Below are 144179 nucleotides of genomic sequence, written 5' to 3' on the forward strand. Positions count from 1 at the left end.
GGTGACCTTCCTCTACTCCCATGTTATCAGGACTCTGGTGTCTCCAGTCTTTTGCTGGTATCTTTTGCTGTGATCCAGCTCCTTCCTCCTCACTTCAGTATTTGATAATTCAGCATCTTTCTGTCTTCTTCAGTAGCTGTTGAGCAGTAGTTTCCTCCACAATTAAAACCTTCCTTCTTGAAGGCAAGCTTGGTAAAACATAGAATGTTAAAGGGTAGGTGAGATTACAGAATGTTCTAAGGAAGCAGTTCTCAACCTGTGGGGCGTGACTGTCAGAAAAGACGTTTCCAATGGTCTTTGGAACTGAGACACTGCTCAGTATCAAAATTAACAGCTATGAAGTAGCAACGGAAAAGGAAGGTTAAGAACCACGTTCTAAGGGGAGACAAACTTTTCATCCTGCAGGAAAACCCACTAGAATATGGAAGTAAAGAACTCAATATCTTCAGAAAAGCCTTAAAAATGACCAGATTCACTACTCCCTTACCTCCCCAGGCTTACATCAGCAGTGGGGACTGCTAAGAGACTCTCTCAGACAAGCTGAGCTGCCTGGAAGAAGCAGAGAGCAGCTAAGGTGTCTATAGAAATGACCCAGAGCAATAGTGCTACCTGGAAAAGATGCTCTCCCACATACTGAGGGGGCCTGCAGATTGTGCAAAGCATTCTGGGTTTCCAGCTTTCATGGGCTATCACTAATGCTGGGGTGGGCTTTGGAGATGTAGCTGTCTTTGAGTTATTTCTGCTCCTGTAATCCCTCAGCCATATTCCTTTAAGAAACCTCAATAAAAATCACTGCTTCACTAAGTTGGTCTTTGGTGGTATCTCTATTTTGATGTGTCATTGACTCACTATCTGGGATGAGTAGACATTTGTTCACTCTAGGAATTGTGACACATAATATAAATGGTTCCTGAACATGAACAAATGAAACCAATGATGAGTTGGGGAAATGACTGCACAGTCCTGGTCATGGGTAGCAACTCACGAAACTGAGGCTGAACAGCCTCAGGGTGGGTCATCCACAAAGTGGAATCTGCCTTGCCCTGCATTGCTTGGTCCTGAAAACCTGCCTGGTGTAAGGATTCAGGCATTATGCTGGCCTGCCCCTGTCACTTGGCAGAATGCACTCAGGCAGTACCCTGGTCAGCCCAGGGGTTCCATGGCTACATAGTCTGCATGCAGGTGCAAAAGACCCCTTTTAAAAGAAAGATCCCCAACCACATACGTTCTCTTTCATGGTGTTTCCCTGGGTCAGAAAAGACTTCTCCTGTTTCCCTCTTCTCTTCTGTCCTCTCTCTGTCTCCGTGTCTCTTTACCTCTTTTCTTTCCCCTCCCCTTGCTTTCTAATAAAACTTTTCACTTCAGCTCTGTCTGCCTGGCATGTTTGTGTCCCAGCCCCAGCCCCCAACCCTCTATCCCTCGCCTCGGACACCCTCGCCATGGAACCCACCAAGGTCCCCTGCATGCTTTATCGTAACACCTGGGACAACCACAGAATGAAGAAAGGACAGACATGTGTACAGAAAAGCTTCGGTGAGATGATCTGTGCTCCCTCTGATGGGGCCTTACCAACTGTGAAACGACCCACAACCTCATTCCCTGCACTATGAACTACAACAGGGAGGAGGAGTTAGCCCGTCTCAGTAGGAGGTCTCAAGAGGGGCGCAAGCTCAAGCTGTAAATATCTGGGAAAAGGAAACTGCAGTTGCTAATTTTTGCACACCTATAGACTGGAAGTCTTAGCCTATTTCCTGAACCTGACCAAAAGAAGGCTTTGCTACTTCCCAAAGATCTGAGACATTGGTCAATAGTACACATTCACCCAGGACACCGTCCACTCCAGTCTTTCTCAGTTTCCAACAGAGATCTTGAAATGTCTACCTTTTCCTGTCTGGTATGAGATAGTGTGCCTGCTTTCTGTTACCCAGTGCATGGCTCCTACAAGTGGGTGCTGAGACACTCTACCAAAGCTGAGCTCTTCATACAGAGGAAAAATCTGGGTGGGAATCCATGGGGTAACCCCAGGGAGGCTGTCTTCTTTGTGGCACAGGGTGGCATGTCTGCTTGATGAGTAGGGTCCAGTGTGTGAGTACAGAGATGCCTATGTCTAAGGACAAGATGGATGCTAAAGGTGACCACTCAGGTGTGCATCGAACGTGAGGCTGGAGGCCAAAACAGTCAGAAGCTCATTGGGGATTTGCTCAGTAAGAGGATGAAACAAAGTCAATGCCATGCTGTTCCTTAGAGTTGTAAGGGATACAAGAAAACGTAGCAGTCAATCTGTGCTAAAGTGCCCTTCCTGGCTCCAAAATCTCAGAACCCATGGAAAGAGTTTGATAGTAGAGACACAGAGAAAAATAAGGTAAAGATAATAATAAAAGCAAAACATAAAAGTATTTGATGCCCAGCCCATAGTGTCAGAGAAGAGTTTATTTATATAAGAGTCGATAAAAGAAGCCCAGTGTGATGGTGCATGTCTTTAAACCCAGCATTTGGAAGGCAGACGCAAGCAGATCTTTGTGAGTTTGAGACTAGCCTGATCTACAGAACAGTGAAGGCTACACAGAGAGAGACCCTGTGATGTGGGACATCCTTTTTTATGCTGTGAATATATGTTTCTCTTATTGGTTGATGAATAAAAGTGTTTCATCCAATTGTCAGGCAGTATTTAGCCAGGTGAGAAATCCAAACAGGGATAGAGTAGGCAGAATCAGGGAGACACCATGTAGCTGCTGAGGAAGCAAGAGACAGGGTGTCACCAGTAAGCCAAGACCACATGGAGATACATAGATTAATAGAAATGGGTTAATAATTAAGAGAGAGCTAGCCAGTAAGAAGCCTGATCCATAGGTTGAACAGTTTATAATTAATATCAAGCCTCTGTGTGTTTATTTGGGACTGAATGGTTGTATGACTGGGCAAAACAGAAACTTCCATCAACAACCCTGCCTCAGGAAAATAAGAAAAAAAAAGAGCTAAAGAAGTGTTGAATTTTTTGGGAACTTGGGACCAGGAAGGAGTGTTAGTGGCTTTGGTGAGTCCCATGTTAGAACACAATCTTCATAAAGTGAGTCAGGTTTCTGCAAATCAGAATTATCTAAGTCAACATGCAAACAAGCTCTGTGAGGTGCCAAAACAAGTAAAAGAAAAAAAGCCAAACATGCCATTTAGAGACAAATGTGGGCTGATTTACATAAAACTAGAGTCCCTGGGAAATAAGGATATAAAAGACTAAATTTGGTGCTGGTGAGTCTTTGGGAGAAACTTCAGAACTAACAGTTTGCCACAACTGGTAACAAGAAAAAACCTGGGAAGATGACAGGTGATTCCTACTGCAACTTCCATAGAGCAATAGTTCTCAACCTTCCTAATGCTACCATCCTTTAATACAGTTCCTCATGTTGTGGTGACCCCCAACCGTAAAATTGCTGCTCTTGCAGAGGACCTGGAGTTCAGTTCCCAGCACCCACAAAGATGGCTCACAATTATCCATAACTCCAGTTCCAGGAAATTCAATGCCTTCTCCTCAACTCCATGGCTATCCATGCACCCACATAATGCCCATGCACACATGAAAACAAAACAATCAAACACATAAAATAAATATTTAAGGCTTAAAAAATATTTTGGATTCAGTGGATTCTAGAAGCAGGCATGCTGTTCCTGCCCACCCCCAGAGGTATCCAAGCATCAGTTAGTAAACATCTGTGTCTGACAATACAGGCTAAAGAGATTAAGCCTAATGAGGGGAAGGCAGCAGTTTCCTCTCAGATATATATATATATATATATATATATATATATATATATGAGAAATATATATATTTCTCTTCTGGGCACATGGACTGCTCACCCAGATATGGATACAGGTGTAGGCATAGACAGATGGATGATCATTCCTCCATTGACCAGCACCAGCTACATTAAGTTCATCAGGGTAAACAGAAGTCCCATATAAATACTCCAGGATAAAACAGATAATTGATACCAATAAACAAAATGTTTATGCTGCATTAGATCTTGCTTACAGTTTAGTACCTTGTTGTTGTTTTGTTTTGTTTTTCGAGACAGGGTTTCTCTGTAACAGCCTAGCTGTTCTGGAACTAGTTCTGTAGACAGTTTAGTATCTTCTTAGTCATGAATGTCTATGATCACCTGACACTTGCTCAGAACAGATGAAAATAAACTTTCACAGTTATCTCCATATTCACACTACAGGTCCTTACAGGATAGTGGTTCAGGGCTTTGCATTACTGTCCTGTCCACTCCGTAAAAAGATTTCTATATTTTATACGGTTCAGGACACCCCTGCCCAGGGAATGGTGCAGTCAGGGGTTTCCTACATCAGTTAGCATAATCAAGATAGTCTCCACAGGCATACCCAACATCACAGCACAGTTTCTGTTGTGATAAAACACCATGACCAAAAGTAACTTAGGAAGGAAAGGGTTTAATTCATTTTACAGCTTATAGTTCATCATCCAGCGAAGTCAGGGCAGAAACTCAAGGCAGGAACCTGCAGGGAGGCACTGGCACAGAGGCCATGGAAGAGTTCTGTTTATTGGCTTATTCCCAACAGCTTTGCTCAGCCTGATGTCTGTGTACCCATGGGCCCAGAAGCGATATTGCCCACAAGGGCTGGGCACTCTCACTCCAATTACTAATTAAGACAATGCACCACAGGTTTGCCCACCGGCCAATCTTATGGGAGCATTTTCCCGATTGAGATTTTCTCTTCTCAAATGACTCTAGCCTATGTAAACTTGACATAAAAGGTAGCCAGCACACCCAAAGATCCATCTCAATCCTGTCTGGTGATTTTAGATTCTGTCAAGTTGACAATTAACACTTGCTATCACAATGGACGCTGCATCTCTGAGCTCTCTCAGCTTTATTTTCTGAAATTCAAATCTCTTGTATATAATTCAAGTCTGGCCCCATTCCCAACAAACACTCATGGGCCCAACACATCTAGAAAGAAAATTGAATAAACAATATATTGGAAATAAATACATTTTGTGACCTTATTTCTTCATAAGAACACTATATATACACGTATATGGTCCCATAATCAATGTGCAAATACTTATGCCAGAATTTAAGTATTTTGCAACCAGCTTAACTTCTTATAAAGTGTGCTATCTTCAATAATTTCTTTGCATTTATTTTATAATTGTACATAAACTAAAGGAGATTAGTTAAACCAGTGAATAATGCTATTGTACTATTAATTAGGTATGTCAACGTACAGGAAAACTGCCCCATATCTAAGTCAAAATCAAATGCAATTTTAACAGGTAATTTGGTTTCAATAAAAGAATATTGTCCACTTTCTTAAATTGAGTTACATATATATTGATTTCTTCTAGCACAATATGTTTCTAGCTTTATTTTTTACATTTAAATGCTTTTTCACAAGTAAGAAGTCACCATAGAGATTCTAGAACTAGAGGTGTTGGCTGAGCATGTGCAAGGCCCTGGGTTTTATCCTCAGCACCACCCCAAACAAAAAACAAATAAAAATTTTGTAAATTGTTGGGTGGTGTGGCACATGCCTTTAATCCCAGCACTCCGGAGGCAGAGGCAGATAGATCTCTCTGAGTTGGAAGCCAGCCTAGTCTAAAAAGATAGTTTCAGGGCAGCTGGGCTACATAGAAAAACCCTGTGTCGGAAAAAAAAATGTGCAAGTGTAGATCAAGAAATTCAATTTCTTTAACAATTTGCAGTATGTCTTTGAGTTTGATATATCTAACATGTTTGAGGATTTGATGCTTTGATACATGTGCATGTTGTTAAGAGGTTGGTTGGTACGATCAAGCTAATTAACTGTATCTGTCAAATAACATGGCCACCATGACTGTTGGAAACATCTGATTCATTCTTGCATTAGTTACTTTTTTGTTGCTGTGATAAAACTCCATGACCAAGGTAATTTATAGGAGGAAGAGTTTATTTAGGCTTATGGTTCTAAGATGGGAGTCGATAACGGTGGCAGCAAGCAGCAGGCATGGCTAGAGGAACTGGAAGCTGAGAGCTCACACAGCTTCAATAGCAAACACAAAGCAGAGAAAGCAAACTGGAAATAGAGTAAGGCTTTAAATTCTCAAATGCTGCCCCCCCCCACCGTGACACACTTCCTCCACCAGGGCCATGCCTCCTAAACCTACCCAAACTGCCACTAACTGTGGATTAAGTATTCAATCACCCAATACTATGGAAAACATCTCATTCAAACCACTACAACTGCCTAGGTAAGTCTTCTTTTTGGTGGTGGGGGTGTTGAGATACGGTTTCTCTGTGTAGCCCTGGCTGTCCTGGAACTCACTCTGTAGAGTAGGCAGGCCTCGAAATCACAGAGATCCACTTGCCTCTCCCTCCCAAGTTCTGGAATTAAAGATGTACACCATCACTGCCTGGCACTTTCTATCTTCTATAACTAAAACTGTACCCATAGCATCTCCCAGTGTCACCTGCCTCGGTCCCTGAGAACCACCATTCTACTCCCTGCTTTGGTGACATCCATATCACAAAGCACTTGTGTTGCCTTTGCTAACTTCACTGAATATAATCTCAAGGGTCACCCACATTGTAATGTGTAATAGCAGTCCATTCAATGTTCATTTTTAAGGATTAATGGGCCTCTCTCTCCTCTCTCTCTCTCTCTCTCTCTCTCTCTCTCACTCACTCTCTCTCTCTCCCTCCCTCCCTCCCTCCCTCCCTCCCTCCTTCCTTATTTCCTTTTGCTGGTGTGTTTTTGAGGAGAGAGAGAGACAGAGAGAGGCAGAGAGATTTTCTTTGTCATCCAGCCATTGAGACATAGGTTTCTTCCAAATCCCAGTCAATGTGCTACAGTGAACCTAGGCATGAAGATTCCTCTTGAAAATGCTGGCATTGTTTCCTCTGGATATGGGTCATGAGGAAGTTCAATTTGTAACTTTTTGGGAACCTCCATGCATTTTTAGATAACGGTTGCACCCTTATAACCTTGCTGACAGTGTACAGAGGCTATTCCAACAGACATGAGATAGTGAGGTAGTATCACACTGCTTTCGACTGTGTTGCTCTAATTTCTCTAAGCAATGGTGAATATCCTTTCTTGGATGATTAGCCAGTATATCTTCTTTGGAAAATACTCAGGTCTTTGCCTATTTTTTAATCAGGTTATTTGTTATTTTGCAATAGAGTTGTTCGAGTTCCTTATACAGTTTAGGTATAATAATATTCCACTTTTGCTGATAGAACAAAATACCTGAGGTGTATATTTTAACTAAAAGGAGACCCTGGGTAGGAGTGGTGCAAGGCTTTAATCCCAGCACTTGAGGGGCAGAGGCAGGTAGATCTGAGGCCAGCCAGCTCTATGGAGTGAGTTCTAGGGCAGCCAAGGCTACACAAAGAAAACCTATGTTGGAAAAAAAAACAAAACAAAAAACAAACAAAAGCAAAACAACAACAAAAAAAGGAGTTTCATTTAGTTCACTGTTTTTGGAGGTGTTTGGTTTTATTTGTTTTAGACAGTATCTGCTTTACAAAAGCTGGCCCCAAACTCTCAGTCATCTTCCTGCCTAACATCCCAAATGCACCACCATGAAAAGCTAACTCAAGGCTTTAGAAGCTGATAAACTATCAAGCAGCCACATCTGTTTAGCCATGTGGTTGATGACACCACAATAATGGAAACAGGAACTAGTGAGATCCTATGACAAGATAGGAAGCTGGAGGAAACAAGGTGCCAAACTTGCCCATGTTATAGCAACCCACTCTTAAGGAACTGAATCTAAGTCCTTCGAAACTGCATTAGTCACTCCTGAGGGTGGTGTCATCAAGGATTTAATTGTCTTCAACTGATCTCCACCTCTCAAAGGTCCTACCACCTCTTAGCATTACCACACTGGGGATCAATCTTGCAGCACATGAATCTTTGGGGACACAAACCATATCCAGACCATAGCAAGCACCAGGTGTGTGGCTTGCAGTATTGTTTCCTGTCCTATGGGCTGTTCTATTCTGTTCAGAGTCTTGTACTTCGATGTTATTCTAGTTCTGTATTTGTTGCTTTTGTTTCCTGTGTTTGGAGATCACATCTAAAGTATCATCAATGCCCAGACTAATGTCAGGGATCTTTCCCCCTGTATTTCCTACTAGTAGTTATGCATAGCAGGGTCTTGCCTCTATTTTTAATCACCTTTGAATTCAGTCTCTTCTAGTATCCTCTGTAGAACTATCTCAGTAGTCATACATTTCTTTAATCTGATTTTAATCATGGAAAGATTTTATTTCTCTTTAATTGTAATGTATATGTTTGCTGGGTATAATTGTCTGGGCTGAGGTTGTGGTCTTTCAGAACTTGGAATACACTTTTTCAAGTCCTGCTGGCTTTAAATATTTCTGTTGATTAATAAGGTGTTATTCTGGTTAGAAATAACTTGCCCTTTCTCTCTAGCAGCTTTCAATACCCCTTCTTTATTCTGTTTGCTGTAGAATAATTGTTCTGTACACTGTGTGAAAATATGTTGCTATGATTGGTTTAATAAACAAGATGACTGACTAATAGCTGAACAGGATAAAGTTAGGCAGGAAAGCTAAATTGAGAATGATGGGATGAGGAAGGGCAGAGTCAGAGGAGATGCCAGTTGGCCTCCGAAGGAAATAGGATGTATAGAAAATGAGGTAATAAGCCATGAACCACATGGCAAAGCATAGACAAGAAATATAGATTAATTGAAATTAAGAGTTAAGTACTAATAAGCCTGAGCTATCCGACTGAGCATTTATAACTAATATTGAGTCTCTGGATCTGTTATTTGGGAAGCAGGCTGATGGTTATTTGGGAGCAGGTAATGGGGACAGGAAAACTCCATCTACATATGTTTTTAATGTTTTAACTAAAATACATCATACAGAATTTCTTTTCTGGTCCTCTCTATTAGGTGTTCTTTGGGTTTCCTGTACTTGGATAGGCATCTCTTTCTTTAGGTTTGGGAAAGTTTCTTCTATGATTTTACTGAAGATATTTTCTATGTCTTCACTATGGCATTCTTATCCTTCTTCTATGCCCTTGTTTAGAAGGCTAGGTCTCTTCAGGGCGTCCCCAAATTATCCCGTGTTCCTTTCTTTTTGCTTGTTTTCTCATTGACATGTACTGAGAGACCCAATTTCTCTACTTTGCCTTCCATATCTGACCCTCTGTCTTTGACATGATCACAAAGTTACTATTTCCACTGTTTGTTTGGTTTTTCAGTTAAGTTTCCTTCAGCAATTTGAACTCTATTTTCAAGTCTTGGGATTGACTTATTTATTTCTTTGTCATTTTTGAGTTGTTTTTGTTATTGTTTTTCTGTATTTATAATCATTATTCTATTTCTTTTCATAGAAATTATTCCATGTCATTTTCATTTGGGCCATTACTATGTGATTTGCATTTTTTAGAGGAGACATGTTATTTTGGTTTTCCTGTTGTTTTTATATTCATACTGGTATTTGTTTATCTGGAGTTGCCTGGTTCAGTTTTTCTTTTTTCTTTTCTTTGCTTATGTTACTTTTCTTCTTTCAGCAAAAGTCTTTAAAATGTTCAGGAAGGAGTTGGCTAATGGCAGAGCTGAGATTTCCACTTTGTCTAGTATTATTTGGGACTAAGTCTCTATTCCATGTTTTCTGCTTGTCACTTAAAGTCTGGTGCCTTCAACATCTTTGTCAAGGATTATGGAATACATTTCCCCTGGCACTGTGGACTGGTCTAAAGACCATGGATTAACTAGAGTGTTCATATCAGGTAGCTGGCAGAGCTCTGGTTAGTCCAAAAGGGAGGAAGACAGACTAGGAGTAGACATTGATCTCTGGCAAGGAGCTAGCTGGGCTTTTTTGCCAGCTGCATGGAGGGAGCTGGAAATGGGGTAAAAGCAGCCTACCTGGGTCTCTGGGCCACCGAAGAAGGGTGGAATATTTTCAAGTGTGTGTGTGTGTGTGTGTGTGTGTGTGTGTGTGTGTGTGTGTGTGTGTGTGTGTGTTTTTTACATGTGAGGCCAAAAGAAGGCATTCTCCGGGCGTTGATTGGCGCACGCCTTTAATCCCAGCACTCGGGAGGCAGAGGCAGGCGGATCTCTGTGAGTTCAAGGCCAGCCTGGTCTCCAGAGTGAGTGCCAGGATAGGCTCCAAAGCTACACAGAGAAACCCTGTCTCGAAAAAAACAAAAAGGGGGGCATTCAGTTGCCCCCCCACAAGAGCTGTTGTTTTTGGCCATGGCTAACAGTCCCTGGACTACTGCTGCCAAGAGAACCAGTCTCTAGTAGCTCAGGGTTTGAGAAGGAACCAGCAAGGTCAGCAGAGTATCACTGAACTTGGCTTTTCTATATGAGGGAGTAAAACTTAACTGTCTGGGCCCAGTGAGGAGTGCTAAGCTTAACTCTCTAGGGCCAGCAAGAAAGGGAAACATACACACACATAAGCACACATGTGCATGCCTGTGAGTATACACACACACACACACACACACACACACACACACACACACACACACACACACATCTCCAACATGTCAGGATCTCACCTACAGTGCTGACGAATACTGAGTCTTCAGCAGTCAGAGAACCTGAAGAGGAGATTTAGAGCAGGTGAACTACTGTACAGACAACAGACACATGAGGACTTTTCTGAGGGCCAAAACTTAGTTCTTCATTTTGCCATTCTTATTGTTGCTTGTTCTACTCTATTCTTTATCTGTTCTGTTTTTCTACCCTGATGTTTCTCTTCTGTCTCTCTTGATGTCTTCCTTCTAGCTTTACTTATACATCTTTTCTGGGGGCTTCCTTCTCTCATGTCTTTATTTTTTTTCCCTTACAGCTTATATACCCCAGTAGAATCTCTCAAGCAATATAAAATTTATAATGTGATTACATTCTATTTTTCAAGAGCATGATTACAATGAATATAAGTAAAAGCAGCATGTTTCCCATATCCCTTACATGCTCAAACACATATTACAGGTGGAAAAACAAGTTGTCCTAAGAATCCACGTACATTCTATATCTCAGCAATGTGTTACAGATTAACAGAGGGTAAGCAGGTGAGGTATTTTTCTCAGCCAGTTCCTTTGCTAGTAGGCTGTATTTTGTGATTACAAAGAAAAAAAAATCATTTATTATTTATCTCAAAGGCAATCTTACAAAAAGTCTTAAAAGAACCACAAACCTAAACTTTTACATATGAAAAATAGCTCTACTTTAAATCCCCAGGGTGCATTGTAGTTGGTTATTTTTTTTCTCTTTGGGGGACTGCCACCCAGCTCCCAAATAAATACACAGACACTTATTCTTATTTATGAATGCTTGGCTTTAACTTGGAATGATTCTAGCCAGCTTTGCTAAGTTAAATTATCCCATTTCTCTTTAACTACAATTTTCCTCTGGGCTTTTTTGCCTTTCTTTATTTTATATATCGTTCTTTCCTCCATGGTCTGTGGCTGGCTGTGTGGCTGAGTGGCTGAGTGGCTGAGTGGCTGGGCGGCTGGGCGGCTGGCCCCTAGCATTTTCCTCCCCTTCTCCTTTTCTCACTTCCCACTGTTCTCTAGATTTCTCCTCCTCTTTATTCTTTCTGACTACCAGGCATGCCTATCCTTTTTCCTGCCTAGCTACTGGCCGTTTAGCTCTTTATTAGACTATCAGGTGTTTTAGGCAGGCAAAGTAACACAGCTTTACAGAGTTAAACAAATGCAGCATAAAAGAATGCAACACAACTTTGCATCATTAAACAAATATTCCACAGCATAATGACTGTAACACATCTTAAAGTAATCTTGCACAACGGTACATGTCTGCTCATCAACAGTCTTTTGTTTTTTTTTTAAATCTCAGGAATCTGAGGAAAGAAATGGGCCCAAGTAATCATCATCTTTGATCTCCAACCCATCCTAACAAAAAAGGCACATCAGCTAATAATAACCAACTACTTTGTTCTTGTTCCTTGGCCTTAAGAAGTCCTTCACTCAACTATGTGCCTTTCCAAACTTTAGATTGTTTTCCAAGATTTTCTACCTCAAAGCCATTAAAAAAAAAAAAAAAAACCTTAACCTAACCATCAGTCATTATTTGAAGCTTTGTTTTCACTACGATGCACACCAAAACCTGAAAATACATCTCCCAACATTAAGATTCAAAGAACTTTCTCTAACTTAGCTTCTGGGACTCAATCATTTTTCTTAATCATTAACCTAAGCCAGTCTATACAGCTCCTGAAGAGGAACTAGCTGTGTGACATTTCCTGCTTTATCAGAGACTTATTATTAATTACAAATGCTCAGCTGATAGCTTGGACTTATTACTAACTAGCTCTTTTAATTTAAATTAACCCATATTTCCTACTTATGCTCGACCACATCATGGTACCTTTTTTCCAAAAGGCATGTTCAATTTCCTGCTTCCTCTGTGTCTGGCTGACAGCTCCTCCTGACTCTACCCTTCTTCTTCCCAGCATCCTCTCACTTATGCTCTACCGCCTAACCTCTTCCTGTCTAGCTATTGGACAGTCAGTACTTTATTAACAATGAGAATAATACATATTCACAGTGTACAAAAAGGATTATTCCACAGCAGGGGCAACACTTTAAACAGTACATCTTAAGAAGAAATCATCTTCATAATAATTCACAGGTAAAAATGCCTGGGAGAATGGGATATTTCCATAAGATAATCTTAAAATAATGTGCATTCCCCCACACCCATTCACACCATGCCAGATACCAGGAAAAAAAATGGCAGTGTCAAACATGCAAAGACACAACAGTAGAAAGAGACATTCTGGGACCAAGGCTATCAGGGCCTTACCTATCCGAGATTCACCCATCAGAGCTTTGCTTCCTGGTGGGCTGATCCACTGAAATCAATGGTCACCTGTGTCTCTTCTGACATGGCCACTGACACTGGATCCTGTTGCTATGACCTCCTCTGTCTCAACTTCTTGGAGCTTATGGCCTACAAACTATTCATTACTGCCAAACCCCTACAATGTGATTTTCGAAAGCTCACCCTAACCTCTACCACTTAAAAAGGAACTGTTCCAACAAGCAATGCTTGGGACACTACTCAAATATTTGCAAAATGATGGAACCACTTGCCTAATGCTGAACAGAAAAAGCAACTCACATTGGATCAAAGCCAGAAAACTACAAAACCCCTAAAAGCAAACCAAGGGTAAATCATACATGACATTGGCCAACCAACCATGTGCTCAGGGCAACGCAGATACAGCAGTTCTTTTAATTAGAAAAGTAGTAGCACGGCCTAAAACAGAACGATACAGAAAATAAACAATGAACACACAGCAGTTGTGTTCTTTAGTGAACAAATTCGTGTAGCCTAAAGAAGACACCAAGAAAGGAGATGGAAAAATTAATTTTCCATACAATTTTTGACCTACTTATAGACCTAAGTTCTATGTCAAAAGAAGAAAGGTATCTCTGCAGGCCATGAAGATCAGCGTCCTGGCTTCTTTATATTCTCTGGCCACAGAGCACATTACGTAGCCAAAAATGCACTGAGACATAGCACGTGGATAGAAAACAAAATGTATCATGAGAATATCTTCATCTGATAAACAGCGCTACTTTTATAGGATGGACGGAAAAACCTATATAAAGCAAAATTAAGGCGGTATGTTTTAGCCTGAAAACTCATTTTAGGGACAGGCATTAGACTTCCAAATCTTCAGAAGCCCAGGGTTGAGGGCACGGCAAGCCCCGCCCACGTCCGACCTTCGAGTCAACCCGAGTTGCTGGGCCCCTTTTGCAGCACCTTGTGCGACAGTTCCTGAGGCGCTTTTCGGCGCTGCTGCCGTGTTGCGCGGCGTTGGCTGCTGGACCCGGCGGCGGCGTTGGCTGGGCCGCTGCGCTCTCCACAGGCGTGCTGTGGCGGTGGGCTCGCGCTGGGATGAGCGCGCGCTGCCGGGCCGCGGAGCGGAGTCATGGTGAGTGGCCGGCGCTGACGGGCTCGGACGTGGCGCTCCGGCCGGGCGGAAGCCAAGACAGACCTTTGCTCCGGCCTCCCGCGGGCTCCAACCCACACCCCGATCTCCGCTGAAGGGAAACGTTCGCGCCTCCTGGGAGGTCGACCTGTTAACCCCCACAACAAATCCTTAGTGATGGAAGTGCCCTGTGAGAATCTTTCAGGGAGCCTTTGCAAACACCTTTTCCTAACTCAGCAGAAATCTTATTTCCACCGCTCTTGTTTAAACTTTATTGAGGTTCTAGTGCCTGTGGGTTAAAAGTTCTCTTCGACGTCTGAAAAATCGCCCTTTTTGTTGCGGAGGTTGACTTACCCTTGTTAGCGAAAATCCCACACCCGACAGTAAATTGTGTTATCAAAATTGCAGTTTTTTGTTTTTTTTTTTTAATTTTCGAGACAGGGTCTCACTATGTAATAACCCTGGTTGTTCTAGAAACTCAAGAGATCCACCTGTCAATGCCTCCCACGTGCTGGGATTAAATGACATTAAAAGCCCACCATCGTGCACAGCGTCAGAATGCAGTTTTAAAGACTATATAATATATATAATATATATGGCATATATATTATATATATTATATATTTTCTTCCAGCAGGCCCGGTGCTGCGCTGCACTCTATTTAGTGCACCTACTTAGGACACTGAGGCAGAAGAATCGCAAATTCATGGCCAGCCTGGACAATTTAGCAAGACCGCCTCAATATAAACGGAACTTTGACAAAGGCTGGAAGAAGTCCCACCAGTATAGCACCTTGCATGTGTAACACCCTAGATCTTACCCCCACCCCCAAAAGGAAAAAAGAACCCACCTTTCACTGAGATGAGCTCAGGGTTGTGATGAGTTTGGATAGAAAATTGGTGGCAGTTAGAGAAGTTAAGATTTACTACTCTTTCCCTCCTTTACCAGGCCAGTACAGTGGTAGCGGTTGGACTGACCATTGCTGCTGCAGGATTTGCAGGTTTGTTTGTTTGGGGTGGGGGGGTGGAAGACTAGACTGGCTATGGATTAATTTGCTTATTGTATTGATTTTGGTTTTAGGCCGTTATGTTTTACAAGCCGTGAAGCATGTGGAGCCTCAAGTAAAACAAGTTTTTCAAAGCCTACCAAAATCTGTAAGACTTTTTTTGCTAAATGTATTGCCTGTATCTCAAGACTGGAACTGCCCTATAGCCTGAATCCCACAGGTCCAGTGAGGAGTTGCAAACTTTGTAGTGGTGCCACACTAGCAATCAGTTGTCACATGTGACAATGCAGGGTGGGTGACTTTACAGGGTTATCATCTGTCTACCACCTGTCTTCTGGGATCTGCTGTGTCACATGAGACATATGTGGCATTGCCATGCTGTTGAATGTAACTACATTAAAACAGCACACACAGCTGCTGCCCCTCACATCATGGACAGCTTGGGCAGCAACATTAAGACCTTGGTGTCCATTATTTCCTGCTAAGGTTGAGGTCCTGGTGGACCTCACTACCCTCATTTCCCCTGCACTACCTACCATAAACTCATTTTTAGGGGCTGCCTTGAATCAGGTGTGATACTGCTGTTTTATGAGAATAAGGGTGACAAGGGTCTCCATTCACTCCTGATTTTGTTCTTGTCTTTTATCTGCAAGACAGTTTGTTCCAGTTTGGCTAGAAGAAATGAATGTTTAATACTTGTTATAATAGTTACCACGCATCAAGCTAAAATACCTTGGGAAATATACTTGTAGGTCTCTGAAACTTTTTTTTTCAATTGATTTAACCAACCTTCCATTTAGTTCACTAATCTTTCCTTCCAATCCAATTTTCCTTTCAGGCCTTCAGTGGTGGGTACTATAGAGGTGGGTTTGAACCCAAAATGACAAAACGCGAGGCAGCATTAATACTAGGTGTCAGGTAAGATTTCTACTAGTTATTAATATGATAAAGGATAAGGTAATTCCTGTATTTTCCTGTAATTGCAAATGAAATGTTGAACAAGGATTGTCAGGTCAACTACATTTAGTTTTGTTTTTAAGCACTGTTTTGTTTTAAGCACTGGTTCTGATTTAGAAAATGCATTTTACATCTGTGTGAGGTTTATAAACAGTATTAAATCTGGCCCTTCTGCATAGCTGTGTATATGTGTTCAATTTATGCTTCCATTTTCAAATTAGCCCTACTGCCAATAAAGGGAAGATCAGGGATGCTCACCGACGGATCATGCTCTTAAACCACCCAGACAAGGGTAAGTAACCATGCAATTTTCATTAAACACTGCTATTAATGGGGAAACTTAATTCTTGGTCTAAATATACAGATGAGTAGTCTCCCAGGTGTCTTAAATAAGTGAAATCCACCAGATATGGTGACATACACCTGTAGTTGCAGTACTCAGGGACCAACCTGCCCTGCAGTGATACCTTGTCTCACCAAAACAAAGGTTTAATGAACAAAAGAGCCATTGAGTTGGCAGTAATAATAAACATTAATACTGCTTTTAGGTTCTGTGTTTGATAAAATGTCTTCCAGTAAGGAAGGTCACAAATACTATTTTGGTTGGCTTGTTTTTAAGACATCTTACTATGTAGCCAAGGTTGGTCTAAACCTCATGACCATCCTCCTGCCCCAGTCCTAAGTGTTGGGGTTAAAGGATGTACATCCCAACTCATGGCTCTGAATTTTGCTGTGGTCTACTTTTGAGTTTTCTTGTATTTTTGCTTAGATTCATAAATAACCAACTGCTAAGTTTTAATTAAGGAAAACTTTTTACAGGGCCTCCATTTATAGTGGACATGCTGGTAAAAGCAAGGTATTCTCTTAACTAAGACCACACAGAAACTTGTCATGCACAAATCTTTCTGCTTGTAGGAAAGAATGTTGTCAAGCTTAAACAGGAAAACTGTTTAGTATGTGTCTTCACAGTATAAGGAATTTGGCTTGAATTACTTAAGTGCTCTAAACTGTTCATTCAGGATGCCTAGGTGGAGCCCATCCACATACATTCTATCACACACTGCTCCATAAATCTAGATGACACTAGAAAGGGTCAGCTAATATCAAGAGGAAAACTGAAGCAAAAGGATAGATGTAATGCAAATAGGTCTTTCCAACATAAGCCTGGAAGCCCCTGGGGCCACTTCAAACAGTGGATCACATTTACATAGGCAGTGATGAGTAAGCTTTCGTTTCAAACACGTATGTGGGAACGGCTAAATCCTATTTCAGTAAGATTTTAAGGTTTTTAAAGATAAAATTTCGTGTCAAAACAACTTCCCATTGGTCAAATATTTTACCCTGTAATTTAGTGACCTAATCATAATCAGTTGCTTTTCAGAAAATGAAGATATTTCTGTTAAGGCCCGGACCCTTGAAATGCAAGTAGTTTTTGACAGATTTAGAATCTGTGCTCTAAACTGTGTTTCCCCCCTCCCCTTTCTTCTATAGGAGGATCTCCTTATATAGCAGCCAAAATCAATGAAGCTAAAGACTTACTAGAAGGTCAAGCTAAAAAATAAATGTGATGAATTTTGAGTCCATTAGTCTATGTATGAGTATGATTTTATAATAAAATACCTCATAGCTATAGTTTGTGAAAATGGCTTGGCATAAGCTAAATCAGTGTCTGTATATTTTGTTTGAATTTGAAGATTTCAAATCAAAACTATAGTATTAGCAATTATGACTACATATACCATTTTAATATAAACACTGTTTATTACTTAATAAAATTTTAGTACTTGTGTTGCTCTTCAAGGCTAAGGCTTTGCTCTGAGAATGCCCTACTGCAGTCTATTGAGACAGGCAGGGATTTTTGGTAGGCAAAACTCAAGATACAACTGGCCCAGGCACTACAACACTGTAATTAAAAATTACCAATCTTAAATTCCTTAGGTAGTACACTGGCAATCCATATTTCAATACATTAAAACTTTATTTAAAAATAAGACTGAGTTTCTATTATGTCTCTCTGGCTGTCCTGGAACTCACTATGCATACACAAGGCTGGGCTTGACTTGTCTCTGCTTCCCAAGTGCTGGATCAAAGGTGTGCACTACCACACCCAGCTACTTAAAAACTATAAATAGAAAACATTTCAGTGTATAGGTACTAGTAATTTTTTTACTTTAGTCTATTAAAAATATGTGGTGCCTGCTATGCTTTTACATAATTCACTTACAATTGTTATGACCAAGTATATTTGTAAATGTAAAATCCTCTCAAAATATTGAGAGCCAGTTGTAGTACATGTCTTTAATCACAGACATGAAAAGCAAGTGCTTTTGATATTCAGGCTGTCCTGGAACTAGCTCTTGTAGTCCAGGCTGGTCTCGAACTCACAGAGATCTGCCTGCCTCCCCGAGTGCTGGGATTAAAGGCACAAGTGACATTTTAAGGCAGGTAACTTTTAGTCCAATATTAAATTATCTAAGGACCCGTATAGATCAGGAAGTAAAATCCCTAGCCAGTGGACCCTATAGCATTTAACTCTGTCAGCAGTTTAGACTGCCTCAAGTTTCAGTTCATGAGAGCATGCAGAGGTAAACAAGGTGGTGTCTGAATGTGGCCAAGGGCACTAATGATATTAATAGTAGATTAACAGTAATAGTTCTGTATTTACTTCCTGTCTTATACCCTTGCTCAGAGTCCTTACAACTAGTGTTAAAATGGTGTGTGATAAAAACTAGCTTCTAGAGATTTTGTATAGCAGTAACTCTTCCAAACCCCATCACACAGGTCCAGGTGAAGGTACAGGTCACTGTAATTCACAGCAGTTGTGTTCTGTAAGTCACCATAATACTAAACTAGCAAATGTGTAAGATTCTGTTGCTGGCAGGTTCTTGTGAGCTTCTAGGCACACACTTCTCTATGAACATGACTTCATTAATATTAAAGCTGGAAGCACTACTTTGGCATATGCAGCCTTTCTTGTTTTCAGGAACACAGCACTCCACCACTAGTTAGGAGGATTAGAGAAATCGCCAATACAAAACACAAACACAGCACACACTGCATCTGAAGGCACATTAGAAATGATCAGCAAAGTATGCTGAATGTTGATGTGGGTTTTATGTTAGCAAGGAGGTAAATGCACTTAAGGAATCCACAGGTGAGGGTATCCAAAATATGGCTTACTTTTTATTTGGACATTTGAACTAAGTTCCAGGGCTGCAAAAGATGGCTCCACCCTCTAAGCCAGTCTTTCTTCCAGGGGACCCAGGTTTGATTCCTAGAGCCCACATAGCAGCTCACAACCACCTATTAACTCCAGTTCTGGGAATCTGATACCATCTTCTGGGCTCCTTGGGCACAGCCTCTACATTGTGCAGACATACAAGCAGGCAAAATATCCATACATAGAAAATTAAAATTTTAAATGTTTCTATGAGCAATAAGAGTTTGGTTAAAAGCAGATTTTTGAAAAACAAATTGTATTGCAATATGCCTACAAGCAGTCAGTCACCTATTAACTGTAAGTACCTTTGAGTGTCAAATGCTATGCATCCCTGTTAGAAGACAGGTGCCAAAACATTGAAAGCATTTCCTACTAAGGAGCACAACCATTCATTCTTTGATAGTAACTTTCATTTTCTCTAGGCTTACCTTTTCAAGTTGAAGAAACTATTTCATTAAGAGCTCTAGGTACACAACATTTAAATGTCATGTTAAGGGCTCTTAGGGACATATCTGTAAAAGGTCCCTCTCCATGCTATTTTCCTTCGTGCTTAAAGCCTCCTGTAGTGTGCTAAGCATTATTGGTCACTACTAGGAAACCAAAATTTACTCATGTGTCCAAGGAGACAAGGCTGAGTGAAAATTTGTTTCTGTTCAGATTCACAATTCCATGTCTCTAACTTCTGTACTTAACATTTTATAGTTCTAATCTGATCATCTAAGCATGTTTTTGTGGTGATACTTGCTAAGTGTCCAATTGTTTACACACACATAAAAGGGGCCAAGGATAGAACTGTTTGCCACCAAGCACTTCTCAACATTTCCATTAGGTACTGTAAATGGAGACGAATGGTTAAGAGCATTAGGACCACAGGAATCAAGACAGTAAGGCTAAGGTGTGGGGGGCCAGACACCAACCTTCAATGTTTTCCACCAGGAGCCACCCAGCTTGGTTTCTGAGACAGGTTTCATTGGGACCTAACACTTATTAGGATTGGGGGATGAGGGGTTGGGGGGCTGGCCAGTGAACTCTAACACACTGTTAGAGTATTCAGATCACACTTAAATGGCAAGCATTTTACTGACAGAGCTTTGTCCCCAGCTTAAGTCTTTACACAGAAGGATAAATGGAATGAAAGTTTTAAGGATTCCTCCATATTTTATGAAGATTAGCTAATGAAAACAATGATTGAACCCATAGGTCTGTCCTTCCCAGTTTATCATGTTCATTTACAGTTTGGTTCTCTGTCCACAGCTTGCCTTTGGTGTGGACATTATAAGGAAAAGAAGCCCTAGCTTACCGTCTTTAGAAATTTTACTTCTTTGATGATACCAAGCAGACCAAGTAGTCCTGAATGTCAATTATCTTTGGCTAACATGGATTTTTATCAAATTCTCTTGCCTTTGAGCATTCTCCAAATGACAGTACTTAAGGAAGCAGTAATACAAAACACTGTCAAATTTTGTAAACTACTATTCCAGAAGGCCCACAATGTTATATGAGACCCTTTACACCTGTGCATTCCTGAACCACTGAGCCAAGTACTAGGGAAAATTACAATGAATTGCTGCTTAACAACGTATGGCTCAGTGGTTAAGGACACTTGCTGTAAGCTTGGCAAGCTCAGTTACTTGAGAGTTGATGGAGTGAATAGCCCCCAAGATTGCTCTGGCTTCCAAGGGTCCCATGGCACAAGCATCCCACACTTATAAAAATGTATTTCTAAAAAATAAAATTCAGGTAAAACCTCACACCTGTGAACTGCCATCCTGTAAAGCTAAGTTTGAATATGCCCCATCTTAAATCTTACATACAAGTGATAAAATAAAACAATGTTTCACTTCAAACAGCATTAGTAAAAATTACTAATCAGACCAGAATCTTCTCGGATATAAGATTTATAACACATCTTTTTCTGGTGATGACCTATAAAGATGAGTTTTCAATTCAGAAACCTGAGATTAAATGTGATCACCCTCAAATAATTAAGAGAAATTTTACATTAAGAGAAATTTACAACTTGGCTCAAAAAAACAGCACATAAAACAAATTACAGGCTAAGTTAAAAAATATTTAATACACTCAGTGGCTAAAAACACTAGAACAAGTAACCCTGAGTACAGGAGACATCAATGCTCACAGTTCTGTTTTTGCTGAGGCAATGCCTTTTATCTGCTGACCTAGAACTGGGATGTTAGTGTTTCTCAAAATCCCCGTGACCCAATGACAGGGTGAGTCCTGTCATGGTGTAATCTGGAACCTGATAAACATGCTACCATTCTTTGGTGTAGGAATTGAAAATAATTTTCCTTAAAAGTAACAAATTTAGGCAAGATGACTTAGTGGGTGAAGGTACTTGGGACCAGCCTGGCAACCCAAATAGAAGTCCAAAGGAATATAAGTTCAGGTAGTTTATACCTAGTAGAAAGTTTATTTTTTGTTGGTTTTGTTTGCTAAAAATGGTTTCAAAGTCCAAGATTAGTAAATAATTTTAGAATTCATCAAAATACAGAGAAATTTAAAAATCTACTAATATATATACTTGTGACTAAGGGCTGCCAGACTGTGTAAGAAGGGATTCTTTAGCTTTGGAGCCTATCCTGGCACTCGATCTCAAGACCAGGTTGGCCTCGAACTCAGAGATCGGCCTGCCTCTGCCTCCCAAGTGCTGGGATTAAAGGCGTGGGCCACCAACGCCCGGCTTAATAAGGGATTCTTTATGTGTTGAGCCAAACTCTGTCAAAATGTACACTCCCAACACACACCACTTTAAGTACTTTCATACTCATAAGGCTATGGGACACATGGTTAAAATGCTACTTACATACAGAGTAACAGACACAAAATGGCTCCTAATTATGTTTTTTTTATCTATAACATCTCAAAATCTTAAAGAAGTAGACATTGGTATGTGGGAAATCATGGTCAGGCCTGCCGGTACTCTCGGGTACTCCGAGAAGGGTGGAACAGAAAACAGAAGTGAAGGTATCTGTACAGCCAGGTGGACATTGTGGCTCATCCCTGTAGTCCCAGCACTGAAGACCCAAGGCAGGAAGACCACCTGGGAGTTTAAAGCCACAATGGGCTACACAGACTTGTTTCAAATACTAAAAGGGTTATTTTTTATTATTAAAGCTAAGGATACAACTGTGTCAAAGTACTTTTTGCACGGGGTCCTGGGTTCAATACCCAGTATCACCCAAAAGTGAATTTTTTAGAGGTTACGACATGTGCCTCCATCATCTTGCTTTGATGGACAAGAACAACTCCTTATTAATTTCTAGTGCTTTCACTTAAAACATATAATTAGGTTGACAAAACACTGTCATTTTTGACCCCCAATAACAACAATAACCCTAATCTACAGGTGTTTCAACCAGAAGTACATACTTTCAAGTTAACACCACCTGTTCAAAGATTTACTGTATCCAACTGGAATTAATTCCAACAGACTAAACCCAAACTTTTAACATATTAAAAGGGTTAGGAGCAACTATAACAATGCAATTAAACTTGTTAGGAGGTAGTGAATTGATATATGGGACAATACAAGCCATAAAAAAGCAAATTAAGACTGAATGAGATTATAAAATACACTATATCCCTTTCAAACTCTAAAAAGCTCTAGGTACAATGTAATGTTCCTTTAATGACCAGACCCATGCCTTCACACATTATGATCAGTTTCCCATTTGCTTTTCCTTAGCATACATATACCACAGACTTAGTCTGTAAGAATCCTAATTATTTGAGGCACAAGAAAATTGCAATGTCTGCAGAGGACTTATCAACTTCTCCTGACTTTACTCAGGTTATAATGCCCAAGTCAAATCATGGTCAGCTACAGCAATTACTCTGGTTAAGGGTGCTAGGACTCAGAAAAAGAGTAAACTACCTAGTACTCTCACTTCAGACTCAGTGCCTCACTATTAATTTCCTCAGCTTACCAAGCATTATCACCTACAATTTTAAAAAATAATTCAATTAAGCGAAATCCCTTGCCTTTGTCTCAGCAGCACCTCTGGTAGTTTCCCCAGAAGTCACTGGACTGACATGCTGCTGAATTCCACATTAAAACTTTAGAATTAAGGCATCTATGGCATTTTTTTGGGGGGGAGGGGGATGCTGCATCCTTGCTTGAACCTTTTTTAGGGGGTGGGGCACACAAGAATCCCAGAATCCTTACCTTACTCCCCTACCCCAACCAATCACGAAAAGCAGATAATTTTTGACCCTCACACAATCTGCACTTGACATTCATTTAAGGTTTACATGTAACCTCATGGGTCCCCATACCTCAGTGCTTGAAGCTACCAAAACCTTTCAGAATATACTTTCTGCTTTCACATTTAGTAGTATGTGCTAAATCAAGGATTTCCACTCAGTCTAACCAAAGTGGCAGCCAAAGTATCAAAAGCAACCTGAATCAACATGTTATCTCTGGGGAAGTGGATTTTCACTGACATATAAAAAAATCTCTGACCAAGCCATCTGCAAGAAGGAAAAAAACAAATCTGACAGTTCTCTGGGGCTAATACTTAAAGGGCAAGTCACTGGGTGGTTATTTTCGGGTAATGAAGTCTCAGATCTTAAAGAATTGATTACTAACTCCAGCTCAAGTGATTCAGCTACACTTCATTTTAAAGATAATCTGTATGACAAAAACATTGTAGGGAATCTGACATGTAAAAAATGAAAAACTATACTTAATAACATGTTTCCCAGCTTGAAAATTAAAATCCTTTGTGAGCTATGAATGTAGTGTAGTAGTAAAACACTAATTCCCATTAAAAACAAAGTTCTTTTTCTTCAATGCTTCATAGTTAAATTTATGACCCACATACACAGAACTAAGTAATTTAAAGAGTCAATTATTGAAATTGTTTTCAAAACTTTCAAAATGAGGTATGGTTTTTTAAATCTGGTATACAAGGTGGAAGAATTTCATTATACATACCTCACTTAAAAGTTCTATTATCAGGACTATTAAGATTTCAAGAAAAAAATCTAGTGTCAGTTCATGTTAATCTCAATTAGAATGTAAGAGATAGAAATAGGCTATAGCTATACACACATACTGATGAGCAAACTGTCCATTTGTAACGATATGTCAATTATCCCTCAGTTCATTTATAAAATAAGCTCATCATTTTATGAACATAATTAACAAATTATGCACATAAAAAACTTTCATATGACAAAATTAAAGCACTTCAGCAGTCTATGTAACACTAAGTCCACAAATATTTCATCTGATCAACAACCACAGCAATATACATTTATCATTACACTTGCACCTGAAAAAAATCTCTTCATAAGATTATGTTTTCTGAATGAATTATTTTTAAACTTTTAATTAATGATTTGCAATCACTGGTATAAGAACCTTCAAAATCATTTCCTTGTTAATCAAAAAGCACATTATTGGCCTACTACTTAAAAACTGCTTACCATACTTTAAAAATAGTTTTTTAATGGCGAACTGAAGGCAAAAGTAAATGCTTAACTTCTGCCTCCCATATCTTCCACAACTTGCTTTTGGTTAGAATTACTATGAAGATATTTCTCCAACAGCAAAGACATACATTTTCTAAACCATTTAACAGCCAACATTAAGTGTTAAGACTTTAGAGGGTTCATTACAAAATAATTAAATGGTTAGCATTTTAGTACTAGATCTGAGGCAGAATAAATGCTTTTGAAAAGCAATCCAAGGATACTATCTATTCTAGGCCTGTGAAGTGGTCCTACTGCTTTGAAACAATGGGCATAAAAAGTAGAAAGTTAAAATCAGCAAATGGAAGATCAAAGTTTATTTACTACCTGCATACAAAAACATATTGCACATCAAACAACCAAAATCAAAAAGGGGGGGAGGAAAAAAAGGGGAAAAAGAAAATGTGAGAGATATTCTACTGAAGACTAAACATGTAGTTTATACAGAATAAACCCTCTGGAAATTGATCTTTTCAGTAGTTCAGGCTATGTCTGAATGGACATGACTAATCAGCTTAGTGTTTCAACTAAAGCTATGTTTGATTTTTTTTTAAATACTGTACACTTTAATAAATAAACCAAACAAAGCCTCAATGAAGAACAGTCACTGCCAATATCACCCAGTGTCCCTGCAGATGAGTTAACATATGTATTCCAGTGGTCTGCAGACTTGCCTCTACAAACAGCATTTAAAAAACACATAACAGACCAGTTTCCAGACTAAACTATAATGAAGAAATTACAATTCAGTGCAAAATATTTTAAACTGCTTCATTCTAGTTTTCCTCAGGTGAAGAAGTGGTTGCATATTATTAAAAATGTAACAAAAGCAGCTAATGCTTTCATAAAGAATATTACGTTAGGGACCCCACCCCACCCACCTCCCCCCATCTCTGCCATATTTTGAAAACAAAATAACATTTCCTATAGCCAGCAACTTTTTTTAATGTTACATATACTATTCTCAAGGCACATCTGATGATATATTTTTAACACAGTAGGTGTCAAAGTATGTTTAACATATGATTTCTTCAGGATCCCTCCCCTTTCTGAATTCCAAATGGAGGAACTGAAAGTGCGATGTAAGACTGGCGATCCATATTCTATCTTTGGCAAGCTTGTACAAGCACTATTGTAACTGTAATGTAAAAGAACTGTAAACTAGGAACTTCCTTCAGTTATGAAACACCATTCAGGACTGCTGCTTCTTGAGTGCTTTCTTCTTTTAAGTTCTTAGTCTTTTCTTCTCCTGGAGTACGCGGTAGCTTAGGAATTTCATCGCCAGAAGCGCTAGTTGGACCATTTATTGCCTTTTCTGAAGGACCATGCTCTTCAATCACATCTTTTGCCTGTCAAAGGGAGACAACTTTTTCAACATCTTTATAGAGAAATCTGTAGCCGAGGAAGAAAATAACTACATAAACATTATTTTTTTTTAAGTGACTTTCATATGCCATACAAAAAGCATTTTAAACTTAAAACAAATACCAACGCACTCCATTCTCAGGGTTTTCAAACTACAATATCTCTAGTACCTATGAGTACCCACATCACAGAAAGCACCTTCACTGTTCAATGAAACCTACACCTGGTGTTATTTTAAGTCACTGGAAAGTTCACCATATAAATGGTGTAAACAGTCAATACAGTAGGTAAAACAACAATCATCCATTTTACTCACCTTTTTGAAACTCTATTTATGTATTCATCACTGAAAACATTTAAAAGAATTAAGACTTAAAGGGGCTATTCCCACTGCTCACAAGAGGTATATTGCAAATCAAGTAAATGCTGACGTGCTATCTATCTGGCCAGTGTCTCAGGCTCAAGCATGCATACCTTCATTCATCAAGGGCCTGGGATAGAACAAAGGATCTGATCGTCTTTAAATATTATCTTTTAGGGGAAACAAGTGACCATACAGTAATAAGTAAAAAATAAATAAATCTAAAACAATATGGAAATAATAATAATAATAATAATAATAATAATAATAATAATAATAATAATAATAATAATAAAAAGCAAAAACAAAAACCCTACAGGTTAAATTCTCCTTACCATTTCTTTCTTGTTTTTAGCCAAAGTTTCCCTTGGGAGGTTTCTTTGTCTGCTCTGAGACTCAGCTCTAGAAATATAATCTGCAACTGTGACTGTTAAAGATGAGAAAAAAATTACAGGTGTTGAAAAATATTTCTAAATTTTATTATGGATTAAGAGTAATTTCACTATTAAAGTAAACTAATAGTGGGACACCCAATTTCAAAAATTTACACTGGGTACCCACCGCTGAACAAAAGCATATTGGAAAAATGTGCTTATGATTTTGGTACTGACAATAGGAAAATTCAAGCTGGAACTTGAGGAAATCCAGATTCAAGTCCTATTTTCCCAAGACTCCAGCTATGGGATGAATTTGGTGCAGCAACCCACCACCAAGAACAAGCACTACAGGGCAGTGTAGTGTGGCGTTTGCAATAATTAGTGTGGGGTGGGGTGGGGCAATGTTGGCACAAATCATGATGGAATGAATAAAAATTTTAATGTTTTGTGGTTTTTTGTTTTGTTTTGTTTTGTTTTGGGGTTGTCCCTCTGGACCAAGAGAAACAGCGTAATTGTTAAAGTATGGTATTTTGTGGTTCCTTGCTTCCTAACATTTCCTGCTAGACAACATCTAAACTATCTGAGTTTAAGAAGTATATTTGTCTTAAGCAAACTAAGACAATAAATCACAATCCTAATGTAGTTAGACACTTGTCAGGGTGGGAAAGGAACAGAGCAAATACAGAGATACTGTCCCATCAACACTGCTATTGTGCTAGGTCTTAAACATAAGATCATCACATTAAGTAGTGAATTAGGAAGCAGAATACATTGTATCACACTAATAAATGGCCTTTTTTTATTAGAATTATGCTGTGGCCACAGGACTTAAAACTCAAAATCCTTTATTTTACATAACTATTTTCTATCATAGACTAGTTTTAAGAATAACCCCAATTTGTAAAAATTACAGAGAAATCAATTTTACATTAAAGCCAACATATCTGGGGGGAAATCAGTCCATTAGACTATACTACATGCAGCTATCAAAATTATTAAAATTATAATACAATAAAAAGCTGAATTGTATTTTAGAATTCATTCATCTTGATAGTGCATGTGCTAACTAACATTAAGACTGAAGAACTTAAATTATTAAGTATCTTGAATCAGACTTTTCTTCCAAATTATAAGGAACTCAGTATGTTCATTCTGAAGCATTTAAATGGCTTATTTTAAAATTACTGTCAAGAAATTTATAAACATGTTTAGCAATACTCTGGGAGATTGTCTACTCTACAGGGTGACAGAACTATCTTGAGAATGACTGTACCCATGGGTGGAGGACACTCCAATGAATATTTTGTTTTCATAGTGCAGACTTGAGTGAAACCTGGAGGAATGCATCCACTTCAAGATGCCGGTGCACAGACAGGCATATTGCTCAATGTAAATGTGTGCAAACTGTTCTTAGACCCTTTCACCTACTCCTACGCAGAATGAAAACTTTGATGTAGCTATGAGTCCAAAGCTAAGTAAGTGGCATTTAGTTCTGTTCCTTGCCCCCAAACAAAGGAAGCCAGTTAAGAAACTTGTTTTATAGTTCTTGTGGAATACAGTCCCTTAAATTTCAATATAAAGACAATTTTGTGGCATAATCGGGACCCTGTAGTGTCTAAGTACAGGAAAGTCCACACAACAGTTAATTTATATACAACTAAGAGCATTTTTGGCAAAGGAAGAACAACTATCAACTTTGTGTGGAGGCTATCTCCCTGGACTGCTGTAGGGATAGAGAAGAACCTGGAGAACTGGGGGACTGAAAATAAAGGAATCTGGTAAGAGGAAACACAATGGTCCTTACGAACAGTGAAAACAGGATCAGATGTAGCATGCAACAGCACATACATCACTGTCAAAGTATCAAAACTCCAATTAGTCATTTCAGTTAATTCCATTGAAAACCATCTAACTCTTTTAGAAAAATCCTGTTTTGATATTTTTATGTCTGTACACTTAACCATGATTACTGGCTTAAGTTATACTGAAATGTATTCCAGGTTAATCAGCCCATACTGATAGCGTGAATTTTCTTATTTACAAAGTAGGGCCAGAAAAAATTCACTGCTGTGCCACCTTCAAAACTGAAATTCATGATCTCTTCAACTAAAATACATTTCTAACATTAATAAGGGGAAGAAAAGGTATAAAGGGAAGAGAAGTCTTTGATGGTGTTCCATTCTTTTTTACACGTCCCTCTATCTTTAAAACTTCAACTCTTCAGAATGGGACTTCCCAAATGTCTCTACAACCTCTACACTCAAAAGATTTAGGGTTTACATTATTTGGGGAAACAAATGAAAGAACATGTTTTGGAAAGAATGCAAAAATTGATTGGTTTGAAAGGGGTTTATTTCTACTGCACACAATTTCTTCATGGTGAATATACAGTGATTCTCTGTACAATAAGAAATGAATTGTGTTCAAAATAATATAGACATAGCAAACAAGGTTCTTTCCAGTTACCAAAACTTGTGACAACATAAAATACTGAATGAAACTAATACTATTTGAATGATTAGTATGTGTAAAGGAAAACGCACCACACTACAATAACACAAAAACATTAACATGCATTCTACTACATTTTTAAGGAAAAAAGACACTTCTACATTTTGTTTTTAAATTTTGAGTATTTTAATTCCCACCAAAATAAGGCGCCCAATCTAAATATAGTAAGCAGGCACCATGCAAAAACTGCCTGGTAGTTTTGCCAATCAACCTCAAACACAGTTCACACCATATAGTCCCTGAAATGGCAATCCCCATCTTAAGTTTGAGGAATATGCCAACTTAATATAAAGTCATGAAAGTATTTCCATATAAGAAAGACACAACATTAGTTCACTTAAGACTGGATACTAAACATTTATACTGAAGGAAGAATGCATTTTCTTAGCAGTGTCATTAGTTGAATAGCTTATGCAATGCAAATTCTGAATGTATATACACACATGTGAACATGTAACTATATTTAGAATGCAGACACATGACATTTTTTCATGCTTGTGACCTGACACCAACAGGCCCACTCAAGTTACCTGGCTGTCTATCTTCTGCCTGACCCCTGAAACGACGCCTGCGGCTACGATTGCGTCGCTGGGGTTTTTTTTCACTATCATCTGTAATTGCAAAGTTTACCATCAACTATTCTGGCAAAAAAAATAACAAAACAAAAAAAGAACAAACAAAAAACTTCTTCCCTTATTTAAGAAAGGGAAAGAAAAACTTTTAATTAAACATTGAAGGTAAAGCATACAATATCAACAAAGGATTATATACATTTTTGTAGCATAAAGCATTCCTTTCTGGAGCTTAAGAGGGCTTTTAACTCATAATGAAACAAACTGCCATATGTAACTGAAACTACCATTGTCATTCAGAATAAAATTTCTCTCCAACTAATTTTGGATTTCAAAATTAATGACATTTTAGCCCTTTAAGAAATGCTCACTCCATGTATCTCCCAAAATGTACCATAATTATTAAAAGGGGTTGCTGAAAGAATTACATTGTTTCTGGACAATAAGATCGACTGTGTATTTGTACTGATTTAATGATAATGGTAATTTAATGAAAGGACACTTTAATTAATTCTCCCAGTTTCAGATAGTTTGACAAATATGAAAACTAGACACCCAAGACAAGCAGCTATCTCCCTCATTTAAAGTAAGCACTAAAAAATCATTTGTGAATTGCATACTTTTTAAAAAAATCATCTATTATCAGTAGAATACAATCACACACACACAAATTTTCCCTAAATGCTTACATACCTAGCCCATTTTCATTAACTGAGGCAGTATCAGATTCAGTCATTCCATCCATCAGAACAGCATCTTCATCAGTCCTCCGTCTACGAGACCGCCTACGACGGTTAGTACTGTGATGAGATTCGCTGGCGTCAGTGTCTGCAGTCTGATCTGATTCTGTATTATCAAGTAAGCTGTATGGATTGCTGTCTGGATCTTTGAGCACTATATTCATGTCAGAGGCAAGAAATATTCATTTAAGAGGTCTGCAGTTAAAATGCTTGATCTATTGAACTACATCAACTAATGGTAAATAAACTCTATACCCCCCCATAAAAATATCAGTAATTTATCTGAAAATTATAAGATGATTAACAAAATTTTAATGGAAATGAAAATTGTAAAGCAAAAGATATAAGGTTATTTCTTCACTTCATACCATTTCCCTTAAATTGTTTTACAAATAGTCAACCCTCTACATCCTCAGATGAAACTATAAGGGGATGTATTTGCATTAAACTCACAGTTAACACAGAGTTTTATTCCTGCATAATTTTTCCTTACTGCTGTCCCTCAAATAAAGTTAAACTACTTACATGGCATTTTCGCAGACACAGGTAATCTAGAGATAATATAGAACAGTGTGTACAGATGATGTGTACACATCCTCCTGAGACCAATCCCCCATAATACTGAAAGGTAACGATATCAGAAAATACTATACTATCTAATTCTGATATTCACATTCTTAAAGTTAATCCTACCCAGAGGGTAGAAAAATATAAATTAGGAGAAATAAGCAACTACTATGTAGTGATTCTAAGAAAGCCTTTGGTTTTCCCTTTACAACTTTTAAGGTGACTGCTGCTAATGGACTATTTGCAAATAAAATTCAGTATCTGTACCCAAGACCTAAGAAAAAATCAACTAACTTAACTGAAGTAACCAAAACAAGTCTACACAGGTGTCAAACTAAAGTCAGGATGAAATAATAAGGGTTGTGTAAAGAACAATGTTGAAACAGATGTATCCTGTAATCTAATTCTAAGAACAAAGCATCTAGTGAAGTTAGAAGGAATTGTTTCAAGATACGAATAGAAAGAAAAGTACCTGTCTTACCTATGTACATCTACTGCTTCCAACACTCAAATTACAGAAGAAATTCACCCAATTACCATTACTCCTAAGATTCATTTGATAATAGCTAGCAAGCTAGCATCTTTGCAAAAGATACTAAGTTTATCAGTCATAGCACTAGGTAAATACAAATATTTGCATTTCCACAAAATAAAATTGTATAAAGCAACAGTATACATTTTAATACAAAAATTACTTTCCTGAAAAAAACTAAGCTAAACTTTCCTAGATAAAACTAAACTTAGGGTACAATGACAACTGGGATCCAATTAGAGCTAAACACTCTTTCCTTCATTTTATGCTAATTTGTTCTATTGTTTGTATATTAACATGTTTGTTTTTTTTGGGGGGGTGTTTCAAGACAGCTTTTTTTTGTAGTAGTCCTGGGGGTCGCTCTGAAACCTGGCTGGCCATGAACTCAAGAGATCCATCTGCCTCTGCCTCCCAAGTGCTGGGATTAAAGGCATGGGCCACAAAGGTCTGATTTTAATATGCAAAGACTAATATTCTAAAAGATTTAAAATATTATTTCAAATATTTTAAATGAGATTATTTAATCATAAAGTGTGACCTTCTTAAAGGAAATACAAGTAATAATATTAATGTATAGTGCTTTAAAATAAAAACCATCCCTTCTTGTTCATTCTGCTCATAAAGAACATTCTGGCAACAACTGCCACACAATGGTAAAAAAAAAAAAATCAAATGACCACAGACAACAGATGCTTAAACATATGATACAACTACACACTGTATTTATGAACATGTGCTGTACCCATACACACATGTATGTGCAGGTGGCCACAGATGCCACAAGAGGGCATGAGATCCCCCTGAGCTAGAGTTGCGGGGTTGTGAGCAGCCCACAGTGGGTGCTAGAAGCTTAACTCCCTACTCTACAATAGTGGTAACTGTTCTTAATTGCTGAGCCAACCTTTTCAGTCCCTCTATACTCCTCTTTATAGATCAATTTTTAAATAAAATAAAACAAAACAGAATCAAATCCACATTTTTCTGTCCTCAAACTGTAGCAAAGAATTACTGGGAAAACAAGGAACTTCAAAATGGGAAGGATAAATATAATTCTCAAAGCAGAGGAAACCAGGCAACTGAAAGTTCTGACTTACATATTACTCTAGACAACATTTCCTCTATTAATTGCTACAGTCTATTATTTTCTCTAAGTCAGTAAGCAGAATCACAAACTTCCAAAAATGTGTGGCTCTGAGGAAGGAAGTAATTCTTGTAGGGTTATACTGTTTACAAAGCATAAATGCTGACGTAGTATGTAAAAGACTACCAGAACTGATGGAGGATTTGCCACCACGTGGTCCACCACGACCTCGACCCCCAGAAACACTTCTGCCTCTTCCTCCTGGGCGTCTCCTGCTGTCTCGCTGATGTCGAGTCTCTCGATCATCTTCTCCTGCTAATGACCAATCACTCAGCTCATCTTTTCGCTCAGATTCTGTTTCGGAGGGGTTAGACAGCTCAGAATTTGTACCTTGGGGGGTAGGAGGGGAGAGAGAAGACAACATGTAAAACAATTAGGTGCACATATATAGATGCTTAAAATTTTTCAAAAACACTGTCCACTAAGCATTATTTAAAATAAGCATAGTGATTGCTCTGAAGACAGCAAAATTAAAAACTTTAAATTTAACATGCAATTATCAGATTCAACTAACAATTATAGGAAATGTACATTATCAAAATGCAATTAATGTCAAGGTTTCTGCTCATTTTTAAATTGATAGCTTAAATCGTCAGTACAAATGCTACCCAATACCTAAAAATAAATTTAATCACATTCAGGAAATTTTAAGTTTTAATCAATAGTGTTTGTATTATTACTGACTAGAGTGTATATTTTTCCTTATATTTTAACATTTCTAAACTCAGAACACTTCTTACAACTGATAGTGTTTCTTAAAAGCTGGGAGTTTACTTGTCAGTTACCATACATAGTATCTGAGGCAATATAAAACATTCATGTTTCTGAGAAACTACCTAACAACAGAACAGAGACAGGGCCATTGAAATGAAGTCCATATGTCTATCTCATTCAGAAATTGTTGATTTCTAAATGCAAACTAGTTGAACTGAAAACAGGACCCTTGCCCTTCTTTTATTTCACTATTTGTCTATCATGTCATTCATTACTGTTCTCAACATTCTCCTCTATAGATCTGATTGGTCTGTCAAAAAGGTAAAGCTTCATCTTAATCTTATCAGTGTCCCAAATGTGCAAAACTTCCCCCATGATGAATGAATCTGTCACATGAAAGACCTAAAATTTGACTTTATTTAAACTCCATGAGTATTTAAAAATAGTAGTAAAACACTAGTGTTCTTTAGATATTAAAAGGGAAGTAATAAGGTGCAGGGAATAAAGAACTCTACCAAAACAAATTACAGAGGAAAAGATTTTCACTCTCAAGTATGTTAGGAATTGAAATCTTCATAGACAGGAAAAGTACAAATTTGTTAAAATGTAAAATTGGATAAGCCTAGTAAACTATTTTATCCTACCTAAGGATAAAAGCAAGGAAATTACTCCTTAAACTTAACATAAATACAGTATTGATTTTGTGAGACAAATACTACAAAAACCAAGTTGTTGATGAACTCGCCAATACATGTGTTTTATGATCACAAAAAGTGTAAGATTCAAACTTGGCATGAGGAGACTGTCCTAAAATATCCAGGTGGTCCCAAACTGTCTCACAGGTCTCACAGTTATTAAGATGACAGCATGAGAACTCTGTAGTCACTGACGTTTTAAAAAATAGAGGCAGGTGGTCATAAAGCCAAGAAATAAAGCGTTCCCTAGAATCTGGAAATGTCAATTGAGCAGGTTCTGCCAAACTTCCAAAAAACCACAAACCTGGCAGCAGTCCAGGTGATGTAAGAGGTTAGCCCAATGAGGCAATGGTCAGCTTTACAATGATAAATTTGTGCTGCCCACACCTCTAAGTTGCTCTAGGTTATTAATTACTGCTCTGATGAAAACAATACAGCCATTTCAACCTCTCAATCTTGTAAGTACAAGCAGGATACAAGGAAAGAAAACCCAGAAAAAAGGAGCCATGACATTCAATCACTGCTTAGTTTTTAGCCAAATTTTATAATCAAACGTTTCTCTACAACCTCTAACTACCACTCTCATCATTTTAAATGCTCATGTGATAAAAGCTTACATTAAAAATGTTTTGTTGCCGGGCAGTGGTGGCGCATGCCTTTAATCCCAGCATTCAGGAGGCGGATCTCTGTGAGTTCAAGACCAGCCTGGTCTACAAGAGCTAGCTCCAGGACAGCCTCCAAAGCCACAGAGAAGCCCTGTCTCGAAAACACCAAAAATAAATTTATTGAGGGAGGGGGAAGTGGGATTGGAATGTAAAAATAAATAAAAAATGTTTTATCATAACCATGATGTGATAAACTTCTAAGATGCAAACTAAATTTAGCACAACTTTAGAAATGTTCTACTAGTAATGTTTGTTATAGTTATTACTGCTTAGTCCTTTTGATTCAATACAATTCAAATGCTCTTCATTTGTTTTTAATTCCACAAAGTTAAGTCTGCCCTCTACTGAAGTATCTGTATAGCGCTCTCCAACCCAGAGGACTCCCCTTTGCCATTTTCCCATACATTTATTGTCTACTCCTCAGTCATTTGCCAGAGTGACTCCCTCATCAATAAGCAAAGTTCTCAGACACTAATCAAGCTGTTCAGGCGTTTTTCTCACTCTTGCCATGTAAAACCACATCTAACTATATGTTAATTTAGGATTTAAAAATATAAATATACCTGATTTCTATTTAATTACTGGTATTAAATATACTTTTGGAAATATATTAGCTTACAATTCTCCATCTTTAACACAAACACTTATTCAGAAACTTCAATACTGTGTTTATGAAAATGCATCAAGAAAACGAGATAATGGAAGGTTACAAAACTAAAAAGAAGGGATACTTAGTCTTCCACCTGTATAACAAGTAAAAGATAGTACAGGTGCACTGCAACTGTTGCCATCATTAGATTCCTCAGTTAAACAAGTCTGGATCTGAACCTGCCCAGTGCAAATACCTGCCCTGTATTCGTCTCTACTTTGTAAATACTTCCTATTTTGACCTATTTCCTCTATACAAGATGAACACTCTAGAGAAGAGAGTGAGAGAACAGAAAAGGAAATGAGGAGGGATGGGCAGAAGGATCAGGTAGGTCACTGCTAAGATCCAAGTCCAAATGGAGAAAGATGGAACAACTCCAGAGCTAAACAAGAATAAATAAGAATTTAAGATTAGAGAATTGTTAACTGCCACAGGATCCACTGATCTGTTCCTACCCAGGTTAGACCCCCAGCTTCAAAGTGAAAACAGAGCTTATAAAATGTTCATTATAAAATATTAACTGTCTTCAGGAAATGCTACTACACAAAATAGTTACACACAAGGTACTAAAACATTCAAACCTGCCAAATCAAAAAAGTCTATTTTCAAAGCTATTAAAGATTTATTGTATGTAACACTGATCTAGAGATCAGTTTATTTTTCACTTGTGTTTTTCTTACAGCTGGCAGTACCATACTAGAAATCTACAGGAAATGTATGAAACTACACTACTTAGAACATAGGCTCTATACCCATTGATTCTTTATACATATTCATTATGAACTACTGGCTTAAAAGCATGCTTTATTTTATTATGTAGCTGTCTGTAAGCTATATACCTTTCACTGTCACTAGTATGTAACAGTAGTAACACAAACTAACTTTCACCCTCAAAAACAAATGAGAGCTAGTAGAAAAATATATGCAGCATCTAAACTAGAACCACTACTACAAATTAGTACAGAAATAAAACAATGTTCTTTTTACCATAACCGGAGGTGTAATTAGGGCCCCGACGACCTCTGCCTCTTCCACTATAAGACCTAGAACCTTGTACAGAAGAGACGGTACTTTCATCAGTGGCATATCCTTTCTCTTTTTCAGGCCCTCTGGTGGAAGAAGGTCTGAAACCCATACCAATCTGTCGCAGCTGTTCATCAATCTGCAGGCGTTCCATTCTTAGTTGTTCCACTTCCTACAATTAAAAACAAAGAATTGTTTTTGCTATTTGTTTACATGTACACATGTGAGACCATGTTAAGACTGGGGAAAACACCTTTACCCTACCTACTGACTTAAGTTCTGTAAGTTTTTTGTTGGTGGTGGGGTGGGGGCAGGGGACACTCAGAGCTAGAATTTTACAATCTACCAAAGAAACAAACTGATCTTTGAAATTATCTCATAAAGCAGAATTGTATTCACAAGGTCATATGCTGGTCAACTCAAACACTGAATGCTTCGAGGTGTGTTCAACATATTGCTACAAGCATACAGCATATACACTTCTCTTTCAAGTGAACGTAAAATAAACTTAACCAATCTGTTAAATGTTCGTTTTCACTCTTATGCTTCTGTGTGCGCACATGTAAGTGTATGTCACCATGTGCATGTGGAGATCTAACTACAACTTGAAGATCTCCTTCCACAATGTGGGTTTTAAGGCTTTGGCTGCAAATACCTTTCTCCACTGAGCGAGCTCATTGGCCAGATACTGTCTCTGTAACAGGGAGTCAATAGTCTGTTTAAATGCATTATTAATGAACTACTTTACTATCAGATTAGCAATACCTTTAATTATTTACCACCTAGATGGGCAAGCAGAATTATCATTTACTAATTGAGGTCCTGCAACATGTGATGGTAACCCATCTAAATTAAACTATTGGCTTGGAGGTAGAATACATAAAGCATTTGCTTACAAGGCCAGAACTGATAGAATTCAAAGAAATGGAATGATATAAAATACCAGTACAACAATGATATCAGAGACTGGGAGGAAACTATACTCACTAGAAGTAGAGAACATTCTAGGATATTACTATGAACAAAAAAAGAAAAAAAAATGAAAAACTATGATGCTTACTTAGAGGCACTTCCTTTTCTCCAACTCTTGTGCATTATGTCTCAAATCTAATAAATGGGGGATAAGGGTGCAGCTTGGAGGCTATTCCTCTTTTGTTTACCATACACTTAGCTCTGGTTTGCATCTCCAGCAACTCATTTCTACCCTCAGAATTGATGGAACAACATCTTCTGGGGTCAATGCAGCTGACTCAAATAATACCAGAGGTATCAAAGATGCCCAATTTCACCTTGTGTGTAGATGGCTAAAATGTGAAAATGGAAACAAACTGCCCCTAATATAGAGCACACAGCCTTTGTAAATAATGACAAACTACAAACCCAAAGAATAGTCACTTCTTTAAAAGAACCTTAAAAACTCAAAAGAAACCACCCCCAACCCCAAAAAGTATAAGGGCAAAGAACATTTTACTCTCTAAGTATTCAACAAAATCCAGGCAAAACTGAAGAAATTAAAAACATTTAAATACCCTAATATTACCATGAATAAGCATGTTCAACAAGTAGATACCTTATTTATATCAAGTATACAATGTTCACACACAATTGCAGCAGAGATGCTACAAGAATACAATGGGAACTGTATACACACATACCTTTAAGTAAGCAATGTGATATTCTAGAAGAACTTGTACATTTCCAATACTTTCTTTAGTGCCAACAAACACAAATGGAACCATTCCCTGTAAGAAAGAACAATGTTTTGAATTTAACACACTAATTATATAATCTGGCAAGTTTTTCTACAATACACAGTAATCTGAAATGCAGATACTTTCAATGCCTTGTTTGTGCAAAATTATATTTGTTTGCTAAAAAAAAAAAAGTTAAAAATCAGTTCATGTTAGTTTTCTAATTTCTAATCAAGCTAATGTCCCAAGAATACAAACTGATTTTTTAAACAAAATACTAAACTGGCCATGCTCTTTCAGACTAGAAAAACTATCACAGTAGGCAAAGCACATAATAGACAAGTTATCCCTATAATAAGTGCTCAGATATGACCTTGAGAAAGCATCGTGCTACATGCCCATAAACCTCAGCACTTGGAGGCTGAAGCAAGAAGATCATTACTAGTTCAATATAAAACAATAGGGTGAGACCCCTACCTAAAGTAAAAAAAAAAAAAAAAAAAAAAAAAAAAAAAAAGTTGAGTGTGTAGATGTTTCTAACCATTAAAACACATATTTCTAGGGCTAGTGAAACAGTTCAATGAGGAAGGGCCACTTGCCCCCAAGCCTGGTGACCTAGTGAATTCGATCCATGTAACCAACTTGGTGGAAGAACTGAAACAGAACAGCTTTTGCAGTTGTTCTCACCTACACCCTCCCCCACACACACAAAAAAGAGACATTGACTACAATGTATTATTATTTATACAATGTTAAAAAAAAAAAAAAAGGAATTCACTGAGGAGCACACATCAAGAAACAAAACAAGTCAATAACCCAGACTTTTGTTTATTTGGTTAAATTTCAAAACAACACTTTTAAAAGTAGAGTTAAAGGGGGCATGGAGTGATGGCTCAGCTGTTAAAAAGTATTTATTGATCTTGCAGTGGGCCCAGGCTCAGTTTCCTGTGCCCACATGGTAGCTTACAACCATATTTAACTCGAGTTTCAAGGAATCTGATGCTGTCTTCTGATCTCCAAAGGCACCAGGCACACACAAGGAAGACATACACACATGCACACTATACATACACACAAAATGCTTTTTTTAAAAAAGCAGTAATAGAGAACCAAGATGACTTAGTCAAGACTGTATGCATTATAAACATACTTCAGCTACTACTAGCTAAGAAAAAAAATCACAGTATAGCTTAAACTCCCTGTCAGTTTGCATTTTTCCTCACAAAAAATACCTTCAAGATTTTTAAATAGGCTATCTCAACATCTTTTGGTTCTAAATATGAATATATTTTCAAAGTAATTTGTTAAAAATTCTAACACTTGACTTATTTAGATATAGTTGCTGAAAAAGTACACAAAAACACCAGGACATTTGCTAAGGATCCAGCACAGAAAGCTCCACTGACTGTGAAATAATTTGAACTATGAAGGCACAACACAAGAACAAAGCCCTAACAGTATTCTCAGTAGCAAATAGCTAAGAGGTGGGGTGGGTGTGTGTGTGTGTGTGTGTGTGTGTGTGTGTGTGTGTGTGTGTGTGTGTGTGTGTGTGTGTGTGTGTGTGTGTGTGTGTGTGTGTGTGTGTGTGTGTGTGTGTGTGTGTGTGTGTGTGTGTGTGTGTGTGTGTGTGTGTGTGTGTGTGTGTGTGTGTGTGTGTGTCCTGTGTACTCTGGCTGTCCTAGTGTGTGTGTGTGTGTTTTCCTGTGTACTCTGGCTGTCCTAGAACTCACTCTTGAGGCTGGCTGAGAACTTAACAGCAATCCACCTCTGACTCCAAGTGCTGGGAATAGAGGTGTGTGCTGCCACACCCAGGTTATGTATGTTTCTTAACCCAGGCCCAGAAATACCAATAACAATGGCCAAAGCTACACAGACAGGATAGCACATTAACTTCTTTTTTTAATCAAGGAGAACCTACCAGAAAAAATAAACTTGCACCAAAATGGAATACTGAAACACAAGTGGGAACATGTCAAGGGAAGACTAGCTTTGAATATCAACTTAAATAGTTATATTTGAGCTATTTGAAGGTTCAGACTACCATAGTCTTCAGATTAGAATTTAGATTGTTGTTGTATACCAGGTATATGAGAAATGTGAAGATTTCAATGTCAGGCACTATTTTAATTCTCATCTATGAAAGACATCCTAAAAATCATACAAAGCAAGCAGAAAATATGTGATAAAACATATTTTAAAACAGTGTGTAAGGAAATCACTCAGAAAAATGTTCTGCTTCTTGTGAAATCAACATGCAGTACATTAGTACATTTAAGTGTATTTCGACTCTATACTATAGAACAAAGAAATAAAAAGCACTAGCTTCAGTAGTTAACTCAGGACACCCAATACTTGGTTTCAAGACAATGGTCTGAGTGAAATGTTTACAAAGTTTCCTGGTTCTTTCTGAGTTATCAAATTCTATGAACAATACTGTGAAAAACTAAAGATACAGTAGTATCCTGAATTCTGGGTGATTAATTTAGGGATAACCCTTGGGGCTTTAAAGCCTGAAATCAGCTATATCAAGTTGACCACTGAACCCACAAATTTGACTAACTACCTTGATGTGTAAGCAGTTAATAACAGAATTGTAAACAAAATATTAACACAGAGTGAAAAATGGCCAATGCTTTTATACTCTTAAAAAAAAAAAAAAAAAGGCCAAGGAGTGATCAAGAATTGCTTTTGGCAGACTGCTTCATTGAGCATCAAATTCTACAGCTTTATACTCAAGAGTAAAAATGGCTAAGATGGAACTAGAGTGATAGAGCTCACCAGTTAAGAGGATTTGTTCTCTACAAGGACCTAGATTTGGTTCCTAGCACCCATGAAGACAGTTCCAGCCTTTAGTAATTCCAATACCAGCAGATCCAATGCCTTATGACTTCCACAAGCACCAAGCATGCACATATATACATGTGGGCAAAACACTCATACATAGAAAATCAAAAGGGGGACCCCAAAAAGATTAACAAACTGAAACTTTTATAAAAACTGATTTAAATACTGACAAAGAAACCACAGCCCACACAACAGAAAGATATGAAATACTAGTACAAATAAATAAAATTTCAAAACCAAAAATACCTACAGTATTAGAAATTAAGAAGCTAACATAAAACAGGCAAATAAATACCATCACTTACATCTTCTCTAGGTAGTTTATTTTCATTGTCTCCTTCAATTCTTACTCGAACCACACCAGATTTATCCACTATTTCTTGAATAACTTTGCCATTTTTCCCAATAACTTTTCCTTTAGTGAAAGAAAACAAATGTGAGTTAAAACCAATTTGTTATCCATCCAGTACCAACCTAGATTACTTATGACTTTCCTATCAAATGATAACCACCAAGCAAATATGATTCCTTCCCTTTCAATAACCTCACCTAAAGAGTGCTAAACTCTCTCTGGATTATGTCTAAAGCTACTGACTGCAATTATCCAATGCAGTTCACATGCAAGACAATTTTGAAGCCTAAACATTTTTAAACTATTTCTAGCAATTTAAAATATCTCGTCCATTTCAAAACCCTGCCCAAGGAATGTGAGAAAGCAATTTTAATTGGCATCAACCATGTCAATTTGTTGGTCTCATTCATATATATGTATTATACAAACACCCAAACACATGCATAGTCTTACAAAACTAAAATATTACATTATACATGTACAAGTGTTGTGTTTTGACATACTTCATAGTTTTATACAAGTGCATACAGCATGTATATTCTGTCTTGCTAAGAATGACAGACTATAAAATGATAGAAAATCGTACCTTCTTCATTCGTGACCTGTCATTCAAACAGCAGTAACTGAGTATACAATACTTAAAAAGAAAAACTCCAAAGGGAACATGGAGGTGCTCTTTCCCTATTACAAAGATTAACCTGAAGAATCAATATGTAACTGAAGTTATCTGGTATAATCTTGGGATAAAAGTAACAGAAATAATAAAGTAGCAGTCTCATGTTATCAAGTTCACATCATAATTATTTTTTTAACTAAGTCATTTTCATAAAAGCTTCATTTTCGCCAGGAGGTGATGGCATACACCTTTAATCCAGCACTTGGGAGGCAGAGGCAGGCAGATCTCTGTGAGTTCCAGGCCAGCCTGGTCTACAAGAGCTAGTTCCAAAACAGGCTCCAAAGACAAAACCCTGTCTTGAAAAACAAAACAAAAACAAAAACAAAAATAAAACCCTGCCATTTCAGTTGAAAGGATTTAAGGTTTGTCATGTTGTATGCTCATGAGAACAGTTTCCATTATATAAGGAACAATATCAACAGTTAAACTGGGTAATAAAACACTCTTTCTAGATCTTTTTCAATCTTATTCCTAATCTCAAACCCGTTCCCCATCAGTAAGCCTCAATTTAAACAGCAGTAACTGAAGAGGTTAAAACAAGACATCAGAGTTCACGACTGTGTCTTCTCCGAGAAGCCCTAGCAGCAGCCCTTCCAAAGCAACCTTGACAGATTACACAATGAAGCTTAAGAAGCAGCTTCATCCTCCATCCTGCTAAAAATAAGCAAAAGTCTTTACAGAAAACAAAAATGAAGTTGATGGCACATAAGTCCTTCCCCCAGAATCCTGCTCACTTGCTTCTTGGAACTACACCAGTGATGAGTTAAGCATCCATCACCCTTCTGGGTCCTTGGCAGGGACCTACCTTCAAGTCTTACTTAGTCCCACCAGAGACCTTCAATATTTTAAATGATCATTTCCAAAGTTTAAATTCCAGAGCATATTGACAAACTGAAGCAGACCTGTAGTATAAATTGAGCATTGAGTATAAATGTTGAAGGGACAAAGTAAAGAAGTGATTAAAGGCAGCTTCTAAGAGGTGAATGGTTTTGATCCATTTTCAAATCAGTGTTCAAGAAATACTTTTTTTCTTTGATTTTGGACAGGTGGGAATGATCAAATACTAGAATGACTCAAACATGTAAAGCAATTCATCCTCTCTGGAACTTACCCACCAAGTGGTCCTCATTCCCTTTTATTCCTCAGTTTTCTTTTTCTTTCATTTGGATTAAGAACATAAATTTTTCAAAAGACGGCTTAACCCATGAAACATTTGAGGGAAATAGTGTTTTCACTATACATGACAAGCAACAGAAATGTCCAGAGTTTCACCATTGTGAAGTTGCTCCTGCTAATGTATGCTTTCTAAAGATCATATAAGCAATTCAAATCACAAATGGCAACCAATACGGGACAGTGGAAAAAAGATACCTAGCACAGATTCCTATTACTACACTAACTAGATAAAGAACCAAAACTACAGATACATCCAATTGCCTTATTCTGAAATACCATGATTAATACTACCAACTCTGGAAGACCTAGGCTTATCTTTGCAGCATTAAATTGGACAAAACCTGATTTTTCTTTCTTTCATAAAACTACCATCACAACCATTTTACAAGTGAGGAAGCCTTGTTAGTTCAGTTAAATAATGCTCTGTAGAATAGCTGCCACAATCTTAGCACTTCATGTAAATAAATGATTTAAAGAATACAACAAATATTTCAAAAACAGCCATTGTTGCTGGGGTTCATTGGGTAAGGCCTTGGTTCAAAACCCTAGTTCTGGATGGGAGAGAAGATGGAAAAAAAAAAAAAAAATAGGAAGATAGTAAAACTTATGGCAGGACAGCAAGTTGTCTCAGCAGGTAAAGACACATGCCACTCAAGCCTGCCTGAATTTGATCCACCAAACTCATACAGAGGTACTAGGAGAGAACTGACTCTGACCTCTCCCCACATAGAGATAACATGAGTGTGCTCAAGCATACACATACACCAAATTTTTTTTAAAATTTAAAAAAATTTAAGAATAGGAAGCAGCAACAATGTTTTCATTTAACAAAGTCAAAGTCTTGTATTTTCATGTTTATTAAAATTATACAATACTCTTCAATTTTATTACCTCAACATCTCTCTAGTAATTATGTAGTGAACAATGTCACATCAAAAACTTGCATTAACTGCCAGTATATCATAGCCTATTTAAGAGTCCTGAAAAGCACTGTACATAACTACTAACTGTTGCATTACACAAAGAAACAAACCTTTCTGCTATAAACCGTTTTTCCTACGTGTACACTCACCCATGTGGAAGCCAAAAGTAAATTTTGGGTGTTGGGTGTTGTCTTTATCTTTCTCTGCCATCCATCCATCCATCCATCCATCCATCCATCCATCCATTCAGAATTGAGGCAGGATCTCTCACTTAACCTGGAATCCATTTTTCCCAGCTTGACTAGCTGGCCATTAAATCCTGTCACACCAGGGTTACAGATGTACTATGGTACAACAGGCTTTTATGTAGGAGCAGAGGATGTGAACACAAGTTGGACTGCAAGCAGTTTACCCACTGAGCCATATCCCTAGACCTATACTGCTCCTTAAGGGCAGAAACAAGTAACTTTGGGAAAGGAAGTGTCTTAGATCTTTTCCAATTTTATTTTACAGGGTGTAACAAATGGCTCATGCATAGAGAGTAAATTACCTTGTAATGGAACCCAAAGGGCTCAAAAAAATTCCTTGTGGTCAAAAACAAGTAGCCAGAGGAAAACAAAACTGCATGACTTGCTATTAAAAGTCCACCCATATTATGTTAGTACTTAATTTTACGTTTACTATTTTGGAGAATCACTAAGTACTTAACATACACCCAAAAACTTCCTATTTGTATCAAGTAGCACCCAAAATGACAGAGAGGCACCGGACAGTTCAGTAGTACAGCACTTGCTACCATACAGGAGGCCCTGGGTATGGTATGGTCCTCAGGTTCTCAAAGGCACAGGAGCAAACACATCAACAGCAGCAGCATTAATTAACATACCTAAATATAAGTTAACCACAGCAAACTCAAAAGAGGTCACTTCACTTGTAACTCACGGATATAGTGATATTCACAGATGGTGATAAACAACAGTGTGTGTAAGTTCCCCTCATATCGAAATCCTTTCTTCTGCCCAAGTCTTCTTACTTTATGCTATGCTATTGTCACAACCAATTACTATTTATTCAGGGCCTACTATGTAGAAAGAAGCTTATTATTCTATTGTTAGCCCAGATTTACTTTTATTTCCACTCTAAACAAACAAAAAAAATGTCACAGACACCTTAAGACCTTCACTATCACAATTTTGGTGGACACATAAATGACAAAACACAAAAACAAGGACATTAAACAGGAAATAGGAAAGTGCCCAAAAGATGAGAAGACTTAGACAAAATTTAACAACAAATTGTTAAGGTTCTTATTAATGGCACAGAACAAATACATCTTACTTTCTAGGCATGAAAATATTAAAGGTACAAGACAAATAAAATACTATCTCACCAAGTTCACGCGCGCGCGCGCGCGCACACACACACACACACACTCACATACACACACACACACACCAACAACAACAACAAAACACAGTATTTGCTGTCTAAACAGTTCAGATTACAGGTACACTGAGGTAAGCAAATTACAAAAATAACATCCAATTAAGTTAATTTACATTTATATTTTCATTTAACCTTTATACAAGTACCTACCAACAAGATTCCTGGGAACTTGAATAAAATCCTCCACAAATTCCAAGAAACCCCTAGCTTTTTTTACAGCCTCAGCACTCTAGATGGAGGAAAGACAAATAAAACCCGTTAATATCCTGAAACAACCCCATACCCAAGATATATGAAAAAGGAAGATTATTTCCCAATCGTAATGCTAAGCCACAAGAGTCAGGTCAGCAGCAAGTACTTGCCTGCACTGTACAAAAGGTCTAGGGGCTATTCCCAGGTGCTACGAAACACAAAAGATGTAGAAAGCTGCAAACAGGGCATGGCAGCACAGACCTGCACTATGGGCTCAGGAAGAAAGGATCACCGCTGGCCAGTGTGGCTAGCTTGTTCTACACAGAAAGACCCTGTTCTGCACAAAACAAAGTTGCTTTGCTTATTAAGAGAAGAGTTTAAAAAAAAAAAAAGACCTACTTACTGATAAAAATGTTTAAATTTAAACTCTAATATGTACATTTTTTAAAAGACTAGAATGATTTTGAGGATTATTACTTGCTTTTATTGCTTGTTCCTTAACCATAGCTCAAAGATAAATCTTCCGCAACTGTAAATGCAATCATGTTAAAATGAAAAGTTTAGTCAATTTTCAAGCCCTCTCTATAGACACATGACTCTAGGCAGTATAACTCAAAGCCAGTCCCTCCTAATGTTATACTGGCCACCTGTGAGTATTTCAGAAATTATCTTACAGTATAAAAATGAGTCTGGTTTTATGTGAATTTTTACCTCAAAAGTATTTTAGTGAAGAGTAAAATTAAAGAAAAAAAATGATAATAAAACAGACTATCATGTCCAATTAAGTGAGTAAAAAAGCAGGAAGCAGATAACTTACCTCTCCATAGATTCTAAATGTTCCAGTATCTTCATCTAACTCAATAGCAGTTACTCCAGGAACCTTCCTAGCTTGTTGTATGTTACTACCATGTGTTCCTATTGCTAGGCCCATTAAATCTTCTCTCACAACAAATTCTTCATGAAAAGCTGCTGCGAGTTGTTTTGTGCACTATTGAAAGAAGGAAATTAGAATTTTTATTTTATAAGCCTGTTTTGCTTGTTTGTTTTTGAATACTGTTTTTCATACCATTACTCAAAATAACCATAAAGTACAGAGAAAAATCTATGTCAACAGAATATGGGTATTCACACAGTGAGCAGCAAACTTCAAAGAGGAAAGTGGCAGATGTGACAACATCGATGAATCCCAAGAACATTAACATTATTACCCTAAGAGAAATAAGGCAGTCATAGAAAATTATGTATATAAGTTTTTAAAAAAGATCTGTTGAAAGCTTGCCTAGCACATACAAGGTACTGGGATATAACTCAGTACTTGGGAAAATCCTTTTTAAATTAAAGTATGAAATTTTTAACTAGGCATGGTGACAGGATGATCATAAATTGCATGCCAGTCTCAAACAAAAATAAAATAAAATAAAATAGTTAAAAACAAGTGGTTGAGGGGTCTGAAGAAAGGAGAAAGTGGCAAGTTGCTGTTCAAAAGTTGCAGTTTTTACAATATGGCAAGTTCTTGAAATTGACTAAGGATGCTAAATACATTAGCAAATTTTGAGCATTTTGCATTTATCTTTAGATTCAAGACAAAACAAAAAACTAAATTTAACAAGGTCAACAATGAATTTCCTACAGAATTAAGGAAGGTCATCATAAAATGGAACGAAATTAAAATATTTCGGCCTATTTAATTCTAAAATAATTTTCAGTAACAAGCTGCCAGCAAATCTCTAACTCAGAAGGCTGTTACAAAATGCATTCATAGGGCTGGAGAGATGGCTCAGCGGTTGAGAGCACTGTTCTTCTAGAGGTCCTGAGTTCAATTCCCAGTAACCACATGGTGGCTCACAACCACCCTGAATGAGATCTGATACCCTCTGCTGGCATGCAGACATGTATATGCTGTATACATAATAAATAAAATCTTTAAAAAACTAACAAAATGCATTCATATACTCTGTTTAGAACACATAAGTAGGCTGGGCAGTGGTGGCACACTCAGGTGCTGGGAGGCAGAGGTAGGTGAATCTCAAGTGAGTTGGAGGCCAGCCTTGTCTACAAAGCAAGTTCCAGGACAGAGGACTGAGTGCACAGAGAAACCCTGTCTCCAAAAAAAACAAACAAACAAACAAACAAAAAACTAACTAAAAAATCATTATCAAGTAAGGGAAACAACAAATCTGAGGACTAAAAATGCCTATCTTTCTCCAAGGATGAGTATGTGCACACATTCAGCTGGAAACAGTAAGGGCAGAACCAGCACCCTCATAGGGTTGGCCTGGACAGTAGGAGGAAGTAGAGAGCCCCAGGAGAGACCAAGAAGCAGCATATTGTGAAGTGTGCTCTACCATGTCTATCTTTTAACTCTTCTTTCCACTTACAGAACTGCTACAGTAAACTAAGGTCACATCTGACAGGTGACAAGATGGTAAAATACAGATTAAAGGCAGAGTAAAGAAAAATAAGACTTTCTAGGTATGCCTAATTACTAATTTCTAAAGCTCTTTGGCAACTATTTTCTAAGCCCCAACAAGAGGCACTTGGCAAAACAAATGTTATATTTGACAAAAGCAAAACAGAAGATTAATTTTCCTAATGATTCTGGGTAATAGCCTTAAATACCTAGGTCTTGGGTGGGTTTCTGTTACTGGTCACATAGTTTGAGACACAGGAAAGTTTATGGGACACAAAAGCAAACCCACTTACTTCTAAATGCTTAGTGGCCTCTTCATTTCTGGACATAAGCATCAACTTCGTCCGAATACTTCGTAAATGCATATCACTTAAGATATTTACTCGCTTCACGGTTGCTTCACTGGCCGACTACAAACAAACATGTTAATCACTCAATCTTCTAAATGAATTCCTTGGTTCTTCTTACCTATTATTTCCTTTCACCCTAAGCTCTCCCTCTAATGTAACCTTACTTTCCTTTCTGAAATTATATCTGCTGCTCAGATGTATTGGGGGGGAGGGGAAGCAAAGATTTTTTTACATATTAAGAATCTTAAGATGTTACAAATGTCATTAAGAGTCTTATGAGCCAGGAACAGTAGTTCAATATTAATCTCAACACCTGACAAGCTGAGACCAGAGGACTGCTACTAGTCATAGGCACCTTGGGACTGCATAGCAGACCCTTTATCAAATAGTAAATCAACAACAATCAAAATAAGCAAACCAAAAACAAAACACTTGTGGGCTGGAGAGATGGCTCAGGGGTTAAGAACACTGACTGTTCTTCCAGCGGTTCTGAATTCAATTCCCAGCAACCACATGGTGGCTCACAACCATCTGTAATGTGATCTGGTGCCCTCCTCTGGCACGCACTGTATACATGATAAATAAATAAACCTTTAAAACAAAACACTTGTTCCTTCCTACTAAAGGAGAGAAAATTAACATAGCTGCAAAAACCTCCTAAACATTATTAGTTAATTCATTAGACATAAACCTTAATAAATATCTAATAACACATCAGGTCATTACTTAAAATATGGTCTATCTTACCAGTATCATTAGCTGGGTAGTTTCAGGATGATAAAAAATTCTGCATGCTCCTACTGCCTTCTTAAAATCTTTATGGGCATTTTCATTAGCACACCTAAAGAGAAAATAACGCAGATACAAGACTTCAGAAAAGGATTAAATTTAAGAATATAATGCAATCTCGGTATTTCATTTTGATATTTCCCATTATAATTTAAAAGCTATTTTCTAAAGATTATTGTTACTTCTAATTATGTGTATTCTGTGGTGGTTTCGTGAACCAGTGCCAGTGCCAACCAGAGGCACCGGAGCTTGAGTTACCTGTGAATCACTCAATTTAAATGCTGGGCATCCAACACTTGTCCTCTGAAAGAAGAGTGGGTGCTCTTATCTGCTGAGCCATCTTTCCAGCTCCTTAAGATTTACTTCTATAAGGTTTTGGTTGGTTGCTTGGTTGAGGAATGATGTTTTATAGATCAAAAGATCATAACTCATAAAAGTTGAATAAAGTTACTTACGCCTCTCTCAAATCCTCAGGAACATCCACTGTGCACTTAAAGAAGGTGTTTTTTTTGACAGTTTTATTTTGATTGACAGGCCGAAGTCGTTCAAATGTGACTATTTCATTGTAAGTGGCATCACAAGCAGCATATTCAATGACATAAAACTAAAAGATATCAAAGTTCTTTTAAAAGCTCATGTGAACAAAAACACTAATCTTTAGATGATATTCTAGACCCTCCCACTTACATACAAATATTAAGCTTTATACTATCCATATCATTTACCTAAACCAGATTATAAATACTTGCAAGCATGAACCTTGGTGGTCATATAGGCTTGAGGCATACCTCTAGAAAATATCCTTGGTGTTTGGCAATAAAAAACATAACTGAAATCTACAGTACAATGAATCTTTTAAATACCTGAGCAACTATACCTGAGGTGGGAGTTGAGGAAGAAAACAAAGGGTGATAGTCGCAGAAACCCAAAGTTTAGGTGTTTCCTTGGAAAACAGTTACTTACCTCTCCTTTCATCATCCGAACTTTAGCTAGCCACCATCCACATGGCTCTTGGTCATTTGCTCTCGAATATACCTAAGGAGCAAAAACATTCTTTTATCTATCCATCCCAAAAGATCCTGACATTATAGATGTAGATGTAAAATCTCATTAAACTCAACCAAAATGTTTTTACTGAAACTTAGCAAGCTAAATGCACCTTACAAAAAGTGTAGATAGACATTATTACTTAAAAATAAGGCTGACAGTGTAATAACTTAGCTTCTTGGCAATCTACATTAATAAACAACTCTTGAAATAGTTTTAAATAAATGGAAAGAAATGTTTCATACAAGGCAACTGTATGAAATAGTGTAACATATGCCAACACGATTCATCAAAATAAGAACTGTTTTGAGGAGTTAAAATTTAATTTTAAAAATAAGGAGGCTCAAGACGACAAACTCTGTTAAAAAACATGAAATTCACATGTATTACAACAGCTTATTTGAAAAGTAAAATATGAGACACATGAAGTTCATCTAACATAGTAAACCTATTTTTACAAAAACTCCAACCAAACAATGAATTTTATATCACATTATTTTGTCAGTGTTGTTTTCAGACAGGGTTCCCAATAGCTCAGGCTGGCCTTGAACTCCATATGACAGTAATAAAGTTGAGCTTTAGAATTCCTGATCCTCCTGTCACCTTTCCAAGTCATTTTTTAAATTTCAACTAAAATAGAAAACATCACAATCAGAACTTTTTTGTTCTGTCCTTGTTTTAACTCACCCTGGTATGGTAGTATATGCCTATAATTCCAGCACTCAGGAAAATAGTCAAAGGCTAATGTGGGTTACCCAGCAAGACACTGAGTAATAAACAGACAGAAAGACAATTGGTTATGCCTAAAGGGCTGACAAAGTTAAGTCAACCTTTCATGTAAGGATTTCAAAGATTAAAATACATTCAAGAAATGCACCTTTCCCACAAACAATTGAATATAGCTACTACAGAGCATTCATGTACTCAAAATAAGGTAGAGATAAATCAAAGCATACAAGAGATTGAGTTATATGCACATATCATTTTTTTATATAAGGGAGGTTTTGTATTCTCAACTTGGTCATGCAGTGGGTCCTGGAACCAACAAAAGTATTCAGAGTTTAAAAGGAAAAAGTACTCTTGACCTGACATACTAAGAAGTACATCAGTAGAGCTTCTATACTGAGAAGCAAGCACACTAAAGTGCTAGTAGTTATGATATACCACAAAAGATGTGGAAATTCTGATTGCTGGGTTCTTTTTCCCCAACCTCATCTTATATACTCCTTCCATTTGACTGTCCATGTTCCCTTGCAATTGGCCAGTAAATCAACAAGTCTTCTTATCTACTCTAGAAGTATATTTGAAGAATCTCAGCTAATATCTGCAAATTACAAGTCTTAAAAGAACATTCATACAGAGAAACACTGTTTCAATAAAAAGCAAAAAAAAAAAAAAAAAAAAACCATTAGAGAAAAAAATGCAGTCCATAAATTGTATAAGAAATTCAAATAAAGACTGAGCACCACTCAGGTAAAATACAGTTCACATCAACATCAAGTCCTCTGTTCAATTCCAGCAACATACAGACACACACAAAACCACAACCAAACATAAAACTAGTCAGCAGTTTGGGGGTAAAGTGCTGCTTGCATGAACAAAGACCTGTGTTCCAATCTCTGATATTGCAAAAAAAAATCTGTTATCTACACCAACGTACTTCTGTCTCCTGTTTTCAAACAGTATTCTGGTTGATGAATGAACACAACAAAAACAAAAAGACATAATAATTCAAGTAAGCAAAATAAAAACCACACGGTAACATTTGTAATCCCAGCACCCCTGAGGCAGAGGAAAGAAGACAGAGAGTTTACTAAGGGCTACTCAACCAGACCGTTCAAACAAACAAAAACCCCATCTATACACCCCATCTATACACCCCATCTGAGGTGTACAGCCCATGGTAGAACACTTGCCTAGCATGAATGAAATCTTAGGTTAGATTCATATGCAACACTACATGTATTTTTAAAAAGGCAAGTCACAGAATAAGGGATCAACAGCAAGCAAGCTTAAAAAAAAACATTGATCGATTAGTTCAATTCAAACTTCTAAGACTTTACTAATTCAAACATTTTTGGAAACTAAAGAATGATAATTTTGGTACTATCAAAACCTTAAATACATACATAGCCTTTTGTTTGCACAATCTACCTTATATCTGCACCCCAAAAAGTTTTTCTAATTCTTCTATGTTTGCTTTGTATGCCAAGTATTCTCTATTATTCTGTCTTATTCTGATGCAAGATCTCTCTTAAACCAAGAACTTCCATTTTCTTCAGGTGGGGGGGGGGTGCAAGTAAGCACCCATCTCCTCTCCCCACCAAACAGTGATGGGTTGGGCTACAGGCACAGATGAGAAAGACCATACCAAGCATATTAACTGAGTAATATGTTCAATGAAGTATAAAGACAAATTAACATGGAAACCTGCAGCATCACTGCCATTACTATTTCCTAACTACACCTCCCCTCACAGTTCCTGTCTGCAGGTCACTTGGTACTATTTCCTCAGGTCTCTTCCCCATGCAAGAATACTACTATAGTATACTGATCCGTTAATTTCCTATTACCATGACAAAACACCATGACCAAGGCAACATAGAAAGTGTTTATTTAATTTGGGGGGTTCACAGTTCCAGGGGGCTTAAGTCTGTGACCTTCGTGACTCTGGCATGGCACTGGAGCAATAGCTGAAAGCTTTCTTGTTGAAACAACAACCACAAGACAGACAGAAGTGTGAAAGACATGGGCTTTTGAAATGTCAAAGCCTACCACCGGAAGTGACATCTCCTAAACCACCTCAAACAATTCTATTACCCTCAAAACAAGCACTCAAATCTGGGTCTCTGAAGGCCAGTCTCATTCATGCAACTACATACATCTAGATTACAATTATGGCTCTCCTTACAAAGTAGATTATTGATGCTGATTTTGGTGGAAATTAACTACCAGAGGAATGACTACATTTATTACTTAAGGAGTGGGCTTATAGCACTGACCCAAAATTGTTATGTAGTTTTGCTCTAGCAAAAGCAAAATAGTGAACTAACCTGTTTTATTCTTTGTAATGGTTAATACTGTCAACTAACAGGATCTAGAATCACTGAGGGAACAGGCCTCTCTAGCTATGTATATGATAGAGATTTCAGAATGGATTAACTGAGCTGGGGAGACTGATCCTGCATGATCAGTACTATCTCATATCCCAGGATCCAGCATTCTCCTCTTCTGACTGTAGACACAACATGATCAGCAGCCTCATATTCCTGCTCCCATGCCTTCCCTACCAATATGAACTATACTCTGCACCAAAATAAACTCATCTTTAAGTGGCTTGTTAGATATTTCAATGAGAAACAACATACTCTCTAGCCCGATAAACCAGGCACAAGGAAGACTTAAAAAAAAAAATCTCTTAATACCACACCAGCCTCCTTGACAAACACATGAAGTATCTGGGAAATTAGAAGAATGTCATCAAAATTTCTTGAAAATTTAAAATTTTATATCCTAGCCTTCCAGCTTACCTCCTTCAGATCAATGCATTTCTCAAAGCTGTTTATAGTAGATAGTGATCAACAGAAACCCACAACTGGCCAAAGTGCAAATATAAGACTCAGTCCTAAATGGAACACGTATACTGAAGTCACTCCTCCCAAAGTAAGGGATGGTTGTGGCATAGGGGGCAGAAAGAATGTAGGTGTCAGAGGCAGTGAATAACTACAATGAAACAGTATCTTCCGGACATAGTAGAGCAGCTTTACTTATCAACTCACAGCAGCTATGACAGCATGTATAAAACCTGTGCAAGCACAAACCAGACCAAATGCCAGTACGAAAGAGGAGAGTTGACCAAGTAACCCCACCCCTTGTCACAGATCTATTTGCAATTGTTAGAAGTTAGGAGAGAAAGAGATGGTTTATCACAGGTCTAAGACTATATGGGCAGAACAAATTGGTCATAAAGATTTGCTGTTTAACGAGGGGGTGAGGGAAGACAGACAGGTAGGTAGGTGGCAGATAGAATATGTGATCATATTAAATATTGTACAAAACTCTCAAAAGAACTAAAAATAAAAATCTTAGATAAAATTAAGTATCTTAACTCACCACTGTGATTTATTATGATAAAAATTTTCAATTTTTTTTTCTCTGAGGGAAAGGGATTCAAAGTACAGGATTTCATACATGACCCAAGATAGTTTCAAAGGAGTGTTAGGATTACATGCATGCAACATCATGCCCAGTAACAGCAAGGATATTAATCAATAATGGTTAATATTGAAGAGACAGACAGAATCTTCCAAGTGTAGGGGAACAAGTTACAAAAAAACAGCAGTTCAACATAAATATATTTCTATCCAGCAGTGGAGGAAGAAGGTAAAGAACAATATGAAAAATGTTCTGAATGGTAGAATTGTTTTAAGTTTCTGTACTTTCAAATGTTTCCAGACATTCCTATAATATTCCATAAAGAAGTTCTGAATCACACACATACAGAACTGTGGTGGTTTGAATGAAAATGCCCCATACATCCGTATGGAGTGGCACTGTTAGGAGGTGTGGCCTTGTTAGAGGAAGTGTGTCACTGGAGGTGGGCTTTGAGGTCTCAGATGCTTACGCCAGGCTCAGTGTCTCTCTCTTCCAAATGCCTGCTGATCCATATGTAAAACTCTCAACTACCTCTCCAGCACCATGTCTGCCTGCATACATGCCTCCATGCTTCCTGCCATGACAAAAATGGACCAAACCTCCAAACTGTAAGGCAGCCCCCAATGAAATGTTTTCCTTTATCAGAGTTGCCACAGTCATGGCGTCTCTTCACAGCAATAAACAAAGACACTGAAGCACAAACCACTAAAACTAGCTTTAGAAAGTTACTAACACTGTATGGTTCTACACTACAATTCTCTAAAAATGTATTACCATTCTTAATGTTTTCAGAAATTTTCATTTTGAAAAACTTTATTAAGTCTACCAAAGCTAAAAGTAATAGCATTGACACATTAGTCCATTTCTCATGTTAAGTCTCTAGTAACACATTACAGTCACTGCCAATAAAGAACAGGAAAAGGAGAACAAATATCCAGCTACAGATTTTCCCAGAAGGATATTTATTTATAACAAAAAACAGGCACCATAAAGAAAACATAAAAACACATACCTCTACTTCATCTCCTTCACTAATTTCTTTTTTTATATCAGGTGGTGGTGGTAATCGAACTTCATTAAACGGAACCTGGCGCTCCGGTTGCCAACTGAAGGATTAAAAAAAAAATAGTGCCCTTTATTCTAGCAGACCCTAATATGGAAAAGCTATAGTCTCTGCCTTAATGTTTTTAAATACATTTTAAAGTTAGTTTTATCATCCAAAATATCCCAAATAGAAAAACAAAAAACCTTAGTTCTTTAATCTCTTAAATTGAGGTAGACAGATTTTTGCATACATCACCGCCCTGCAAGCAAAATAGGCTAATTTCTCAATAATGACTAAGGCTCAAAATAATATTCACAGCTATCAAATGAAAATGGTGAGATCAAGTAAATCTTGTCAAAAAAGAACAAAATTTTGTAAAATTACAAAATAGTAAAAACTAAGTAACATTAGTGTACATGTTCACAAAAGAAGTGTAAATAGAAGTAGTTTGAGGGATGAAGAGAGAACTCACTGGCTAAGAGCACTTGCTACTTTTCCAGAAGATTCAGCACACACACCCAGACACCCATTTGGTGCAGATATATATGCATGCAGGAAAAACAACCATACACATAAATTTTAAAGTATATTTGAATAATTCACAGTTCAAACTCAGCTTATGCCCAGATGAAAACTTCTTTGTACTTTAGCATGCTCACAGAGAATCATGGCTCAATTTCAGCACAAACAACCGTCCCCCCGCCCAAAGTTTCTTAACCTGGCTAGAAAATATTACAATCTAGAAAAGGCTTAATCTTTGTAGCAGTATGGACTAATTTAGCTGCTATTACCTGACAAATTCTTATTATCAAACATCATTTTCAAGTTTCCATTGGTCACTTCAAGCTTGGGAGGCATATCCCTCATAAAATGTTGCTATTAAAGAGAATGCTGAGCAAGGAGACAACTATAAGTTTAGGATTTTAAAGTCCTACTTTCTTTTTATTATTACTGTCTACATGACAGCTCTAAAAGACAGAAGCCATCTCAACACCTGCCTTTCCATGAAGTAGCTGTTAAGCACTCAGGCAGTCACAAGTTCAACAGTTCTTTAACCTTCTAGTTAACAGATCCTTTTATAGCCCTTCCCAACCAAGCAGTATTCTTGTCTTCCTCACTTTTAGACTGCCTAGCCTCTAGGATATTAAGAGAATTACTATCAATTCTTATTTGCATCAAGCAATTAAAGATAGCCTCAAACTCACTAGTAACTACTTGAAAGGCCTTTTGTAACCACTTCAACGTGTGTGCCTTTAGCATCACACTACTTTACTTGTGATATCTACTTTTGTAAAAATGGCTGAGTGAATCATATCCAAACATGTTTTGGCAAAGAACAACATGAAAATGGCAGGTAAATTGTAGATACAAAAACAGGTGAAGGGTTATCAAAACTGGATGTAGAACTCACTAGGATCAAGCACTCAAAGCACTCCCACCACTACACAGCAGAATCATTTAGGAACACTCAGTGTTACCAATCTTAAAAATTAACATCTGTCAATAACTTACTTATTTTCAAAAACAACTGTGAGGGAGTCTTCATGGACATCTTTGATAAATCCCTGCATAAAACAAAAAGAATTATCAGTATTAATGTTATTACCTTATTACCTAACTCTAAAAACCTGTAATAGATATAAAAACTGTAGAATGATGAAAGAACACGATCAAGAAGGACCAGTTGACACAAGTCTGTTCCAGCATTATGGGCAGTAAGGCAGGAGGATTGTTTTAAGTTCCAGGTCAGCCTGGCCACACAGTGAAAACCAGACAAGGCAAGGCTAGCACAAGGCCTGTCTATAGAAGGGGAGAAATAAAGCATCCAGGGTTAGAGACACAGCAGTTTGTAGAATACTCGCCTAGCATGTTCAAAGCACTCTATATCCCCAGCACAATTCAAGAGTGTGATAGTGAACTCCAAGAGGATCACAAATTCAAGGTCATTTTTGGCTACATAGCAACTTGAAAGCCAGCCCAAGATGGGGTAAGAGATTGGGGGAGGTATAGATGAGGGAGACCAACAGATACACTCTCTCCTCTTTCTCATCATCCAAACAAACAAACCCACTATCCTCCAACAACCACAGCGTTTGAAGATTGAGATGTGTTTTCATCTTTCTCATTTGTAAAAACCTGTTCTTTACCCCCCTTGAACTCTGATTGTAACAAGTAATTTATCTACCTTAAAATAAGCAAAACAAACACAACACATACTCATCCTTGGAACACAGGCATTAGTTGGATAAGTAATAGTTAAGGTGACTGGGAGTTCAGTAATTTAGTACTATAAGAGTTAATGACCCAAAGTCTTCTTGCCAGGTAATATCCTAACTCTATAACTTAGACACAATTTTAATCTAATGAACTTAATTGGGTCTCATATATCAAAAATTAAAATTTAAAGTTAAGGACTGAATCCCACTATAACTATTACAGCCCAACTAGCATTATCTTAGACATGTTTGTTTCCACCTACTTTTCTTTCCCTTAAAAATGTCACAAAGCCAAGCAGGTCAAAGTATCCACCATGCAAGTCTGACCACCAGAGTCTGATCCTGGGAATCCACCCACAGTGGAAGAAAGAGCTGACTCCAAAAGTTGTTATCTCTACATGCATGCTGTAGGCATACCAATGTCTGCACTCACACATACAATAATTTTCTTTCTCAAATTTGACTATAGTACATGCCTCAAAACCATAATAAATTATCAATAAATATAAAAAATATATTGCCTCAAAACCATCATAGATTATCAATAAATATAAAATCAATGACCATTTTTTAGACTTTACATTTTAGAGTTAGTGTGTTTATCTTTATTTGACTAATACCAGAGTCACCATTAGACCTCTATTATGTTATTAGATGGCTAAGCAAACAACTGAGGTTATTAGTGTACAACCAACCAACCCCAATCAAGAAAGAAAAAGGCATGATGGAATTTACTTTTTGTATAATATACTACCTAAGAAGAACTGTTTTTAAGTGGAACAACAAAGGTTTATGGTGGAGACTGGCTCGTTTATAAATTCTTATCTAAAGCCAGCAGTACTACTTGACAATTGGGTAATTACAGTTAGCATTTAAAAAACGTTTAACATTACTGCCAACCCTAGTCCAGTGTTTCCATATATAATTTAACCTATTGGCCAATTAGTAAACATTCTTCCAATACTTATACAACTCCAACATGCACTGAAGACTAGCCATACAGACACATGCACTTAGTACTTGGACAATGCACAACATAAAGGAATAATTCTGTTTATGCTTCCTGAAAATCTACTTAACACTACAGTTTATGCCAAGATAACTCACAATAAAGGCAAAAATGCAACTGCTTGTTAAGTAACAAAGTTGTTTAAAAGAGCAATAATTAAATGTCTAATGTCAATTAACAAATTAAGACTACAAAACATAACCAGCAGAAGGAAACCAAGCATCGAACTTAGTACAACCTGGAAAAATCTTTATAATTGAACAATCACTATCAGAGAAAGTAGCAGATGGGACTATTGATTACTCACTATTAACGAAGTATGGCAAGCTGTAAGTGATTTACAGAACCAGTAATTTTTGTTGTTATTGTTTTTAAGTAGTCTAAGTATAAGTAACTGCTGCTAACCTAGATGCCTCAAACTTGTGGCAAACGAATTAATGGCCCAAGTGGTGGTGACACCCACCGTTAATTATAGCATTCAGAGGGCAGAGATAGGTGGATATGAGTTCAAAGCCAGCCTGGTCTACGGAGTTCTAGGCCATTCGGGGCTACACAGAGAAACCCTGTTCTCAAAAGACCAAAAGAATTAATGACAATAATAATAATAATAATAATAATAATAATAATAACAATGATAATAATAATAATAATTCAGTGTGTTTGCAAGTTACGTTAACCAGTAACCAATGCACTTTATAACAAACAATGATCAGCTGGACAAAAAAGGGGGGAAAAGGCTCCCATTAGAAACAGCAATAGAAAAATATGTTGGGGGGAGACTAACAAAAGTCTCTCAAACACACCAAAAAGGCACTTTTTAATTGTGGAGAGGAGAACCCATAGGTAACAAGAATATACTGCTACACTGATCAAATAAATAGCAATGCCTACTTTAAAACTCAAGAAAGCAAAATTCTTCTGTAACAAGTAAGTTATGGGGAGGGAGGGCATGTAGTACTGGTAATCCTAGAACCTCAAGTTCAGAGATCTGCCTACCAAGTGCTGGTATTAAAGGCATGTGCCACCATGTCTGGCTATATAATTTTAAAATGGGGGAAAGAATGCCATTATTTTTAAGCAGTATTGGGATGTTTGGTTATTTATTATGGAAAATGAAGCTGGGTGCAATGGCACAAGGGCTATAATACCAGAAGCACTCAGGAGGCAAAGCAGGTCCAAAGATCTAGTTTTCAAAATAACTAAGGGATGGAAACTCTAACTCAGTGGTAGAACACTTGTGTTAAATGTCAGGGCCCATTGTTACTGACTCTGCTCCATCTTGACTTAAGGTCAGAGAATTCAAACCTATTCTTGCTCCTCGAGGTTAAATGACAGGATGTTTGACCTAAGGTGTGGCTACTGGATGTCTTGACCTTCAAGACCAAATTACAGGATGTTTGATTTAGGGCATGGTTATCAGTTATTTTTTGGTATTGGGAAGATAATTCCTTTTTTTTTTTAATTCCTTGTATCAAGATAAGGAAGTCTTTTGCCCTCCCCTTCTGTTTGGGGTATTATAAGGGTTTTAAGTAATAAACTTGGGCTGGGTGTCTGCTGTATTCACTGAGTGCCCTCTCTATCTTCTTTTCTCAATCCTCACTCCCCCTTTCAGAAAGGTTCAAACATGCCAAATGTAGCCCCTGATGTGGGACCTAAAAAACAAATAGGAGTTAAGGAGTGAGCAATTAGATAAATGTAAAGTACAGTAACTTGGGAATAAAACTGTAAATATGGGGTAGGGTTATTAGGAGTCAGCTATTTGTATATTTGCTTAGAGATATTTTAAAAGCCAGGAGCTGAAGTACAGCAGCAGCAAGTACAGAAATTTTTAGAGTTTGTAGATCTTTTAAACCTCCCTTTCCCACCCACACACCAGAGCTGCCACAATTTCCAAGCTGCTACTCAGGAGTCGGGGAAGTGAAGGTAGCACAGCCCCAGGCCTATGTTCCCAGCCACCCAGCCTGAGGGTGACACAGTCTCGGAGCCACTGGGATGGTGGCCACCCAAGCTGCAGCTAAGTTTGCCAACCTCACAGCACAGTTTACACCCTGCCCAAGGCCAGCATCAGCTGTGGGTCAAGGACTCAGGAAGCTACTGCCCAGCCCCACAAAGGCCTGCATGCTCTTATAGGGAAAAAGTTAAGGATATTCTCTTCCAACCAAAAACTTTTGACCAAAAGAGAACAGGGAATATTTATCATAAATAAAAGTAAGGCGCCTATATGGGTGATCAGTGGCCACTAACAGAAAAATACAAGCTGCCCAACAGCTGGTGAATGAACAGCTAGGTAATGGCCATACTGTATTCTCTAATTCCCCCTGCAATTCTATTTTCCTGATTAAAAATAAATCTGAGAAATGGAGATTAATACAGGATTTAAAGAAGGTTAATAGAATCATGCAGCTCATGGGAGCTTTGCAAGCTGGACTGCCTTCTACAGTCATACCAAAGGATACCTATAAAATTATTTTAGATTTAAAGGACTGTTTTTATACCATCCCTTTGGCTCCCCAAGATTGTCATAGGTTTGCATTTTGCCTTCCATCAGTTAATTTTGAAGAGCCCATGAAGAGATATCATCATCATAAGGTTCTGCCTCAGGGCATGGCCAATAGTGCTACATTGTGCCAGAAGTTTGTGGCTCAGGCTATACAAAAATATTAGAGATCAACTTCAGCAGGTTTATATTGTTCATTTTATGGATGATATTTCACTTATCTATAAAAGTGAAGAAATTTTGCTTGCAATGTATGGACAGCTTCAGCAGAGCTTTGGTCATGCAGGTTTAGCAATTAATTACCCCTGAGAAAGTACAAATACAGCCACTGTTCCAATGTCTGGGACATATGTTATATACTAAAAAAATTAGGCCTCGGGCTGGAGTGATGGCTCAGAGATTAAGAGCACCAACTGCTCTTCCAAAGGTCCTGAGTTCAATTCCCAGCAACCACATGGTGGCTCACAACCATCGGTTATAAGATCTGGTGCCCTCTTCTGGTATGCAGATATACATGGAAGCAGAATGTTATATATACATAATAAATAAATAAAATCTTTAAAAAAAAGAAATTAAGCCTCAGAAATTGAAAATTAGAAAAGATAGCTTGCAAGCTCTGAATGACTTCTAGAAATCATTGGGAGATAGATATTCAGTGACTGTGGCCCTGTATGAATTTGTGTATGAGAGATCAGTTAGGTTGTTAAGGGGAATAGTGATCCTAGTTTCCTTGGGCATCTTACAGATGCTGCCAAACAAGTGCTGGCTCAGGTGGGATATGAAATTCAACATCATCAGGTAGATGTTGCCTATACAAAACCATGGGAAACGTATGTGCTTCTCACATGGCATACTTCAACAGTTGTCTATAGCAAAATGGGCATTATCGTTGTTGCATGTGTTTACTCAGCTTGCTTAGAAAAGCCAGACAGAATCTAGGTGACATTTTGGTAGATAGAGTGTAAACAAGCAAGTTGATTAATTATTTCAAAATAGTGATTCTTAGGTGATTGCTTCTGCTCAGTTTTGAGGACAAATTGATAAATCACTTTTCAGCTGATAAGACTGTTGCAATTTGCACAAAGGCATTCCCTTGCATTTCCTAAAATTGTGATGAAAGATCCCATAAAAGATGCTATACTGGTTTTCACTGATGGTTCCTCCAATGGAAGAGCTGCTTACGTTGTTAAGGTAAAGGTTATGTAGTACAAACAGCTCCAACTTCAGCTCAGTATTATGAGCTGTAGCTATGGTTTTCTAGCTTTTTGTAAATACATGTAATTTGTATACTGATAGACATTTTATTTTTGGACTCTTCAAGTTATATAGCTAGTTCCCTGTATTCGAACTAGTAATGGTCAAGTTAGGATGCTGTTTCATTAAATTCAAGATGCCATTCATCAAAGAAAATTACCATCCTTTGTGGGTGGCATTAGAGCTCATTCCAATCTTCCTGGCCAACTGGCTGACAGTAATGCATCAGCTGATAAATTAACAAAGATGGTCACTTTGTCCCGTAGAATTAGCTCAACAGTCACATCATCAGGATAGCAAAAATTTAAGAAAACAATTTGGCCTTACCCGAGAAATTGCTTGTCAGATTGTCAAACTAGGTGATTTTTGTCTGCAGTATTTTCCTGTGCCTCCCCTTAGGGGTAAATCCTGGAGACCTGATTCCTAATCATTCACGACAAATGGGTATTACCCACGTTGCAGAATTTGGCAAATTAAGGTATGTGCATATGGCAGTCGATACCTATTCAGGATTCTTGATGGCATTGTACAAATTGGAGAAGCCATCAAGCATGTGACAGCTCACTGCTTACAATGTTTTTCATACATGGGAATTCCTAAAATTATAAAATGGATAATGGATCTGGATATATTAGTAAAGCATTTCAGCAATTTTGTTCTCAATGGAATACTGAGCATAAAACAGACATCCCTTATAATCCTCAAGGACAAGGAATTGTGGAACCTGCTACACCATGGCACTCTGAAAACACAACTTTAAATAATAAAAAGGGGGAATCATACCCACATAATAATTAAATCATGCCCTCCTCATTTTAAATTTCTTGAATGTGGATACTCATGTGCAATCTGCCAAGGATAGATTTTGGCATGGTGGCACTTGAGCGACTTTTGCTCAAGTGAAATGGAAGGACCATCACACTGGATGATCTGTAGTTTGATATGGGGTCTAGGGCATGTTTGTGTTTTTTCACAGGAAGAAAATGAAGCTCAATGGCTGCCTGAACACTTGTGGTGTGTGGACGAGGAGTGCACCTCTGATATTGTGGTTGCTGATGGTCCTCCAGAAGAGTTGGAGTGAGATTTACTAAACCTATGTTCCTGATTCTCTTGATGTCATCATCCTGCAGTCTGAGAAGGGAAGGAGATTATAGTGACAGATAATGACTCCCAGCTGGATCTGGACAAGGAACACCTAACACTGAGTGCCCTCCCAACTCTTATGTCTGTCTCCTTTCTGTTTTCTTAATCCTCACTCCCCCTTTCAGGTACATTTGAACTCGTAAATCCTTTACTCAATTTTCAACACCACCAAAAATTTGTCATCACAAAATAAAATTAACTGTTTCTGCCAGGCATGAAACCTACATTCCTAATTTTCAAGAGGGTAAAGCAAGAGAATAATGAGTTCAAGGCCAGTCTAGATTATATAGTGAGCTTGAAGCCAGAGTGAACCAAACAGAGAACCTCAAAAAAAAAAAAAGGGGGGGGGGAGGGTGGAGAAAATTAAATTTTGGGGGGAAAACCTTAGAATTATTCATAGTCCCAGTGTAAGCAAGTCCTTTCTAATCAAAAAGTTTAAAACACACACAACCCCCCCCCCCACACACACACACCCCTCTACATAAAAGATGAACCATGATAATTACAAAGAAAAGAACAGGAGAGTGATTTTAACAGTGAACTAAGAGTTAAATTCCCCAAATTCTCCAGTCAGTAAGAACATCAGGTTAGACTAACAATGAGATGGGAACAGATCATTTAGAGGGGGAAAATCAAGTTTAATAAATAGAACTTCTAAGATATTACATGTGTTACAATTTATTCTACCTTTGCTTTTTTCCCCTCCCACTTCCCTTTGTTTTATGAATATACAACTTTTCTTCAGTTTTCAAATTATCTGCTTAGGGTACTTTGGCAGTTTTGAGATGGAAGCATAACAGCTTGAAGAAAGAACATAGTACAGTACAATATCCACTGAACATATCATTTTGAAATTAAATACAGCTTTTCAACTTGATCCCATCAAATCATAAAGAAGGATCCCACACCCATGAGCCATAAATAAATTTTATTTATGTAAAATAAATAAAACCTATGTATTTAGGTGTAAATAAATTTTAAGAGTTTAAAGTCTGATGTTAATCAGAACAAATGATTTATAAACCTTGGTTCCAAAAAAGTTCAATCTATGAACCCTTCAGACCTCTCATTTTAGAGAAAGACACAACTGCACCAATACACATCAACACAAACCCAAGTTTCACTCCCTGGGTGATTTTAAGTAGTAGTTAAAAAACAAAAACAAAATAAAAACAAAACAAAACAAAACAAAACTCATTCTTTCAAGAGCTCTTTTCATAGAGGAGCAAACAAGGATTAAGTCTGATATCCTATACCACCAGTAGAAATGGTAGAGACTTTCATAATTACAGAACAAATTGTCAAAACCCAATTCACAACAAGAAAGCAGTTATGTTCCTAACACAAATTTGAGTTAAAAACTTCAATGTTTAAAATATTGATCAATATAGCTGACATTTTGCTAAGGCAACTATGTACGAGAAATCCATAAATCAGGTAGAGGCAGGGGAACCAGGTATCAGATGCTCAAGGTCATCTTTGATCAGTTAAGGGAATTCCATAGCAATCAGCCCCCTCTCTCAAAACAAAAAATAAAAAGGCTGTAGAGATGCACACTTTGAACCCACTACCACTAAACCTGGGGCAAAAGAAGATAGGGAAATTAATGTGGCATGGAAAGAGGAAGTGCCATCAGCTTGATCAATTTTTGGCCAGCAAGAGTAAAGAATTCCATCCAGCTCAATTAACATTTGCTAAGGTTGCCTGCATATAGGAAAGAACCATGCTTAATGCCTAAATGTCTGACCAATATAGCTCTCCTCCTTTTCCAGTTGTAAACCTCCAACTCTGCAGGTATCTCACAAAAACTCCACTTTACAGAGGACAGGTCTGAACTCTCTTATGAGAACCTTAAGATTTGTTCTACCTTACTTATCAGGCTATAATCCCATCCAAAATACCTCCAGAGACACCCTATAACTTCATTTTATGAAAAGAGAATGGAAATGGGAAAAGGGACCTTGGCATCCCTTTGGTGGATATCTTACCATCAAGGTAATGTGAGAGCTCAAAATTGTGTCCCTGTCCAGCTGAGATTCTCTCAAGAAGCCCACACCTACACTTTGGTATACCTTATGGTTTTCCTGAACACCTTGTATTAAAGTCTATTTTAAATTCTCTTAACTCCGGTCTCTAACAACTTTTCTGACTACAAAAATGGCTGTATGCAGCAGTGTCTCTAGCTGCTAGGCCCCAGTGCCACTGCATTATAGGATCTACAAAAAGTTCTTGACTGTATGTAAAGTGACTATGTCAAGTTCATCTTTCAATTGTTTGAGGACCCACCAAATGCCTTCCTCTTATGCAATCCACTACAAACTAATTTATACTCCTTACAAAAGGAGAAACAGAAACTAAACACCAAAACTCTCCACAAACCACCAACTCTATATATAATCAGGAACTAACCCACTTATATCTTAAAAATGAAGCTTAGAATGGTAACCTAAATCAAAAAATACTAGACTTAAATTCTATAGAAACTCAAATTTTAAAGTTCTTGTTAGATCTAAGTTTTCTACTGCAAAACAAACTACTACCCGAAAAAGACCAAAAATAAATACAACTTCCTAAATTGGCCCAATCCTTATTTTTTAAGTGATTTGTATATCATGTTAGACTTGCTTATTTTTTTATGTGTGTATGTATGAGACTGAATGAATGCCATGTGCCTCATGTGCATGCAGAAGACTGGAGAGGTAAAAAGAGGGCACTGGTTTGATGACACTAGAGTTACAGGTGGTTGTAAACTGCCACATGCCTGAGAACCAAAAACAGGTCCTTGGCCAAGACCAGTAAGCAATCTTGACTGCTTAACCATCTCCACCCTCTTATAGTCATTATCCTATAATGGTTCTGATTTTTCAATTCCAATCTACTGTGAATCTCATTGGTTGAGCAGGCAAATGACTCAATGGATAAAGGCACTTGCTGCCATGCCTGCCCACCAGAGTTTTATCTTGGGAAGCCACCCCCAATTCCCAGTAGAAAGAGAAAACTAACTTCTGAAAAGTTGTCACATACACATTCCAACATATACACACACATACATAATTAAAATTAAAACTAGCCAGTATGGAGGCACATGCCTTTAATCCCAAGGCCGGCCCATTCTACCCAGCAAGTACCAGTACAGATAAACTACATAGAGAGACCCTATCTCAAAAAATAAAAAATTACAAATAAACACTAGCTAGGTGTTATGACACACTTTCAATCTCAACATTCAGGAGACAAAGGCAGGCAGATTTCTGAGTTCAGGCCAGCCTCAACTATATAAGCAAATTTCAGTTTATCCAGGTCTACACAGTGAGACCCTCTCTTTTAAAAAAATAATAATTGTAATAATTTTAAAACCAAAAGTAAATCATTCAAAAAATTTTAAGTCATCATGGGTAAACAGGAGAACTGTCATGAGTCCAGCCTCTAGTTCACATTTATTTTTACAGACTGACACTACAATTATCTTCAAACAATGAAATAGTTTTACAGGTTTAGTAATTGGCTTTTGTTATGTGTGTTATGGCATGAAATTTTAACTTTTTCTAGATTCGGTAACAACAGAAATAATTTTAAGCATTTGATTTCTTATTAAAGGTAATTAAAAACACTATATTCAAGGCTTAGTTCCTGACCTGAAGCAAACTTATGGTAAAGCAATACAGTTCTAAAGCCAAATTAACTTCTTTACTAAAAGCACCAGGCTGAGTTAGATGCTCCTGCAGTCCTTTCCTTCATCCTATCACTTAAATAACACTGCTGCCACAATTTACACAAGACTAAGGCTTCCTCTGTTTTGCTAATTGGGGGAACTGCTTTGGATTATGACTTGCCAGACTCTGGACAATTAACGGTTTATTCAAAGATTCATTCTCCAGCTTCTGTGTAACTTCCAGTCTCAATTATGACAATTCAGCATCTCTGAAGCCAGGATGCTTCTTAAAAATGAGGGCATCTTAGAATAGCTGACAACCACATGTCACCACTTAGGCATACTCAGACTTGGTTTGCTTGGAATTTTTCTGGAGCACTTGAGTCAGTAAACCAATGAAGTAGCATTCTAAGGAAGGATTGAGGCTTTTTAGCAGAAAGTTGTTGGTATTTTATGATGAAAATCAAGAAATTATCAGCATCAATACTGCAAAGTGAAAATTCATGCAAGAGATCCTGGAGATAACAGCAGCATTCTTCAAAAATATATTTGTAACAGTGATCCCCAAGGCAAGAAGAGAACTCATTGAGAACAAACTGTTTAATGGTGCTTTAAGCAACAACTTATTTAGTCTGCATTTCCTATTTTAGATATCCAAATTAGGCCAGGCGTTGGTGGCGCACGCCTTTAATCCTAGCACTCGGGAGGCAGAGGCAGGCGATCTCTGAGTTTGAGGCCAGCCTGGTCTCCAGAGCGAGTGCCAGAATAGGCTCCAAAGCTACACAGAGAAACCCTGTCTCGAAAATACCAAAAAAAAAAAAAAAAAGAAAAAAAAAAACAAATTAAAGACTTTCTTATAAGTACTGTTTCTGTAAGTACTAAATTTCTCTTATAGTTAGTATCATTTAAGGTACAATAAACTGGTGCTGCAGGATGCCTTTCTGTATGGTGTGAATGATTTATTACCACTGGTTAATAAAGAAGGTGATTTAACCAATAGCCAGGCAGAACAGAGCCAAGCAGGAAATCCAAGCAGAGATACAGGGAAAAGAGCAGAGTCAGAAAGAGGCCAGCAGCCACTGGGGAAGCCTCGTGGTAAAATATAGACTAATAGAAATGGGTTAATCTAGTTATAAGGGCTAGTTAATAATAAGCTTAAGCTAATAGGCCAAACAGTTTGTAATTAATATTAAGCCTGAGTGGTTATTCGGGAATTGGTGGGCAGGAGAGAAATCTCCGGATTACAAATTGGCATGGATTTCTCATAAAACATCCAAACCTGTATGTGGAAATAATCTATTCCTCTGGATTAGATGCTGCTTTATAAGATCTCATTCTGCAACCCTGGGCTGGATTTGAATTTGCAGAAATCTCCCCACCTTAGCCTTCCAAGAGCTAAGCTTCCAGGCTTGAGTCACCATACCTAAATTACTCCCTGGACTCTAAACCTAGCTCAACTATTTTAATATCTTGACTATGGCTTATATTTACAGCTTCCTACCATACATGTATATATATATACAGGGTTTTCTGAAACAAAAAACTAAATACAGCTGTCTTTTATAATCAGGGTTCCAATACAGCCCAGTGCAGTTAGGCATTCAATCCATTGTATGCAACGAATTACTGCCTTTCTCACATCTCTAGAATGGTACTATCTAAACACAAGTGTTCTCAGATGAGAGCCTCAACTGAAATTGTCTTATATCTTCCCAAAACAAAAAAAACCTACAAAAAAGCAATTTGCAAAGGACTGGCGCTTCTTACACTGAAGTTATCAATGCTAAGCTACTACTCCTTACTCCCAAAATACTGCAGTCAGCCTTCCTTTAACTTCAAATGTCTACTAATTTATATGACTCATAACACTTCACATTTCTGGACCGTCTGTAGTTAAAGATACAGGGAGAAAAACTTATCAAGACAAGTAAAAAACAACTTCACTGAATAGTGACACTACAATATAGCAGTTTGACCATTAAAACTGTCTCAAATCCACTATGCAGCATGTAATAAACCAGAGAACCTCACTAGTTTTATTCAACAAGCAAGTCATAAGTCTCCCTCTTCTGAGTCTCTTTTAAGTCTTCCTAGAACACACAAAGTTTTGTAGAGGGACTCAAGGGGTGAATCCAGCCATCCTGAATGCCAGATGTCACTCATTCCAAGGCTGGAAGTAGAAAGCCGTGGGTGTTGGGTGCACGCCTTTAATCCCACACTTGGGAGGCAAAGGCAGGTGGATCTCCGTGAGTTCGAGACCAGCCTGATCTACAAGAGCTAGTTCCAGGACAGCCTCCAAAAGCCACAGAGAAACCCTGTCTCGGGGGGAAAAAAAAAAAAGAAAGAAAGAAAAAAGAAAGCCATGAATCGGTAGCACATGTACTCATCTCCCCCATGTGCAAATAAACTGTCAAACTGTTGAGCTACTGCTTATCATTTAAATAGCTGGTGTTTGCACAGATGCCTATCTTTGTGAGAATGCACTTTTACATTAAGTCAGAGTTAATATCCTTATAAATACAACAGATTTCAGTAACTGAAAAAGGACATCCCAATAGAAAAATGGACAAGAGGCAGGCAAACTGTAGAAGAACAAATCCAAAAGAAAAATCAACATTTTTCTGGTTGGAGCATAAAGAGGAACATCTATCAACTCGTGAAAAAAAAATAGTCTTTAAAAAGAAAAAAGAAACAATATTAGGTGTATTTTGTTTTCTACAGTTAAGTTCCTTTCCTAATTATCCCATTATTTTTTGCATTTATGCAGTATCATGCATGTGTTTACATGGGTGGGCAATGCACATAGAGACCAGAAATTGACATAAGGTTATCTTCCTTCAATCATTCTCTACCTTATTAACTGAGCCAAAGTCTCTAACTTGAACCCAGAGCCTACCAATTCAGCTACTCTGGACAGCCAGCTTCCCCTCTAGGATTCCCCAGTCTGTATCTTCTGAGTAATGGGATTTTAGGCAGATTGCCACACCCAGTCAGCATTTCTATGGGTGATGAGTTTTTGGACTCTGGTCCTTACATTTCTGTGGCAAGCAATTTATCCACTAAGTTCCTTAACTACCCCTTTCTTTGAAATCTATCCAGCAGAAACACAGATATTGGGGGAAGGGGAGTTGTGATTACTGACGTCTGAATTTTATACTCATAATTATATAATCATTACAAATTATACTGTATGCAAAAGGTGAAGTACACAATTCTAGTTTTATGGGCATATTGAAAAATTCTACATTTGTTTCTGAATGTGTAACCAGGATAAATCTGGAATTATATATATTTAGCTTTAAGTAAGGTTACCTAACTACCTATAAGCAGGGTTACCACAATGCCCCCCAACAATAAATAAAAAAAAAAATCAAACACCACCACCAGAAGAAAAACATTTGGACTGAACCAAATTTGCATATCACTCCAATAATGAAATAAACATGTAAAGATTATATGTAAACAATGGCATACGTGGGCATATATCTTTTAAAATGTATGTTGTTGGGTATGTAATCCCAGCACTTTGAAAGATGAGGTAGAAGTATTATGAATTAAGGAGCCAGCCTGGACTACATAGTGAAACTCTAATTTTTAACAACTTTTGTCTTTAGCCAAGCACAGTAGCCTAGATCCCAAACTGTTAGGGAAGTGAAGGGACTTAGAAGATACCACATGGGTCCAGGAGTTTGAGACTAGCCTGGTCAACATAGTGAACCTCTTTTTCAAAACAAACTATTTTGAACAATTTATTTTGAAAGAGCTACATAACAAATCTACTAAGTAAAAATTACTTTAAAAAAAAAAAACCATGAGCAACATTACTTCAGAATTATATCATTACTGAACTAATTAATTCTAGTAAAAAAAAAGAAAAAATCAAAAGCAATCCTTTATAGGCGGGTTGTGGCTCAGTGACAGACTGAGGTCCTAGTATGGATCCTGAGAACAAGCAAACCAACAAAAACCAATAACAGCAGCTTGTGCATCAGACTGAGCACTCACTTAACTGCTCTCAACACAAGGCAATGAGGCTAAAATGGTACAGACATCTATCACTGCTTGAACAGTTCTTGAAATAAAATGACTTAATGCTTTCACATGGCTACCAAAAATTCCCCTAACTTTCCTGTTGTAAAGCACTTAAGTTACCCCTGTGTGAACCATTAAGTTGTGGCAATATGAGAATTTGTGACCAGATCAATATATAACCACTAAAAATGGCATTTAAAACTGTTCAATTTGGCCAGGCGTTGGTGGTGCACGCCTTTAATCCCAGCACTCGGGAGGCAGAAACAGGCGGATCCTCTGTGAGTTGGAGGCCAGCCTGGTCTACAGAGCTAGTTCTAAGACAGGCTCCAAAACAATACGGAGAAACCCTGTCTCGAAAAACAAAACAAAACAAAACAAAAGTTCAATTTGAACCAAATGAAAAAGACATGATTGTGTTATGTAGAGATGTACTAAGATGACACAACAAATTGCCTATGTCCAGAAACCAAGATTAATTCTTTTATTTATTCAAATATACACTGACACTACTATTGCAAACTTCATCAGTATTACCAAGAACTCTCCAATCACTCCCAAATAGATGTGCAAATAAAGTTAAGGGTGAAGAAAAGAATAGTTCTAAAGTCCTGATATTCAAAAATACTAAGTGCAAAATTACTGAGATGCTATATTCTAAAAACATGCTGGGCATTGGTGGCGAACGCCTTTAATGCCAGCACTTGGGAGGCAGAGGCAGGCGGATCTCTGTGAGTTCGAGGCCAGCCTGGTCTCCAGATCGAGTGCCAGGATAGGCTCCACACTACAGAGAAACCCTGTCTCAAAAAAACAAAAACAAACAAACAAACAAAAAAATTACTGAGGGCTGGAGATAAAGCACTAGCTTATCTAGTGTGGGGAAGGGTCACAGTTGCATTTCTAGCATGGCCAGAAAAAATTCTCAACAAGCAGTTCATTAAACCAATATGTATGTGCATTTCAAATATTTCAAAGATTTTACATACTCAGTAACACAAACACAAAGGTGAACAACTGTAGAGGATGTAACCATCCCACAGAAATAAAATATGAATCATGTTCTCAACTTAAAATAGCCATATTAAAATAACTGAGAACAGGTGAAACTTTCATATACTTAAACCCAATAAATATGCCAAAAATATTATTTCAATAATAAGTACTTTAAAAACTTAATGTCTTATATTCTTTTTCAAGAATCCTCAATTCTGACTAGTGTTCAATGACTGCTAGCTACCATTTTGGAAAAGAGCACATTCTTAGAAAGCAGAAGTATTAGAAATCAGCCTACATCTTTTTTGCAGCAATCATCTCAATTCAGTCCTCCACATTCTCAGTTTATTAATAATTTACAACTAGTAATTTTGAAATCTACTTATTTGTACTTAAGAAAATCACACTATACAACTGGGCATGGTAGCATAAACCTATAATCCCAACATTTAAGAAGCAGATTTTAGATATGCAAAACCATTTTTAGCTACATATCAAGTTTGAGTGACCCTACCTCAAAACAAAGTGTGGGGGGTAGGGAGGTAAAATATTATAAATAGTTAAAGAAAATAAACTCCAGGGAAGCAAAACCAGACTAGGAATCTTGAATCAACCTAATTTATGGAAATGCAACAGGGCTTCAGATAGCCCGAAATAGTGATAATTATTTGTTCACTGTGGTTGAGATTAGAAATGCACATGTACAACATACAGGTAGCATCTAAGAAGCAGCCCGAATTTGAATTACTAGTTGCTGTTGGAGATAGGCTCTGAATAAACTCACAAAACCTCTCAATGTTCAACAACTTTTACAAAAGTCAGAAAATACAATTACCCAATACTGCTAATGAAAAGCTAAAACCTCACAACTACCCACTACAAAACTAAGAATCATTCTTAATAGTGTGATAGAAAACACAATCACTAAGTCATAATCTAGTTAAATTTGGGCTCACAAGATGGCTCAGCAGGTAAAGACATTTGCCATACAAGCTTGGTGACCTTAAAACTGGCTCCACAAAGTTGGCCTTTGGGGTTTCCACACTGGTGCCTGTGGCACTTACCCACATTCACAAACACAGACACACACAATGTTCATTATTCAAAACTAACTTTTAAAGAAGTTTAAGAAAGTATTATCATAAACTACAAAAAATGGAAGTGAAAAACAGTTAAATGCCACTTCAGATACAGTATAATCTTGGACAAACTACACCATCATCAATTCCTTGTACATAAAAAAGTGCATATCTCATGGACCAGGTATGGCAGTCTATACCTTTATATCCCAACAGTCCAAGGAAAAGGCAGGTGGATCTCTTTGATTCTAGACGACCGCAATATAAAATGAGTTCCTGGCCAGCCAGTGCTACAGTGAGATCCCATTCCAAAAACAGAACCCCACTCAAAACCATACATCATGAAGTCCCTAGTATGAAGAAAATACATGTGGAAGAGTGGCAGAACATCCACTAAGTAACAGGCTGTCAAGCTATTCTCTTACAGAAGACACACAAGCATGATATATAAATATGGAAGTCCATAAAGAAAAAATAGCTAAGCCATATCTATTTCTAGACATCTTTATAGCTTTTGGTCTTCAGATGTTTTATCATATATTACTCCTAAAAAAAAAATGAAACCACAGGCATTTATATTTTTTAAAATAATGAATCCAATAGGTATAGTAGCACATGACTATACTCCCAGCACTGGAGAAGTCATTGGCTGGAAGGGCGGTGGTGGTGCACACCTTTAATTCCAGCACTCGGGAGGCAGAGGCAGGAGGATCTCTGTGAGTTCAAAACCAGCCTGGTCTACAAGAGCTAGCTAGTTCCAGGACAGCCTCAAAGCCACAGAGAAACCCTATCTCGAAAAACAAAACAAAAAAAATCATTAGTTCAAGGGCAGTCTATGCTAAACTTATAGCATGTTCCAGACATCTCGAAATAGTCAGACCCTGTCTCAAGGTGACAAGCTTCCAGTTTTCTTTCCCCCTTATAAATAGCCTCATTTGGCCACTACTCCTGAATGAAAAATGAAAATTATAAATGGGGTATAATTGTACAGGCCTATAATCCCAATGCTTAGTAGGTTAAGGCAGGATTGCAAATTCAAAGCCAGTTACATAAAACCTTGTCTCAAGACCCAAGTTATTGGGTTATTCATTTCCAATTTTAACATTTACAAAAGCCATATTTTAAGTATGTGCAACTCAAAATCATCTTAATATATCTGAACCTAATATATTTTAACGAAGAGCTCTAATACTAAGGTAGCTGCCATTTCTCCCTCAAATACTCAATCTAGAGTTGTGGTGAGGGGGTTGGTTGACATGGTTGTATGAGTGTCACTAGTTTAGCCTACACTGACCTGGAACTTTAGAGAAAAAAAAATGCATTATTTCTTTTATGTGTGTGGAGGTTAGAGGAGAATTTGGGGGAGTCTGTTCTCTCCATCATGTGGAGTCCCCCATTAAATTCATTGCCAGGCTTGTCAGCAAGCAAGCTCCTTAACCCGCTGATGCATCTCAGTCACTGTTCTTTATTCTAACCTAGAACACTGATGTTCCTGCCTCTGCCTGCCTCTCAACTGCTGGAATTTCAGGCATGTGCCACCAAGGCCTGCCTGGCTTTCCACTAAGATTTTGTACTCACTGAAAAGTCATTATGACCTCAGCACACCACTCCTTCATTGTTAATTTAGTTCATTGTTCCAGATAAAATACCTACTGTACAACTTCGTCATTGATCTCAAGTTTTACTTTTAAAGGTAAGTTAAATAAGGAATTAATTATGGACCTATTGAAATACTTGGAGATGTGTTAATTATATAGTTAAAGCAGAATATTAAGATCTCTAAATGTAATTAATTCCATCTGCTACAGAAATTTCATTTCACCTGTACAGACAAACTCCTCCATAAGAGCCAAAAACTGAGTAACTTGCTCAAAGTCTACTTAAAATTGTTATTTAATGTGGAAGTATACACATCAGTCATAAAGCATTAAGGATGCAAGTGCAACTACCATAAAACTTTATTTATGTTCAGCCCAAAACTATACAATTCAATGACAACACAAAATTTCATGTCATGGATTGGGCATGACATTTGTAGACAAAGCTATTCCAGAGACTAAGACATGAGTATCACATGAGCCCAAGGGCTTCTTTACAAACAAAAAGTTTAGTGTTGTAATACATCAGCTAAAAAGCATATTAATGATGAAAAATGGGCACAAGGTTTATTATGGGGTAATGGAGTGTGTGATGGTTGGTTTTAATTATCAAATTTAGACAATCTAGAAATCACCAGGAACAGTCTCAATGAAACATTGTCTAGATTAATATGGTCTATGGCAACGCCTGTGGGAAATTATTTTGAGTAGGTGAAAGACTCACCTACTGTGGGTGGCACCATTTCCCTGGCAAGGGAGGAGATACGGCATATAAGCTCTCTGCTCTTGACTTGATGTAATATGATGAACCAAGTTCCTGCTGCCTTGGCTTCCCTCAATGGTGGACCATAACCTGCAACTGTGAGCCTAATTTACCCTTTCTCTCTAAGTTGCTTTTTCAGGGTAGTTTATCATAGGAAACAGAACTAAGGATATTTATCACAAACAGGATTGTTACAACAGATGCACAACTTTAAGTATCCTTTTTATAAAGCCATTCTGCTGTTTGGATAAATTATACAGAATATACATTCTTATCTCTTTTTAGCCTTTTAGCCAGGAGTGTAATACATTCTACCTCACTTGAGTTTTCTGAGAAGGCACTTAGCTTTAGGTAGGAAATGGATAGAAGCAGGCATTTTATATCAAATTACACACCATCACCAAGTGTTTTACATCATCTTCCCACTCTTTCCCATTCCTAGATTTAGAGAGCTGCAAAGAGACAATATGCTTAACATACTGCTAGCATGTTTACCATGCTACTGTATGTGTATGCATTTCTTTCCTTCTTTCTTTAAGAAAAGGCTATCCTGGCATTGGGTACTATCTTCAAATCTTCACTGCCTCTAAATTTATGAAGTTTTAGTCCATTTAATCAATGTTTAAGATCAGTGCCTCAAGGCATTATATTGACCAGTGCTCAAAGCACTGTATTGTCTCTTAAAACTCTGAAATGACCATTCACAGAGCCAGGAAGTGGAGAGTATTAACAATTGGTAAAATCAGCCAGCGTTGGTGGCCCACGCCTTTAATCCCAGCACTCAGGAGGCAGAGGCAGGCATATCTCTGTGAGTTCGAGGCCAGCCTGGTCTCCAGAGCGAGTTCCAGGATAGGCTCCAAAGCTACACAGAGAAACCCTGTCTCGAAAATACCAAAAAAAAAAAGGTAAAGTCAGAATTACCCATACATTGAAAACCACCACTAAAAGGAAAAAGTACAACAAAATAAAAATGTTAACAGTTCTTGATTCTATAAACAACTAGTTTTCCCCATTTCCAAAATTCCTTCACTATTTATTGTCTTCTAAACTGGAAAAAATTCAATTCCTCTATGCTAAATAGAAGCCAAGCTCAAACATGAGGTATTGTTTTGCTTAATTCTATACATATGAAATTCTAGATGAAACAACTATTAAAAACAGGAAACCTTAGATGATAAGGGGGCAACAGGGAAATCTAAAAGATGGTACAACTACTATTCTGTCTTATCTTCATGGTGGTTCTGATTGCACACAAGTATCAGCATTTATCAAAACATTTATGTTTGTTTAGAAAAAAAGGAAACAAAAACTGCTTTACAGTATGCAAATTAACCTCACTTTAAATCCTGATAGAAAATGAACTGTTCTATGGTGAGAATTTTTAGCCAGATATGGTGATACATGCCTATGAGTTGTAAATTAGGCTGAGGCAGAAGAATAGCAAGTTGAAGGCCATTGTAGACAACTTAGAACTTGTCTCAAATGAGATTAAAGGTGCAGCTCAGTAACAGGCCTCTTGCCAAGTACATGTAGGGAAGGCTCTGGCCAGGTTCAAATTCAAAAGAAAGGGGCATTCCTCCCCTTGGGAAATCTTTCCACCCTGGGGATTCTTCTGCATTTTTTCCTTGATAAACCTACATTGAGGAAAGTAAGGGAGAACAGACAAGTGGATAATTTCACTGTATAAGAATATAGAAAATATTTCAGACAACTGTACTTCAAATCCCTGATTTTACAGGAGTCCATTACAAGATAATAAAGAACGAATGTAGAATTTCCATTTGTTCTATATAATCAGAGTTTTTCCAATTTGATATTCCAGGGTCCTGAAAACTGTACCTTCTACAAAGCACACAAAATTGATTATGGAAGGAAAAAATTCCAAACGTTCAAAGTACATAAAAAATTTGGTTTAATGTCCTTCCCAACCTTTATCAAATCACCATCTCATTCTGAATTAAAATTGGCAGAGTCCAGTCTAAGTAGAACCAGATTTGTAGTGTATAAAAGGGATCAATAAACTGGGGCCCTGTGGTACAGACCAGTATTTTAGCTACCCAAGGGGTTGAAGCAGAAGGAATGCAAAGGAATGCAAGTTCAAGGCCAGCATGAACTCCCAGATTGAGTTCAGGGACAGTCTGGACAACTTAGATATCATCTCTCAAAGGAAAAAAAAAAAAAAAAAAAAACCAAGGATCAGACCCAAGCTTGATGGTAAAAAAAGCACTTGCTTAGTATGTACAAAGTTCTAGGTTCAATCCTCAATACAACCATAATCAATTACTAATATTTCATAGTTCCGACATGGATACTCGTGAGCTGACTGGAAAAAGACACCAAAAAGATTGCAAAGAAACTTTACAAAAAAAAAAAAAAAAAGAAGAAAAAGAAAGAAATCAAACTGACTATATTGTACTTCAGACTAACACAAAGTACAGTAAAAGGAATGGTTTTCTACTGTCTACACCATGCAAAATAATTTGTTAAGACAATCACTTTCAAGGTGCAAGTAAAAAATGTTTATCTATTTTACCTAAAAAATGTACTGATAAGCAGGAAGAACTGAAACTTCCATAAGGTAAGATGATGCATAATAATGAGCTTTATCTAGGCAGAAAAAAAAAAAAGGACTCCTTGCGGCTAACCGTATCTGAAATCTTTTAGAAAAGGTAGGTTTCGGTAAGAATAAAGTATCTACTCAAATACTGCTTGGATCATTAGTCTGACATCAAGTTTTAAACCTGGAACACTGACGAAGCCAATTACACGCTAGCTAATAAGTCATATTAATGATTCCAACAGTCACTATTACTCCTTAGTTGTCCACCTGAGGAAATTTACAAATTTTTAATCATAAAAATATATATTAGATCCTTCATTCTGTGTCAACAAGCAGCGGCCTATGTTATTACCACGTGACAAATCAAATCCTCAGAGCTAATCAGCCAGCTAAAAGGGGAAAAATAAAACATTGCAAATTAGGAAATCATTGAGACCAAATAAAATCCTCTGGAGTAAAGGATCCATTGAAATAAAAACCTGTGAAAAACCATTCTACGTACATACAATACTCATGTACTAGAAGAAGGCCTTCATAAAAATAGCCAACACTCTCAAACATCTCAGATGCTGGCTTAGAGAATGACTGACAGACAACAGCTGGGGAGGTTTTGTATTGATTTGTTGAGATCCTCGCACACTTAGGAAAAAAGAAACAAGGAGAAGGAGCCGTTACTATAGGAAAAATAAGCTATTCGGACTTCGTGTTCAACTTGGGTGAGCCCCCACCCTTTTCCAATGGAAGTCCCTTACAAATTCCTCCACTCTAGATTCCTCTTTCCGTCTCCCAGCGCAGACTCCACAGCAATGCATGGCCTCCTCGCAAAGGAAACAAAAAGAACCTCATGAAAGAGGATAAAACAACAACAAAAAAAAGACATAAAACACCTACCCAGAGGGCTGTGAAGAAATGCGTCCCTCCCACCTGCCGCCTGGCCTCGGGTCACCTTTGAACCCTTCCTTCAGAACTCGCTTTTCTCCCAGGCGAAGGGGCCGCCCGCTCCCCAGGCCGCGAGCACCCGGGCCCGCTGCCTGTCCGCTTTCCCCGCGGACGCCATGGGCTCGCAGGGCCCCGGGGCAGCACAACCCCGGGGAGGCCTCGGGGTCCGCCACAACGCCGCGGGCGAGGCGGAGAGCACTGGAGCCCCGCAGGCCCGGCCACCCCGGGGTCACAGTGAGCTGCCCGCCGCCGTCTGCGCCCCCCGCCCGGCCAGGCCTCGCCGGCGCGCCCGCACCACAGCCCGCGGCTCCGGCCGCCCGCCCGCCCGCGTCCCGGAGGCCTCGACCCGGGGCGCTCCCGGGCAGGAGACAAGCCAGCGCCCGCCGCCTTGTTTCCAAACATAACGGAGCCCGGGCCCCGAGACCGTTAAACCGCGCCGAGGGCAGACGCCAGCAGCACGGACCGGCTGCCCCCGCCGCCGCCCGCCACCGCGCCTCGGTCCCCGGGGTCCCCGGCGCCCCCTGACCCCGCTCCTGATGCCCTGCTCTCGCCCCGGACGCCCCGCGGCCCGTACCTTGTAGAAAGCCCCGTTGGAGCCACGAACCTCCACCGTCAGCTCCGCCATGTTGGAACCGCAAAGGCCGCTGGGAAGAGATTCTAGAAACTTTCCAACGCGAGGGGAGGAGGGGGGAGGGGCGAGCGCCGCGGGGGAGGGCGGGCGGGCGGGAGGGCGGGACGCTCCCGGCCCGCTCCCGGGCTCTCCGCTTGCGGCGCCGCTCTGCGCGGTCCTTGGGCGGCTTCCCTGCGGCGGGCCGTAGCGCCCACGCCCCCTCCTGCGCGTCCCGTCTCGCGCACAATGAGTGAGGCGGACCCGCCTGGCGCGCCACACTCGCCTCAGGCCCCGCGCGCCCGCCGACGCTCCCTACAGGATCTTCCCGGCAGGAGCCGCGGCCTGGCTGGCGCTCGGGCTCTTGGGGAGCGCGTGGGCCGCCCAAGCTCTCAGGAGAAGCCTCTCCTCACGAGCCTCCCCTCAGGACCTCCCTCTGGAGCCCCCGGCTGAGCCGCCTCGCCTCGGGCCCTCCCAGCGAGGAGCCTTTCCCACGGCGAGCCTGGGGCCCCGCGCTGTGGCTGGGGCTTTGCCCCTGCCCTCCCACAGTTCGCGGGCCTCGCCCCGCGCGAAGGCAGCTCACCACCTGTTAGCGACCGAGCACGGTTACCTTAACATGTTAGGAAAGACTCGGGAAACTTAGGCGACTTTTGTGGGGGATTTTGCCCGAGACGCTCTCTAGCCCATGTTGGCCGTGAATCCACAGAGCCCCCCTCCCATCTCTGCCGTCTGAGTGCTGGGATTACTCTTGAAAGAATTTTTTTTAAACATTGCGAAGGTGTATCCCCCCCCCCACCGTGCATAACGCATGTGAAGTTTTGCAACTAGGATCCAAGAACCATGTTGTGTGGCTTTACCACAACCTACCCCAGCTCTGAAACGGTTATGGCACTAGTACTTGGTTATTTTGATAAATTAATACCATACTTCCGAAAGCAAGGGTTTTGGAGATAGTACTTGAAGAATTCATTTGTAAGCGCATTCGTATATGACTGTTTTCAAAGGAAAGTCAATATATTTTTCTTTGCTTTATTTGGATCTCCCAGTGTAACCCACCTGGCCTCATTAACCACCCTGCCTCCTACCTTCAGGTGCTGGTGGAATTATAGACATGTGTCACTGCTCAGCTACTCACACAGTTATCTGTTTGCTTGAGAAAGAAGTCACACTAAGCAGTCCAAGTTGGCCTCTGTTACCTACCATTTTCTAACTTCAGCCTCCAGAGTGCTGGCTTTACTGATGTGATTCCCCATACCCAGCTTCTTGGCTTTTTTTTTTTTTTAAGCACATTTTCTTTACATAAGATTAACCCATTTTAAAATGAAAAGTTCAGCAACTAACACCATGACCAATTTAAAACATTTTCACTACAAGGAAAAACCCCTGGCGCTTGCTGTTATTGACCCAAGTCACTTGAATACCCCAGACTCTGGAAAACTACCCACCTGTTTTCTATGTATAGATTTGCCTAACCTATATCTCACATTAGTGGAATCATACACTTTTGTGATTGGCTTCTTTTATTTAGAATGTTATTTTCAAGGTTCATGTACAGGAATTACTAGGGATCTTTTTGTCACAGGATTACCATTATATAAGCACACCACGTCATGTTGTTGGTGTGGATTTTAGTAAATTTGAGGGTCATAATGCTGAAGATTGAAACGAGGTTCACAGCCTAACCATTCACTCTGCCGCTAATATATACACATCACCATCTACTGCAGCCCTTTTATTTGTTCATCACTCATTTGAGGGCCAAATGTAGTAGCCCATGCTAGTAATTCATCACTGCTATGGAGAATGCAAAAGAATCAGGAATTCAAGGTTATCCTCAGCTATATTGCCAGTTCCAAACCAGCCTGAGCTACATGAGACCATCTCAAAACAAAAAGAACTCCATTGATAGTTGAGTCATATTCTCTTTTAGCTGTTAAAAGTAATGCTGCTGGGGTGGGTGCCCAGTGTGGTGGTGAACACCTTTAATTCCAGCACCGAGAAGAAGGCAGAGGCAAGAGCATCGCTTGAGTTCAAGGCTAGCCTGGTCTACTTATTGAGTTCCAGGCCAGCCAGAGCTACATAGATCTTGCCTCAAAAACAAACAAAACCAAAAGCCACAGCAGAAGAGATGGCTTAGCAGTTAAGAACCCTTGTTCTTAGCTGGGCGTTGGTAGTGCATGCCTTTAATCCCAGCACTTGGGAGGCAGAGGTAGGCGGATCTCTGTGTGTTCAAGGCCAGGCTAGGCTCCAAAGCTACACAGAGAAACCCTGTCTCAAAAAACAAACAAACAAACAAAACCCTTGTTTTGCAGAAAACTGGGGTTTGATTGCCAGCAGTTACATGGCAGCTCATAACCATATATAACTCCAGTTCCAGGGGATCCAACACCCTTTTCTTATCTGTGAGGCTACCAGGCCCACATATGGGTACAGACACACATATAAGCAAAACATAAAAATGAAGTATTTTTTTTAAATGAATGCTGTTGCTATGTAGGGATCGGAGAAAGACTTGAGTGAGTGAACCTGTATCTTTGACACAGGACTGACAATGTCAAGGATTCCAAGTCCTCAGACCCATATGGACCAGGCTCAAGAGGAATGGTAAAGATCCTCCATTGATCAGTGTGTGAAAAGACTAGGGTCTTCAGCTTCCTCCTCCCAGAAGACATTTAGCCTCCTGAGATTAGCTCGCCCCTCCCCCAGTGCTATACCTAAGAAACATGCTGAGGTTACAGGTTGCAGAGGACACACTGCCTGTAGGTGGCCAAACATGGAGCCACTTTGGAAGAGTATGACAATTTCTCCTGTCATACTCTCAGCTCATTGTGTGTATTTGTGTGTCCATTTTTATTTTTATTCTCTCAATGCCCCTAGTAAGGCTCCCAGGATGAAAGCTTCGTGGGTCAAGGCACTACTGTGAAAATCAACTTTAAGATTTTGAAGTTCATTTATCTTGGCTATCTACCTAGAAATCTACATGCTGACTCCTATTGTGATAAACTCCATGGTTAGCCACTTAAGAAATTGTCATACTCTTCCAAAGTGTCTCCATGTTTGGCCACCTACAGGCAGTATGTCCTCTGACTTTCCTTCAGGAAGCTTCCCTCCCTTTTCTTCTCTATTGTTGTCTTCAATATATTGTTTTGAATGTTGCTTCTTTGTTTGGAATAGAGGTGCATAAAGTTCTACTTGACCTAAACCAAAGGATTCTAAATGGTCTAAATTCTGAAAAATAAGAGTGTTCTTCTTGAGACTTTGTATACTGAAAATATTTTAATTTAGACTCCCAGTCAACATTTCATGACTCCTTCTGGGTAGATGGATTTTCATATCAAGTAACTGAGCTTATCTAGGATCCAGTGACTCTTGTAAGTTCACAGTCCTGGGAGACAAAAGTAAGATGTAAACACTTAATTTTTTGTTTCCAATAGTCAAGTTGGTAACTGCAGCCCCTGTAATCCATTTATAATGACACATGACTTAAATTTAAAATAACTTTGCTATTATTGTTGTTATTTTAGTATTCGTGCACATGTGTGGGTGTTGAGTTCAGAGAACAGCTTTATGGTTTCAGTTCTCTCCTTCCATCTTTTACATGGGTTCCAGGGACTGAACTCAGGTCTCCAGGCAGCAAGCACCTTTACCCACTGAACCCTCTTGTCCTCCCTTAGTTCCTTTACCAGTCCTTGGAACACAGAAGCTACTCAAGGACATATCAAATTGGCCAAATGTGAAGGATTTAGAAAGAGATAGAGCCATGGGTGAAGGGTTTACAGGCAGGAACATGGATGACCTTAAAGAAGCTGCACAGAAGACCTGCACCCAGCATGGGGGATTACTTTCCCATGGCTATTGTGGTGATTTGATGAGAACCCCCCTCCCCCGACTCATATATTTGAATACTTGATCCCCAGTTAAAAGAATTGTCAGGAGATGTGGTCTTGTTGGAAGAGGTGTGTCACTGGGTTTGAGCCTTAAGGTTTCAAAAACCCACACCATCCAAAGTTAGCTCTCTTTGCCTCGTGGTTGCATTTCAAGATATAAGCATGCAGCTACTGTTCCAGAACCATGCCTGCCTGCCTGCTGCCATGCTTCCTGCCTAGATAATAGTGGACTCACCCTTTGAAACGGTAAGGCCCCAAATAAACTCTTTCTTGTATAAGTTGCCTTGGTCTTGGTGTCTTATCACAGCAATAGAAGAGTAAGATAGTATTTGGTACCAGGAAGTAGGGTATTGCTCTGACAGGCCTGACTGTGCTATTTGGGAGAAGGTAGAAAACTCAACAGCGCCTGAATCTGCAGGTGTCCCAGTACCTCACACACAAAAAAGGAGGTATTTGCATGTAACCTATACACACTGTCCTTGGTACTTGATACAATTTTTATTCATTGTTTTCGTGTAGGGGTAGGTGCAGCATATAGGACTTGTGGGGATTCTCTTCATCCACCATCTTAATTCTGAGTATCGAGCTCAGCTGACTGTTGTTGGGTAACTACAAAGACACAGGTTTAAGCCAATAGAAAGTCTTTATTTGCCATTGGACAACTACACTGGGAAGTTTGGACACCAAAAAGCAAGGTTAGTTTATTTAAAGACCTTCTCAGAACTACAGACTTGGAAGGATTAAGACTTTGTTTTCTTTTTGACAGGTAGTGCTATCTACATGCTGAATTTTATGGCCTGAATGGTACTTCCATCATGGAGTCAGTAGTGCTAAGTAAGGTCTTGGGGCCTACTCAGGTCTGAGGAGCTGCTACATTGACAAGCACCTTTACCTGTTGAGCCATTGATAGCCCTGTGTTGTATTATGTAAATCTTCTCTGCAGCACTTACAGTAACCAATGCAATATAAATGTTATGCAAATAAAGAGTTGTTCCAATATCTTGCTTAGAGAATATTGATAAGAAAGGTCTGCAGATGTTCAGTTCTAACACTGTTTTTCAATTATTTTTAACTGAGTTTGATTGAAACCACATGGAATCCTCAGATATAGAGGGCTAGTTGTATGCATTTTGGGGGGGGGCGGGTTTCGAGACAGGGTTTCTCTGTGGCTTTGGAGGCTGTCCTGGAACTAGCTCTTACAGACCAGGCTGGTCTTGAACTCACAGAGATCCTCCTGCCATCCGAGTGCTGGGACCAAAGGCGTTCGCCACCACTGCCTGGCTTGTATGCATATTTTTTCTTAATAATTCTTGGGATTAAACCCAGGACCTTGTACCTATTAACATACATTCTTACTGGAGTAGAATAAGGTAGAGACCAATTATTGACCGATTTATTGATTTATGTAGGCACTTACTTAAAGCACTATTTGCACTGCCTATTTGCAAACACGACTTCACTCCATACCTGAAACAGAATGACCCAGAGAAGTAACTGAAACAACGGCTTGTTGCTCTTTTTTTTTTTTTTTTTTTTTTGGTTTTTTTTCAAGACAGGGTTTCTGGGTTTCTCTGTGTAGCTTTGGAGGCTGTCCTGGAACTCGAGATTTTAGACCAGGCTGGCCTTGAACTCACAGAGCTCTGCCTGCCTCTGCCTCCCGAGTGCTAGGATTAAAGGCTTGCACCACCAAAGCCCGGCTGGGCTTATTGCTCTTAACAATCTGCTGGCTATCATGTAAACTTCTGTGAAGGTCTGCTTGCTTGCCTGTCCCACCTTGTGGGTTTAAAATATCAAATGAGAAGATATGGGCATCCTGGCTTCAGCCCAGCAGCAGAATCATCTCTCTTCCAATCTCATTGGTGTCAGAGTACTTACTCTAGAAAAATTCCTGCAGCATTACTACTGTATGGGGGAGATTTTATTTGTTCAAATCACTTCTGCTGTAGCTCAACACTAAGAAGCCACTGGATACCTGACTAAATATTTTAAACTTTTCACCAGGATAAAAACTTCCCATGAACTGATCCAGACCCCTAAATGTGGAAGTCAATGAGGAGGCCTCGGCACTCTAGGGGGCCCTTGGTAGTGGATTAGTATTTTTCCCTAGTGTAAGAAGGGACTTTGAGAGCCCATCCCATGTGAAAGGACGCACTCTTGGCCTGGACACATGGGGGCGGGCCTAGACCTGGTCCAGGATCATGTAGTGGACTTTGGGGAGCCACCATCAAGGGCCCTACCCTGCCTGGGGAGTGGAGGGTGGATGGGGCTGGGGGGGGCAGGTGGGGAGTTGGGGGAGGGTTGGGGGGAGGGGAGGGAGAGGGAGAAGGGATTGGCATGTGAAGCAAGCTTGTTCCTAATTTGGATTAATAAAAAAATTAAAAAAAAAACTTCCCATGAGCATAATTAAAAGGTGGTATGGCAATAAAAATAAAAATTAAACCATATGAAAGAATAAATGGCTGTTTCTTTAAGTAAAATTCATCATCATTATCATTTCCTCATTGTGCGCGCGCGCGCAAGCGCGTGCGTGCGTGCATGCGTGCGTGCGTGTGTGCGCGCGCGCGCGGGTTCTTGTGTGTAAGGGGTGTTCATAACCTGGCACATGGAATTATAGATAGTTGTGACCCAACTGGTGGATGCTGGGAATCAACCCGTGTCCTATGGAAGAGCAACTCCCCCACACCCCCCAACTCCACCCACCCCCCTACCCCTGTGCTCTTTTTTTTTTTTTTTTTTTGGTTTTACCAGACAGGGTTTCTCTGTGCCTTTCGAGGCTGTCCTGGAACTAGCTCCTGTAGACCAGGCTGGTCTCGAAGTCACAGAGCTCCTCCTGCCTCTGCCTCTGCCTCTGCCTCTGCCTCCCGAATCCTGGGACTAAAGGCGTTCACCACCACCACCCGGCTGAACCCGGGTGCTCTTAAAAGCACTTTTTGAGGTAAACAGTGACATTGCAGGAACTGCCATCTCAAGGCAGCTTATGCTTCTGATACTAGATCAAGCTGCATTCTGCTCAATATTTCATCTTTGTCTTAGTACTTAATCTTGGTAACAAAGATCTCTTATACATTATAAGATGCAAATAATCTCATAGAAAATTTGAGGAAGGACATAAGTAATAGACATAAAATCCAGTATAATGAGTAATAAGCATATTAAAAAGTCTCACCTAAACTCTCAATAGATGGAATATGAGATTAGTTCCCCTCTACCTTTTTTCTGATTGACAAAAATTATAAAAAAATACACAAATGCATAATTTTGCTAAACATCTCTGAAGATATATTTTAATTACTCATTTAAGCCATTAATTAAACTTGTAAACATTTACCCTACATATGTACTCAGTAGGGGTACAAGATGGTTTCTGAGGAGTTTTCTTGCTAGGAATGAACTCTCAGTCACAAATAGTAAGGGAGGAAGCAGGGGAAAGGGAAGGAGGGAGGGAGGGAGGGACAGAGGGAAAAGAGGGAGGGAGGGAGGAAGGGAGGGAGGGGCAAACAGGTTAAATCTGGCAGAGAAGAAATTGAAACAAGCTTCTCCTGGGGGTGCATATATATGATCAAATTGTAGTGTTCACATGTATGGTATTGTCAAAGATTAATTAAAACATATTCTACTTACAAAATAAACACACTTATTCATACAGTTGAATGATATACACTTGTTAAAAGGAATGGAATAGAGCCACAGCTGAACAGGCATTGGGTTGTGCACAGAATTCAAGAGCTGCTCAGGGAACTTCACATTTTTTAAATAAACAGTGACACCCAAATTGTGCAGACTGCCATCTCAAGGTAGCTCACATTTCTGATATTAGATCAAACAGCATTCTGTTCAAAGACTGTGTATTTTTGTAAGCCTGGGGTTTTAGTACTTGAGGTGACAAAAATCATGAGCCAGTGTGGGAAGTAAAGGCACTGTGATCTCACTCCTTGGGGCCTTAGTGATACCTGCAAAACCCTAAAGCCTTTGCTAAGGTCTTCTGTTTGAAAGCCTGTTAAACTCAAGAACATGAGTGGCAGGAGAGGAATCAGAAAGGTGGCCTGCCAATCAAAATGTAAAGAACACAAGATCTACTTGTAACTGAAAGCCCATGAAACAGCTTTCACCAGCCAACCTCTTTCTTTAGATTCTTCATTTGTTTGTCAAGCAATTTTCTGGCTTGTAGAAAGCCTTTATAGTACATCCAGGGCACACAGTGCACTGTGCATGGGTGCTGCCAACCTTATTCAACCAACTTTTTTTTTTTATCCAAAAACTCCCTAGCATCCCAGACTGGCCTTGACTCTCCTTGTAGCTGAAGATGACTTTGAACTCCTGGTCCTCCCACCTTTATCTCCTTAGTGCTGAGGGAGCGTAAACACCAACAAAAGAGGTTTGTTTATTTTTAAAGATGTATTTTTTTCTTATAAAAGGCCTTTCTTTTTTTTTTTCTTTTTTTTATTAGTTCAAGTTAGAGAACAAGCTTGTTTCACATGTAAGTCCCTTCTCCCTCTCCCTCCCCTCACCCCCATCCCTCCTCCCCTATTTAAAGATGTATTTATTTATTGTGTATGTGTGTTTGCCTGAGTGTATGTATTTGCATACAGGTGCCCTCCAAGGCCAGAAGAAGGCACTGGATCCCCTGGAACTGGAGTTACAGGCAGCTATGAGCCACAGTATGTGAGTGCTGGGAACTGAACCTGGGTCTTCTGCAAGAACAGCAAGCCTTGGGACAGCAATTGCTTTTAACCAACTTATTCCATAATAAACTCTGCTACCCAACATACTCTTTTGACATAGGAAATTTGGCTGCTGCTCAGATTGGCCTGGAACTCAACCATTCTACCTAACCTGCTGAGTGACTGGCCTGCAGGCCTGAGCCGCCACTCCTAACTCTGACACTTAGCTCAGATTGCTACAACTTTACCATTTTCATCACTTTCAGGTCTTTTATCTTCTTGTTGCTGTAGATCAAACTCACCGCCTTGTCTGTGCCAAACAACATACTATGCCACTAAGTTGCAGCCTCTGCTCTGGATTTTGCATGTTCTGATGTACTCCTCATTTATTATGTCTTAATACTTTGATCTCTGTTTTTATAAAATGTTCTTGGTTTATTTCCTATATTTCCTGCCCTGACCCTATAATAACTTATTTTTCCAGGTTTTGAGTCTCAATTTGCTCCCAATGTAGTGAATGAGACATCTTCAACTTGGCATATGAGTTCACCAAGATTGTCTGTCTTAATATCTGATTGATATGTGTCTTCTGACCTAAGATTTTCAGACTTTTAAGTTCATACTTTCCTTCCTGCACCTTGGAATTACCCATTTCTACTAGGAGCCTTCATTCTGTTTACTGGGGAGTTGTAGGGTATAGTGATGGGAAGGTATTTTCTTCTTTCAGGTTTTTTTTTTTTGAGGGAGGTGGGGAGAAGTAAGTGACTGAGACAATTTCTCATTGCATAGTCCTGGCTGTCCTGAACTTGCTATGTAAAAGGGGCTAGCCTTGAACTCACAGAGATCTACCTGCCTCCACTTCCTGAGTGCTGGGATTATAGGCATGTGCCACCATACTCAGCAAGATTTTAACAAAGACCTTCTATGAACTAAACATATAAACTTAATTTGATTTTTCAGCATTAAAAAACTGAACTAGAATTCCAAGAAATAAAAGTACACTTGGGACATTGGTGGTTTTGAGAATCAGATTTTTTTTTGATGGAACACAGACTTGACCTTGGGCTTTTATGAATATATAGTTACTATTATAGCAAAGAATTTGAAGCATGTATGGTGGTGAAGGTCTTTGACCAACATTCAAGAGACCTTTGTGAGCTCCAGAGCTACATAGTGAGATCCTTTCTCTCTTTCTTTTTCTTCCCCAAGAGAGGGTTTCTCTGTGTAACAGCCCTGGCTGTCCTGGAACTAGCTCTGTATACCAGGCTGGCCTAGATCTCACAGAGATTTGCCTGCCTCTGCCTTCAGAGTTCTGGGACTAAAGGTGTGCACTGGACAGCCAGGGCTATACAAAGAAACCCTGTCTGGAAACACCAACCAACCAACCAACCAATCAACCAACCAAAACAAACAAAAAACAGAGATCCTGTCTTAATCTAAAAGAAAAAAAAGACGAGCAATTTGTACAATTATTTACAACATTTCTATATATCTTTCTCTAACTTTGCTTTTATTTAAAAGGAGCGAGCCATCACTACATCTAAATAGCACCCAGGCCAACATGTACTGAACACTGAAATCAAGCTCTTAATGCAAAGTATGTGCGTTTACGCATTGGTGTCTTCTTTCAGGTCTTTGAATGTTCAAAATGATCCAGTAACTTAATTTTATGATCCAATAATGACTCAGAACTCACAGTTTCAAAAGCAGAAATACTAATATAGGAGTCCCATACCTAATATGATTCTGGCAGTAAAGGCTTGCAAAGCTTAGTCGTAATTAAGGGCTTGCTGAGAGCATGGCAGCTATCTATATGGTTTCATGGAACCCTCTCATTACCTCTTTGAGATAGACATTATCATGCTATATTTTACAATTCAACAGAAGCATATAGCAAATAGTCAAGTTAGCATTCGATTCAATCTTTCCAATTCTAAAGTTCATGCTCCTAACTATGACATGACACCCTCTTAGAGTAATTACAGTTAATTAAGGGGGAATATGAATAAGCATTAGATGGGAGGTGCTGCTTAAGAAGGAATGAAAAGGAAGTTAGCTGAAGTACAAAACTGGGATTGCTTAGCAGGTAAAGTATTTACCTAGTAGGCAGGAAGCCCTGGGTCAGATCTTCTGTTCTTCAAAATACCAGGGATGGTGGCCCATGCCTGTTATCTCAACACTGGGGAGGCAGATGTAGGAGGATCCCTGGGGCTTGTAGGCCAGCCAGCATTTTCTGATCAATGAGCCCAGGGCCCAGTGAGAGACTGTCTCAAAAACTAAGGAAGGCAGTGCTTGAGGAACAACATCTAATGTTAACCTCTGGCCTACACACACGCGTGCACACACACACCCACACACGCACGCACGCACACACGCAGTAGTATAAGGTCTAAAGCCTTTGGAGTAGAACTGAACCTTGTTATACTACTGACTTAGACTTGGTCTTGGGCAATGCATCTCAGTCTGGATACTCTACAGAGCACACAGCTTACTCTCTTCTGGAAAAAATCCATCCCCCTTTTCAGTTTTAATTTTTATAAAAAAATAACTCTACCAACAAAAGAATCAATTAATTCTCCAGGCATTTTACAAAAGCTTGAAACACCCATTCCAAAGCATTTGCCTTTGGCCAAACACAACTGGTTAACCTATTGCTTTGCTGTCTCCGTAAAATCAGTGTACATGTCTTGCAGGCTAGGCTCATTTCCTTCTTGCTGGTTCCTTTCTCACAGCTCTTTGCCTTGGCGCCTGGCACCCTGGCCTACCACCCTATGGCAACTCACCATTGCTCTTCTTTCAGTGTCTCCTTGAGAATTTCGCCACATCAATATTTTATGCAATCCACTCATTCTGAGCTGAGTTATTCACGATGTTTCCTCACTTACTTATTCTTTCCATTTTATTTATGTTATTTTTCTCCTATTTATTTATTTAGTTGTTTCTTTGTTATTTGTGTGTCTAGGCTGACTTTGAACTCACTGTGTAGTACCCCAGGCTGCCTTGAACTCCTGACCAGGGATCCCAGCTCTTTGCTTGCACGCCCAGCTGTTCATTCACTTTTTTCAGTGCTCACTGTTTGGATGTTGTATTATTTAGACTGGTGACTAATTGTTCTTTTCTCTGCTTTAAAAATGGCTTTTGCTAAAAAAATAGCTTTTGCTTTTTTTTTCTAAAAAATTCCCTTAAGTTCTCTATTTAGCTTTTCTTTCTGTTATCTTATTAATTTCTATCTTTTTATTTATTAATATTTTAATTAATATTATTAATTTTTATCTCTCATTTATTATTGTGTTTATGTATGTGGTGTGTGTGGTATGTGTGGTGTGTGTTTGTGTGTGTAGTATGTGTATGTGGTGTGTGTGTGCGGCATATGTTTGTGTGTGGTGTGTGTATGTGTGTAATGAGGGACAACCTTGTGCCATGGTGACTGTGTGGTGATCAGAAACTGGCTCTGTTTTTCCACCATGTGTGTTAGTGATGGGGGATGTCCTTCTGTATATATGTTTCTCTTATTGGTTGATGAATAAAACACTGACTGGCCTGTAGCCAGGCAGGAAGTATAGGCAAGGCTATGAGACAAGGAGATTCTTGGGAGAGGATGCAGAGGGTAAGTGGCCAGGGAAATGCCATGTAGCCACCAAAGGAGTAGTAGGTCTGGGCATTCTCTGGTAAGATGAGGCCATGTAGAAATACATAGATTAATAGTTATGGGTTAATAATTAAGAGAAAGCTAGGCAGTAAGAAACCTAAGTCATCAGCCAAACAATTTATAATTAATACAAGCTTTCTGTGTGTTTATTTGGGGCTAAACGGCTATGGGACCAGGTGGGACAGAAACTCTGTCTACAAGTCAGGGGATCAAACTTAGACTTAGCTGTAAGAGCCTTCACCTGCTGACCATCTTGCTTGCCCTTTTTTCGACACAGGGTTTCTCTGTGTAGCTTTAGAGCCTATCCTGTCACTCGCTCTGGAGACCAGGCTAGCCTCGAACTCACAGAGATTCACCTGCCTCTGTCTCCTGAGTGCTGGGATTAAAGGCGTGCGCCACCAACACCCGGCAAAAAAGGTATTTTTAATTTTACCATATTTTCAGGGGGACATTAACCCCCTTACTAACTTTGATTTTATTGTCTCCGTGATACAGACTTCAGACTTGTTCAAAATATTTGGGATAAAAAGTAAAATTACTTAGAAACACAGGTAAAACTCAATTGTAATTCCCCCCAATTTCCAATACAAGAGGGAGATAGGAGGAATTTCAAAGCCCAAAAGCAGAAAATAAATAACTTAAAAAACTTTTATGCTTTCAGAAGTTAGTAAGAGGATAGGGAACTGGCTTTCTAAAACACATTCTTAAAGGCCATATTTCATAATGATATGAAAGGTGCATCAAAGAAAATTATTCTAAAACTCTATAAAGCATGGCAGAAGCACAGCTCTGGTCGATTATGATAAGAGAAATTGGTCAAAGCCCATCTAATCTGCATGTGAATTTGATTAAAATGTTTTTCTTTAAGTACACACTGAGTGATGTTGTGAGGAGGGAGCTTCAGGTTTGGGGAGATGCAGCTGGGCCGAGATGGGTGAAGATGCTGCTCAGAGAGTGTTTTGTTTTGTTTAGATTTAGTGAAACATTTCCTCTGGTTTAACAAGTTTGCTTGCTTGCTTTTACTTTGTGAGTTTTTCATTCTGTTCTCTGAAAAAAAAGTTTAGAAATAGTGGTAATGCTCACCTGTAATTTCAACACTTGGGAGTGGAGACTGGGTGATCAGGAGTTCAAGCTGGCTTGAGTTACATGAGACCTTGTCACAACAAACAAACCAACAAGCAAGCAGATAAACAGACAGACAGACAGACAGACAGACAGACAGATGCAGCAAGGACAGCATCCCACTGTTATGAAGAAACCATGGGAGCAGGACACAAATGAGAAATATTGGACTAAGTTCAGCACTTATCCATAAGTAAAATTCCTTCACCAGATATAGTCTGTAACCCCAGAACTCTGGAGGTGGAGACAGGAGAACTTGAAGTTCAAGACCAGCATGAGCTACTTAGTGATAGCTAGTCTCAAAAGAAAAAATAAAGCCATCGTATTTGTAAAATACTCTTTTTTAAAAAGATTTATTTATTTATTATGTATACAGTGTTCTGTCTATATGCATGCCTGCATGCCAGACTAGGGCATCAGATCTCATTATAGATGGTTGTGAGCCAACCTGTGGGTGCTGGGATTTGAACCTGGGTCCTCTGGAAGAGCAGCCAGTGCTCTTAACCACTGAGCCATCTCTCCAGCCCTAAAATACTCTTTTTAATAGCTTATATTGTTTTTAAAAAGGAGAATTGGCTTGAATTTCTCATAAAAAAGACCCAGTGAAGCAATTTCTCTAGGAAAATGGAAAGAGACATCAGTCATGGCTGCACCCAAACAGGCCTGCTCTTCCACCACAGCTAGTTTTCTGAAAGTCACATCTTTGTTTTCTGCTCTTGCTTTATAAACAGTTTTCAAGGAGGTTGGGGAATAGAAACATTTTTTCTTTTCTACTAAAAATTATCTTCTTAGGGAAAAGTGTGTCCTTGGTAAATGACATTTCTGGGGAACAACTTTCCAGTTTTGTCTTCCTGATCCTTCCTGCAAAGGCACTGGCTGGGGTCAAGCCCTGGGTCTGATGCCCAGCATTCCACAAACAACAACAAAAACCACAAAAAAAAAAAAAAAACCACCCACCACCACAAAGGCACCAACTTTCAAGACAAAAATACTGTGGAGGTTCTTTTTTTTTTTTTTTTTTTGGTTTTTCAAGACAGGGATTCTCTGTCCTGGAACTAGCTCTTGTAGACCAGGCTGGTCTCGAACTCACAGAGATCCGCCTGCCTCTGCCTCCGGAGTGCTGGGATTAAAGGCGTGTGCCACCAACACCCAGCTCTGTGGAGGTTATTCTTGACTGCATTATTTTATTTCTGTTATTATCAATATAAAAATGTCCACATGAAGGGCAGTGCCTCAGGGCCTGAGAGGGTACTCCCCATTCCAAATGGGCACTGCTTTCAAAATCCTAGGATTCAGTAATTCTCCTGTGTTGACCCACCAATTGACAGAGGTTATGGTGAGTACTATCAGGCCTGGCTTTAATATGTGTCTTCAAGGGATAATGTTCAATTGTGAGAAATTCACAAAAATGTCCAGGTTTGATTCTCTGCACAAGAATTTATCACACTCCTACTGTGAGATAACCTGCATGTTTGGGATACATAGAGTTTCTACTCTTTATAAGTTTGTGCATGACAGATGACAGAGCACAGGATGACTATGTAGTAAGGGAGACTCCAGACAGAGAAGGCTGGGCTCCATTGCAGTCCAGAGCAAGGCACACTCACATAGCCCTAGAAGAGACCAGGCATTCTTTCCAAGAAGCAGACTTCACATTTTATTTATACTTCAAAAAGAAGGCAGTTAAAAGACCAAATACTCAACTAACTAGTAAATCACAAAGCACAGTGAGAAAAACAATGAGAAGTATAGATTCTTGTTATCTAAATTTAGGAGTAGATTTCTGAAATGAGAGGTACAACAGGCAAGTGTCATTGACTTGGTTTCATTTGGGTTAGCCAAGTAACCCCAGATTTCAAAACATTTTCTTCTGGGGACCAGTGAGATGGATCATGGGTAAAGATACTTGTGCTAAGCCTGATCATCCTAGTTCAATCCCCAGGGTCCCAACATGGTGAAGAACTAACTTTTGCAAGTTGTTCTCTGACCTCCATATCCTCATGGTACACAGACCTACACACACACACACACACACACACACACACACACACACACACACACACACACACACAGTTACTGTGATAAGAAATAATTTCTTTTCATTTCATTTTATTTATTACTATTATGACTGTGTGTGAGAGCATTGGTCCATTTTCAAAAGTGCCTGAATCAACTTGGGTGGAGCTACAGATGGACAGGAAAACATTGTGTGGCTGTTGGCACCTGGTAGTATATACCCACTACCCAAACTGGAAACTTAACAGCCAAGCTTGCCTAAGGACCTGAAGACATGACAAAGTCATGTGCCTGAAAAGCTATAAAATAAACAGAATGAAAATGTAGAGATGAGCCCAGCAAAAATAGAAAACATCAGACTGCTGGATGCAAAAGTGCCCAATAGTATTGCTAATTCTACCCTCTCATAAAAATGTGTCTCTTTTAAATCACAAACTCTTAGAAGCAAGGACTATGTATTAGCCACATATCTATCTTAAGTGCATAGCAAACGTGTGGTCTAGTATATGGTATGAGATGAAATTTTAAATTCAATTTACTTTTATTCAGCAGATGTAATGGCATTTCTGTAAATAGGATAAACAGAAGAATAAAGTCAAATATTTCATTTACAGACTCATTTGGGTAGCATTGCCTTTTCTCTTTAGTTGTAGAGCTGTCGAGATGGTCAATAGCCATTAGGGATTCAGTAAGTTTTGTACCTGAAAGTTTTCAATAACAGTTTCAGTTTGTGAGTTTTTTATGTGAACGATAGTGGAGTTTAACATCTGATTGCCATGAAATGTTCCTGCCCTGTGGAAAGGTCTAGGAGCATTTTCCTTTCCTTTCTTTTCTTTTCTTTTTTTTCCTTTTCTTTCTTTTTGTTTGTTTGTTTGTTTGTTTTTGTTTTTTCGAGACAGGGTTTCTCTGTGTAGCTTTGGAGCCTATCCTGGCACTTGCTCTGGAGACCAGGCTGGCCTCGAACTCACAGAGATTCATCTGCCTCTGCCTCCCAAGAGCTGGGATTAAAGGCATGTGCCACCAACGCCCTGCTCTAGGAGCATTTTCAAAGAAACAAACAAGTAAATGTGGCTGTTCTCAAGCCTTTGAAAATCTAACCCAGAGTCAGAAGCACATATGTCAAGGTGACACAGCAATAAGAACATATATACATCAATGAAGGGTGCTTCCTGACACACATAGCTTTTAGCTTATGAATGCATTCCTAATTTTTATCCTTTTTTGTTTCACTGTATCTTTTCTAACAAAAAAGAAACTTTCTGAATCTGTTGACTAAACTTAATTATTAATGACATAAAAGGGTAGAGACCTCCCATTTGGAAAGCATTGCCATCACTAGGTTCCTAACAACGATCTTGCTTTTCCATGATAACAAGTCCAGCATGCTTTTACTTCAAATTCATGAACATTACAGAAAACACAAAACAAATCAAAAAACACTCAAGAATCTGAGGATGCCATTCAATTGGTAGGGTTCTTCTCCAGCATGCATAGAGCCCTGGGTTCAGTCCCCAGCGCTGTACAAACTGGTCATTTCTCTCTTCCGTCAACTGCATTAGAACTTACTGATGCCATCTTGTTCCTGTTCTTTGTTGTTTGCTTGAGACAGGGTTTTGAGATGAAGCCCAAGCAGGACTTGAAATCATGGTGTTGCCTAGGCTACTTCAAACTCATAATACTCCTGCCCAATTCTCCCAGGGCTGGTGTTAAAGGCTCCAACCACCAAACCTGGCAGGGAGCATTTCATAGGCTGAATCACACTCTGAGTTTCCAGATAGTGACTTCTGCACTGTCATTTAAATGCTGTATGAACTTGGGTAAGTCATTAGCCATCTCTATACCTTAGATGTCTTGACCGTAAAATGTAAGTGTCTATAGTTTGGAGGCAAATATTTGTCACACCTCCATAATAGAGAAAATGAGTAATATTTGTAACTTCAACCTCAGTACCCCTTACAGGAATTAAATGTGTCACTTCTCCTATAGCATTAGCAACCCCATTCATCTCTGAGTGTATGCATATGTAGTTTTTATTTTTTATTATGAAATAATAAAAATCATTTTAAGTCCAGCACACAGAAAGGCAGAGACAGGAGAATCTCTATGAGTTTGAAGCCAGTCTGGGCAATAAAGTGAAACCCTGTCTTGACAACAACACAATCTTTTTCTTGACAACACAATCTTTTTCTTTTCTTTTCTTCCTTCCTTTCCTTTTTTTTTTTTAACACAGTGTTTCTCTCTGTAACAGCTGTCCTGGAACTCACTTTGTAGACCAGGCTGGCCTCAAACTTACAAAGATTTGCCTGCCTCTTCCTCCTGAGTGCTAGGATCAAAGGCATGTGCCACCACCTGGCTTCAACACAATCATCTTAAGTACACAATTTATAAAACTAAATACTACTGAACTAATACTTCAGAACACAATTAGAATATTTAAAAGCATTTATTTATAAGACACAAATGCTGTAAAATGTGGCAGGCACCTAAGTTCTTTAGAATAAACCAAAATTACAGTCAAAATCTACTCTGAATTTACTAATATATTTTTAAAATTCTCTCATTTGGAAATCCATTTCAAAATTGATTCTCATTCACTTTTGTTACGTACATGTATTTTGAAGCATAGCTGGAGTTTATTAAGAAATTTCGTGTGGATTTTTAAGCATTAGGGTTAAGAGTCAGAAAGGCATTCCCAAAAAAAGCACCTGAGGACTGGGGTCGGTCTTCTCCAGGGAGAGCCTCCTGTATTACATACTGAGTATCTATTTGGTGCAGGGGAATGAACCCAAGGCCTCCTATCTACTAAACATTCAACTCTACTTCTATGCCACAGTGCAGGACATTGTATAACAATATCTCAAAAAACAAGCATTTTGATCTGAATGACAGTCTGAAAACTCAGTGTTCAAAAAGTCTTTTAAAAATCATTTTATCTATTACTTATTTATGTATTTATTATTGGTGTGTGTGTGTGTGTGTGTGTGTGTGTGTGTGTGTGTGTGTATGTGTGTATGTGTGTACCAATGCCACAACACACATGTGAGGGTCAGAGGACAATTTTGTGGAGCTGGCTTTCTCCATCCACCATTATGTGAGCTACAGGGGCAGAAGTCAGGCTGCCAATCTTACAACTGCCTTTACCCAAGGAGACATTTCCCATCTGAACCATTTGAAAACAAACAAATAAAAAAACAAAACATTTAACCAAGAGACTTGGGCTGTGTTTACATCCTTATAAGAAAACTATAAAATCTCTGAAAGCTTTAGCATGGTGAAATTAAATTCAACCCTGTAGTAAACATTGTTCAACAAATTTCCTTGGACACTGACAGGGAATGTTATCTCCAGATGCCCTTGTCTGACTCATTACCTGACATTTGTGTTAACTGGCAATGCATAAGGGTGTGCATTCTTCCAGGGCCAGCAGGCCAGATACAAAAGCCTTTAGAATCAGTGGCTTGAGAAGACCCAGGGCACAACAGGAAGCAGGTAGGAACACTAACGAAAACACAAAGCTGGGCTGAAGTCAAACATATGCTCCTGATTACAGAGGAGCCCTGTGGACCCTCGACCCCTGACCTCCCTCCCGCAGGTGTGTTTTTCACTATGAGTATTTCCCCAAAGGGTTTTTTGTTTTGTTTTGTTTTGTTTTTAATGAAATTTGGGAAACTGATCACTGAATTTTAATAAGTGAAACCCACACCTAAAAGGAATAACTCATGACTCCACAGAAGTCTAAAAATACTCTCTGATCCCTTTGGGCCCTGGTTCTCTTACGGTTTTCTTCCACAGTTGCCAGGTGGGGAGTTGTGGCTAAGGCTTGCTGCAGTGCCAGGGAGGCTTGGAGTGGGTGTTCCACGGTGACCCTGAGCCTTATGTAAAACTTATCGTGTTTCTGCTTCTTTTCTGCTGAATGAGAATGTCTATTTATAGATCATGGAAGAAGCCAAGCCTGGTAGGGTTTTTCTTCAGCCAATAAAAATGGAATGCCAGTCTTCTTGTGTAATGAAACACGGTAGCTTGGCTTAGTAACGGGTGCCATTGCTTAAGACAGCCACTGACCTTTGGGTCTTATATGGCTTGGAAATCTGCACCCTCTTGGTGGCTGCCAAAACTTCCTAGGCATCCCCCACATCTGAGTGCAGAGAAACCAAGACTGGAGGGGTGTGTCCTGATGTTCTGAACAACTGGTTACTTGCACATACAAGTGCAGGATGGAGAGAAGTGGGGAAGAAGTGAAGCAAAGGAGGAAGGACACACTGCTCCCAGTCAGTCTGCACTGCCCTGGATGGGCCACTGCAGGAACTGGGTACACTATTCTGAAATGGATTTTGAGGACTGTGTGTGCTGTCTGCAGTGTTGCCTCAGATGGGGTGTCAGCAAAAAAGCTCTCCTTTGGCAAGCAGATATATAGTTAACAGAATATTTTGTTGCCTTATCAATACATTGTATTGTTTTGAATTCTATGGATATACGTGGCTGCTGGGCACAGTGTTGCACACCTGTAAATCCAGCACACAGGAGCCTCATGTAGGAGAACTATGAGTTTGAGGACAGTTTGGCTAAACAGTGAGCTGCTATGTCAAAAAAGGCACGATGAGTGGAATATCTGTTTCTGTTGTACTTTTTCCTAACAAGTGTGAAAACTGGAAGGTGAGAAAGTGTTTACTAATAGTTGTGGATGACTACATTATATGCCGTTCACTACTGAATATTATGTAGTTGTTTAAAGGAGCTCTGTTCATTGCCTTGGAAATTTCTCAGAACAAATCATCAGTTCACAGCACAAGTCATAGAAAACCATGCTCACAATAAATTATTCCTGTAGAAATGTAATGTTGTGTAACTATGTGTGTGTAAACTTTGGAATTGTTAAATTATTGTACAATAGACTATATTAGTGAGTCATTTAAAGACATTTTAAAAAATTGAAAGTAGTAATTATTTTAGAGTTCATCTTGGCTCATTTTGTGTTGAGCATGGCACACAGATTAGCCCTTTGTTCTAGAATTTTTTTTATGTCTTGTCAGTTTTAAAGCAGATAACTTTTTGTATACTCACTGCCTAAAACACATGGTCATTCTACTTAGTTTCCAAAATAGAGTGAAAATAAATTTGCTGACTCCAGAAAAAAATTAGGGAGGTTTAAAGATTAAGGTCTTAGAATTTTGCCTTTGGTTGGATTTGGGCTAAGGGTCCCCATATTCATGAGTGTGCTCTGTACGTATGTTCACATGCTTGTAGAGTGCAGAGGTTCTGTTAGGTTCCCTCTTTGGTCAGTCCCCACCCTATCTTTCTGTCTATTTGTCTGTCTGTCTGTCCGTCCATCCGTCCATCTGTCTGTCTATCTATCTATCTATCTATCTATCTATTTTGGCTTTTTGAGACGGGGTTTCTCTGTGTAGTCTTGGCTGGTCTTGAATTCACTTTGTAGAACAGGCTGGCTTCAAACTCACAGAGATCTGCTTGCTTCAGCCTCCCAAGTGCTGAGATTAGAGGAATTCACCACCATCAGCCAGCCCCCACCTTATTTTTTGAGACAGGTTCTCTGAACCCAGAGCTCGAAGACTGGCTGGCCTCAAGCTCCAAAGAGGATCTTCTGGTCTGTTTCCCAAGAGAACTTAGGTTACAGCTGTGTACTACTGCATCTGTCTTTTATGTGGGAGCTTGGAGCTGTGGTGACATGAATGAAAATGGTCTATAGTATGTATGTAAATACTTGGGCCTCAGTTGGTAGAACTATTTGGGAAGGATTAGGAGGTGTGACCTTTTTGGAGGATGTGGATTACTAGGGGTGGGTTTTAAAGTTTCAGAAGCCCCTGCCCTTCTCAGATCTCTCTCTGCTGCTCTGTCCTCTGCTGATGGATCAGATGTAAGCGCTCAGCTAGTGTTCAAGCACAAATCCTGCATGGACTTACCTTTGAAACTGTAATCAAGTCCCGAATTAAATTCTTTCTCTTGTAAGTTGCCTTGGTCTCTTGGTCTCTTGGTCATGGTGTCTCTTCATAGCAATAGAAAAGTAATTAAGACCGGATCCAAAACTCAGGCCCACCATGTTTATAAGTTTACCAATTAAATCATCTCCCCAACTCTAGTTCTCAATATTTCAACAAATAATTCTTCATTATCTTTTGTGTTGGTTTTGAGACTGGGTATGATGTGGACATGTTATAGCCTAGTCTGGCCTCAAACATGCTGTGAAGCCAACCTTGAATTTCTGATCCCCCAGCTTCCACACTTCCAGTGCTGGGTGACAAGTGGAAGGAACTCAGGGCCTCATTATGTTATGCAAGCATGCTATACCCCAGCCCTCTCATTGCACTTTTTATTTAAATCATAACAAATCAGTAGGTTTCTTGTTTTTCTTCTACATGAGGCTGCAGGAACTCTAAGTTTTAGCTACCAAACCAGGACCACAGATACTCCCTAAAAGAAATAAAACTTAAAAAAAATTAGCAACTTTCCTTTCATAAATAAGAGCAGAACATTAGGGAAAAAAAATGGAGGGGAGCTACCAGGGAGAGTGCCTTTGTCTTACAGATATCATAAAACTGTGGTTCATTAATGTAATCAATAGAAAACTATATAAGTAACTTCTTACAGCCATACCTCTTCCTGAGGTTCTGAGGAATGGGATCCTGTTCCTGGCAGCTCCAGGGATCCAGGAGCATTGAGAATTTGATGGCTGAGTCAGGAGGGCTGTGGCTGCAGATCTACATGGTCTACAAAGAACCCAGGAGACATCTTTAAGAAGGATTCACCCAGCTTTCAGCACCTGCCAAATCAGAGCCTGCAACCATCTTAAAATAGCACCAGCTGGCCAAGAACCTGCTGCTTCCCTTTCCTCCCAGCCTGGGTGCTCCAGGGAAGGGGACTCAGCAGAGCAGCTGAGAATGTGAGGAGTTAAAGGAACAAGAAGTCCCCCAGGAGGCACAGGCAGGTGCTGTGCTTGTCACGAGCAATCCTGTAGAACAGGAAGCAGGGGACTCTTGTTTCTTTAAACTTGTGTTTCATGTTTTAGTTTACTTGTTTGATTGAGTTTAGTTCTTTTTAGAGAGGGTCTCACGTGGCCCCCATGGCCTTGGACCATGATGTTGCTGAGGATAGCTGTGAACTCCTGATCTTCTTGTTCCCACTTTCCTGGGTGTTTTAATTAGAGGCATGGTGCTACCACACCCACCAATAAATCTTTTGTGTGAGTGTGGGGTGGGGTGCTGTGGAGACAGGGTCTGTCTAAGTAGCCCTGGCTATCCTAGAACTCACTAGTAAACCAGGTTGGCCTTGGACTCACAGGTATCTGCCTGCCTCTGCCTCCCAAATGTTGGGGTTAAAGACGTTCACCACCACATCAGCAAGAAATTTTTAGTGAATGTTGTGGTGTTAACAACAACTTGGGCATTGAAGTCTCACCTTATAGAGTGTAAGGTGATTTACAAATATGATTCAACTCTGCTACCTAAGCCTAAAAAGGAAAGTTAAAGATTATATACCAAGGGTATAGGAAGAATAGATTCTATATTGAATACATTTCTCTGAGAGGGCCTGGAATACAAAGATGGCCTAGATCTATCATTGGGCTCCATTTCTTCTGTGTCTTTCATGACTTCTCTCTAGGTTTACCAACATGGTCACACACTGAGGAATGTTCGATGACACCATGTTCTTAAAAACCCTCCTCCTTAGGCTGGAAAGATAGCTCCCAGGGTATAGATTTTGGTCAATAGGCCTGCCAGCCTGAGTGAGTTACATCCTGAGTCCTATAGGGGTGGAAGGAAAGAACTGATCCAAACAAGTTGTCCTCTGACCTCCACACACAGGCCCTGGTGTGCATACACACACCAAAAACACATCAATGTAATAATGTTGTTTTTAGTCCCCCTCCTTCCCACACACTATTTAGGCCTATCCTCTCTGCTCCTACTTTTCTTTTTGTGTGGTGCTATGAGTGGAACCCTGGGCCTGAAGCATGCTAGGCATGTGTTCTAACAATACACCACACCATAGTTATTTCCTGTCTTTAAAGTTTAAAAGTACAGGAGCCATTGGCTAGATGAGAAGCTGTGTGTTCCAGGAACCTGAATTCCTGACCTTGGAGGTGGGCACAGGATTCTGACCCCACCAGGCACTGTGGCTGATATCTATAGAAACAGTAGCAGTGTTTGCTTGAGACTGAAGCTCAGAATTCAGGGACCGGCACTTTGGAGCTCAGCGTGACCTTTCGACACTGAGTATGCCAATGTCTGCTGCCAATGTCAGTTACTGCAAACACCATGATATCTGCTGCTATTTCTGCACTGTAAACTGTAGGCCTGGGGCATTAGCATATATCACATGCCTGCTTTTAAAAGACTTCTTGAGTAGCATCATGTGCCATATAGTTCAGCGGTTTACAGTTCAGACTCTACACATCTTAGTATTTTCTATGATTGTGCCGTCCATACCACAATACATTTTAGAACTTCTTTAAGCACTTTAACTTCTTTAAGAACTAAGTCATACAAAGTAGCTTTCACCATAGTTTCTTGTGTTGAATACAGTGCTTTGTACATTGACCTGTGATGGGATGTCCACCCCTTCTCCCTGCCAAGAATGTTCTAGGAGAACTACTTTCTTTGGTTGCTTGTGCTTTTAGTGTTGGATCCAAGAAACCAAGTAAACTAACACACCATTAAACTAGATTTTAAAATAATTTATTTATTTTTATTTTACATGCATTGGTGTTTTGCCTACATGTGTGTCTGTGGAAGGGTGTTGGATCCCCTGGAAGTGGAGTTACAGACAGTTGTGAACTGCCATGTGGATGCTGGGGATTGAACCCAGGTCCTCTGGAAGAGTAGCCAGTGCCCTTAACTGCTGAGCCATCTCTCCAGACCTCACAAACCAACAGTTAACCAAAGCAGTCTGAAACAAAAATCATAAAATGTAAAACAAAACAAGACAAAGGTAAAGTACTTACTCTCATGTTTTATTCCAGATTTAGAATTTATGGTGATATATTTTGTGTGAAGCTTTCTCTATGATGTGATGTAGGGTCTAAATTTTGTTGTTGTTGTTTTTTGATTTCCAAGACAGGGTTCCTCTGTAGCTTTAGAGGCTGTCTTGGAACTTGCTCTGTAGACTAGGCTGGCCTTGCACTCATAGAGATCTGCCTTTCTCTGCCTTCTGAGTGTTGGGATTAATGGTGTGTGCCACTACCACCATCAGGCTAAATTCTTCATTTTTAACCTACCAGTTTTTTTTTTTTTTCAGCAGAGACTAATGTATTATGGACAAACCTCAAATTCACTGTGTAGCAGAGGATGAACTAACTTCCTGCCCTTACCACCAAATGCTACGATTCTATGCTTGGTATGTGTGGTGTTGGGGAATTAAACTCAGCACTTTGTGCATGGGAGGCAAGAACTCTACTGTGTTACACAGCTCCAGCCCATAAATTCTTCATTCTCTTACATGTAGCTATTGACTTATCTCAGGGACATTTGTAAATATTATATTATTTTGACACATTGGAAGGTCTTGGCATTCTCTTAAGAAATCATCTGACTCTATGTCAGAGTTTATTTCTACCGAATCAGTTCTAGTCCTCTGAACTGTATGCCTATCCTTGTTCCATTACCACACTGTCCTTATTTCTATTGTATTTAAGCAGGTTTCAAAATGAGTAGATAGACTCTTGTTGCTGCAACTGAATACCAAACAAGGCAGCTTAAGGGAGGAAGGGCTCACTTTGAGTTGGAGTCTGTCACATTGGAGAAAACAAGAGTATGAAGCAATGGTCACATGGCATCTGCAAACAGGAAGCAGAGGTGAATGCTGGTCCTCTGCTCCCTTACTCCCTTTTATTCATTTCAGCACCACTCCTCCCTCTCCCCCCTGTTCACTGCCAACTTGACTTGGTTAGGAATCACCATGGAAGCACACTCCATAGTTTGTGTTTGAAGAAATTTCCTAAAAGGTTTAGCTTAAGAGGGAAGACTCATCCTGAATAAGAGCAAGACCATGGGTAGGGAACCTTCAATTTTGTTCCTTTTTCACAAGAGTCTTAGGCAATTCTGGCTTCTCCAAATTCCCACGTTACCTTTAAAATCAGATTGTAAGTGTTTGCAAGAATTCCTATTGTGGTTTTGAGAAGGATTGTGTTGAATATGCCGTCTAATTACAGGAGCACTAACACTGTCATGTATTGTCTTCCACACCATAAACATGGAATGTATCTTCATTTATTCAGATTTTCTTTAAGGTCCGTCAATAATGTTTTGTGATTTTCACGAATTTGGATTTTGGATTTTTCTGTGGTTAAAACTATTCCTCAGTAGTATATTCTTTTTCTGTGGTATTATTAGCAAATTTTTTATTTTGTTTAAAATTTTCATGTTTCCACATAGACAAACAATGAATTAAATAAAAAATTAAGCATTTATTTATTTACTTGTAGGGGAGGTATAACAGCATGTCCAGGAGGTCAGAGGATACTTGAAGGAGTTGATCCTGTTAGACCCCCGGAAAACTCAGGTATCCGGGGTCCCAGGCCATGACGTGGTCACCCCAATCACCAGGCAGATTCGAGAGCTTGTTGCAAACTGCATGAGGCTTTATTGTTTTTTAACGAGCTAACCCCAAGTTAGCTCGGGTCTTTCACCCACCCACCATGGCGGATGGCTCGCAAAAGACAGTTTGAACTGGCTGCCGAGAGATCTCGTAGGGCAGCGTAAGGGGAGTATCTAGGGGTACGCACAGGCTCAAGATTGGTGTGCCTGCAGGTTTGGAGGGCTTGCCCTGTGTTGATTGGTCAACTGGTTGTTATGGCCCATAGGCCCTCCCAGGGTGATTGCTATGCTCTGTGCTACATTGCTGTGTGCTTGTCCGTAAAGTACACCCAGTGTCGTAAAGCATAGGGCCACCAGCTAACTTCTGATTGGTTCCTTGTCATGAGGCAGGCATCTAACCTCTAATGACTAAGACAAGGTCATAGCGAGCACGTGTTACTGTCATGGCTGCCGAAATGGGGAGCTGGTCCCTTCAATCCTTTAGGATTGGAGAAGTTGAACTGAGGTTATTATGCTCAGTGGCAGGTTGTAGTGATACCTTGTTTATACTCTAACAAAAAAAAAAAAATGCTTGCCTAAAGATCAGAGAGTGGAGCTAGCCCCTAGTTAACAAGAGAGGTCTGAGCCAGGCGTTGGTGGCCCATGCCTTTAATCCCAGCACTCAGGAGGCAGAGGCAGGCGGATCTCTGTGAGTTTGAGGCCAGCCTGGTCTCCAGAGCGAGTACCAGAATAGGCTCCAAAGCTACACAGAGAAACCCTGTCTCGAAAAACAAAAAAAAAAAAAAAAAAAAAAAAATAGAGTTCTGGAGGTTTGTACAGACAGAGAGGAAGTGGTATGGCTGGGCAGAGAAAGGAAATGATAAGGCAGGAGGAGACAGGAGCTCAGTCTCTTTTCAGCTGGGAAGTTGAGTGGGTAAGGTGGCTGTGGTTTTGCTTCTTTCTTTGTCTCTCTGATCTCTCAGCATTTTCCCCTATATCTGACTCCTGGTTTTTATTATTAAGACCAATTAGAACTTGTGTTACATATTGACGCCACCCAACTTAAGGGCACAAATTTACGAAAAAGCCACTTGCCCGTGGTTTTGCAGTTACTGGTACAGGCCAGAGCTGCACACAGGGCTCATGTCAGAGTCACCACCCTGCCCAGCTAGGTTTTCTTTTCTTTTTTTCTTGTTGTAGCCTCTCTAAAACAGTCTCCAGCTGCCACCCAAACTCCAGAAACACCTGGACTCCAAACACCACAGGACATATCCTCCCTGGACTGGCTGGCTTTGCCTTCAGGGAGCTTCCTCCACACACGCATTTTCTGTACACTCCCATATGCTTTTTTTCAAACAGCCAGCTCCTCCCTCCCCAGTGGATTTCTGACTTTCCCTAGATCCCCTCTCGTTGGGAAGCTGCTGTCAGCTCATGGCTACATGCTAGCAGCCAAACCTCTCCTCAGCTAGTCTGTATACTGCCTGTGTTCTCTAATCAGATGTGCTATGAAGCTTTAAGCTCCACCAGCCTTTTCAGCAGATTTGGCGAGACAATTGGGAATTCTTAAAGAGGGAATTAGTTAAGAGGGAGGGGTAGGTTCCCACATAAAAAAAGGGGGGGGGGTAACACTGTTACAATGGAGAGATTTCAGTCTCTGTATGAACAATTTGAAAATGGAACAACTGAATGAGAGGATATAATTTATATGGGAATTATGTAATATTAATAACAAATGTAAGTTTTATCATTTTTGTTTTATCACTAAAAACATTGGTTAATATGAGTGCTAAGATAAAAGTTTTAGAAAAACTTACTAAAGCAGATCATAGAGATATTCAGACCCAGACAGAGGAATTTAAAGGAGAACCAATTTCAACATTGCATAAGGTTGGAGAGGAACAGCCAAAGGTTTTCAAACAACCAATTTTAATTTATCCAGTCACCTTATAGGAACTGCCAAAAGACAGATATCCCCAAGGCTGCGCAAGAGTTAAATGGACTCCTGTGGAAATGTTACATTTAAGGAGATTCAAGGAAATGATAGTCTCATATGGCATTCATTCACCTTTTGTGATGTTAAACTCGTAGTCAACTTAGAGTATTTTGGCAAACTTCTAGAAATGAACAAAGACCCAAATTAAAAGTACGAATAAATGACATTGTCCTTGAAGGCTTTGTAGACAAAGGTACAAGTGTCACAATAATTGCATCAGAATCTTGGCATCCAAATTGACCTCTTCAGGAGGCAAATGTTCAGTTTTTAGGGATTGGAACTTTATCTCAGGTAAGAAAGAGTGCAAGATGGGTTGAATATTTAGAGCCAGAAGGACAGAGAGGAAAATTAAATCCATATGTGGCTAACATATCGATAAACTTATGGGGATGTGATTTGTTACAGCAATGGAATACTCAGATTAACATTCCTTTAATCACAGAAACAAACCACAAATTAATGTATGTTTCTGGGAAAAGTGTTAGAAGGTTTTATAAACAACAGTCACTGCCATTCAGGTTATACAAGAACAGGGTACAACAGATGCTGATCTGTCAAAGACACCAACAGCCCTACATTTAAAATGGTTGATGGACAAATCTGTATGGGTTGAGCAATGACCTTTAACAACAAAGAAACTGCAGGCCTTAGAACAACTCGTACAGGAGCAGTTAAATATTTAGCATATTGAATAATTGGCTAGCCCTTGGAATTCTCCTGTATTTGTTATTTTAAAAAATCTGGAAAATGGATAATGGTAACAGATCTAAGAGCTGTTAATAAGGTGATTCAATCAATAATCTCTTTACCATCTGGAATTCCTTTGGCTTCTTTATTACCTAAAGTATGACCTCTTATAGTTATCAATTTAAAACATTGTTTTTTCACTATACCTTTACAAGATAAAGGCAGAAAAACAAACAAAAAAACAAGATAAAGACAGAGAAAAAATTGCCTTCATGGTGCCTACTTATAATTCTCAGCCTGTTAAGAGCTATAAATGGAAGGTTCTCCCACAGGGACTGTTAAATAGCCCTGGCCTATACCAATATTTTGTAAGTCAGCCATTGGAAATAATATATAAGTAATTTATTCAATCCATACCATTACATGGACTATATTTTACTAGCTGACTCAAGCGTAGATACTTTAGAAGAATATTTGAAGAAATAAAGTAAGTTTTGCCTTGTTGGGGATTAAAAATTGCTACTGAAAAAATGCAGAGAGGGGATTCTATTAATTATTTGAGATTTAAAATAGATCTACCGAAAATTAGACCTCAAAAGATATAAATTAGGAGAGATCAATTGCTGACTCTTAATGACTTTCAAAGATTACTAAGAGCCATTTCCTATTTACGGCCCACTATTGGAATAGAAAAAAAATGAACTGAATCATTTGTTCAAAATCTTAGATGTTGACAAGGACTTAACTTGTCCAATAGAATTATCAGCTGAAGTTGAGAGAGAATCAGCTTTGGTGGAAAAGTATAGTATGAATAATAAAAACCTAGAGACAGATATTGGGGTTAAAGCTGAAGACCAAAGAAGCAAAGTGGCCAGTCACTCGAGAGCTTTCACCTCTATCAAAGCTCAGACTGATGGGGTTATCCACCAAACTTTAGATTGCATCCCCAGACTGAGCTGCTCCTCACCAAATCTCAGACTGTTCCTGAGACGGCACTGAGCTGTTTATATTCTCTCTAGTGCTGGGATTAAAGGTGTGAGCTCTGTTTTTCTTTTAGACTGATTCACTCTCATGTAGCCCTGGGTGGCCTTAAACTCATAGAGCCCCTCTGTCTCCTTTGTCCTGGGATTAAAGGTGTGTGCCACCCCTGCCTGATCTCTATGGCTGTAGCTGGCTTTGCATCCTAATCTTCAGTCAAGCTTTATTAAATCGTAAACAATATATCACCACAGAAAAGAAATTACAAGATGCAATGTGAATTGCTTGGAATCAAAGCTTGATTTCATTTTGGTTATTTTACTCTCTAAGCAATATTCTATAAGTAATATTAACATAGAGGGAAGATAGTGTCTTAGAATGGATCTTTTTACCACATAGAGTAAAAAATTAAAAACTTATTGGAAAAAATCTGAGTTGATTCTAGAAGGAAAATTTAAACTTTGTCAATTAGCAGGAATAGACCCTGCAGAAATTTTACCTTTTATTAATTATGAAATTGACAAATTTTGGACAGAAAGTGAACCTTAGGAAAGAGCATGCAGTAATCTTTTGGGAAAATTTAATAACAAATATCCCAAAAGCAAGAGTATTCAATTTATAAAGAGAATTAACTGGATCCTTCTTCTCATTATAGAGGAAACACCAATATCTGGAACCCCTATACTCAATACTGACATAAATAAATCAGCAAAGGCAGGTTACAAATCATAAAATTAGTTTCTGCTGAGATCGATGGGCCATTCCGGCCCCCACAGAGTGCAGAGAGTGCAGAGGTGAGCTGATTTGGCCCCTAACTTGGGCCCAACTTCTGCCTGCCCGCCCTGGCAAATCCCGCCCCAGGATCTGCAGGCAGACTGAATTGGTCCCTGAGGCCCCTGGGATCCTGACTCTGCTGAGTTCGCTGGGCTATTCCAGCCCCCACAGAGTGCAGAGAGTGCAGAGGGGAGCTGCTTCAGTCCTTGACTTGGGCCCAACTTCCATCTGCCCACCCTGGCAAACCCTGCCCAGGGATCTTCGATAGGACAACTAGACCCCTGAGGACCAAACAACCCAGAGTCTGCTAACATCTCTGTGCCAGTGCTACTCTCACCCACCTGGAGAGCAAGTGCCTCAGACCTCCCTGCACCCAACTTGAAACCCATCAGAGTATCAAAGTCAATTACACACACCTGAAGAGAACACCGGACCCATACACACCAGGAAAGGAAGTGACACCAACTGTGCCCACTGGAACAAGAGATGGGAAGACGACAATATAAGAACACATCCAACAACAGGAAAACCAATATGACACCACCAGAGTCTAGGGACTCTACACCAGCAAGACATGAACAGCCCAACACAGAAGAAGCAAAAGAGAGCAACCTTAAAAACAACTTCATGGAGATGATAGAGAACCTAAAAGAGGAAATCAAAAAATCTTTCAGAGAAATGGAAGAAAAGACAAACCAAAAGATGCAAGAAATCAAGGAAAGCCAAAAAAGCCAAGAAAATACAATTAAACACCTGAAGGAAATAGTTCAGGACCTGAAAACTGAATTAGAGACGATAAAGAAAACACAAACTGAGGGAATGCTGGAAGTGGAAAAGCTTAGTAAACAATCAGGAACCACAGATGCAAGCATAACCAATAGAATACAAGAGATGGAAGACAGAATCTCAGATGCTGAAGACAAACTAGAGGAAATAAACTCGTCAAGCAAAGAAAATCTGAAGTCTAACAAATCCATAACACAAAATATTCAGGAAATTTGGGACACCGTGAAAAGACCAAACCTAGGATAATAGGTATAGAAGAAGGAGAAGAAACCCAACTCAAAGGTGCAGAAAACATATTCAACAAAATCATAGAAGAAAACTTGCCCAACCTAAAGAAAGATGCCAATGAAAGTACAAGAAGCCTACAGAATGCCAAACAGAGTGAACCACAAAAGAAAGTCCCCACGTCACATAATAATTAAAACACCAAACGTACAGAATAAAGAAAAAATATTAAGAGCAACAAGGGAAAAAGGCCAAGTAACATATAAAGGCAAACCTATCAGAATTACACCAGACTTCTCCATGAAAACTCTGAAAGCTAGAAGGACCTGGATAGATATTCTACCAACTCTGAGAGAACATGGATGCCAGCCAAGACTACTATACCCAGCAAAGCTTTCAATCACTATAAATGGAGAAAACAAGATACTCCCCGACAAAACCAGATTTAAACAATATGTAAACACTAATACAGCCCTACAGAAAGTACTGGAAGGAAAACTCCAACCTAAGGAAATTAACTACACTCGCATAAATATAGGCAATAGATAATCCCACTCTAGAAAAACAAAATAAAAGGCAGGGTAAATCCACATACAATACCAGTACCAACAACAAACCAGAAGCAAACAAGAATAAACACTGAATGGAACTTCATTTCCCTCAATATTAATGGTCTTAACTCACCTATAAAAAGACATAGGCTAACAGATTGGATATGAAGACAGAATCCATCCTTCTGCTGCATACAAGAAACACACCTCGAAATCAAAAACAGACATTACCTCAGAGTAAAGGGTTGGGATAAGATACTTCAATCAAATAGACCCAAGAAACGAGCCAGGGTAGCTATCCTTGTATCTAACAAAGATAGACTTCAAACTAAAATCAATCAAAAGAGATGAAGAAGGTCATTTGATTTTCATCACAGGAAAAATTCATCAGGAAGAAGTCTCAATTCTAAACATCTAAACATCTAAACACCCAATACAAAGGCACCAACATTCATAAAAGAAACATTATTAAAACAATAATTACAAATAAGACCTCACACAGTTATAGTGGGGGACTTCAACACCCCACTCTCACCCCTAGACAGGACTACCAGACAGAAACTTAACAAAGAGACAAAGGAACTAACAGAAGTTATGACCCAATTGGGATTAACAGACATTTATAGAACTTTCTATCCAAACACAAAAGAATATACCTCTTTTCAGCATCACATGGAACCTTCTCAAAAATCGACCACATTCTCGGCAACATAGCAAACTTCAACAGGTACAAAAAAATTGGAATAATCCCCTGTGTCTTATCAGACCAACATGCTTTAAAGATAGAAATCAAAAACAAATAAGTGCAAAAAACCTACCAACTCATAGAAATTGAACAACATGCATTTGCAACATTCCTGGGTCAAGGAAGAAATAAAGAAAGAAGTTAAAGACTTCCTAGAATTCAATGAAAATGTTGACACAACATACCCAAACTTATGGGACACTTTGAAAGCAGTACTAAGAGGAAAGTTCATAGCTCTAAGTGCTCACATGAAGAAACTAGAGAATAGCCACACCAGAGATCTGACATCACAGCTGAAAGCTCTAGAGAAAATAGAAGCAAATTCACCACGGAGGAGCAGACGCCAGGAAATAATCAAACTGAGGGCAGAAATCAATAAAGTTGAAACAAAGAAAACAATTCAAATAATCAATATAACAAAGAGTTGGTTCTTTGAGAAAATCAACAAGATAGACAAACCATTATCCAAATTAACCAAAACGCAGAGAGAGATCATGCAAATTAACAAAATCAGAAATGAAAAGGGGGACATAACAATGGACACTGAAGAAATCCAGAGAATCTTCAGGTCGTACTTTGAAAACCTGTACTCCACAAAATTGGAAAATTTAAAGGAAATGGACAATTTTCTGGACAGTTATTACTTACCAAAATTGAATCAAGAACAGATAAGCAATTTAAATAGACCTATAACCTCTAAGGAAATTGAAGCAGTCATCAAAAGTCTCCCAACCAAAAAAAGCCTGGGGCCAGATGGATTCACTGCAAAATTCTACCAGAAATTTAAAGAAGTGCTAATACCAATACTCCTCAAATTGTTCCACAAAATAGAAGAAGGGACATTGCCAAACTCTCTTTACGAGGCTACAATAACCTTGATACCCAAGCCACACAAAGACACAACTAAGAAAGAGAACTACAGACCAATATCCCTCATGAACATTAATGCAAAAATTCTCAATAAAATCCTAGCAAATCGAATACAAGATCATATCAGAGAAATCATCCACCATGATCAAGTAGGCTTCATCCCAGGGATGCAAGGATGGTTCAACATACGAAAATCCATCAATGTAATCCACCATATAAACAGACTGAGAAAAAAAAAAAAGCAAAACACATGATCATCTCACTAGATTCGGAAAATGCCTTTGACAAAATCCAACACCCCTTCATGATAAAGGTCTTGGAGAAATCAGGGATAACAGGAACATACATCAACATAATAAAAGCAATATACAGCAAGCCAACAGCCAACATCAAATTAAATGGACAGAAACTCATCCAATTCCTCTGAAATCGGGGACAAGACAAGGATGTCCATTCTCTCCATACCTCTTCAATATTGTCCTTGAAGTTCTAGCTAGATCAATAAGACAAAGAGGAGGTCAAGGGAATACAAATCGGAAAGGAAGAAGTCAAACTCTCACTATTTGCAGACGATATGATACTCTACATTAGTGACCCGAAAAACTCTACCAGGGAACTCCTACAGCTGATAGTAAATACCTTCAGCAAAGTGGCAGGATACAAGATTAACTCAAAAAAATCCGTACCCCTACTATACACCAATGAAACATTGGTGGAGAAAGAAATCAGAGAAACATCACCCTTTACAATTGCCACAAACAACATAAAATACCTTGGGGTAACACTAACCAAAAATGTGAAAACCTGTACCTTAAGAATTTTGAGTCTCTAAAGAAAGAAATTAAAGAAGATACCTAAAAATGGAAAGATCTCCCATGCTCTTGGATAGGGAGGATCAACATAGTAAAAATGGCAATCTTGCCAAAAGTAATCTACAGATTCCATCAATCCCCATCAAAATACCAACACAATTCTTCAATGACCTTGAAAGAACAATTCTCAACTTTATATGGAGAAACAAAAGACCCAGGATAGCCAAAACATCCCTATACAATAAAGGAACTTCTGGAGGCATCACCATCCCTGACTTCAAGCTCTATTACAGAGCTATAGTCCTGAAAACAGCTTGGTATTGGCACAAAAATAGACAGGTAGACCAATGGAATAGAATTGAAAACCCTGATATTACCCCACACACCTATGAACACCCGATTTTTGGTAAACAATCCAAATTTATATGCTGGAACAAAGAGAACATCTTCAACAAATGGTGCTGGCATAACTGGTTGCAGACATATAGAAGACTGCAGTTAGACCCAAGCTATTGCCTTGCACAAAACTTAAGTCAAAATGGATCAAAGATCTCAACATAAATCCAGCTACACTGAACCTATTAGAAGACAAAGTGGGAAATACCCTTGAATTAATTGGTACATTCCTGAACATTACCAGTAGCACAGACACTGAGATCAACAATTGATAAATGGGACCTCCTGAAACTGAGAAGCTTCTGTAAGGCAAAGGACATAGTCAGCAAGACAAAATAGCAGCCCACAGACTGGGAAAAGATATTCACCAACCCCACATCTGACAGAGGGCTGATCTCCAAAATATACAAAGAACTCAAGAAGCTAGTCTCCAAAACACCAAACAACCCAATTAAAAAGTGGGGTACAGAACTAAATAGACAATTCTCAATAGAGGAATCTAAAATGGCTGAAAGACACATAAGAAAGTGTTCAACATCCTTAGCCATCAGGGAAATGCAAATCAAAACAACTCTGAGATACCATCTTACTCCTGTCAGAATGGCTAAAATCAAAAACACCAATGACAGTTCATGTTGGAGAGGATGTGGAGAAAGGGGAACACTCCTCTACTGCTGGTGGGAGTGCCAACTTGTACAGCCACTTTGGAAATCAGTGTGGCGACTCCTCAAGAAAATGGGAATGAGTCTACCACAAGATCCAGCAATTCCACTCTTTGGCATATACCCAAAAGAAGCACATTCATACAACAAGGACATATGTTCAACGATGTTCATAGCAGCACTATTTGTAATGCCAGAAATTGGAAGCCGTCTAGATGCCCCTCAATGGAAGAATGGATAGAGAAAATGTGGTACATTTACACAATGGAGTACTACTCAGCAGGAAAAAAAAAACAATGGAATCTTGAAATTTGCAGGAAAATGGCTGGATCTAGAAGAAACCATTCTGAGCAAGTAACCCAATCGCAAAAAGACAAATATGGTATGTACTCACTCATATGTGGATTTTAGACATAGAGTAAAGGATTACCAGCTTACAATCCACACTGCCAATGAAGCTAATAAACATGGAGGTCCCTAAGAGAGACATACATGGTCCCCTGGAGAAGGGGAGAGGCTCAAGATCTGCTGAGCAAATTGGGAGCACGGGAAGACGGGGGAAGGAGCTAGGAGAATGAGAAGGAGAGAGGAAGAGGGATGCCGAGGACATGAGGGAGCAGAAAATATGAGTCAGGGGAAGAAAGAATACACGATAACAAGAATGGAGATATAATAGAGGGAGACACTTTTGGTTTACAGAGAAATCAGGCACTAGGGAAATGTCTGGAGATCTACAAAGATGACACCAGCTAACTATCTCAGCAACGGAGAAGAGGCTACCTCAAATGCCCTCCCCTGATTATGAGATTGATGACAGACTTATATGCCCTCATCCAGCAGCTGGTGGAAGTAGAAGCAGACACCCATAACTAATCACCAATCTGAACTGGAACCCAGATTCAGATAACTGGAATACGAGCATGGGACTGATCCAGACCCAAGGAACATGGGTTTCTGTGAGGAAACCTCGGAAATCTACAGGACCTCCTGTAGAAGCCCAGTATTTATCCCTATCATAGGTGTGGACTTTGGGAGCCCAGTCCATATAGAGGAATACTCCCTGAGCCAAGACACACAGGGGTGGGCCTAGGCCCTACCCCAAAGGAAACGAAAGACTCTGATGACACCCTATGGAAGGCCTCACTATCCAGTGGGAGCAGAGAAGATATGTGACAGATAAGGTTTTAGTGGGGGGGGGAAGAGGCAGGTAGGGGAGGATGGGTGGGAGAAGAGAAATGGTATTGTCATGTAAAACAATCCTGTTCCTAATTCAAATAAAAAAGTTGGAAAAAATAAAATAAAATAGCTTAGTATGTAAAAAAAATCATAAAATTATAGTAAAGTGGCTCAAGGCCCTTATTATTCTATCCAAAAGTCAGAATTATACGCTATTCTTGTGGTATTAATGGATTTTATGGAACCTCTCAGCATTGTCACTGATTTGCAATAAGCCGAAAGAGTTGTTTTGCATATTGAAACTCCTGAATTATACCAGACAATACAGAATTGACTTTATTATTTATTCAGGTACAATAAATAATCAGGAATAGGAATAAACACACACACACACACACACATCAGCCAGATTTGATTCCTTTGAGTATCCTTTGGGTTACTTTATGCAGGTAATGGAGTCTGTGATATATATATATATATATCACATCTAACCTCATACAGGTATGCCAGGCCCTCTAGCACAAGGTACAAGGTAATGGTGAAATTGATCAACTATTGATAGGAAATGTGCCAAAGGCCTCAGTACTTCATAAAGAACATTGTGTCAATGGTAAAATGGTAAAGTTTTGAAAAAAGTTTTTCCATCCCTTGGCAACAAGCCAAAGAAATCATAAGGAAATGTCCTGCTTGGTCTTTATACAACCAGACTCCATTACCTGCATAAAGTAACCCAAAGGATACTCAAAGGAATCAAATCTGGCTGATTTATGTGTTCCATTTTGTAGAATTTGGAAAATTAAAATATATACACCATACTATTGATGCCTATTCAGGATTTCAATGGGCAACTGCTTTGAGTCCAGAAAAGGCTGATTCTGTAATCACACATTTGTAATCACATAGTCTTAATTTGTAACAAATTCTCCAGCATATTTTTTCTAGTAAAATGAAACAGTGTTTTGTTCATTGCAATACAAGCATATTATAGGTATACCACAGAATCCTACAGGGCGAGCAGTTATAGAAATGTCAAATCGAACTCTAAAGGATATGCTAAATAAACATAAAGGGGTAATAAAGACCCACAGAAACAGATTGTGTAATGATTTATTATTAACTTTGAATTTTCTGAACACTAATGAGAAAGGAATAACATTGGATAATAGACAAAATTATGGAATTAAGTCAGCTGGTATACTTTAAAGATGTGCTGACCTCAGAATGGAAACCAGAATGTGTATTAAGTTAGGGAAGGGATTTTGCTTTTGTTTCCACAGGAGAAGAAAAGCTATGGATACCGTCAAAATTGATAAAGATTGGATTGAACAAGAGATACTCCTTGATTAGAAGAGGTGATAGTTCATCAAAAAGCATGGCCATTCAGTCTAAACTAACTTTAAAACTAATGAATATTTTCCATTTGATCAGTATAACTTGCCATAAGGGAACCTCCCCAAAATTAAGGTTGGGGAAAGGTTTTGTTTTTGTCTTTTCAGGAGAATGAAGGCATCCAGCTAAGGAATCCAAAGACCACTGAACAAATGAGACATCTGAAGAAAGGGGACAAATAATTCAGAAAAATTGTCCCAAGGAAAGGAGTAAGTTGACTTATTGGTATATCATATTTTCAACAGGATAAAATTTCATAAATCTTCCCAAATGTTTATTTGTGCTCTTCTCTACAGGCATACAATGCAAATGGCCATTTTGTAGTCCCAGTCCAATTAAAAATTAAAGCTGGCTTTGGAGTTGGAGTGTGATGCTCTTCTTCTGTAAACATAAGCATGCTTGTTAAAGCAAAATCCAAATTCTCTGTCTTATGTCAGAAGAGTCACCTGGTATGGGACAAAAGAAAAGCAAAAATTAAGGGACTATTGTATTGCCACTAATCTCATAATCCTTTTGTTTTATTTTGACTCATTGAAGCTTTTCTTGATAACTAATTCTAGAAAAGGCTTCATCTAGCTTCCTGTTTGGGTTTGCTTTGGGGTTTGAGTCTCTATCAGGTAACTAGGAATTCTTTTGTTCTCTGATGTACATTACAAATATTGATCCCTTAACCTCTTTGAGATCTTCTACATATGACATTTAAAATGTTTAAGTTTTCTTCAATGAATCATGACCATGCCTAATAGTGAAGGTCCAAAAGGATGATGGGGCCCCACAATGAAGATTCCACCAGGACTGTGACAATGCCACAAAGCTGAAAAACGCCACCTAAAGATGGGCTTTGGACCACAAACTGCTCAAGATAGTTTTGAGAGGGCTAGCTGGGATGATCCAGCCTCACAGACTACTGTAGTCAGGACTTGAAACAAGCCCTGTACTTCCCTATTATGCAGAATCTGTACAGCAAATGATACAGCTACCTCTCCCAGGACTTGACAATTAACCCAATTTTTTCCTTTCAGGATCCCCTAAAGATGCCATCACTCGCAGACAGCAGGAAGTAAATTAAAATACCACACCCACATTCCCAAGAGGTGGGATGGGTTGTTTTTGGTTATTCAACAGGTTGTGGATATTTGTCGTTGTTGAGGGGGGGTGGCTACAAGTTGTTGCTGGTTACAGTCAGGAAGAAATTTGAACAAAGGAGATTAGATTCAGAGTTCTTGTTTTGAAAAAAAGGGAGGTGCAGATATGAAAGGGTAAAAAGGTAGATTATTGAATCTACTTTTACTTTTTATTTGAATTAGAAAGATTATTTTACATGTCAATCCCAGTTCCCTCTCCCTCTCCTCTTCCCCTCCCCCCCAACTAAAACCCTACCTATCCCATACCCTTTCTACGCCCAAGGGAGGGTGAGGCGTCATATCCTTTGGGATAGGGCCTAGGCCCACCCCCTTGTGTCTAGGCTCAGGGAGTATCCCTCCATGTAGGATGGGCTCCCAAAGTCCATTCTTATGCTATGGATAAGTACTGATCCACTGCAAGGGGTCCCATAGATTTCCGAGGTCTCCTCACTGGCACCCACATTCATGGGGTTTGGATCAGTCTCATGCTAGTTTCCCAGCTATCAGTCTGGGAGCCAAGAGCTCTCCCTTGTTCAGGTCAGCTGTTTCTGTGGGTTTCACAAGCCTGGTCTGGACCCCTTTGCTCATCAGTCCTCCTTCTATGCAACTGTGACCCGTCCCGCAGGTCCAGTCATTCAGGGTTCCGAAGGGGGGTTGCCTGAAAGAGTCATGGGCGAGAGAAAGAAAGGAGATCAAGGGGTGCAAGAAAGGACAAGAGTCCGTCTGTGCAATGTGAATGTCTCGATTTATTGGGGCTTAGAGTGGGCTTAAATAGCCCTGCAACAATAGAATTGGGGGGAATAACAGAAGGAACGTCAGGTATTTGCTGGGACTGGAACATTCTTCTTAACAGCCGGAACATCTAGTGGTCTTCCTTGGAACAGCGAACAGAAAAGCCCCAGACCCTTTCTCGGAACAGAAGCAGTTAGCAGTTCCGCTTGGCCAAACTGTATCTAATTACAGGTTACAGGAGGCTCACAGAGCTGGCTTTAAGCCGAAAACTTAAAGGTCATTAAAAGGCTTACAAAGGTGGGCTTTAAGCCACATAGTTTTGGGCCCACGGCCTCTTACACAACTGGATTCCAGTTCGGTTCAAGGTTTAGCTGTGGGTGTCTGCTTCTACTTCCATCAGCTGCTGGATGAAGGCTGTAGGATGGCATATAAGTTAGTCATCAATCTCATTATCAGGACAGGGCATTTAAGGTAGCCTCTCCTCTGTTGCTTAGATTGTTAGTTGGTGTCATCTTTGTAGATCTCCAGACATTTCCCTAGTGCCTGATTTCTCTTTAAACCCATAATGTGTCCCTCTACTATAGTATCTCTTGTCTTGCTCTCTTCTGTTCTTCCCCCAACTCAACCTCCCTGCCCCATCATGTCCTCCTCACCCCTCCTCTTCTCCCCTTTTCATTCTCTTAGTTCCCTCTCCCCTCCCCCCATGTTCCCAGTTTGCTCAGGAGATCTTGTCCCTTTCCCCTTCTCCAGGGGACTGTGTATGTCTCTCTTAGGGTCTTCCTTGTTTACTAGCTTCTCTGGCAGTGGATTGTAGGCTGGCAATCCTTTACTCTATGTCTAAAATCCACATATGAGTGAGTACATACCATGTTTTGTCTTTTTGTGACTGGGTTACCTCACTCAAAATGGTTTCTTCTAGTTCCATCCATTTGCCTGCGAATTTCAAGATTCCATTTTTTTCTTTCCACGGAGTAGTACTCCATTGTGTACATGTACCACATTTTCTCTATCCATTCTTCAGTTGAGGAGCATCTAGGTTGCTTCCAGGTTCTGGCTATTACAAGTAATGCTGCGATGAACATTGTTGAACAGCACTCTCAGGCATATACCCATAAGAAGTACATTGAATCTACTTTTAAACCAAAAAAACAACTACTAGTTTTAAATATTTTACATTGGCTTGGAATTTTTATATATTGATACAAAGCTGGGATTATTTTTGTTAGAACATACTATACATTCATTTCCACTCTTGTTCAAGGTATGGTACCTATGCAACTCATTTAACATTGTAATGCAAAATTCTAGCCCTTGAAATTTATTATTACTAACTATGTAGAACAATAAGGAAATTCAGGTTAGCAATTAGTTACTTAATACAATTGAACTTATAGTCATATTAGATATGTTTTCAAGGTCAAGCAGAGATATATTTTATATAGACAGGTCATCTTCAAACACTTCAGAGATCTACAGAATATTCCATTTATGATGTTTTAATAATATGGGTTCTTTTTATGATAATGAGACATGCCTGTTCCTGGCAGCACCAATCTACTTCAGAGAAGATGTTGGGCATTGAAGAAATTTCACATGGAGCTTACTTTCTTTGTGACAAAAGTTAGCCACTGGGCAAGAAAGTGCTCTTGCCTTGATTGCTGACAGTATGCTGTCCAAATTGAACAAGCAGGACACAAAAGAATGGACTTCCAAACTTCGCCAAGACAAAGTAGGACAGCTCTTCAGAATATCCTGCTTCACAGAAAAGTCTGTCAGATATGCTAGGCCTGTAGGCCAAAGATGGATGCCCCAATGCAGAGGAACCTGTCTAGGCAGCCAGCTGTTTCTGTCATTTCTCACATTTTTTGGAAGTCTCTTGCTTACACTTCCTTCTTGCTCAGGTAATGTTATTTTCTTCTCAGGTCTCTGATGGAGTTGAAGACTTTATACTTATAATTATAGTTTTCCTCGTCACAAGATTTAGAAAAGGAATTCACTAAAAAATGTAAAGTGTATAGAATTGAGAGACATAAAAAGATAGTTTTGGTAATATAAGTTGAAATAGAATGTGAATTAGGTACAACTTTTTGGATTCACCAAGATAGGATGGATATGGAATATTTTCTCTGAACTTGTCAAGTGTTAATAGACTAGACATTGTTGATGTATTTATTGTCTGTATATATTGTATATAGTTATTGTACTTATTGTATATAGTATTTCTTATATTAGTTATAAGCTTCTTTTTTATTTTTAGACAAAAAAGGGGAAATGTGATATCTTGCATATGAACTAACAAATAAAGCTTGCCTGAAGATCAGAGGGCAGAACTAGCCACTAGCTAACCATAGAGGTCTGGAGGTCAGTACAGACAAACAGAAAGTGTTATGACTCGATGGAGAGAGGAAGAGACAGGAGCTCAATCTCTTTTTGGCTGGGAAGTTAAGTAGGTAAGGTGGCTGTGGAATTGCTCCTTTGTCTCTCTTATCTCTCAGTATTTATCCCTATATATGACTCCGGGCTTTTATTATTAAGACCTATCAGAACTCATGTTACAGGTAGGCACCTAAACCTGCTGAGCCATCTTGCTAGTCTCTGACTTTTCTTTTCTTTTCTTTTCTTTTAGACAATACTAATGTAGTCCAAGATGGCATTGAACTCATTTTCTTAGTTTACTTTTGTTGCTGTTATACAGACTGTAACCAAAAGCAACTTGAAGAGGAAAGGCCTTATTTGGCTTTCAGGTTACAGTCCCTCAGGGATGCTAAGGCTGATGCAGAGACCATGGTGGGATGCTGTTTACTGTTCTGCTCCTCCTGGCTTGCTTATCTTGCTTTCTTTCATAACTCAGGAACACCTGCCCTGGACTGGCACCAACAGTGTATTGGACCCTCCCACATCAATCACTAATCAAGAAAATGTACCACAGACTTGTCCATAGTCTGGTGGACACACTTTCTCAGTTGAGGCTCTCTAGTCCCAGATGATTGTAGCTCAGGTTGAGCTGACCAAAACTAACCATCACACTCACGGAGATCCACCTGCCTACTCACAGAAATCCTCCTGCCTCTGCCTCCTGAGTGCTGGGATTAAAGGTGTGCACCACCACCACCCAGCTAGTTTTACTATGTTAAAGTTAAATTAAAAGCTTTCTTTTTTATTTACACAAAAGGGGAAATGTTGTAGATTATTACTTTAACTATATAAAGATGTGTTACATTTACTTATGTTGTGGAATATTAGTTGACTATGTAAAGATGTGTTACATTTGTTTACAGAATATTTGTTTAACTATGTAAAGATGTGTTGTATTTGTTTACCTTGCCTGCCTAAGGCACCTGATTGGTCTAATAAAAGCTGAATGGCCAGTAGGTAGGCAGGAGGTATAGACAGGACTTCCAGGCAGAGAGAATAAGTAGGAGGATGAATCTAGGCTCAACAGAGACAGAAGGGGGCAGAAGAAAGACAAAGAGACAGCAGGAGACATCAGGGGTCAGTTAGCCAGCCAGACATGAGGAAGCAGGAAATCAGAACATACAGGGTGAAGGAAAGGTAAAAAGTCCTGAGGCAAAACATAGAGGAATAGAAACAGGTTAAATTAAGTTATAAGAGCTAGTAGGACAAGCATAAGCTAAAGACTGAGTTTTCATTAGTAATAAACCTCCATGTTTTTATTTGGGAAATGGTTGAACCCCTTTCCCCCCCCAAATTCCAATCACTGTGTGTGCCTGTAATCCCAAGACCGGGAAGGCAGAGACAGAGGGAGTCTAGAAGTTGCCAGCCAGTCTAGCTGAAGTCTAGACTGTAGTGAAAAATAAGATAAGACCCCTGGCCTACACACACACACACACACACACACACACACACACACACACACACACACACTTGCGCAAAGATAGCAATTACCTGCCTCTTAAAGATATTTACATAATAAGAGAGATAATTGTATGATCTCTAGTCTCTTGCCCTCCTTTCCTTTGTCCTTTGTGGTGATGGAAATTTCCATCTTGTAGCATCACCCTTCTGATGGAAGTATTTTCTTTAACATTTTTACCATGTAGTTCTGTTTCTTGGTGATGAGATTATTCAGCTTCTGCATATATACAGAATCTGTGAAAAACTAGGTTACATTCCTCTTCATTTCTGACATGTATTTTGAGTATAGAATTCTAGGTCAACCTTTATTATTTCAGTATACTGCAGTTGTTATATCAGTGTCTTCCAACAGGCATGATAGGCAACAGTCAAAAAAATCTGTAATCTTTCATATCTTTGTTCCTTTGTATGTTATGTGGCTCTTGCCTCTGCTTGACTTTAAGGCTTTTTTTCTTGATGATTTTAAGCAGTCTGTGTATCATGTGTTTTTCTTCATCTTGCTCCTGTCATGATCCAGGCAGATAATTGGAAATATAAGTTTAGAACATGTATCATCAAATTTAGGGGAAAATTCAGTGTTTCTTTTAGCATTTTAATATTTTCTCCTCTTTTTTGGCTCAAATTGCACCTACATCTCCTACAGATGCAGATGTCCTGCTGTTTCCTCCACTTTCCCCCCTTAGTCTATATTTTGTGTTTTAGTTTCTCCTTGTTGGTTCTTTCATCCACAGCCCTTTCTTCTGCAATATCCATGCACTGTAATTTTTGACTCCAGCACTTTTGATCTTTCATTAATCTTATTGAACATACAAAATACAATTGTAGCATTGGAAGCACTGCTTAATCTTTCTATATAAATTCTTGTGACTTTCTGGTTAAGTTTCTGCTATTTCTCATTGGGGCCATTACTTCTTGCCTGTGTTCTTGATTCTTTTTACTGTATGCAGTTACATTTACCTTGTTGGGTGAAATGGGTTATTTTATGATCCCTGTGAAACTTCCTGAGCTCTATCTGGGGACACAGATAAGTTACATGGAAACAACTCGATCCTTCTGGGTCAAGTGTTGCCAGGTGACACTGGGCATTTGAGCACTGTCCAGTTCTGTCCTCTTTCTCTGGCAGCATTCCTGTGTTCCCTTCCTTGTGTTGTGTGAGTTATGAAGTGTGCACAGAAAATGGTAGGCACAAGAACTGGCTCGTGTGAGATCTGAGGGTTAAGTCTCTAACCCGAGGGCATTCCCAAGTTCCTGTGTATATCCATCTAAAATGGGAAGTTCTCCAGGGACCCTGGCACGCTTCTAAAACTCTCTGGTGACGTATCCTCTTTGTGGTAATCTGCTGGTGACCCTCACTTTCACAGCTCCGTTGCCTCCTTTCTGGGAGGTGTTCTTTTCCTCCCAGTTCATAGCTTGGAAACTCCCTCATTCAGTCAGTTATTCAGTGGTGCAATTGTAATGGAGTTCACCTTGTTTCCTGCCTCATACCATTTACCCTCTTGGCTTGGCACTCAGTGGGTTTTGTTGTTTTTGTCTGTATTCATTGTATATGGTACTGGGTTTCGCTAAAAACATTTACATATACAATGTAAATCTTTCCCCAGTACTGTCCCCTCAAGGACCCTTTTAGTCCCCTTCATTGTCCTAGTCAGTTTAGCTTCTGCTTCCCTGTCATATATACACACACAATTATGTGCTTATATAAAATATACCACCTATAAGCAAGAGAAAGTTGTGCTGTCTCTTTGAGTTTGACTCACATCATTTAATATGGTAATCTTCAATTACACACATTCTCCTGAAAACTATGATTTTGTTTCTTTTTCCAGCTAAATGGAACTCCACCTGTGTATGTATAGTGCGTTTTGTATACATGACCTTGTTTTCAGACATTGAGGTTGATTCTGTCACTTCTCAGTTTGACTTGTTCTACAATGAACGTTGACAAGTATGGATCCTTTAAAAACTAATTCATCTACTACAAAAGCACAAAGTGTCTCCTTTCTTTGAATGGCTCTTGTCAAAAAGACAAGCCAGGTGTGGTGGAGAGTACCTATATTCCTGGCTTTCTGGAGGCTGAGCTGGGCATGGGGTGGGGGGAGATGGCTTCAAATTTGAGGCCAGACTAGGTTACATAGCAAGTTCAGGCCAAAAAACAATCCCCCTCCCAAATCTTCAAATGATAACAAATATTGGTGAGGACCAGGAGAGAAGGAAAGTCTTCAACATCATCGAGAGAATGTACATTAGTATAGCCATTATGCAAAGTGCTATGGGGTTTCCTTGAAAATAAGAATAGAACTACCATATGATCCAGGACTGACAATCTCAGTACTGGAGCCATATCCAAAAGAGTACAATCATGTATTGCAGAAACAGCCATGCTCCTTGTTTTACTACAGCACTGGGCACAAAGTCAAGCAATAGAAACAATCTAGATACAGGAAACGATGCATAGATGGTAAGCACTGTGTGTATAGCAGTGGAATACTATTCAGACTTAAAGGCAATCCTGACATTTTCAACAACACAAGCAACAGCCCTGGAGGATGTCCTGTTGTTACATGAAATATCTGAAACCCAAGAAGGCAAGCTCTGTGACCCGGCTTAGTGTAGAATGTAATTGGAACAGTAGTTATCGGCAGCAGGTGAGTAGGAAGGAGATGGAGTCTTTGGGGGGTAGGAATTGGAGATACTTTAGTCAAAGGTGTAAGAAGCAATACTTGTAAAAGATCTACTTCTCGCATGTTAGTGACTACAGCTACAAGCAAACACTGCCTGTTTTAAGACTCCTAATAAGTAGATTCTTTTGGCTGTGAGAGGGTTCATTGGCTAAGAGCATGTACTGTTCTTGAAGAGGCCCTGAGTTCAGTTCCTAGTACTCATGTTGGGTAATTCACAACCACCTGTAACTCCAGGTCCAGGGCATCCAGTGCCCTCTTATGGCCTCCATGGGCACTGCATTCATATGAAAAAATCCACACACTGATATACCTATACATAATTAAAAAATAAAAGTTTTGTTTAAAGATTTTAAATGATTTCATCACCAAAAAATAAGCATATGGAGAAATATCTGTGTTAAATAACTTGACTTGTCAAATTGGAGTAGACAAATAGGAACTCTAATGTATACATGGAATAAAGTATCATGTTATATTCATAAACACCCACGATTTTCATATTTAGTTGTATTTTCTGAAATAGGATGTTATTATGTAGTTCTTGCTGGCCTGAAACTCACTGTATAGACCAGGGTAACCTTGAACTTGTCGCAGTCCTCTTGCCTCTGCCCTCTAAGTGCTGAGATTACAATCATGGGTTATCATACCTGGCTATAATTTTTCCTTGTCAACAAAGACATAATTTTTTAAAAATCCAATTAGTATAAGTGTTGATCCTTTGAGGGAAATATAAATTGAATGTAGTATAAAGAGGGCAGCTTTTTGTTTGGAGTGCATGGCTTAGGAGAAAAGCCAGACATGCTTAAGATTTGGGGACTTGGAATTAGAGAGACGGCTTAGTGGTTAAGAGCACTGGCTGATCTTCCAGAGCACCCAAGTTCAATTCCCAGCACCCACATGGCAGCTCACAACCGTCTGTAACTCCAGTTCGAGGGGATCTGGTATCCTCATACAGACATACAAGTAGGCAAAACACCAATGCACATAAAAGAAAAGAAAGACTTGAGGACTTGTAGCAAAGAGTAAGTGAAAATGAAAGTTGGGCTAGAGAGCAGCACTTTTAAAGGCATTTGTCCTCTGACTGGCAGGTTTACATTCTCATTGCTTTTACATTCTAGGCAATTTATTTGAAAAATTAGGCAAAATGTGGGATTGTTCCTTCCAGTATGTCTTGACACTGTTTCTGAAATTTAAGGTTACCACTGGCATTACAGTATCTCATATGTCTTCATTTTAAAAGCAGAAAGGAAGGAGAAAGAGGCAGTGACTTTTGGGAGTAGTACACTTTTTTTTGTTTGTTTGTTTTTGTTTTTGTTCTTTTGTTTTTTGTTTTTGTTTTTCGAGACAGGGTTTCTCTGTGTAGCTTTGGAGCCTATCCTGGAACTCGCTCTAGAGACCAGGCTGGCCTCGAACTCACAGAGATCTGCCTGCCTCTGCCTCCCGAGGCGTGGGCTACCAACGCCTGGCTGGGAGTAGTATACTTAAAGATAAATGCAGTGATTACTTGACACTAGGAACAATACGAGCATCAGAGGGCACAAGACTTCAATCACAAGTGTATGGGGTTCTCATCCTGATGCACCTGAAGCAGGGCCTGGATTATCCCAGATTTTGTTCCTACTAATTTGCTATTGGGACAGGAATTATTCATTTGGGGTGCAATAAAGAAACTCCAATTTGAGCATCCATTATATCTCTTAATCTGGAATTTCCCAAGGCACAAAAATGAAAGTTGCCATGTTTCATTAGCTTCATTCTTCAGAATGTTTTTGTACTGAAAGCTCTGTGTGAAATTATGACAAGTTTTCAAATGGTTGAAAAAGAAGATGTATATATGGGCACTCACTGAAAGCGTATTATTTTAAAAAAAGAAAATCTCTGGTCACCTAGATCTCAGGGTAGCCGTGCCCATTCAAGGATAGAGAATTTTCCATCTTTATGATTATTTTTACATCTGAACTTTTTTTTATACACCAGAGAGACTCAACACTTTCAGGGTCATTGGCCCAGCATGCAGTGGGATGCCCTATGCAATAGATTCCAATTAATATGGCCATGTTCAAGGGCCCTGCATCACCAGTAATGGGTAACTTCTGTCCCCTTGGCTCTATGTGGCCCTTCTTTGTGGCAGCTGCAACCAGGTCTATCATGCCTTTGATAAAAATTTCAGTTACCCCAGAGAGAAGCTTTCAACTTTATTAAGCATTGAAGTCTCCACATTTGTTCCTTTGTGTAAGGGCAGATCAAACGTGCTCACTCTAAGAAAGTAATCTGACAAATTAGGGGAGAGCTCCTGTACTTTGCCAATAATGCTCTTCTATAATTGAAACAGAAGAACTTGTATCGACGGACTAGACTATTATGAACTTTTTAGCATTTAACAAAAGTTTTTATCTTTTTTCTTTTTTTGAAAGTAAATAGAATTCCTTGATTCTATTTAACTAGTTCTTTAGCATGCTGTGTCCTTTTGCTTGTGGTTAGGAAAACCTCCATGTCAGTTTAGAGATAGGGAGCTGACAACCAAGGATGAAAGCAATCAGACATCAAGTTGCTTAGAGGAAAGCCTGCAGTCTCCAGTCCTCTCTGGCATTCACTGCTGTGAACACTTGAGCAAGACACTTGATGTTTCTGGACCACAGTTTCCTTGTCTCTGAGGAGGAAAGATTGATGAGGTGGTGTGGGAGACTTGTGGCATCTGAGGTTCTAACTAGAAATCATGGACAGAATAGGACTAGGGCCCTTACGTATTTGTTTAGACAGGTTTTAGTTCTAGGTTGGTTTGGATAATATGGTAGCATCACTTTACTTGATTGTACTGAGATATGTCTGGAACCCTGAAAACCAGAAAAATACTTCCTTCCAAAGGAGACTGGAGAGTCTCACTTCTCCCAAAGTCAAAAGGTGTAAGAATTTGGAAAAGACACCCCTCCTGAGAACTTCTCCACTTCCCCTGTCTCTGTCCCTCATCCCTCCCTGATTTCTCTACAGCAAATGGGACAGATGTTCCTTACACATAAGTCAATATGAGGGCTGCCTCTGTTACTTGTATTTCCAAAGATTTAGATTTTCATCTTTAAATCCCAGTTTGTGAAATGTCAGTCCTTTGGAGAAGTATCCTGGATTGAAATATACTCTGCCTTGTAGGGAGCAGAAGAAGCCAATAGCAAACGTGTGATTACGTAGGCACAGGCATGTCAAGGGCTCCAAATCCTCAGACCCACGAGGCAAGGGTAAAGCCTTCCTCTGGTCCATGTGTGGATGTTGATAGTGTGCACAGAAAACTTTCTCCCCAGGCTGTTTACAGCCTGAAGACTGTTCTCTGCAGAGGCTGTTCTTATAGAGAGAGCTAAACTTGTCTCCTTGATCCAGCTGTAGTAACGCTGCCTCCTTGTTCATCTGTTTGTAATAACCTTACCATCCTGTACAGCTGTTTGCAATAACCCCATTTCCTTGTCCAACTGTTTGTAATAACCCCACTTCTCTGTTCAACTTTATACAACAAATACAATGCGTTTTCGGGTTGCTATGGTCTCTGCAGCAGAGAGCCTAGTCCCATTTGATCCCAGCTTTTCTGTGGGTCTTCCTGTGTCTTTTCTGCATTCCCTTACTACCCCAATCAGGTCCATGTCCCTGGAAGCTATGCATGGACTCAATACTACATCTTGTCTGCAGACCAGTTAAAACTCTTTATGATGTTTTGCCAGTAGTGTTTCAAAATTAAAATGTAGTAACTATTTTGTCATCAATGCTTTCTGCCTGTATATATATAGTTTTGTTGAAATACTCTGGTCTGCCTTGAACATTGAATATATCCTCCACTCTTACATGACTTCATAGAAATATTCATTGATTACTGGCGTATTGATCCACTGACTTTTTTCAGTTTTCTGAATTCTGATTAACTTCATGATATAATTGCTAATATTGCACCCAATACCATTGTAAAAACCACCACATTGATGGTTATAACTCCACATTTTCCAAAACTTGAATTTGTCCCAGAGGCTCAATTTTTTATAAGATTTATTTTTATTTTATATGTATGTGTGTTTGCCTGCATGTGTGTACATCACGTGCACATCTGGTACCAGCAGAGGTCAGAAAAGTGTCAGATTCTCTAGAACTGGAGTTACAGTTGGTTGTGGGCTGCCATCTAGGTGCTGGGAACTGAGCACGGGTCCTCCAGGAGAGCAGCTGGTGCTCTATACCACTGAGCCATCTCTCCAGTCTTATAAAGCCTCAAATTTTTGTTACAAACAATAAATGTATCAGAATTACATTTATTAGTAAAAAAAAAAAAAGTCTTCACTTGGCCTGGAACTTTCTGGTGCTAAGCCAGTAAATTCAGAGATCCACCTGTTTCCTTCCCAGCCCTGGGATTATAAGCTCACCACACCTTACGTGGGTCCTGGGCTTTAAACTCAGGTTCTCATGACTGCATGGCAAATACTGTATCAACTGAGCCATCTTGCTAGACCCTCAGTATGTTTCAGTCTCATGTTTATCCAGGCAAAGTGTCTCCTGCCTTTAATCCCAGCATTCGGGAAGCTGAAATTGGAGTACCTCACAAATTCAAGGCTAGATTCAGTGGCATATAAATTCAAGGCCAGTTTGAACTATAAAGTAAGATCCTTGTCCAAACAAAGAACAGAAACAAAACTGAAGCAGAGCTAGCTTTCCTCTAAGTGTATGAGTTTATAGGCATGTGGTCCAGTCTACCCTCACTCAGACCCATGCACTCAGACCCACAGCTCTGCAGTGTTTGTGCTCTGCTGTCTTGCACACCCTGGTATGTCCAGCCCAACCCTCACACAGACCTGTGTGTGCAGCTCTACAGAATCTGTACTTGGCTGTCGCAGAATTGGCTCCGAATTGAAACTTAAATTATTAGGATTTCTCTTTCTAGACCCCTTTCCTTTGCTAGTAACTTACCTTCAAGACAGTACAGCCATTGCCTAATGCCAGGGCTTAGTGAGAAAATGAGCACCCACTTAAAACCTTCCATACTTTGGAATGTGAAAGATTCAGAAAACATGGAAAAATAGAATACTTGGCTTCAACAATTAGCATGACCAACCTTCACACTGCCACTTTATCAGACTAGTTGTTTTGTAAGTGAAACTTCAGCCTCAAATAATCTTATGTGCATTTATTGTTGTATGCTTCTGTAAAGTGATTAGGGTCTTAAAAAAAAAGTCACAACATATCACAAATTGTCTCATTTTTTCTTTTTTCCCCAAATTGGATTATTTCTAAAGGAATTATTTTTAATTTTGTTTGTGTGGGGTATTGCAGGTGAATGCTTTAGGGCCAGGAACCCAGAGGCAGCAGAGCTCCCTGGAGTCATAGTTAAAGCAGTGTGAACTGTCCAGTGTGGGTTCTGGGAACAGAACTCAGGTCCTGCGAGAGAGCAACGCATGTTCTTGACCACTGACCATCTCTCCAGTCCCTTCTTTCCCTCCTTCCTTCTATCCTTCCTTCAATTCTACCTTAACTTTCTTCCTTTCTGTCTTTCTCTTTTGAAATAGAATCTTATGTTGTCAAGGCTGTCCTGGTAATCCAGCCTGGCTTTGAATTCACACTGATCCTCCTACACCAGCTCCCACACCCCAGTGCTGGAACTTGAGAAGTGTGCTACCATACCCAGCTTGTTAAATCTGGGTTTCAATCAGAATATACAAATAGCTTTTTTTTTTCCTTTTTATTTTTTGAGACAGAGTCTCCCTGTGCAGCCCAGTCTAGCCTCAATTCATGATCATCTGACTCTAGACTCCCACCTGCTGGGATCCCAAGCTCATTAGTGGGGATTTTCTTTATTTTTAAATAATATAAATGTATAATATAAATAATATATAACATTATACATTACATGTTATATATATTATTAGTATATAATGCATTATAATAATATAACAAAATAATATAATGTAAAATAATATAAACAAATAGATAATTATATAAGTATATAAATGATTATAGTTATAATAATTATTATGTTTAAAAACTTTTATTGATTCCTTTTGGATTTCACATCATGCATTCTGATCCCACCCATCTCTCCCCTACTTCTGCTTCTGCCCTCCACCCTTGCCACCTCCCCCCAAAAAAACCCCAAAATTTAAAAGAAAAACCAAAAGAAACAAACCAACCAACAAAAAACCCAAAACAAGCAAAACCAAGAAGACTCATCATGGGAGCTGTGGTGTGACCCTGTGAATCTCACAGTTCACCCTTTAGTCCTTCCACCTTCACTTGCAAGTGTTCATTGCCAGGAGTCTGGTCTGGTTTGAGACCTCTAGCTTTTGCTACAGCACGGATGCTGGGCTCTCACTGGGGATGCTCTTGGGCATCCTGTTGTTGTCCCATGAAATGGAGATCCTGTAGTTTTGGATCTGTAGGTTTGTTCCCTTCTCTTGCTTCAACAGTTCATAGATGAAGTGGATGCTGGAGTAGGCCCCTCATATAGCCCTGGTCCTGGTCCTGGGTGTTAGCTGGGTTGGTCAGCTCTCTAGCTGTCCCCCATTGCTATAGCTGAGCCAGTGCGGCCTGCAGTAAGGAGTGGGGCCAGTTCTCTTGCTCTCAGGGTCCTGACTCACTCACATGTGTGCCACCAGGGCCAGCTCCTCTGTCTTCCCCAGTCAAGGTACAGGGCCCTCTCCCAATTGCTATAGGGGAAAACTGGGTTGGGGTCAGCTCTCTTGTTCTCATGCTCTCAGGGCCTTGCTCCCCTGTGTCCCCTACAACAGGGTTAGCTTTAGTGTGCTTCCCTGGCAGGGTGCAGGGTCCACTCTCCCGTGTCCTGCAGCTGGTGAGGCAGGGCTAGTTCTCCAGCTCTTATGACCCTGGGGCCAGCTCTCTCGCTTGCTGGAGGTAGCAAGGGGTGGGGGAAAGTACCTTTTCCTCATTCATGCCACCATCTGCCAGTCTAAGAGAGGGTGGTGTCAGCTCTGCTGCTCTCATCCTCAGGGCTGCTCACCTGTGTCCCCTACAACAGGGTCAGCTCAGCTCTAGTGTGCTGCACAGGTGAGGTGCGAGTCCATGAGGTGTGGGGGCTGTCTTTCCTGAGTGTGAGGGATGGGGGGAAGTAGGGGGAAGCAACACTCTCCTGCTGTAGGATCCAGCAAGAGGCAGGGCCAGCTATCCCAGTGAGGGGTATGGCCAACTTTAACATAGCCCTCGGATTTCAATGCATGTCGTTCCTATGACCCCTTGTGGTAACATGAACAGCAACATAGACCCCAGTTGCAGCATGAACACAACCCAGAAATGGCCCTTAGCAGCAGCTTGGGCCCAAAAGTCACCATGACCCAGGTGGCAGCATTGGCCACCCAGACATTACAGGCCCTGGCAGCAGCATGGCCCTCAGACACCAACATGGTCTCAGATGTCTGACCAGACCCGGAACATCTGCACAGACCTCTGTGCTAATAGGAGCCATTGTCATCAACTGAGACCCTAACATCAGTGCTGGCCCAGATGACATCATGGCCCGGGTGATAGAATAGGCCATTCAGATCAGTATGGCCCTGGTGGTCTATGACCCTTGGACAGGACACCTACATGGCCGCAGGTTGTAGCCTAGACCCCTGGCATCTGTGTGGCCTTTGGTGACAACATGGGCTATGTACATCAATACAGACCCAGCTTTAGTAGAACCACGGACCCAGACATGGTCTTAGGAAACAGCCTGGGCTTGGATGTCACCATGGTCACAGGTGGCAGTGCAGGCCACCTGGATCAGCATGGCCCCTGTGGCCGCATGTCCGTAGAACACCAACATGGCCCTAGGTGGTGGCCCAGACTACAGGCCCCTGCATGGCACTCAGTGGCAACAGGAGCCACAGACATCAACTCAGGCCCCCTTGGCTGCTTCAGGGCCTCAGACCCTGGAACTCTGTATATTTCCTAACAGTTCAGGGTTGTGACACAGTTCATCCAAATCAGAAAGCTTTTTGATGGATGACTACAATGTTCCTAGCTCTCTCATTCAGAATTTACCATTTTCTGAGGGGTGGTTTCCTCCATGGCTGGTTTCAAGTTGCAGCCATTATGTCCCTGAGGGAGGGAGAAATGGGACATGACATACAGTGACATTACAGAGGTTCACTGACAATACATGAGATTAATCTTAAGGGCAGAGTTAACAACAAGCATGGGAACAACCAGGAATGATGACCTATGCATAGTTAATACGTTTTAAAAATAATGTGAGTAATTCCTAACTAGCCATAGAGTTTACACAGTTCCTCAAAATGTAACGATTGGCTCTTGCAAGTGGGTGCAAGCCATCTCTGGGACACCTGTCAGCTAACATTATAAGTATTTCTGTGATGAGTAAATTTCTACATGTGTCACTCTGTATATTTACCTGTGTGTTTTTGGGATGGATTTGAGGAGCAGGGGTCGACTCCCAGAACAATACAAATGCTGTCCAATCTCTTTGAAAGGGGTTGCCCTGCTGGTTGTTCTTCTCAAGACTAAGGTATTTAGTTTCTCCAGTCCCTTATGCTGTCAAGAGTTTTGGTTTGGGACTGGGGGTGTGTCTAAGTGGAAAAGCACGTGTTTAGGATGCATAAGGTCATGAATATGATCCCTAATATTGAAAAAGACTCTTAGGGTGTTAGTTGTTGTTGTTTTGTTTTTTGGTCAACTTGACACAAGCTGGAGTCAAATGGGAAGAGGAATGCCTATAGGACTTGCCTATAGAGTACATTTTCTCTCTTTTTTTTTCTTAGTTTTTTGAGACAGGGTTCTCTGTGTAGCCCTGACTGTCCTGGAACTCACTATGAAGAACAGGATGGCCTTGAACTCACAGAGATCCTCCTGTCTCTGCCTCCAAATTTGTTTTAGATTAATGATGGATGTGGGAGTGCCATTCCACTGTGGACAGCCTCTGGAGTCATCCACTTTGTTTTTTTGAAACCATTAGGCTAGGCTAGGCTGGCTGGCCAGCAAGCTTCAGGAATCCTCCTGTCTCTATTTTCCCACCACTCATTCAGGTCCTTGTGTTTGTATGGCAAACACTTTACCAACTAAGCCCCATCCCCAGTCCCTGATCATCTTTTTTTATCTGTTGGTCGTTACTGACATCTCCCACCATTTGTCACATGTGATGGCTTCCCAGCATGTTATTAATTCTTTCTCAGTCTTGGAGGAAATCACACCAGGCAGACTTGTAACACCTCTACACTGTTATTAGGCTTCCCAGTTTTCCTATTTGCATCACTTTTACCTTCTCTTATCCATTCTCTACAAACAAGTCAGGGGACTATTTCTATGATAAATACTCTTATTCATCTGCCCCCAGACACTGGTGGCTTCTTGATGTACTTGAAGTCCAGATCCCATAGTCTGAGCCCATGGAAAGAGACCTTTGCTATAAAAGTGCATTTAATTGTAGTGGAAGTAGGGACAAGGGAGAGTAGGAAAGGCAAGGGATTCCTACATGCAGGAAGTTGTCTTTTCCGGGCTGCTGTTGGAGCCAGCTGACTCGTCCACGGTTTGTGCCTGAGAGGGGAGTGTGGATTAAGAAAAAGCTAGCTAAAGATGTTAAAGGAAAAGACGGAGACACAAAATAAAATCAGGAGGGCAATTCAGTCAATACTGAATGGCATGAGTTTAATTTTCACCATTCTTAAATACCTTAACCAAAAAGGGGAACATGGTATCATGTATACAGAACAAACAGACATTTCTTCCTCAGTTCTCCAAGGATTCGGTAACCACACCTTAGATTTAATTTCTCAGTATCTGGCCATGAGGGTCAGGAGTAATCAACCACACTTCAGACCAAGTCTGTTGTTATTTAGATAAGACACCCAAGGCCAAGATCAAACATCCTTCTGTATCACACCTTTGACCTTTAGGTCTTATGACTTACTAAGGACAGTTTTTGAACTCTCTGGCTTTCAGTGAAGATGGAGTGGAGCCGTCTTTATGGGCCCTGACACCTACACCACTAAAAGCTATGGGTGTAGGTGAATGAACACTAAGGTTTGAGCTTATGTAGGCAGATATACCTGGTCTGGTGGAGAGAAGAATATGTGTTAAACCCAACAGCAGGGCTCAGCAAAGATTACCTGGACCAGAAAGAAAATGCAGGAGTTGAGAAAGATCTAAACTGTATCTAGTTTCTGAGGCTTCTAGAGCATTAAAATAGAAACTAATTCTAAAACATACTTCAAAACAAATGGGTATATTCCAAAGTTTCTTGCTTACTAATTAAACCTTAAAAAATAACAGCAAATTGGACCATTTACAAGGGCATTACAGAGCTCCCAGAAGATTACAATACACCTCAGGCCATCACCTGTGTGTATTGGCCACAGGGTACAAGACTTTCTGGTTTTCTTAGTATTTTTTGCTTTTGTTTTAGAGACAAGGTCTTATGTGGCCCAGGTTGGCCTTGAACTTGCTGCAAACGTTCAAACCAGACAAAAGCCCAGCACTGAGAAGGGGAAGTGGGCACAAAGTCCCACCCCTAATTAAGAAGCTATTTGCAGTTGATATCTGCTGGGAGAAGGAAAGTCAGTTTTCCCCAGTGGCGTGATGCTGAGGATGTCAACCACTCTCCAGGACAAGATCCATGCCCAGGAGTAGCTTACCAATATAACAGACTCCATTTTTTTTTGTTTTCTTTGTTTGTTTTGTGTGTGTTATCAATTTTTTGTTTGTTTTGGTTTTTGTTTTTAGTTCTTTTTTATTGAAAGAGAGTGAAAGTGAGAGAAAGGAAATGGAGTTGGGTAGGTATAGATGTAGGGTGGGTCTGGGAAGAGGAGGGGGAGAATATGATCAGTGTATATTGAGGCAGAGGCAGGCGGATCTCTGGAAGTTCGAGGCCAGCTTGGTCTCCAAAGCTACACAGAGAAACCCTGTCTCAAAAAACAAACAAACAAAACCAAAACCAAAACCAAAACCAAAACAAAATATATTTAACCTGTATTGAACCTAGTCCCCTGAATCTTGATCCTTGCATCCACAGAGATGAACATGCCATCCTGAAAAAAAGGTAGAGCCATGTAGTAAAGCATAGATAAGAACTATAGATTAAGTTGTTAGAGCTAGGTAGTAGCAAGCCTAAATTATTGGCCAAGCAGTTATAATTAATAAAAGTCTCTGTGTGGTTATTTGGGAGTTAGCAGGTGGGACAGAAAAGTCTGCCTACACTCAGGGGCTAAGAGCATTTGTGGCTTTTGAAGACAACTTGGGTTCAGTTCCAAGTGCCCACATTGCAGCTCACAATCATCTGTAACTTCAGTTCCAGGATTTCTGATACCCTCTTCTGGCCTCCTAGGTTACTAAGCAAGCACATGATGTGCACACATGCATGCAGGCAAAACATTCATATGTTTAAGAATTAAAAATCTTAAGAATACTATAAATGAGACACATGAGCCTCACTCAAGAGCTGAGGTCATGTGTGGTAAAGATGACAAGGACAGGTGTAAATAATTGGACTATCACAGCTTCCAGAAAGGTGACAACAATTTCATTGAATGACTCATTGTGTGATGAAATTTAACACAGTCCCTTTAACAGAAAGTACAGTTCCCAAAATGAACTCTAATTCTTCTTGAACAAAGGAAACAGCCCTGATTCTTCAAAACTTTTCTTTTATCAAAGCTGAGCCTTCAAATATCAAAGACTCGAAGTCCTGGATGCAACAACACCTTCTCATTCCGAGAATTGCTTCAAGATGTGTAGGATCATTGTCAGTCTTAAGAAATAAAGAATTGGATTTCCAGGAGTTTGGCTGCATTTAGAATAAGACTGAGATAGGGTCCCTGACCTTAATATTTGTTCAGCTGTCTTTCAAGGTGGAGGCTTGTTCCATTTCATTTGTACAAGGCAGAGCTTTCTAACCCTTGGCACCTGCCTGCTCAGGTTTGCTTCAGGCCAGGTTGGAGCGCCCTGCAGTGAAGTTGTAAGTGCAGCACTTGCTACCAATCTCCTCATTGGTGTTTTACTATTTTCTTTTTTTAAAAAAAGCCAAATTTGAGTCTCATACTAGAAATGCAAGTGTTGGCTACTTATTTAAAAAAAAATCTAAAATGTCTTGAATTTCCAGTCCCTCTTCTATCTTTGAAAAGGCCTTTTTTATATTTAAGAAATACCTATTTTATTTAAGCAATATTTAATTATTTAAATAATATCATTAAATATTTATATAAGAAGTAGGAGAGGGCTTGGGAAACAGCCCAGTCTCTAAAGTGCTTACCTTGCAAACATAGCGACCTGAGTTAAACCCCCAGAACCCATGTTAAAAAAAAAAAAAAGCCAAGCATTACCAGAACTTCCTAAGACTTCATTACTGAAGACACCACACATGGTGTTTACAAGATACAAAGAAGTCTCTGGCATTGTACTAGAATCCTCCTCCATCCTTGAGAGTTTTTGAAGTTCCAGATGGAGTTAAGCAGGCTCCTGAAAGCGAAAAGACATCCATGGTCAGTAAACTTTACAAACTACAATGCCAACCGCTAGGTTCACAACCATTTGTAACTCCAGTTTCAATGATGCACCCTCTTCTGTCCTCCTCAGGCACCAGGCCTACACATGGTGTATACAAATACATGTAGGTAAAATATTCACATACACAAAATAGGATAAATCTTAAAATAAAAAAGCCCTCAACTCATAGGCCCTATGGAGGACTTACTGCCCTTGTTCAGATAAACTGATACAGTAGTAGCCAACTCCTTCTAAATATCTATGTTTAAAGCATACACAAACGATACATTCAGTCTTCGACAGGCCTCTCCTTACAGGAGACTCACGACTGTTCCAAATGCTGAGAATAAGTGACAGGCGACATTTATACTTCCACATCTACGGCTTCCAGAGATTTATCACAGCATTAAGGAAAAAAAAAAAAAAAAGAAGAAGAAGAAGGAAAAGTAGATGAGGTGGAAGGGAGGTAAGAAAGCAAGTGTGTGTGTGTGAAATGAGAGTTATACGTGTGTATGAATTTGTCAAAAGACAAATTTAATTAATAAAGAGACATGATGTACAAGACATATATAATAAAATCACGGAGCTCAATAAAAGCACTGGTTTTTACAACAACAACAAAGGTGGTTATGGTTTGTAATCCCTGAGCTGGGGAGGCAGACACAGGTAAATCTTCGGTGCTCACTGGCCAGCCAGTCCAGGCTACTCAGTAAGTTCTAGGCCAGTGAGAGATTGTGTCTCAAAACAAACCAAACCAAAATCAAAATCAAAAACCAAAACAAAACCCAAAAAGTGAACAGTGACTGAGGAATAACATCCAAGTTTGTCCTTTTGCCTGCACATGAATGCATGTACCTATATATGTGTTTACATGAACATGGAATGTATATATGTGTGGTGGTTTAAATAAGAATGTCCCCCTGGGCCGGGCAGTGGTGGCGCACGCCTTTAATCCCAGCACTTGGGAGGCAGAGACAGGCGGATCTCTGTGAGTTCGAGGCCAGCCTGGTCTCCAGAGAGAGTTCCAGGATAGGCTCCAAAGCCACAGAGAAACCCTGTCTCGAAAAACCAAAAAAAGAATGTCCCCCTGGGCTCATATATTTGAGTACTTAGGGATGGCATTGGGAGGTCTTGCTGGGGGAGGTGTGGCCTTATTGGAGGATGTGTCACAGGGGGTGGGCTTTGGGGTTTCAAAGCTCAAACCCATGCCAGGGTTTCATCTCTCTCATCCTGTTGATTGCCAGTCTGGATGTAGAACTCTCAGTTACCTGTCCAGCACCATGTCTGCTGCATGCTGCCATGCTTCCACTATGATAATGGGCTGAACCTCTGACTCTGTAAACCACCTCCAGTTAAATGATTTCCTTTATTAGAGTTGCCATGATCAACGTGCCTCTTCACAGTAATGATATTGCCATTGGGAGATTATCCAAAGTGTTTTCACTGAATGAACAGTCATTTATAGAGAGTGGCTCAGCCACAGGGACTGCACACAGTGCTGACCTCTGCAGAATGGGAGCAATAGATTATTCTGGGTAATAAACACAAACACTGGGCTGGAGAGATGGCTCAGAGGTTAAGAGCACTGACTGCTGAGGTCCTGAGTTCATTTCCCAGCAACTACATGGTAGCTCGCAACCATCCGTTATGAGATCTGGTGCCCTCTTCTGGTGTGCAGATATACATGGAAACAGAATGTTGTATACATAATAAATAAATAAATAAATAAATAAATAAATAAATAAATAAATAAAATCTTAAAAAAATAAACACAAACATCCTGCGGTCTCCATTCCACCATGTAAGAACTCAAGACATACTAAGTCTGCCATTGTTGGTGCTACATCAGCCTACAATGTTTCCAGTCTGATTTGCAGATTTCTTCATGGAGTGACCCAATTCCTGTCTCAGGGGCTGTCGCACAAGCCCCGCTACCCAAACACTCATGTATTTATGGAAGCCCAGGCTTCTGAAGCTTTGGAAGATCTGTTTCATCTCTCTGCATGCCCCTTGCAGTGTGAATGTGACTCGGGTCTGTGCCCCTTGCAGTGTGAATGTGACTCGGATCTGTGCCCCTTGCAGTATGATGGTGACTTGGGTCTGTGCCCCTTGCAGTGTGACCATGACTTGGGTCTGTGCCTCTTCAAGTGTGATGGTGACTCAGGTCTGCTCAGGCTCTCCCTCTCAATCCTGCATTTGCTCTTTTCAGCCATCAGCTTAAAAGCTCTTACTAAACACACTTATGAAGACTCATTTTACTTAGAAGAAAAATTCCTCCTTCAATCTCTATTCCAGAACCAGAGCTGGCTAGGCCTGCCTGGATATCACCCTTAGGATTCTATTCCAAAATCTTACCCATGAAGCATGGTAGAAACCAGGTTTGTAGGCATCCAAACCTGACAAACAGAATACTAGCTTTCAAGACACGGGGGAGAGTTTAGAAACTCGCTCAATTGTACCCACTGAGGCCAGTTCATTCCACTTTCCACAATATAGCACACATCCAGAATGGAGCATAACTTCTATATTTCCCTTGTTGGCTACCTACTGTGTGCTATGGATTTAAATTAGTTTCATGAAGCTATAGTTCAGGGGCCTAGGGAGATTGCTCAGTGGATAAAAGTGGTATGAAAGTAAGAGGGCCTGAGTTCAAATCCCCAACCTCCGGGTGAAAAGTTGGGTGTGGCAGATGCTGTGACCTCGGTGCTGTGTGTGTGGGGGGGGTGGGGGAGGTCGGGATGGAGACAGGAGGGTCACTAAGGATTGCTGGCTGCAGCATAGCTCCAGCTTCAATGAGGGACCCTGACTCAGAGGACTCAATCAGGGAGTGATAGGGCAGGACACCCAAAGTCCCCCTCTGGCCTCCACATGCACCAGTGTGCACCCCTCCTTCATATGCACATATAACACACACACACACACACACACACACACACACACGATATAATCAGGAATGGTTATATTCACCATAAACACTGTGACACTAAATCATGAAGCCATTCCTTCATGTCAACAGTCTTGTGTCGTAGTGATCCAGCAGCCCTTGTCACACATGCTAGCCCAGCTTGCCTGAAGCTCTCTGGACCATTACCCCTGTGGCAAAGGCAACTGCCAATCACTTTCACTTATAAAAACAGATCACCCTAGGTGATCAATGCTTTGTCTTTTGGGCTTCTTATCAACACCAAGACATAGCAAGGTGCTAGGAAAAATAGCTACTACAAGTTGGGGGATTTGCTCCCCTTCAGTTAGAACTAGCGGCTTTCATAAAGGAAGGGATTTATATTTATATTATCTGTTTACAAATACAGTTTCACAGCTTTTTCTGAAAATGTAGACTTTTGTCTGTTTTTTGAAGATCATGTCACTAGATTTTCAGCTGCCCTGACCCATGAGACCTCCACTGTGGGTCAGGAGGAGAAACAGAGACCTGTCTGATCAGAAGGGACAGACTGGGACCCAGTTACCAAGCTGAGTTGTGGGCTGTGTGTACAGTGCTTTGTCCTGAGTATTTGTTGTGAAAGCTGAGGTCCCTACCTTCCTTCTCCCCCAGTAAACAACTGCAGTAACGTAAGAGCAAAGAGAGCTGGATCTGCCCACAGCAGGAAGATGAATTGTCCCTGGAGCTCGGCCAGGTAGAGTACCTATCACATACCAGAAGATCAGGTCTTCCTGGAGTCGGAGCAGTATCTTTCCCTGACTTTAGCCAGACTCATGCATTTAAGAGGAGCCCCTTGGCAATCCATACAGCTATTTTAGCATGATATTTATCACTTCCCATGTTGGAAGCCAGCCCTACTATCTTAGATAGTCAATTTGGAGTTTATGATTATTGATGACACAGATACAGTCTTCCTTGAGAAATAAGGATTGGGGCCCAGGTGAGGGCTAAGGCTTAAGTGCTGCACAAACACGAGGCCCTAATCCCAGCACCCACATGAAAGTCCCAAGAGGCAGCATGTGGCACAATTGCAGTGCTTGGGAGGGTCACTGAGCTTGCTGGCTACCAGCCTAGCTCCAGGCTCAGTGAAAAACCCTGTCTCAAAAACCAAGGAGGAGAGTGGTAGTTGGAGACATCTGATACTGACCAATGACTTCCAGAAGCACACACCTACACAACACCTGTATGCACACATGTACTCACATATATACAACACACCTACAAATAAAAGTAAATTATATGGCTGAAGATACAGTATAAAATCCTTTTGGTTGAAAGTCACTTTTAAATTAATTTTTTGTGTTGTTTTATGAGACAGGGTCACTCTATGTAACCCTGACTGTCCTGGAACTCACTATGTAGACCAGGTTGGCCTCTGTCTCCCAAGTGCTGAGATTAAAGGTGTATATCACTATGTCTGGGTAAATTAGCACAATTTCAAAAACTCATTCATTTTTAAAGAGACCCTTGTTCCAAACCAACCACTCATGCTTATTAGAATTACCAATGCATTGTTGTTCATTGTACACATGGATGTGTTTCATGCTGACATTTCCATACATTCATATGATGTGGTTATGATCATGTCTCTTTTACCCATCCCATTTCCCCCTCCCTTCGGTGTCTTATTTGCTTAATTGGCATCCTCCAGTCCCATATACTTTTCTATAAACAATATTTAATTCATCCTCCACCACTATGCTCACTGTGTTTATAGACTATACGTTCTCTGTCCATCCATCAACTGTAGACAGATGTAGAGTCTACGAATGGCAATTAGTTCCCATTCACAAAAGGTGATTTTAGTTATGGATCTCTGCTTGCTCTTTTCTTTTTGTTGCTTTGTTTTTGCTTTTTTGAGACAGGGTCTCCTGGAGCGCACGGCTGGCCTCAGTCACATGATCCCTGATTCTGCCTTCTAAGTGCAAGGGCTTCTGGGAACACAGGCGTGTGCCTTCACACCTAGCTCAGGTTTTATTTGTGTGTGTGTGTGTGAGAGAGAGAGGGAAGAGGAGAGAAGGAGAGAGAGGAAGAGAGGGTGAAAGGGAAAGAGGGAGAGAGAGGGAGACAGGGAGAGGGAGAGAGGGAGAAAGAGTCTGTGGCAGTTTGAATGAAAATGTCCCCCATAAGCTCAAATGTTTGAATACTCGGTCCCTAGTTGGTGGCACTGTTTGGGAAAGTTTAGAAGTTGTGAACTTGCTGGAGCAAGTTTGTCACAAGGTAGGGGTGGAAGATAGTTTTGAGGTTTTATTTTTATTTATTTACTTTGGATTTTTGAGAAAGTGTCTCTTTATGTGTCTTTGACTGGCCTAGAACTTTCTACATAGACTAGGCTAGGCTCAACTCTCAAAGATCTGCCTAACTCTGCCTCCTGAGTGCTGAGGTAGCCAATACTCCCAGATTTGAGGCTTTAAAAGCTTTGCACCATTCCCAGTGTGCTCTGCCTGCTTGCCACACTTCCCTACTGTGATGGTGATGGACTCATCCCTCTGGAA

The 144179-nt window shown here is 39.5% G+C and overlaps 2 protein-coding genes across 2 annotated transcripts; one reads left to right on the forward strand and one right to left on the reverse strand.

Annotated features, from left to right (window-relative positions):
• The first annotated feature begins 13798 nt into the window (after positions 1–13798).
• Dnajc19 (DnaJ heat shock protein family (Hsp40) member C19) lies at positions 13799–17574 on the forward strand. The gene is made up of 6 exons (XM_027391995.2): positions 13799–13952; positions 14898–14949; positions 15030–15103; positions 15794–15873; positions 16134–16204; positions 17404–17574. Exons 1-6 carry the CDS (start codon positions 13950–13952, stop codon positions 17472–17474), a joined length of 351 nt encoding a protein of 116 aa, XP_027247796.1. The 5' UTR covers positions 13799–13949; the 3' UTR covers positions 17475–17574.
• Positions 17575–25565: 7991 nt separating this feature from the next.
• On the reverse strand, positions 25566–80008 carry Fxr1 (FMR1 autosomal homolog 1). Its single transcript, NM_001246756.1, is given in 17 exon segments — positions 25566–25977; positions 26690–26781; positions 30508–30708; positions 32921–33124; positions 36505–36567; positions 36655–36712; positions 38196–38282; positions 41381–41490; positions 45799–45877; positions 46658–46828; positions 48544–48660; positions 49348–49441; positions 49845–49993; positions 50353–50424; positions 55604–55697; positions 57149–57201; positions 79943–80008. Coding segments are annotated over 17 exon segments (1866 nt in total). The 5' UTR covers positions 79994–80008; the 3' UTR covers positions 25566–25806.
• Positions 80009–144179: the final 64171 nt, after the last annotated feature.

This window comes from Cricetulus griseus (assembly GCF_003668045.3).
Source record: "Cricetulus griseus strain 17A/GY chromosome 1 unlocalized genomic scaffold, alternate assembly CriGri-PICRH-1.0 chr1_0, whole genome shotgun sequence".
Classification (NCBI taxonomy): domain Eukaryota; kingdom Metazoa; phylum Chordata; class Mammalia; order Rodentia; family Cricetidae; genus Cricetulus; species Cricetulus griseus.

Coding starts and splice junctions, on each gene's coding strand:
- Dnajc19 (XM_027391995.2), top strand. Junction 14,950..15,029: donor TGCTGCTGCAGGATTTGCAG/GTTTGTTTGTTT, acceptor TTTTGGTTTTAG/GCCGTTATGTTTTACAAGCC. Junction 15,104..15,793: donor TTCAAAGCCTACCAAAATCT/GTAAGACTTTTT, acceptor TTTTCCTTTCAG/GCCTTCAGTGGTGGGTACTA.